The sequence below is a fragment of the Coregonus clupeaformis genome, chromosome 24 (genome assembly GCF_020615455.1).
Source record: "Coregonus clupeaformis isolate EN_2021a chromosome 24, ASM2061545v1, whole genome shotgun sequence".
NCBI classification, from domain to species: Eukaryota; Metazoa; Chordata; class Actinopteri; order Salmoniformes; family Salmonidae; genus Coregonus; species Coregonus clupeaformis.
This window is the reverse complement of record NC_059215.1, coordinates 11,248,492-11,362,519: the sequence shown is the minus strand read 5'-3', so window position 1 is coordinate 11,362,519 and position 114,028 is coordinate 11,248,492. Positions and strand designations below refer to the sequence as shown.

The 114,028-nt window shown below is 42.0% G+C and overlaps 4 protein-coding genes and 1 pseudogene across 8 annotated transcripts; 2 read left to right on the top strand and 3 right to left on the bottom strand.

The window, feature by feature from the left end:
• Positions 1-22,404: 22,404 nt before the first annotated feature.
• Positions 22,405-24,357, top strand: LOC121537429. Its single transcript, XM_041845066.2, has 2 exons — positions 22,405-23,864; positions 24,021-24,357. The coding sequence occupies exons 1-2, from the start codon at positions 22,415-22,417 to the stop codon at positions 24,170-24,172; spliced, it is 1,602 nt and encodes a 533-aa protein (XP_041701000.2). The 5' UTR covers positions 22,405-22,414; the 3' UTR covers positions 24,173-24,357.
• A 6,454-nt stretch (positions 24,358-30,811) lies between these two features.
• Positions 30,812-57,276, bottom strand: LOC121538042 (spermatogenesis-associated serine-rich protein 2). The gene is made up of 13 exons (XM_041845780.2): positions 57,189-57,276; positions 53,191-53,527; positions 47,358-47,437; positions 41,938-42,046; positions 41,447-41,496; positions 40,660-40,891; positions 40,320-40,505; positions 39,960-40,095; positions 39,507-39,565; positions 35,774-35,883; positions 34,262-34,364; positions 33,951-34,099; positions 30,812-33,810 (listed from the first exon to the last, which is right to left on the bottom strand). Exons 2-13 carry the CDS (start codon positions 53,213-53,215, stop codon positions 33,517-33,519), a joined length of 1,533 nt encoding a protein of 510 aa, XP_041701714.1. The 5' UTR covers positions 53,216-53,527; positions 57,189-57,276; the 3' UTR covers positions 30,812-33,516.
• Positions 57,277-67,832: 10,556 nt separating this feature from the next.
• On the bottom strand, positions 67,833-76,427 carry LOC121538043. Of its 5 annotated transcripts, XM_041845782.2 has the most exons (7): positions 76,221-76,326; positions 72,821-72,974; positions 71,175-71,218; positions 69,427-69,565; positions 69,137-69,281; positions 68,831-68,931; positions 67,833-68,732 (listed from the first exon to the last, which is right to left on the bottom strand). In XM_041845782.2, exons 3-7 carry the CDS (start codon positions 71,191-71,193, stop codon positions 68,129-68,131), a joined length of 1,008 nt encoding a protein of 335 aa, XP_041701716.1. In that variant the 5' UTR covers positions 71,194-71,218; positions 72,821-72,974; positions 76,221-76,326; the 3' UTR covers positions 67,833-68,128. The 5 variants fall into 5 exon arrangements, 4 of the variants coding, with proteins under 4 accessions (XP_041701716.1, XP_041701715.1, XP_041701718.1 ...); XM_041845781.2 differs by lacking the exon at positions 72,821-72,974 and having other exon boundaries at positions 76,221-76,427; XM_041845784.2 differs by lacking the exons at positions 72,821-72,974; positions 76,221-76,326 and adding an exon at positions 75,897-76,024.
• Positions 76,428-76,465: 38 nt separating this feature from the next.
• LOC121538045 (partner of Y14 and mago A) lies at positions 76,466-79,246 on the top strand. Its single transcript, XM_041845785.2, has 3 exons — positions 76,466-76,568; positions 77,983-78,076; positions 78,204-79,246. Exons 1-3 carry the CDS (start codon positions 76,538-76,540, stop codon positions 78,685-78,687), a joined length of 609 nt encoding a protein of 202 aa, XP_041701719.1. The 5' UTR covers positions 76,466-76,537; the 3' UTR covers positions 78,688-79,246.
• A 5,863-nt stretch (positions 79,247-85,109) lies between these two features.
• LOC121537430 lies at positions 85,110-90,868 on the bottom strand (annotated as a pseudogene).
• Between the last annotated feature and the right edge of the window lie 23,160 nt (positions 90,869-114,028).

The window sequence follows — 114,028 nt, the reverse complement described above, 5'->3', positions numbered from 1 at the left end:
CGTTGTTAAGCCTTTGTCAAGGACGTGTTACACTGTAAAGATTAAACATCTAATCAACTTTATTTTTGGGTTTACAGAGCTGGTTTGGTTCCAAAAGACAGGGAATAAATCAACTCTGGCTGTCGCTGTTGGAAGAGCAACCAGTCCAACACCTGATGTGTTCAATTTCACTAAGGGTCTATCTGACAAGTAAGGTATTTTTGACATACAGTGGGGAGAACAAGTATTTGATACATTGCCGATTTTGCAGGTTTTCCTACTTACAAAGCATGTAGAGGTCTGTAATTTTTATCATAGGTACACTTAAAATGTGAGAGATGGAATCTATAACAAAAATCCAGAAAATCACATTGTATGATTTTTAAGTAATTAATTTGAATTTTATTGCATGACATAAGTATTTGATACATCAGAAAAGCAGAAGGTTTGGTACAGAAACCTTTGTTTGCAATTACAGAGATCATACATTTCCTGTAGGTCTTGACCAGGTTTGCACACACTGCAGCAGGGATTTTGGCCCACTCCTCCATACAGACCTTCTCCAGATCCTTCAGGTTTCGGGGCTGTCGCTGGGCAATACGGACTTTCAGCTCCCTCCAAAGATTTTCTATTGGGTTCAGGTCTGGAGACTGGCTAGGCCACTCCAGGACCTTGAGATGCTTCTTACGGAGCCACTCCTTAGTTGCCCTGGCTGTGTGTTTCGGGTCGTTGTCATGCTGGAAGACCCAGCCACGACCCATCTTCAATGCTCTTACTGAGGGAAGGAGGTTGTTGGCCAAGATCTCGCGATACATGGCCCCATCCATCCTCCCCTCAATACGGTGCAGTCGTCCTGTCCCCTTTGCAGAAAAGCATCCCCAAAGAATGATGTTTCCACCTCCATGCTTCACGGTTGGGATGGTGTTCTTGGGGTTGTACTCATCCTTCTTCTTCCTCCAAACACAGCGAGTGGAGTTTAGACCAAAAAGCTATATTTTTGTCTCATCAGACCACATGACCTTCTCCCATTCCTCCTCTGGATCATCCAGATGGTCATTGGCAAACTTCAGACGGGACTGGACATGCGTTGGCTTGAGCAGGGGGACCTTTTAATCCATGACGGTGTAGTGTGTTACTAATGGTTTTCTTTGAGACTGTGGTCCCAGCTCTCTTCAGGTCATTGACTGGGCTGATCCCTCACCTTCCTCATGACCATTGATGCCCCACGAGGTGAGATCTTGCATGGAGCCCCAGACCGAGGGTGATTGACCGTCATCTTGAACTTCTTCCATTTTCTAATAATTGCGCCAACAGTTGTTGCCTTCTCACCAAGCTGCTTGCCTATTGTCCTGTAGCCCATCCCAGCCTTGTGCAGGTCTACAATTTTATCCCTGATGTCCATACACAGCTCTCTGGTCTTGGCCATTGTGGAGAGGTTGGAGTCTGTTTGATTGAGTGTGTGGACAGGTGTCTTTTATACAGGTAACGAGTTCAAACAGGTGCAGTTAATACAGGTAATGAGTGGAGAACAGAAGGACTTCTTAAAGAAAAACTAACAGGTCTGTGAGAGCCGGAATTCTTACTGGTTGGTAGGTGATCAAATACTTATGTCATGCAATAAAATGCAAATTAATTACTTAAAAATCATACAATGTGATTTTCTGGATTTTTGTTTTAGATTCCGTCTCTCACAGTTGAAGTGTACCTATGATAAAAATTACAGACCTCTACATGCTTTGTAAGTAGGAAAACCTGCAAAATCGGCAGTGTATCAAATACTTGTTCTCCCCACTGTATCCTTTGAGGTTCCGGGTTGGTATGATGTCGACGGGTCCCCTACAGTTGTCAATTTATGAAGTGCATATGCACATTAGGCCTACAACAGAGCCATAGATTGATAGATTGATATGGCTCTGGCTATATTGCAGTTGCATTGCACACATGATCAGATCTCACAACGCCTGGAGAAGTGTTTAATGTCTCAGGACGTATCATATTGATGTGGATCCTTAGATGTTAAACACTTCTCCAGGCGTTGTGAGATCTGATCATCAGTGCAATGCAAATGCCATATGATCAGAGCCATATACAGTGCCTTCAGAAAGTATTCACACCCCTTGACTTTTTCCACATTTTGTTATGTTACAGCCTTATTCTAAAAAGTGATTAAATAAAACAATTTCCTCAGCAATCTACACACAATACCCCATAATGACAAAGCAAAAACAGGTTTTTAGATTTTTTTGCCAATTTATTAAAAATTAAAAACAGAAATACCTTATTTACATAAGTATTCAGACCCTTTGCTATGAGACTCGAAATTGAGCTCAGATGCATCCTGTTTCCATTGATCATCCTTGAGATGTTTCTACAACTTGATTGGAGTCCACCTGTGGTAAATTAAATTGATTGGACATGATTTGGAAAGGCACACACCAGTCTACAGTTGAAGTCGGAAGTTTACATACACTTAGGTTGAAGTCATTAAAACTCGTTTTTTAACCACTCCACAAATTTCTTGTTAACAAACTATAGTTTTGGCAAGTCGGTTAGGACATCTACTTTGTGCAAGACACAAGTAATTTTTCCAACAATTGTTTACAGACAGATTATTTCACTTATAATTCACTGCATCACAATTCCAGTGGGTCAGAAGTTTACATACACTAAGTTGACTGTGCCTTTAAACAGCTTGGAAAATTCCAGAAAATGATGTCATGGTTTTAGAAGCTTCTGATAGGCTAATTGACATAATATGAGTCAATTGGAGGTGTACCTGTGGATGTATTTCAAGGCCTACCTTCAAACTCAGTGCCTCTTTGCTTGACATCATGGGGAAATCAAAAGAAATCAGCCAAGACCTCAGAAAAATAATTGTAGACCTCCACAAGTCTGGTTCATCCTTGGGAGCAATTTCCAAACGCCTGAAGGTACCACGTTCATCTGTACAAACAATAGTACGCAAGTATAAACACCATGGGACCATGCAGCTGTCATACCGCTCAGGAAGGAGACGCGTTCTGCCTCCTAGAGATTAACGTACTTTGGTGCGAAAAGTGCAAATCAATCCCAGAACAACAGCAAAGGACCTTGTGAAGATGCTGGAGGAAACAGGTACAAAAGTATCTACAGTGGGGGAAAAAAGTATTTAGTCAGCCACCAATTGTGCAAGTTCTCCCACTTAAAAAGATGAGAGAGGCCTGTAATTTTCATCATAGGTACACGTCAACTATGACAGACAAAATGAGAAAAAGAAATCCAGAAAATCACATTGTAGGATTTTTAATGAATTTATTTGCAAATTATGGTGGAAAATAAGTATTTGGTCAATAACAAAAGTTTCTCAATACTTTTTTATATACCCTTTGTTGGCAATGACACAGGTCAAACGTTTTCTGTAAGTCTTCACAAGGTTTTCACACACTGTTGCTGGTATTTTGGCCCATTCCTCCATGCAGATCTCCTCTAGAGCAGTGATGTTTTGGGGCTGTCGCTGGGCAACACGGACTTTCAACTCCCTCCAAAGATTTTCTATGGGGTTGAGATCTGGAGACTGGCTAGGCCACTCCAGGACCTTGAAATGCTTCTTACGAAGCCACTCCTTCGTTGCCGGGCGGTGTGTTTGGGATCATTGTCATGCTGAAAGACCCAGCCACATTTCATCTTCAATGCCCTTGCTGATGGAAGGAGGTTTTCACTCAAAATCTCACGATACATGGCCCCATTCATTCTTTCCTTTACACGGATCAGTCGTCCTGGTCCCTTTGCAGAAAAACAGCCCCAAAGCATGATGTTTCCACCCCCATGCTTCACAGTAGGTATGGTGTTCTTTGGATGCAACTCAGCATTCTTTGTCCTCCAAACACGACGAGTTGAGTTTTTACCAAAAAGTTCTATTTTGGTTTCATCTGACCATATGACATTCTCCCAATCCTCTTCTGGATCATCCAAATGCACTCTAGCAAACTTCAGACGGGCCTGGACATGTACTGGCTTAAGCAGGGGGGACACGTCTGGCACTGCAGGATTTGAGTCCCTGGCGGCGTAGTGTGTTACTGATGGTAGGCTTTGTTACTTTGGTCCCAGCTCTCTGCAGGTCATTCACTAGGTCCCCCCGTGTGGTTCTGGGATTTTTGCTCACCGTTCTTGTGATCATTTTGACCCCACGGGTGAGATCTTGCGTGGAGCCCCAGATCGAGGGAGATTATCAGTGGTCTTGTATGTCTTCCATTTCCTAATAATTGCTCCCACAGTTGATTTCTTCAAACCAAGCTGCTTACCTATTGCAGATTCAGTCTTCCCAGCCTGGTGCAGGTCTACAATTTAGTTTCTGGTGTCCTTTGACAGCTCTTTGGTCTTGGCCATAGTGGAGTTTGGAGTGTGACTGTTTGAGGTTGTGGACAGGTGTCTTTTATACTGATAACAAGTTCAAACAGGTGCCATTAATACAGGTAACGAGTGGAGGACAGAGGAGCCTCTTAGAGAAGAAGTTACAGGTCTGTGAGAGCCAGAAATCTTGCTTGTTTGTAGGTGACCAAATACTTATTTTCCACCATAATTTGCAAATAAATTCATAAAAATCCTACAATGTGATTTTCTGGATTTTTTTTCTCAATTTGTCTGTCATAGTTGACGTGTACCTATGATGAAAATTACAGGCCTCTCTCATCTTTTTAAGTGGGAGAACTTGCACAATTGGTGGCTGACTAAATACTTTTTTCCCCCACCGTATATAAGGTCCCACAGTTGACAGTGCATGTCAGAGCAAAAACCAACCAATGAGGTCGAAGGAATTGTCTTCGAGCTCAGAGACAATATTGTGAGTCACTCTGTGGAGATGGGAGAACTTTCCAGAAGGACAACCATCTCTGCAGCACTCCACCAATTAGGCCTTTATGGTAGACTGGCCAGACGGAAGCCACTCCTCAGTAAAAGGCACATGACAGCCCACTTGGAGTTTGCCAAAAGGCAGCTGAAGACTCTCAGACCATGAGAAACAAGATTCTCTGGTCTGATGAAACCAAAATTGAACTATTTGGCCTGAATGCCAAGCGTCACGTCTGGAGGAAACCTGGCATCATCCCTACGGTGAAGCATGGTGGTGACAGCATCATGCTGTGGGGATGTTTTTCAGCGGCAGGGACTGGGAGACTAGTCAGGATCGACGGAAAGATGAACGGAGCAAAGTACAGAGAGATCCTTGATGAAAACCTGCTCCAGAGTGCTCAGGACCTCAGACTAGGGCGAAGATACACCTTCCAACAAGACAACAACCCTAAGCACACAGCCAAGACAACGCAGGAGTGGCTTCGGGACAAGTCTCTGAATGTTCTTGAGTGGCCCTACCAGAGCCCGGACTTGAACCTGAAAATAGCTGTGCAGCAACGCTCCCCATCCAACCTGACAGAGCTTGAGAGGATCTGCAGAGAATAATGGGAGAAACTCTCCAAATACAGGTGTGCCAAGCTTGTAGTGTCATACCCAAGAAGACTCAAGGCTGTAATCGCTGCCAAAGGTGCTTCAGCACTGAGTAAAGGGTCTGAATACTTATATAAATGTGATATTTCCGTTTTTTATTTTTATTTTATTGCTTTGTCATTCTGGGTTATTGTGTGTAGATTGTGAGGGAAAAAAACAATTTAATTCATTTTAGAATAAGGCTGTAACCTAACAAAATAAAAAGTAAAGGGGTCTGAATACTTTCTGAAGGCACTGTTTAGGCTATGTAAAAATCTATGGCTCTGTTGTAGACCTGGAACACAGCCATTTTCAATGATTTCTATTGATCAGCGATATGACGTGACCAAGGGCAACCAAAGAGAGATGGCGAAGCATGAGGCTGCACTCATCCGCACCCAAACATAGATACTATTAAGCATCTGCATATGTGCACAGGAATTAGCTTCTCTCTCTCTCTCTCTCTCTCTCTCTCTCTCTCTCTCTCTCTCTCTCTCTCTCTCTCTCTCTCTCTCTCTCTCTCTCTCTCTCTCTCGCAACATTGTTTCGCACTGTCTTTGTGTCGGAAGTTGTGCCACTGCTCATGTTTACGTCAGATTACTCAATCTACATTGAAACACATTTTAATTAAAATTTGTTTCAGGCAGTGGCAGTCCATACAAGGGGAGATGCCAGGCAATGTAAGATTATTTTCTCATCATTCCACCAGAAGAGGCTGGTGGGAGGCGCTATAGGAGGATGGGCTCATTGTAATGACTAGAATGGAAAAATGGAACGGTATCAAACACATCAAACATATGGAAACCACATTTGACAACATTCCATTTATTTCATTCCAGCCATTACAATGAGCCCGTCCTCCTATAGCTCCTACCACCAGACTCCTTGTCATACCATTTCTGTACCATACCAGGGTAAACAGTATTACCGGAATTGTCTTTTTCTAAGCCAAAAACTATTTAGGCAAAAGGGATCTTGATCCAGGAAGAGATTGAACGTCTCTACACCAAGAAGCTTGATCTTCACATCTAGCCACTTAGCTATCAAGTTAGCAAACCAAATGCATACAGTAGCTGGAGACCTGAGTTGGATATAATTTATTTGACACATCTTAGATTTCAGTGCCCCCCTCCTCACACACACACAATAAAATACAGCATATACAGTACCAGTCAAAAGTTTGGACACCTACTCATTCCAGGGTTTTTCTTTATTTTTACTATTTTCTACATTGTTGAATAATAGTGAAGACATCAAAACTATGAAATAACACATATGGAATCATGTAGTAACCAAAAAAGTGTTAAACAAATAAATATATATTTAATATTTGAGATACTTCAAAGTAGCCACCCTTTTCATTTTTTTTACATTTACATTTGAGTCATTTAGCAGACGCTCTTATCCAGAGCGACTTACAGTTAGTGCATACATTATTTTTTTATATCTTTTTTTCATACCCCCCGTGGGAATCGAACCCACAAGCCTGGCGTTGCAAACGCCATGCTCTACCAACTGAGCTACATCCCCTGCCGGCCATTCCCTCCCCTACCCTACCCTACCCTAGACGACGCTGGGCCAATTGTGCGCCGCCCCAAGGTCTTTTCCTTGATGAAAGCTTTGCACACTCTTGGCATTCTCTCAACCAGCTTCATGAGGTAGTCACCCGGAATGCATTTCAATTAACAGGTGTGCCTTGATAAAAGTTAATTTGTGGAATTTCTTTCCTTCTTAATGCGTTTGAGCCAATCAGTTGTGTTGTGACAAGGTACGGGTGGTATACAGAAGATAGCCCTATTTGGTAAAAGACCAAGTCCATATTATGGCAAGAACAGCTCAAATAAACAAAGAGAACCGACAATCCATCATTACTTTCAGACATGAAGGTCAGTCATTCCGGAACATTTCAAGAACTTTAAAAGTTTCTTCAAATGCAGTCGCAAAAACCATCAAGCGCTATGATGAAACTGGCTCTCATGAGGACCGCCACAGGAAAGGAAGACCCAGAGTTACCTCTGCTGCAGAGGATAAGTTCATTAGAGTTAACTGCACCTCAGATTGCAGCCCAAATAAACGCTTCACAGAGTTCAAGTAACAGACACATCTCAACATTAACTGTTCAGAGGAGACTGCGTGAATCAGGCTTTCATGGTCGAATTGCTGCAAAGAAACCACTACTAAAGGACACCAATAAGAAGAAGAGATTTGCTTGGGCCAAGAAACATGAGCAAAGGACATTAGACCGGTGGAAATCTGTCCTTTGGTCTGATGAGTCCAAATTAGAGATTTTTGGTTCCAACCACCATGTCTTTGTGAGACGCAGAGTAGGTGAACGGATTATCTCTGCATGTGTGGTTCCCACCGTGAAGCATGGAGGAGGAGGTGTGATGGTGTGGAGGTGCTTTGCTGGTGACACTGTGGTGATTTATTTAGAATTCAAGGCACACTTAACCAGCATGGCTACCACAGCATTCTGCAGCGATACGCCATCCCATCTGGTTTGCGCTTAGTGGGACTATCATTTGTTTTTCAACAGGACAATGACCAAAAACACACCTCCAGGCTGTGTAAGGGCTATTTGACCAAGGAGAGTGATGGAGTGCTGCATCAGATGACCTGGCCTCCACAACCACCCGACCTCAACCCAATTGAGATGGTTTGGGATTAGTTGGATTGCAGAGTGAAGGAAAAGCAGCCAACAAGTGCTCAGCATATGTGGGAACTCCTTCAAGACTGTTGGAAAAGCATTCCTCATGAAGCTGGTTGAGAGAATGCCAAGAGCGTGCAAAGCTGTCATCAAGGCAAAGGATGGCTACTTTGAAGAATCTAAAATATATTTTGATTTGTTTAACACTTTTTTGGTTACTACATGATTCCATATGTGTTATTTCATAGTTTTGATGTCTTCACTATTATTCTACAATATAGAAAATAGTCAAAATAAAGAAAAACCCTTGAATGAGTAGGTGTGTGCAAACTTTTGACTGGTACTGTATATATTTTTAATGGTATTTAAAATCATACCTTCGGTATTTTGAAATACCCCGGGATATGGTATAAACGGTATGTCGCCCAAGCCTACTTCTTATAGCTCCTCCCACCAGCCTCCTGTTCATTCAACATACCCTTCTTCACCATCAAATCCCTCAATTGTTGTTCCTCATATACTATTACAGTATATTGTAAAAAGCTCTATAGAAATTTAGTTTAATTCCCTCTAATTTAAAAAAATTATCTGACTTTCCTTGCCCCTCTGTATAAAAAAAGATGACAAGAGAGGACTTCAATGAGACCTGCAACACCATCCTATCGTGGGTGAAAGAGGCCGTCGGGACTGTTGTGAAGCCTGCCCTGGACCTGACCTGGGAAATCATCACCACTAACGGATCTTCAATATTGTCGACCCCCTCCAGCTGCTCACGAACAGAGGAATGCTCAGTTGTGATCTGACCCTCTCCATCAAGGTATTTTGAATGTAATAGTACTCTATGGTCAGTGTTAAGAACTTTGAACTGTGTTAAGTGTCCCATGTCGGGACATTGACTGTGTACTGCTAATCTGCTGTTCTCTGAATTGTATTTGTATTTATTATGAATCCACATTAGCTGCTACCACAGATTGTAAGCTGTCATGGTCAAAACATATTGATACAACAGTAGCTAAGATGGGGAGAAGTCTGTCCATAATAAAGCGCTCTTCTGCCTTCTTAACAGCACTATCAATAAGGCAGGTCCTACAGGCTCTAGTTGTGGGCCTGTATAATGTTTTTAAAATTGTATAACTGCCTTGACTTTGCTGGACCCCAGGAAGAGTAGCTGCTCTCTGTGTACATTAATGTTAGCTCTCTGTGTACATCTAAGGGCCAGCCGTGCTGCCCTGTTCTGAGCCAGTTGCAATTTTCCTAAGTCCCTCTTTGTGGAACCTGACCACACGACTGAACAGTAGTCCAGGTGCGACAAAACTATGGCCTGTAGGACCTGCCTTGTTGATAGTGCTGTTAAGAAGGCAGAACAGCACTTTATTATGGACAAACTTCTCCCTATCTTAGCTACTGTTGTATCAATATGTTTTGACCATGACAGTTTACAATCCAGGGTTACTCCAAGCAGTTTAGTCACCTCAACTTGCTCAAATTCCACATGATTCATTACAAGATTTAGTTGAGGTTTACGGTTTAGTGAATGATTTGTCCCAAATACAATGCTTTTAGTTTTAGAAGTATTTAGGACTAACTTTTTCCTTACCACCCATTCTGAAACTAACTGCAGCTCTTTGTTAAGTGTTGCAGTCATTTCAGTCGCTGTAGTAGCTGACGTGTATAGTGTTGAGTCATCCGCATACATAGACACACAGGCTTTACTCAAAGCCAGTGGCATGTTGTTAGTAAAGATTGAAAAACGTAAGGGGCCTAGACAGCTACCCTGGGGAATTCCTGATTATACCTGGATTATGTTGGATAGGATTCCATTAAAGAACACCCTCTGTGTTCTGTTAGACAGGTAGCTCCTTATACACAATATAGCAGGGGGTGTAAAGCCATAACACATATGTTTTTCCAGCAGCAGACTATGATCGATAATGTCAAAAGCCGCACTGAAGTCTAACAAAACAGCCTCCACAATCTTTTTATCATCAATTTCTCTCAGCCAATCATCTGTCATTTGTGTAAGTGCTGTGCTTGTTGAATGTCCTTCCCTATAAGCGTGCTGAAAGTCTGTTGTCAATTTGTTTACTGTAAAATAGCATTGTATCTGGTCAAACACAATTATTTCCAAAAGTTTACTAAGGGTTGGTAACAGGCTGATTGGTTGGCTATTTGAGCCAGTAAAGGAGGCTTTACTATTCTTATGTAGGGGAATGACTTTTGCTTCCCTCCAGGCCTTAAATTGAAGATATGGCAAATAGGAGTGTTATTAATTTTCCATCCAAGTTGTCAGACCCTGGTGGCTTGTCATTGTTGATAGACAACCATCATTATTTCACCTCTTCCACACTCACTTTATGGAATTCAAAATTACAATGCTTGTCTTTCATAATTTGGTCAGATATACTTGGATGTGTAGTGTCAGCATTTGTTGCTGGCATGTCATGCATAAGTTTGCTAATCTTGTCAATTAAAAAATAATAAAAGTAGTTGGCAATATCAATGGATTTTGTGATGAATGAGCCATGTGATTCAATGAATGATGGAGCAGAGTTTGCCTTTTTGCCCAAATTTTCATTTAAGGTGCTCCAAAGCTTTTAACTATCATTATTTATGTAATTTACAGTTGAAGTCGGAAGTTTACATACACTTCAGTTGGAGTCATTAAAACTAGTTTTTCAACCACTCCACAAATTTCTTGTTAACAAACTATACTTTTGGCATGTCGGTTAGGACATCTACTTTGTGCATGACACAAGTAATTTTTACAACAATTGTTTACAGACAGATTATTTCACTTATAATTCACTGCATCACAATTCCAGTGGGTCAGAAGTTGACGGTGCCTTTAAACAGCTTGGAAAATTCCAGAAAATGATGTCATGGCTTTAGAAGCTTCTGCTAGGCTAATTGACATCATTTGAGTCAATTGGAGGTGTACCTGTGGATGTATTTCAAGGCCTACCTTCAAACTCAGTGCCTCTTTGCTTGACATCATGGGAAAATCTAAATAAATCAGCCAAGACCTCAGAAACAAAATTGTAGACCTCCACAAGTCTGGTTCATCCTTGGGAGCAATTTCCAAACGCCTGAAGGTACCACGTTCATCTGTACAAACAATAGTATGCAAGTATAAACACCATGGGACCACGCAGCCGTCATACCGCTCAGGAAGGAGACGTGTTCTGCCTCCTAGAGATTAACGTACTTTGGTGCGAAAAGTGCAAATCAATCCCAGAACAACAGCAAAGGACCTTGTGAAGATGCTGGAGGAAACAGGTACAAAAGTATCTATAGCCACAGTAAAACGAGTCCTATATCGACATAACCTGAAAGGCCGCTCAGCAAGGAAGAAGCCACTGCTCCAAAACCGCCATAAAAAAGCCAGACTACGGTTTGCAACTGCACATGGGGACAAATATCGTACTTTTTGGAGAAATGTCCTCTGGTCTGATGAAACAAAAATAGAACTGTTTGGCCATAATGACCATCGTATTGTTTGGCGGAAAAAGTGGGTCGCTTGCAAGCCGAAGATCACCATCCCAACCGTGAAGCACGGGGGTGGCAGCATCATGCTGTGGGGGTGCTTTGCTGCAGGAGGGACTGGTGCACTTCACAAAATAGATGGCATCATGAGGAAGGAAAATTATGTGGATATATTGAAGCAACATCTCAAGACATCAGTCAGGAAGTTAAAGCTTGGTTGCAAATGGGTCTTCCAAATTGACAATGACCCCAAGCATACTTCCAAAGTTGTGGCAAAATGGCTTCAAGGTATTGGAGTGGCCATCACAAAGCCCTGACCTAAATCTTATAGAAAATGTGTGGGCAGAACTGAAAAAGCGTGTGCGAGCAAGGAGGCCTACAAACCTGACTCAGTTACACAAGCTCTGTCAGGAGGAATGGGCCAAAATTCACCCAACTTATTGTGGGAAGCTTGTGGAAGGCTACCCGAAACGTTTGACCCAAGTTAAACAATTTAAAGGCAATGCTACCAAATACTAATTGAGTGTATGTAAACTTCTGACCCACTGGGAATGTGATGAAAGAAATCTGAAATAAATAATTCTCTCTACTATTATTCTGACATTTCACATTCTTAAAATAAAGTGGTGATCCTAACTGACCTAAGACAGGGAATTTTTACTAGGATTAAATGTCAGGAATTGTGAAAATGAGTTTAAATGTATTTGGCTAAGGTGTATGTAAACTTCTGACTTCAACTGTATCTTTGTTTCATAGTGTACTTTCTTCTTCTTTTTATTCAGTTTAGTCACATGATTTCTCAGTTTGCAGTACGTTTGCCAATCGGTTGTGCAGCCAGACTCTTTTGCCTCATCCCTCTCAACCATACAATTTTTCAATTCCTCATCAATCCACGGGGATTTAACCGTTTTTACAGTCATTTTCTTAATGGGTGCATGCTTATTAGTAACTGGGATAAGCAATTTCAGAAATGTGTCAAGTACAGTGTCTGGTTGCTTCTCATTACACAAAACGGACCAAAAAATATTATTTACCTCAACAACATAGGAATCACTACAAAACTTATTGTATGACCTCTTATACACTATATTAGGCCCAGCCTTTGGAACTTTGGTTTTCCTAGATATGGCTACTATATTGTGATCACTACATCCGATGCATTTGGATACTGCTTTCAAGCAAATTTCTGCAGCATTAGTAAAGATGTGATCAATACATATTGATGATTTCATTCCTGTGCTGTTTGTAACTACCCTGGTAGGTTGACTGATAACCTGAACCAGGTTGCAGGCACTAGTTACAGTTTGAAGCTTTCTCTTCAGTGGGCAGCCTGATGAAAGCCAGTCAAATCACCCAGAAAATATACCTCTGTTGATATCAGTTACATTATCAAGCATTTTACACATTTTATCCAGCTGCTGACTGTTAGCACTTGGTGGTCTATAGCAGCTTCCCACCAGAATGTGCTTTAGGTGAGGCAGATGAACCTGTAGCCATATTACTTCAACAGTATTTAACATGAGATCCTCTCTAAGCTTTGATGTGAATCACACATGCTGTGAGTGCCTTTACATGTAAGAGAATACTAAACCTCCATACTATAATTGTTTTGGCATTATTGTCATAGCCACAGGAAGTAGGGGTGCTGAGGGTGCTGCAGCCTGAATAATCAGAATAAAAAATATATATACAGTGAAGGAAAAAAGTATTTGATCCCCTGCTGATTTTGTACGTTTGCCCACTGACAAAGAAATGATCAGTCTATAATAATTTTAATGGTAGGTTTATTTGAACAGTGAGAGACAGAATAACAACAACAAAATCCAGAAAAACGCATGTCAAAAATGTTATAAATTTATTTGCATTTTAATGAGGGAAATAAGTATTTGACCCCCTCTCAATCAGAAAGATTTCTGGCTCCCAGGTGTCTTTTATACAGGTAACGAGCTGAGATTAGGAGCACACTCTTAAAGGGAGTGCTCCTAATCTCAGCTTGTTACCTGTATAAAAGACACCTGTCCACAGAAGCAATCAATCAATCAGATTCCAAACTCTCCACCATGGCCAAGACCAAAGAGCTCTCCAAGGATGTCAGGGACAAGATTGTAGACCCGTCTGGAATGGGCTACAAGACCATCGCCAAGCAGCTTGGTGAGAAGGTGACAACAGTTGGTGCGATTATTCGCAAATGGAAGAAACACAAAAGAACTGTCAATCTCCCTCGGCCTGGGGCTCCATGCAAGATCTCACCTCGTGGAGTTGCAATGATCATGACAACGGTGAGGAATCAGCCCAGAACTACACGGGAGGATCTTGTCAATGATCTCATGGCAGCTGGGACCATAGTCACCAAGAAAACAATTGGTAACACACTACGCCGTGAAGGACTGAAATCCTGCTGCGCCCGCAAGGTCCCCCTGCTCAAGAAAGCACATATACAGGCCCGTCTGAAGTTTGCCAATGAACATCTGAATGATTCAGAGGAGAACTGGGTGAAAGTGTTGTGGTCAGATGAGACCAAAATCGAGCTCTTTGGCATCAACTCAACTTGCCGTGTTTGGAGGAGGAGGAATGCTGCCTATGACCCCAAGAACACCATCCCCACCGTCAAACATGGAGGTGGAAACATTATGCTTTGGGGGTGTTTTTCTGCTAAGGGGACAGGACAACTTCACCGCATCAAAGGGACGATGGACGGCGCCATGTACCATCAAATCTTGGGTGAGAACATCCTTCCCCCAGCCAGGGCATTGAAAATGGGTCGTGGATGGGTATTCCAGCATGACAATGACCCAAAACACATGGCCAAGGCAACAAAGGAGTGGCTCAAGTAGAAGCACATTAAGATCCTGGAGTGGCCTAGCCAGTCTCCAGACCTTAATTTACATTTACGTCATTTAGCAGACGCTCTTATCCAGAGCGACTTACAAATTGGTGCATTCACCCTATAGCCAGTGGGATAACCACTTTACAATTTATTAATTTATTTATTTTAATTTTATTTATTTTTTAGGGGGGGGTAGAAGGATTACTTTATCCTATCCCAGGTATTCCTTAAAGAGGTGGGGTTTCAAATGTCTCCGGAAGGTGGTGAGTGACTCCGCTGTCCTGGCGTCGTGAGGGAGCTTGTTCCACCATTGGGGTGCCAGAGCAGCGAACAGTTTTGACTGGGCTGAGCGGGAACTATGCTTCCGCAGAGGAAGGGGAGCCAGCAGGCCAGAGGTGGATGAACGCAGTGCCCTCGTTTGGGTGTAGGGACTGATCAGAGCCTGAAGGTACGGAGGTGCCGTTCCCCTCACAGCTCCATAGGCAAGCACCATGGTCTTGTAACAGATGTGAGCTTCAACTGGAAGCCAGTGGAGTGTGCGGAGGAGCGGGGTGACGTGAGAGAACTTGGGAAGGTTGAACACCAGACGGGCTGCGGCATTCTGGATGAGTTGTAGGGGTTTAATGGCACAGGCAGGGAGCCCAGCCAACAGCGCGTTGCAGTAATCCAGACGGGAGATGACAAGTGCCTGGATTAGGACCTGTGCCGCTTCCTGTGTAAGGCAGGGTCGTACTCTCCGAATGTTGTAGAGCATGAACCTGCAGGATCGGGTCACCGCCTTGATGTTAGCGGAGAACGACAGGGTGTTGTCCAGGGTCACGCCAAGGCTCTTCGCACTCTGGGAGGAGGACACAACGGAGTTGTCAACCGTGATGGCGAGATCATGGAACGGGCAGTCCTTCCCCGGGAGGAAGAGCAGCTCCGTCTTGCCAAGGTTCAGCTTGAGGTGGTGATCCGTCATCCATACTGATATGTCTGCCAGACATGCAGAGATGCGATTCGCCACCTGGTTATCAGAAGGGGGAAAGGAGAAGATTAGTTGTGTATCGTCAGCGTAGCAATGATAGGAGAGGCCATGTGAGGATATGACAGAGCCAAGTGACTTGGTGTATAGCGAGAATAGGAGAGGGCCTAGAACTGAGCCCTGGGGGACACCAGTGGTGAGAGCACGTGGTGCGGAGACAGCTTCTCGCCATGCCACTTGGTAGGAGCGACCGGTCAGGTAGGACGCAATCCAAGAGTGAGCCGCGCCGGAGATGCCCAGCTCGGAGAGGGTGGAGAGGAGGATCTGATGGTTCACAGTATCAAAGGCAGCAGACAGGTCTAGAAGGACAAGAGCAGAGGAGAGAGAGTTAGCTTTAGCAGTGCGGAGAATGTGGCAAAGAGCTTCCTAGGGTTAGAGGCAGATGCTTGGAATTTAGAGTGGTAGAAAGTGGCCTTAGCAGCAGAAACAGATGAAGAAAATGTAGAGAGGAGGGAGTGAAAAGATGCCAGGTCCGCAGGGAGTCTAGTTTTCTTCCATTTCCGCTCAGCTGCCCGGAGCTCTGTTCTGTGAGCTCGCAATGAGTCATCAAGCCACGGAGCTGGAGGGGAGGACCGAGCCGGCCGGGAGGATAGGGGACACAGAGAGTCAAAGGATGCAGAAAGGGAGGAGAGGAGGGTTGAGGAGGCAGAATCAGGAGATTGGAGGGAGAAGGATTGAGCAGAGGGAAGAGATGATAGGATGGAAGAGGAGAGAGTAGTGGGAGAGAGAGAGCGAAGGTTGCGGCGGCGCATTACCATCTGTGTAGGGGCAGAGTGAGTAGTGTTGGAGGAGAGCGAGAGAGAAAAAGGATACAAAGTAGTGGTCGGAGACATGGAGGGGAGTTGCAGTGAGATTAGTAGAAGAGCAGCATCTAGTAAAGATGAGGTCAAGCGTATTGCCTGCCTTGTGAGTAGGGGGGGACGGTGAGAGGGTGAGGTCAAAAGAGGAGAGGAGTGGAAAGAAGGAGGCAGAGAGAAATGTGTCAAATGTAGACGTAGGGAGGTTGAAATCCCCCAAAACTGTGAGGGGTGAGCCATCCTCAGGAAAGGAGCTTATCAAGGCGTCAAGCTCATTTATGAACTCTCCAAGGGAACCTGGAGGGCGATAGATGACAAGGATATTAAGCTTAAATGGGCTAGTGACTGTGACAGCATGGAATTCAAATGAGGAGATAGACAGATGGGTTAGGGGAAAAATTGAGAATGTCCACTTGGGAGAGATGAGGATTCCTGTGCCACCACCCCTCTGACCAGATGCTCTCGGGGTATGCGAGAACACATGGTCAGACGAGGAGAGAGCAGTAGGAGTAGCAGTGTTTTCAGTGGTAATCCATGTTTCCGTCAGCGCCAGGAAGTCGAGGGACTGGAGGGTAGCATAGGCTGGGATGAAGTCAGCCTTGTTGGCAGCAGAACGGCAGTTCCAGAGGCTGCCTGAGACCTGGAACTCCAGGTGTGTGGTGCGTGCAAGGACCACCAGGTTAGAGAGGCAGCAGCCACGCGGTGTGAGGCGTTTGTGTAGCCTGTGCGGAGAGGAGAGAACAGGGATAGGCAGAGGCATAGTTGACAGGCTGTAGCAAATGGCTACAATAATGCAGAGGAGATCGGAATGAAATGAACTAAACATCAGGGAAAGGAGAGAGCGGGGCCTCCCTCACCACAACTCCCAAATATAACTATCCCAACTTCCACCTCAGAGACTATAATTGTTTCACTGAAACACCCGAATAAAACTCTCCCAACTTCCAGTTTAGAAATTAGAATTGTTGTAAACTACAGCGGTTCAATATTTCAAGGAATAGACTCAACTTACTTTATTCAGCTATTTAACTATGACGCCATAGCTAACTAGCATGCTAGCATCCAATAACACACGGTTTAGCACCAATACTTGGTTACAACAAACTACCAATAGTGTGTTAACACACTAAACAGATAATTCGTGTCCGTGTCTAGTTCCTTTCATAACGCAGCAATAATTAAACGTTGGCTAGCTAGCACAAATATATTGTATTTAGCTGCTACAGTACTGCTAGCTGGTAGTGTTGGCTAGCTAGCAATGGCTGCTGTGTTGACTTTGTTTGAAAAACGGCGTCGCTGCGAACGAATGTAGCTGGCTAAAATTATATTGTATTTAGTTGCTATAGTACTGCTAGCTGGTAGCGTTGGCTAGCTAGCAATGGCTGCGGTGATGATTTTGTTTGAAAAACGGCGTCGCTGCGAACGAATGTAGCTGGCTAAAAGGATATTGTATTTAGTTGCTACAGTACTGCTAGCTGGTAGCTGGTAGTGTTGGCTAGCTAGCAATGGCTGCGGTGTTGACTTTGTTTGAAAAACGGCGTCGCTGCGAACGAATGTAGCTGGCTAGCTAACCTCGATAGTTACTCTATACTACACCTTTATCTTTGATACAAATACAACTATGTAGCTAGCCAACATTACACTAATCAAATCGTTCCATTGTAATGTAATGTGTCATATTACCTGCGGAGCGAAGTACAGCATGACTACTCACCTCGCCTGATCCACACACTAATCCCATAGAAAATCTGTGGAGGGAGCTGAAGGTTCGAGTTGCCAAACGTCAGGCTCGAAACCTTAATGACTTGGAGAAGATCTGCAAAGAGGAGTGGGACAAAATCCCTCCTGAGATGTGTGCAAACCTCGTGGCCAACTACAAGAAACGTCTGACCTCTGTGATTGCCAACAAGGTTTTTGCCACCAAGTACTGTCATGTTTTGCAGAAGGGTCAAATACTTATTTCCCTCATTAAAATGCAAATCAATTTATAACATTTTTGACATGCGTTTTTCTGGATTTATTTGTTGTTATTCTGTCTCTCACTGTTCAAATAACCCTACCATTAAAATTATAGACTGATCATGTCTTTGTCAGAGGGCAAACGTACAAAATCAGCAGGGGATCAAATACTTTTTTCCCTCACTGTATATATTCAAAAAGTAATAAATATTAGAAGCAAAAAATGTTTAACTAAAGTTGTGCACTGGGCCTTTAGTAGTATTAGCGGACCGATATAGAAAGTGCATTCCGAAAGTATTCAGACCCTTTGACTTTTTCCACATTTTGTTACGTTACAGCCTTATTCTAAAATGGATTAAATTGTTTTTTTCCACCCTCATCATACTACACACAATACCCCATAATGACAAAGCGAAAACAGGTTTTTAGACATTTTTGCAAATGTATTAAAAATAAAAAACAGAAATATCACATTTACATAATTATTCAGACCCTTTTCTCAGTACTTTGTTGAAGCACCTTTGGCAGTAATTACAGCCTCAAGTCTTTTTGGGTATGTCCCGACAAGCTTGGCACACCTGTATTTGGGGAGTTTCTCCCATTCTTCTCTGCAGATCCTCTCAAGCTCTGTCAGGTTGGATGGGGAGTGCTGCTGCACAGCTATTTTCAGGTCTCTCCAGAGATGTTCGATCGGGTTCAAGTCCGGGCTCTGGCTGGGCCACACAAGGACATTCAGAGACATCTCCCGAAGCCACTCCTGCGTTGTCTTGGCTGTGTGCTTAGGGTCATTGTCCTGTTGGAAGGTGAACCTTCGCCCCAGTCTGAGGTCCTGAGCGGTCTGGAGCAGGTTTTCATCAAAGATCTCTCTGTACATCTTTTCCTCGATCCTGACTAGTCTCCCAGTCCCTGCTGCTGAAAAACATCCCCACAGTATGATGCTGTCACCACCATGCTTTACCGTAGGGATGGTGCCAGGTTTCCTCCAGACGTGACGCTTGGCATTCAGGCCAAAGTGTTCAATCTTGGTTTCATCAGACCAGAGAATCTTGTTTCTCATGGTCTGAGTCCTTTAGGTGCCTTTTGGCAAACTCCAAGCGGGCAGTCATGTGCCTTTTACTGAGGAGTGGCTTCTGTCTGATCACTCTACCATAAAGGCCTGATTGGTGGAGTCCTGCAGAGATGGTTGTCCTTCTGGAAGGTTCTCCCATCTCCACAGAGGAACTCTGGAGCTCTGTCAGAGTGACCATCGGGTTATTGGTCACCTCCCTGACCAAGGCCCTCCCCCGATTGCTCAGTTGGGCCGGGTGGCCAGCTCTAGGAAGAGTCTTGGTTGTTCCAAACTTCTTCCATTTAAGAATGATGGAGGCCACTGTGTTCTTGGGGACCTTCAATGCTGCAGACATTTTTTGGTACCCTTCCCCAGATCTGTGCCTCAACACAATCCTGTCTCGGAGCTCTATGGACAATTCCTTCGACCTCATGGCTTAGGTTTTGCTCTGACATGCACTGTCAACTGTGGGACCTTATATAGACAGGTGTGTTCCTTTCCAAATCATGTGCAATCAATTGAATTTACCACAGGTGGACTCCAATCAAGTTGTAGAAACATGTCAAGGATGATCAATGGGAAACAGGATGCACCTTAGCTCAATTTCGAGTGTCATAGCATAGGGTCTGAATACTTATTTAAATAAAACATGTTCTTTTATTTGTAAAATTTGAAAAGAAATCGAAAATCCTGTTTTCGCTTTGTCATTATGGGGTATTGTGTGTAGATTGATGAGGATTTTTATTTATTTAATCCTTTTTAGAATAAGGCTGTAACGTAACAAAATGTAGAAAAAGGGAAGGGGTCTGAATACTTTCCAAATGCACTGTAGACCGGCAACAACTAAAAAATTCAGCATCTCCACTTTGGCAAAAAAGGTCGTTGTATAATTAAGAACAGTATTGTGCAGAATTCAACAGTTGGAATTGTAAGAGTTGTTGCCCCTTTCTCTGCAATTGTAACTCTAATGGAATCCAGAAAGAACAAAACCCAATCCTCAAACATTTACATCAAAAGGTGCAAAGTTATGGGCAAAGACACAAAACATCCACATCAAATTAAATATTTTCCTTGATGAAATAACATGGAAAACAACCACTTTTTGTGCATTATTAATTTACCATCCTTACAAATCACTTGTACATTACTGTATTGTACATAGGCTGGTCATCTAGGTTTGTACCTGTAGACTTTCCATCACCATGAAGAAAAACAATACACAATACAGTAATTGAGTACATGATGATGTGGCTCAGTTGGTAGAGCGTGGCGCTTGCAATGCTAGGGCTGTGGGTTCGATTGCAACAATTTCAAAGATTTTACTTCATATAAGGAAATCAGTCATTTGAAATGAATTCATTAGGCCCTAATCTATGGATTTCACAACTGGTAATACAGATATGCATCTGTTGGTCACAGATACTGTACCTTTAAAAAAATGCGCCTCACAATGGGCCTGCCCATACCATAACCCCACCGCCACTATGGGGCACTCTGTTCACAACGTTGACATCAGCAAACCGCTCGCCCACATGACGCCATACAGGTGGACTGTGGTTGGGAGGCAGGTTGGATGTACTGCCAAATTCTCTAAAACGACGTTGGAGGCGGCCTATGGTAGAGAAATGAACATTAAATTATCTGGCAACAGCTCTGCTGGACATTCCTGCAGTCAGCATGCCAATTGCACGCTCCCTCAAAACTTGAGACATCTGTGGCATTGTGTCGTGTGACAAAACTGCACATTTTAGAGTGGCCTTTTATTGTCCCCAACACAAGGTGCACCTGTGTAAGGATCATGCTGTTTAATCAGCTTCTTGATATGTCACACCTGTCAGGTGGATGGATTATCTTGGCAAAGAAGAAATGCTCACTAACAGGCATGTAAACAAATTTGTGCATTACATTTGAGAGAAATACGCATTTTGTGCGTATGGAACATTTTGGGGATCTTGTATTTCAGCTCATTAAACATGGGACTAACACTTTACATGTTGCGTTTATATTTTTGTTCAGTGTAGTATATTTTTTTCTCACAAAAGTAGTTCACTGGGCCTTTACTAGTTGTGTATTAGCGGACCAATATAGACATCTTCAGCGCAGGCACGTTTTTTTCGGCATTCTCCCCGTCAGCCAAAAAATCGCAGCCCACCCCCAAACTACTTCCTGCGGCTATGGTTATTATAATGTCCTATACCTTTGTGATGTCATCAATCAGAATACTCTACTACTCAAATCTCTGTCAAATCTCTGCTTGTTCATAAAAAATCTGTCAAAGTCAATATTGCTCAACTGAAAAGAGAGTTTGAACAAAAGAGCTCCAGTTTGAACATGTTTCTTTAGACAACTTCTGCCCTATATGTACATGAAAGCAAGCAAAAATGCAGAACTCATTGCTATGCTAACAGAACAAACGAAGCGAGCAAGCAACATTTGTTTTGGTAAATTATCTTGTGTATGTCATCAATGACATTATCGCATGTTGCAATGTCTGTCTTGATATTTCAGCAGCAGATCTAAGAGTGCTTTGTTGGATGAGGTTGACGGAGAACACGGTGAGTTGCCCTGTGGATCAAACAGGTCCAGCCCAAGTAGGAATGGAAGTAGACTGTTGGTGGAGCCAGTAGTAGTCCTGTTAGGTGGGTCGCAAGAAAACGTCTATCAGTGCATTCAGTCTGAGATTGATGAGTCAGTAAGCGACATAATTCTCTCGTCAGACCTTAGAGATGACAATCTGTTGAAAGCAGTGACCTCATCCAAGACTGTGAGCTCTGATATCTTTGAGGCGGCAATAAGGGACATCAACGCTGGCCTCTCTTACGTCCTCCTGCAAGCAACATGTAGCAGAAGCAGCCAAGTTGCCAGAGAGATGCTTTGCATTGTCTCTGTGAAGTTGCTTCCGTTGTTCCCTGAGCTGACAGGAAAGGGGTTTCCCAGTGTCCCTGTAGAATTGCAGAGGATACTGGAATCGAAGTTGCCTTCTGCCACAGCACAGGTTATTGTTTCTGTCATTGATGCCATGATTAATCTCTGTGGAAAGGAATGCACAAGGGATACTACAGAAGGACAGGATTCCGTTAATAGCCAACTGTGTAGCTTTCTACATGCTGTGTCTGACAGAATCAAAGACATGACATTAAAGATCAAGTCATTTAGCCCCCAGCCAGGCGAACAACCCAGAACATCCAAATCCATGGAATCTCTCCAGGACACAATGCCATGCTCAAAACCCAAACTTCTATTGTCATTCACCTCATCCATAGACCAGTCTTGCTCAAGCTTGATAAAGCTGTGCTCCTACTCTTACTGCACACCAGACTTTAACAAAGAGTTCAGTGACCTGGAACAGGAGAGGCAAGTGGTTCAGTCTCCTCAGCCGTCAATGTCAAGAAAGGAGGTCATTGACCTTGGAGACATTCCAACTGCAATTTGGGACCAATCAAAAAATATGGAATTCCATAAAAAAGCCTCAATGGCAGTGAGCCAGATCATGGAAACCACTGTGAAGGAGATCACCACACTTTTTGATTCCAAAATCTGCACCATTTACCAAGGACCACTTGAGAAACTTGATGAACAAAGCATGCCACTGGAGCCCTCCATAAAGCTCCCACACAACACTGGTGAGGCAGCATCTGGTGTGGTAGATATCATCTTGGAGGGCGTGCAGACTGTAATTGATCCCAACAAGGATTTTTTCAATACTCTCACAGACCCTACACTCTTTCGGGAGCAAGTCCAATTGGTTTCCCACATTATTCTTCAAATGGTCCAAGCTAAATTGAAGGAAATGTTCACTGTACAACTGCTCCTTAACACTGAAAGCGACATCGGATTTAGTCAACACGGTGTAGTAACCAGTGCAAAAGAGATCCTGAGCCGGATCTTGGTGAACATCAAGGAGGGACTGCCAACATGCGAGTTGAAAGGGTCCAGGGAGGCACTCGCAAAGCAGTTTTTGGACTCACTAATCCATAACCTCAAGCTACTGATAACCAGGGATTTGGATCAACAGCCAGAACAAGGTGCCCCCAGCTGCTTTGTTGAACAGAGAGTGGCTGACATTAGTGCCTCAATTATTCCAGAGACTAGATGCAGCACTTCTCTAGAGCTGGAATGTATGGTTGCTGATGTTAGGCCTATAACAACTAATTTGTATCATGCTATTGTGGAGACGGCGAACGTCCTCTCTAAGGATTCAATTCACTTCTTGTCCAAGACTGTGCTCATTGAAAAGGCCCAGCAGGTAATGCTAGATTCCAGCAGCACCAATATACTACGCCTGGCAGTCAGTAATTCACAGATGGCTGTTCAGAAATCATGCCCTGGGAAGGAGGACCTTGAGAAACAACTTGTTTTGGATTTTGTAAAGACATCAGTAGGGAACCTACTCCAGAAGTGTTTGGGTTTAAATGCTTCCCAAGATGAATCTCAACCCTCTCAGCACCCTTCCTCCGGCTCTAGCCAGAAGTCTCTTCGCTCCATCCCTGGCTGGGTGTTGTCGAAGCTGAAGGGTACTAAGACAAGTGTGGAAACTGTCTCTGCAACAGCCCTGATCACAACAGCTATGGTCCAGGAAGTAATGGGCTCTGTCCCACTGACCAGATATCCGTCAGTGGATACAAGTGTTTGCCTCAGCAAAGGTAAGGCCTTTATTTATTTTAGACATTATTTGAATGCTATCCAAAATGTAATAGAAAGCTGGAATTATAAGATGTTATTGGACTTATCTTACTTTCGCACATTTCAATCAATTCAAATATTCATATTTTAATAAAATGTCAATTTTCTATTTAAAGATCCTTCAAATATGTATTTGCCGCTTGAGGATATTCATTGTTATGAGGAGCTAGTAAGAGAATGTGACATAGGAGAAATGGCTAAGAAATGTTTGGCCACTGAGGCTGACCGTCCAGAAACAGGACTGAAAACTGTAAACTGGTGCGAATGAGTCCCCCATTTCATGGGTCTTTGTCAAAAAAAAGCACAGACAATGTCCCGTGTAAGTCTGTCTAAAAGTCTGGCTTCGGACAACACTAATTCTCAGGAAGATGTACAAGAATTTCAGGCCACTTCAAGTCTATGCACGGTGGCAAGAACCCCATCCCCAGTGGAATCGATGGCCAATGGGTCTATGCATAGCGTAATGAATGCCCTTCTCTTGAAAGTCGAAGAGAATTCGGTCGAATCAGTGTTGGAATTGCACCAGGCAGTAGAGGTGTTCAGTGCAGAGGTCCCCAGAGCCATTGCTTTGTCTGTGGTTCCGGCAATCAGCACTGACAAAATGCCTGAGCCATCTCTCACCATCACTAAGGCTCAAGGAAAGACAACCAAAAACAGGCGAGAGCGATTCTATTTCCCTAGTTGTTGTCCACAGAAGGAGCAAAAGAAAGCCAAAGTGAGTTCCGTTTCTACTTTGTCCGACAAAGCTATGTTTATTGACGATATGTACCAGGACCTGCTCCAAGAAAAAGGATCTGCCATAAAATTGTGCCAATCAGTTGAACAATTGCACCTTGCAGTAGAGGAGTGCAGTGCAGAGAGATTCCCCCATTTCTTGGGTCTTAGTCAAAAGACACCAGAGACAATGTCCCGTGTAAGTCTGGCTTCAGACAAAACAAATTCTCAGGAAGATGTACAAGAATTTCAGGCCACTTCAAGTCTATGCACGGTGGCAAGAACCCCATCCCCAGTGGAATTGATCTCCAATGGGTCTGTGCATAGCGTAATGAATGCACTTCTCTTGAAAGTCGTAGAGAATTCGGTCGAATCAATTTTGGAATTGTACCAGGCAGTAGAGGAGTTCAGTGCAGAGGTCCCCAGAGCCATTGCTTTGTCTGTGGTTCCGGCAATCAGCACTGACAAAATGCCTGAGCCATCTCTCACCATCACTAAGGCTCAAGGAAAGGCAACCAAAAACAGGCGAGAGAGATTCTATTTCCCTAGTTGTTGTCCACAGAAGGAGCAAAAGAAAGCCAAAGATAGTTCCACTTCTACTTTGTCTGACAAAGCTATGTTTATTGACGATGTGTACCAGGACCTGCTCCAAGAAAAGGGATCTGCCATAAAATTGTGCCAATCAGTTGAGCAATTGCACCTTGCAGTAGCGGACTGCAGTGCAGAGAGATTCCCCATGTCTTGGGTCTTAGTCAAAAGAAACCAGAGACAATGTCCCGTGTAAGTCTGGCTAAAAGTCTGGCTTCAGACAAAACTAATTATCAGGAAGATGTACAAGAATTTCAGGCCACTTCAAGTCTATGCACGGTGGCAAGAACCCCATCCCCAGTGGACTTGATCTCCAATGGGTCTGTGCATAGCGTAATGAATGCCCTTCTCTTGAAAGTCGAAGAGAATTTGGTCGAATCAGTGTTGGAATTGCACCAGGCAGTAGAGGAGTTCAGTGCAGAGATCCCCAGAGCCATTGCTTTGTCTGTGGTTCTGGCAATCAGCACTGACAAAATGCCTGAGCCATCTCTCACCATCACTAAGGCTCAAGGAAAGACAACCAAAAACGGACGAGAGAGATTCTATTTCCCTAGTTGTTGTCCACAGAAGGAGAAAAAGAAAACCAAAGTGAGTTCCGTTTCTACTTCGTCTGACAAAGCTATGTTTGTTGACGATGCGTACCAGGACCTGCTCCAAGAACAGGGATCTGCCATAAAATTGTGCCAATCAGTTGAGCAATTGCACCTTGCCGTAGAAGAGTGCAGTACAGAAGTCCCCAAAGCCATTGCTTCGTCTGTGGTTAGCGTGATCAGCACAGAAAAAATGGCTGAGTCATCTCTTAACACTATTGCTCAAGGAAAGCAAACCAATAACAGGCGAGAGAGATCCTATTTCCCTAGCTTTTGTCTGCAGAAGAAGAAAAAGCAAAACAAAGCTTCATCTACACCTGTGGTTTCCTTCTCCGGTGGGTCTGTGCATAGCTTGGTATGTGCACTCCTCTTGAAGATCCGGAAGAATGCTGATGGATCTCCTCCGCAGTCAGAGCCAGAGCTGATTGAGAAAGCCCTGTCTGTCAGTGGATCTGTGTTGACACTGTTGGCAGAGGTCAAAGGAATGTCGGTTGATGAGGAATCATCAACCCCTAGTCGGGCACCTCCTGATGAGGTAGTTGAAGCAGTGTACAAGGACATGCTGCAGGAAAAGGGTTCTGCAATAGAATTGCACCATGCAGTGGAGCAGTGCAGTGCAGAGGTCCCTAGAGTCATAGCCTGGTCTCTGGTAAAGGAGATAAGCACTGCTCCCCCCAATGAATTCCTTGCTGCCCCAGCTTTCCTCCTCTCATCTGTCCTGCTTCTCTCTGGACATCCAAGTAAGGTGATCTCATTATCGGGAAATGCCAAATCACTTGTCGCAGCGGCAAGTGATAGTCTCCCTAAGGATGAGAGTCGGAAGAGGTTTGGCTTGTTGCCAAAGCTGCCTAAGACACATAAAATGCAGAAGATGCCAAAGTTGAAGATGAAAATGAAGGTATGGTGTGAAAGTCTTTGAATTAATAACACATTTTATTTAGTTAAGCGTCTCTATTTCGACATTTTATGCTGTGTTCGTGAACCATCAGTTTTAATTGCTAGTGAATGACAATTATTGGAAATGATCAGAATTTCTGTTTCTGACAGCTTTGTGACCTACACTACCAGTCAAAAGTTGACACACCTACTCATTCAAGGGTTTTTCTTTATTTAAAAAATGTTGTACATTGTAGAATAATAGTGAAGACGTCAAAACTATGAAATAACACATATGGAATCATGTAGTAACCAAAGAAGTGTTAAACAAATCAAAATATATTTTATATTTGAGATTCTACAAATAGCCACCCTTTGCCTTGATGACAGCTTTGCACACTCTTGGCATTCTCTCAACCAGCTTCATGAGGTAGTCACCTGGAATGCATTTCAATTAACAGGTGTGCCTTCTTAAAAGTTAATTTGTGGAATTTCTTTCCTTAATGCGTTTGAGCCAATCAGTTGTGTTGTGACAAGGTAGGGGTGGTATACAGAAGATAGCCCTATTTGGTAAAAGACCAAATCCATATTATGGCAAGAACAGCTCAAATAAGCAAAGTGAAACAACAGTCCATCATTACTTTAAGACATGAAGGTCTGTCAATACTGAACATTTCAAGAACTTTTAAAGTTTCTTCAAGTGCAGTCGCAAAAACCATCAAGCACTATGATGAAACTGGCTCTCATGAGGACCGCCACAGGAATGGAAGACCCAGAGTTACCTCTGCTGCAGAGGATAAGTTCATTAGTGTTACCAGCCTCAGAAATTGCAGCCCAAATAAATGCTTCACAGAGTTCAAGTAACAGACACATCTCAACATCAACTGTTCAGAGGGGACTGTGTGAATCAGGCCTTCATGGTCGAATTGCTGTAAAGAAACCACTACTAAAGGACACCAATAAGAAGAAGAGACTTGCTTGGGCCAAGAAACATGAGCAATGGACATTAGACCGGTGGAAATGTGTCCTTTGGTCTGGAGTCCAAATATGAGATTTTTGGTTCCAACCACTGTGTCTTTGTGTAGTTCCCACCGTAAAGCATGGAGGAGGTGGTGTTATGGTGCTTTGCTGGTGACACTGTCTGTGATTTATTTACAACTCAAGGCACACTTAACCAGAATGGCTACCACAGCGATACGCCATCCCATCTGGTTTGGGCTTAGTGGGACTATAATTTCTTTTTCAACAGGACAATGACCCAACACATCTCCAGGCTGTGTAAGGGCTATTTTACCAAGATGGAGAGTGATGGAGTGCTGCATCAGATGACCTGGCCTCCACAATCCCCCGACCTCAACCCAATAGAGATGGTTTGGGATGAGTCGGATGGCAGAGTGAAGAAAAAAAAAAAAGGGCTCAGCATATGTGGGAACTCCTTCAAGACTGCCAAGTGTGCAAAGCTGTCATCAAGGCAAAGGGTGGCTATTTGAAGAATCTCAAATATAAAATATATTTTGATTTGTTTAACACTTTTTTGGTTACTACATGATTCCATGTGTTATTTCAGTTTTGATGTCTTCACTATTATTCTACAATTTAAAACATTTTAAAAAGAAAGAAAAACCCTTGAATGAGTAGGTGTGTCCAAACCTTTGACTGGTACTGTATGTTAACACTTTTCTATGACCTTCCAGAACAAAGTGGATCCACTGGCCATCTACCCCTCTTTTGATCTTCTGAGAGAGGATCCACTTGAGGACACATTTTATGATAATTCATAAGAGGGTCTATTGGAAGGCACCTCTGATGATCATACAAGTGGTAAACAGAAATAATCACAAACACCTTTTTTTGTTGAATACATGTCCATACCATTTTGAAGTGTTACTGTTGATGGGTATAGTGGGTCTGGGCCCTCTTTGAGATCATGCACAAACTTGATTTATGCTCATGAGTTATGCTCACACGTCTCAAGTCAGGATAGGACACACGTGTTAACACCATAGATATGTCACCATCTCCTCACCACTCTGTAATATATTGGGATGCTGAGCATGTGCAAATTGGTTTTTGAACTGGTGAAATGTTTTATGACTATGGGGTCCTCACTCACTAACTCTCTCTAATTAGACTTACAGTGCAGCAGTCCTTTTCCATCACCTCCCAACTCATTTGGAGAAGAACTCTGACATTCTGGCTCCGGCACCAAAAGTGAAGACCACCAAAAGACCGTCTCTCTTCACTAGCATTGGCAGTGTCATCACCAAGGCCTTCACTAGAGCACTTCACCCAGTCATGACCAGATCTAGGACCATCCGTAGTAGTAGTTAACTTGACCACCGGATAATAATTCAAGAGAGGATCCACTGGATCTTGCGACCTTATGATCATCCATCTTTGTTTAGATAAACTTGTTGGTTCAGAATTCATTCTTATGAGGTTGGTAAGCCACACAATTACATTTAGACTATAGCTAGGTTTCCATCCAATTGGCAACAGATTTTCATGCAAATATTCTAAAATATGCATTAAAAACAGTGTGCGCATTTTTCCACCAGTGATGTTTTCATTAAATTGACTTGCTGCAGATAAAAGCTGTGTGATGACGTAGTGCACATAAAAAATACCTTTTGCGGTACCGTTAAATTCCCATGTATTGAATAAAAATACAAATTAAATGGGTTTCCATTGCATTTTCAACTCTGATGGTTTTCTCACAAAAAATAACTGTGCGCTATATAGCGGAACACTCCGGTAAAGGCAACAGCGCGCAGATACTGGATCTGTGCCCTGTTGGCTAGAGCGCAGGTAAGGCCTACATCAGTGGTTCCCAACCAGGGGTACAAGGACCTCTGGGGGTACTTTGCCTATCCACAGAGGGTACTTGAGAAGACTCATGAGACCATTGGCCTACTCGTAAAATTGCACGAGGGGTTCCTTCTGGGGTACTCCGGGCAGAGCAAAATTCAGTTGGTGGTACAGTAACCGAAAAAGGTTGGGAACCACTGGCCTACATGATGAGATTATTATGGACAAAAGAGCGAGATTACCTTTATTTGTCAAACGGCAGCCAAGCATCGATGATCATGTCACCAGAATAAGACGCTCAACATTTATTGGAAAGGAGAATCAAACTCCATCACCTTGCACTTTAACCACTCTGTGAATTTCATAATTTATTTAAACTGTAGCGTAATTTTACATTTACATTTTAGTCATTTAGCAGACGCTCTTATCCAGAGCGACTTACAGTTAAGTGAGTGCATACATTTTTCATACTAGCCCCCCGTGGGAATCGAACCCACAATCCTGGCGTTGCAAGCGCTATGCTCTACCAACTGAGCTACAGGAGGCCCATAAACTGCATGCTTTCCCTACGAGTCGTAGTGGGAGGACAACATGTCATCACGTGACTCCAAGTTTACTTCGATATGATGGTTATTATATCTTATATTATTTCTCGCATAATTCGTTTTACCGACACAAAAAGATCCCACTTTGTCTAGTGTATTTTGTTTTGTTGACATTTGTAAAGTTGACCGAATTTTCTCTCTCAATCAGGCCTGAAATTCTTTATCCGACATGTACTTTACTCGCATAAAAAAGGTTGGATGGAAACCTGCTTTATAACACTATCAAACTGCGTCTCTGCTTTCAGTTTTGGAGGATGCAGAGGCCCTTGTCACAGTTTAAAGCAATACCTCTAGCCCTCATTTGACATGTTGCTGATTACTGAGATTTAGACTTGTGGCAGAGGCTTGATGGGACATTTTAAATAATCTTACTTGCTCCAGTATGGAACATTTACATAGTTAACCATACAATGAGAAGTGATCGCTGGGGCGGCAGGTAGCTTAGTGGTTAAGATCGTTGTGCCAGTAACCGAAAGGTCGCTGGTTCTAATCCCCGAGCCGACTAGGTAAAAAAATCTGTCGATGTGCCCTTGAGCAAGGCATTTAACCCTAATTGCTCTGGATAAGAGCGTCTGCTAAATGACCAATTTTTTTTTTTACTTTTACTTACAGTTAAATTGATATATGGATCTGTAAAATACAGTCTCCTTGATCTGTGCCCATGAAAAGCATATGAAGACAAAATGACACCTACTTATGTATTGCAAAGTTTAATAGTAAATGAAAAGTGTGCCTTTCTGTGTATGGGGGGGGATTAGAATGGATGGGGAGGGCAGATGTCTTTGGTCCATACTTGGTGGTTCCTGTAGTGAGGGGCAGGTGGTAGTGTACGAATTGGATGGAGGCAAGAGAAGGCACTTAAGTTTACAGGTTTTCTTTAGACATTTTCAAAAGAACAAGGACATAAGGTCTTAGACAGGACGAATTGGACTGAACCAGATTGTTAACCTCCAGGGGTAAACCATACGCTCAACATGTATATAACATACAAAATGCCCCATGTGAGCACAACAAAATTATAGCTATATATACAGTAAAGAAAGAAAATGTAATATAAAAAATTAACATGCTACTCAATCTAGAATAGATTATCCCATTGGAAAACAATCAAAATAGTTTTTTTTTTTTTTTATAGGCAGAGAAAGAAAAAAAGGCAGCAACTCTAACAGGAAATGCTTTTCTCTTTGGTGATAACCAGATAGTTGAGAATGTAGACAAAGCTGTGAATGTGAGTTCTTACACTTGGTAAAAGAGATTGAGACAGGCATAATTAATTCCCTATACAGAATAACTCTAGCTATTAGACAACTGTAAGAAATACTACATGTACATAATGTACATGCTTGGCCAGTATGAAAATGTATGCACTCACTAACTGTAAGTCGCTCTGGATAAGAGCGTCTGCTAAATGACTAAAATGTAAAAATGTAAGCTACCAAAAGGTAATAACTAGCAATGTGTTGTGGCGAGAAAATGCTCTGTAGTGCATGCATCTCCGCAATTGAAGAGTAGGCCTACTGTGCATTATGATTACTGAGAATAGGCGTATATTTACAGTGCAGATCTGAGATTAGGAAAAATTCGCTAAAAGGCAGGAAGCTCTTGGAGTTGGCTACCAAGCCTTACGTGCTCAAGCACAGTTGCTGATACATGCCAATTGATCAGCCCTGCTGTATACACTCTGCACTTCCCCAGAAGACTTTGTAAGCCATTGAACAAACCAGAACTACATAATCTTTACGTTGATGTGCAATATAACAAAAATGAAGACATTGGCCAAATTATACTCGTATGAAAAGAAGACTTCAGTATCTACGTTTATAACATATCTTAAACACAAAGGTATTCCTATGGATAACTTCCTACCAGTAATATTGGAGGAGATGGGGGGGGGGGGGGGGTTTCTCAATTCTTCTACTCACCAGGTATGACCCTTTGGTACACAGGAAACAGCTGTATGGCCTTATACACATGCCTTGCAGTTTGACACGACACCGCTCTGCTTTCGGTAAATGGTGAACCATACCAAGCCCCATTTCAAAAGAGCATTATCAGGGCTCTGAAAAGCAAATCCCTAAAAGCAACATTATGCCTTCAGGCAGTGTACAAGGGGCAACAATTAGGTATTTATCCAGATTTTGTGAAGTTATTGTAGACGTTACTAAGAATATTAAATCTGTCCCAACTCAGTAGTCATAAAACATAGTCGAAATAAGACCGAAACAGCATTCACAAATTTGATCTGACTTTTTCCTTCTCTAGGATATGATCAAGAGAAAAGTTAACATATTAAAAAGGACAAAAAGCTCCTAAAGCTCACTTTTCATCATGTAAAAGATCACAAGATTGTGCACTTAACAATGTTCGTAATGCAGGCATCTCAGCATTTCTAGAAAGGCAAAGGTGAAGTTGCACTGTGATAGATGGCAAGCAAGTCAAGTGTGTGCCATTTATGGCCCTGTCTGAGATGCACTGAAAATAAGGAAAGAATAAGAATAGACCAAATAACACCTAAAGATATGTACTACTAACAAAGATATGTACTACTAACAAAGGGAAGTCCAAATTCAGACTGTAGGTGTAGGGGAGTGTAGGTTCCTTTCTCATACCTGAAATTTGAGAAGTGGAGTCATTCATAATTAAATATGTATGTAATAAAGAAATTGAGCCCTCTCCTTGGATTATACAATAACAATATAGAGAAGGACAGGGCAACTATCCACTAAACTATTCTCATACATGTTAGAGAGGGAATAAACAACTGCCATCAGGCAACATCCAAAGTGATTACCTCTGGTTCACCTGCTAGTTCTAATTATAAACGTATTAATTGTCCAGTTCAAGGAGTACATATTATTTACAGGCGCAACTAGTATTTATGGTAAGCTCTAAATGAATTAGATACAAATAAACGTATGTAGTGTTGATTGTATGCCATTGATGACAGTCTTCCATACATACTAGTAAGCATGCCGTAACATATGGAACTGAAATGGTTTGATGTACTGCAACAACAAAAAAATCGCTACCAAAATAAAATTGATTTGATGCTTGAGAAGAAAAACTAAAATAGCAGAGAAAATAAAAATGCTAAACATAGATGCCTTTTAGCAGTGCACAAAATGCATATAAATCTCAAATCACAGCAGTCTCTGTGCTGAACTCATCACCAGATAACACTGGCCTCTGAAGTAGCAAAATGCTGCTAGATCAACAGGCATGCGAAAATAGGTCTTAATAGCGGATTTTCAAGTTTGGCGGATGAATGGTTTTGCCTATGGGTGGCACTACAGCTCAACTGACAAAAAGATGTAAACTTGTATTCTATTCTTCATCAAAAAGGAGTTAGTGGGGTGGAAGGTGCAGGGTACAGGGTATCGAGGTTGGAGTGCCAGGGTTAGTAGGTGGTTTTAAGCCAGGGAGTTCCGGTGTCAGGGGCAGTGTGTCCGCGGAGGCCTTTGGGGCAGACCGTTATGAGAAGGGTGGTCTTGACGGTAAGAAGAGGATGGAGTGGAGTTGGAAGGGCCTCTTGTGGAGTTGGAGGATTGTGTGGCAGTAATTGTAGGATGGCTGGGGCCATCACCTTGGCCTTGGTTGCCCTGGTAACCCTGGGAACGGTAGCCTCCACGATTGGGGTTCCTGTCGCGATATGAGCCGCCATTATACCGCTGCCCACCGGAGTAGTATCCCGGGCCCGCCGTATACCGCCTGTTGCCTTGGAAAGTCTGAAAGGTGCAGATTAAAAATCACACTTAAATCACAAAGCAATCATATTATGCTTATCATTTTTACTCCTAAGGAAACATGACTGAAAACATTCAGCAACTCCTTTAGTTGCATGTTTATGATTGCTTTGTGAGCTGACCGTTTTGTTCGGCTGGGTAGGGCGTCCTTCGAAGCTGGAGCCCTGGTGCTGAGAGGGAGGTGGGGCTTCTAGGTACCCTGGGCCTGTGATGGAGGAGGAGGTGGAGCTACAGCGGGAGCGGCTGGAGTAGCCTGTCTGAGGGTGGTACACTGAAAGGAGAGGGCGTCACAAGGGCAGGAGTTACCATAGAGATACATAGTATTATTATTATACAAATATGTGTTCCATTTAATTCTGTGGGCGTTACTATCAAGTTGGAAGCATTGGTCAGTAAGAGGAAAGACATCAAAGAGAAGAAAAAAGGAATGTACCTGATCCAAATCCTGTGATGCTTGTCTTCAGTGGTTCTAGTTCGAAAGTGAACTTCACGGCTTTTCCCAGGTCTTCATCATATTTACGTTCACTCACAAAGTGCTGCAAAAAGAGGAGACGAGACATACAGTATGTGGACACCCCTTCAAATTAGTGGATTCGGCCATTTCAGCCACACCCATTGCTGACAGGTGTATAAAATAGAGCACACAGCCATGCACTCTCCATAGACAAACATTGGCAGTAGAATGGCCTTACTGAAGAGCTCAGTGACTTTCAACGTGGCACTGTCATAGGATCCACCTTTCCAACAAGTCAGTTCATCAAATTTCTGCCCTGCTAGAGCTGCCCTGGTCAACTGTAAGTGCTGTTATTATGAAGTGGAAACATCTAGGAGCAACAACGGCTCAGCCGCAAAGTGTTAGGCCACACAAGCTCACAGAACGTGACTGCCGAGTGCTGAAGTGCGTAAAAAACATTGTCTGTCCTTGGTTGCAACACACACTACAGAGTTCCAAACTACCCCAGGAAGCAACGTCAGCACAATAGCTGTTCGTCAGGAGCTTCATGAAATGGGTTTCCATGGCCGAGCAGCTGCACACAAACCTAAGATCACCATGGGCAATGCCAAGCGTCGGCTGGCGGGGTGTTAAGCTCGCTGCCATTGGACTCTGGAGAAGTGGAAACGCGTTCTCTGTAGTGATGAAACACGCTTAACCATCTGGCAGTCCGATCTGGGTTTGGTGGATGCCAGGAGAACACTACCTGACCGAATGCATAGTGCCAACTGTAAAGTTTGGTGGAGGAGGAATAATGGTCTAGGGCTGTTTTTCATGGTTAGGTCCCTTAGTTGAAGGGAAATCTTAATGCTACAGCATACAATGACATTCTAGACGATTCTGTGCTTCCAACTTTGTGGCAACAGTTGGGGGAAGGCCCTTTCCCGTTTCAGCATTACAATGCCCCCGTACACAAATGAGGTCCATACAGAAATGATTTGTCGAGATCGGTGTGGAAGAACTTGACTGGCCTGCACAGAGCCCTGACCTCAATTATTTTTTTTTTCTACTTATCCATTTTTTTATTAACACTTATTTTTCTTAAAACTGCATTGTTGGTTAAGGGCTTGTAAGTAAGCAAATACAATTTGATTTGACCTCAACCCCATTGAACACCTGGGAAGAATTGGAATGCTGACTGCGAGCCAGGCCTAATCGCCCAACATCAGTGCCCGACCTCACTAATGCTTGTGGCTGAATAGAAGCAAGACCCCGCAGCAATGTTCCAATATCTAGTGGAAAGCCTTCCCAGAAGAGTGGAGGCTGTTATAGCAGCAAATGAGATGTTCGAAAAGCAGGTGTCCACATACTTTTGGCTGACCAGGGATTACAGACTTGTCTTCGGTCAGATCATGGCTCAATTCCAACACAACATAGTCCCTGAACCAATTTTAATTAACAGTTGTAAATTTGTCTTGACTATAGATAGTGTTATTACGGTAGTCAACTTACCTTTATGTCCGCGCGCAGCTCACTTAGTTGGTTCTCAGACATGGATGCCGATTGGTCAGTTAGCCTGCGGAGCTCCTCTGCTTTCTTTTGACGGCCATCCAAAATGGCCACTTGAACACAGATATACAATATTAGTTGACCGCTCACTCAATATTCAGACACCTTCAGTTGTATGGAAAGAAATCCACACATAGGCAATACCATACTGAAACTTGGGACTGGGTATGTCCTCAACATGATAAGGTAAGACTATTAGTTGACTAGTTTTGACAAAATAGATCATACAAGATACAACACTGTATCCCTAAATAACTCCACAGGCTTTTCCTAGTGCTGACAATTATTAGGTCAGCACCAGGAAAACTCCCACCAGAGGAACAGTACTGTTTGTGTAACAGTTGCTAAGGAGATTCAAATGACAGAAAACACTTCACTCCTCATGAGGAAAAACGGGGAAGGGAAGAAAGCAAGTCTCATCCATTAACAGTAACACACATCTAAAGGAAGGGAAGAGATTAGGGCAGAAACTGGTACATTTGAAGGAATGTTGAGTTTCTGTAATGTCAAATAACTGCTCTAGTGTTCCCTCTCTTCTTCCCTCAATTCCCCACACACCTAGACACAAAGAAAGCATTTAGTCTACCTCGAAACCTGACACTATTCACTTTTTCCAAGCTCAGGACACACAAAACTTTATTGGAAGCTGTAAAGAATAAAGGGAGAATGGTCTACTTGTGGAAATATGCAGTCTTGCTCTGTCATGTTTCACTACATTGAAGACTCTGGTATGCCTAAGGCCCAAAATAATCTTGAGGACATACATTCGAAGAATGCTGGTTGGTTAAGTGAACTGGGAGGGAGTAGGTGACATATATTGGTAGCCTATATGGAATGTCCTAACTGGGACAAAGGCTTTCAGATTTTTTTTAACATAGTAAGAATATAAATAAAGTCTAAGTCAGGGGTGTCAAACGTCCGGCCCGCGGGCCTGATTAGGCCCGCAAACGGGTTTAATCCGGCCCGCGAGATGATTTAAAAAAATAAATAAAAATTTGTCAAGTATAAAAATGCGCTGCAATTTTTCAATAAAATAAACTGCTGTTCCAATTGCGTCCACTGGATGGCGCAATAGCAATTGTGTTAAGCAAGCAAACTGTTTATACCGGGGCAGAGCAAGTAGGTCAAGCACGTGCAGCCAATGAGCTACTTTGTTTTGCCCGCGATATTTATTACGGCTTCTACTTTTAACATTATGTGCTTTGGCACCCTCATTGCCCCAATATGTCTCTGTCAAAAAAGAGAAAAGTGGACGCAGAGTGCAGAGTGTTCCAAGAAAAATGGTCATCATATTTATTCACAGAATTGAATGGGAAAGCTGTATGTTTGGTGTGTTCAGAGCATGTTGCAGTGCTGAAAGAATATAACCTTCGTCGCCACTATGTGAGTCTTCATGCCGACAAATATGACAACTTTCAAGGACAGCGGAGATGAGAGAAGGTGAATGAACTGTTGGCGGGTCTGAAGAAACAGCAGTCTGTGTTTACTCACAGCCGAGACATCAGTGACGCTGCAGTGAAAGCTAGCTACCTCATTGCTAATGAAATCGCAGTGGCTTCAAAACCATTTAGTGAGGGTGAATTTGTAAAAACATGCATGATGAAGGCAGCGGAGATTGTGTGCCCTGAAAAGCGGCAGGCTTTTGCAAATATCAGCCTGACAAGAAACACAGTTGCAGACAGGATTTCCGGTCTTTCAGTGGATTTGGACAGCCAGTTGAAGCAAAAAGTAAAGTCATTTATTGCGTTTTCGGTTGCAATTGATGAAAGCACGGACATTACAGATGTTGCACAACTGGCAGATGTTGCACAACCATTTTCATCCGCGGAGTTGATGACACATTGACCGTCACCGAGGAGTTTGTGGAGTTGGTGCCGATGACAGATACAACGACAGCAGCTGATATTTTTAACGCACCCGTCGGCGCGCTGGACAGGGTCGGAGTGGACTGGTCCCGCGCTGTCAGCCTGGCTACAGATGGTGCGCCCTCAATGATCGGGAAAAAAGCAGGCGTTGTGACAAAGTTCAGAGAGAAAGTGCAATCTGCAAATGGAGGACGTGATTTTTTGACTTTTCACTGTATTTTGCACCAGGAGGCTGTGTGTTGCAAGTCATTAAAGATGGATAACGTCATGAAGGTGGTCATCCAAACTGTTAATTTCATCCGATCCAGAAGCCTGAATCACCGTCAGTTTGACAGCCTTCTCAGAGAGAAAGACCACATCTATGGCCTGCCATACCACACTGAGGTAAGATGGTTAAGCCGAGGTGCTGTGCTGAGGCGTTTCTTTGATTTACGAGAAGAAATTGAACAGTTCATGGAAGAAAAGGGCAAACCAGTGTTAGAATTTCATTCCGCAGAATGGATGCAGGACCTTGCATTTATGGTGGATGTTACAGAGCACCTGAATAACTTGAACAAACAGCTGCAAGGGCGCAACAAAGTTGTCACGCAGTATTATGACAGCATACGTTCTTTCAAGTTGAAGCTGTCATTGTGGGAGACGCAACTTGCCGGTGGTGATGCAGCTCACTTCCCCTGTCTGAAAAATGTGTGCGCGACCCAACATGTGGCAGACATGAAGCGGTTCAAAGATAAAATAACGGGACTGTTACGGGAGTTTGAGCAACACTTTCAGATTTATGTTTATATGATTTTATGTTGATGTGCTATTGTTTTTAATTGATTTTATTGTATTTGTATATTTAACCTATTCTTGACTCTGTGGTTCTTGCACTTGTTTGGGGAACATGATTTCATTATTTGTATCTACATTTCTGCCTGAGAAATGACACCCTGATATAGTTCTGTGATCTGTGAAACAGTTCTGTTAATCACTGAGGCATTGTGTGTTTGTGTGTTCTTTTTCTTTAGAATTTTCAAATAAACTTGACGTGTTTTATGATTAATAGTGATGTTGTGCTTGTACTATTTTGGACACACTGTCCTCAGGCTCCAGCTTTATGTTGTATGTTGATCGTATTAAAACAAAGAAAACAATCTGAAGTTGTTGTTTTTAAGTTATATATACACCATGATTTTTCCGGTCCGGCCCACTTGGGAATAGATTTTCCTCCATGTGGCCCCTGAGCTAAAATGAGTTTGACACCCCTGGTCTAAGTGTACAAAACATTAAGAACACCTTAATATTGAGTAGCTTTTTACCCTTTTGTACCCCTTTGCCCTCAGAACAGCCTAAATCCGTCGGGGCATGGACTCTACAAGGTGTCGAAAGCATTCCACAGGAATTCAGTCCCATGTTGACTCCAATGCTTCCCACAGTTGTGTCAAGTTGGCTGGATGTCCTTTGGGTGTGGACCATTATTGATACACGGGAAACTGTTGCGTGTGAAAAACCCAGCAGCGTTGCAGTTCTTCACACAAACCGGTGCGCCTGGCACTTACTACCATACCCCGTTCAAAGGCACTTAAATATTTTGTCTTGCCAATTCACCCTCTGAATTGCACACATACACAATCAATGTCTCAATTGTCTCAAGGCTTAAAAATATTTTTTTAACCAGTATCCTCTCCTTAATCTACACTGATTGAAGTGGATTTAACAAGTGATATCAATAAGGGATCATAGCTGTCATGGAAGGAGCAGGTGTTCTTAATTTTTTGTACACTGTGTACATTGATGTCCAAATGCTAATTGAAAGGTGTTGTACTCACTGGCTTCTGCTTTGACTTTGTCCATCTCTGTCAACAGAGTAACCTCTCTGTCCATTAGACTAAGAGAGGGGTGGGGAAAAAGAGATATGAAATGACATGTTCTTTACTATGATAAGGTGAATATGATGATTTAAATTTCTAAGATAGAGTCTGTACTTTGATTTTGGCAACACTCACCATTTCTCTACTACAATAACACTGGTTAGCAATAGGCTACATGTTACGCTGAAAGAGGTACTAATGGTGGTTGCTGTAGTGCAGAGGTGAGAGCAATGCACGGATTCAGTGATGGACATTAAAGACTTCAATCATATCTCCTAAATTGCTTAGGTAAACATTCTGTTTAAAATAATGGAATGTGGTATGTTATATCTCACAATAACAAGTTAACATTCCAAATATGACCTACAACTTTACAAACGAATGTAGTGGTGTTAATGTTGGGAGATGTACCAGCTCTGGAGCTCAGCAAACGTCTGCTTCATGGTTTTAATAGAGGAGTCCATTTCATCCTTGACCAACACTCTGTATCGACTAAGCGACACTGTGCATCTCTGCAGGTCCTTCACAGAGCGGTCAATGTTGGGCGCTGAGAGTCAAAGAACAGGGTTAGAGGTCACTTGTCTTAGACAAACAAAGCATTACTAGAGCTGTCGTCATCAACACTCCAGTACACACATCCTAGTTGTATAAGATAATATACAGTTGAGGCACCTGGGACTGCTAATAAACCATGGGACTGCAGGGAACCCATGGATTTGACAATATTCTATATCAACAATAAGGAAATAATAAAGCAAATTTTGCACTAACCAATCTTCTTAGCTCCAGACGATCCCTGTTGGCTCTCATCAGTGGTGAGCACAGAGGAAGTGGATGATTGCTGGGAGTTGGTTCTGGGACGGAACTTGTTGCCACGGGGAGGCTGGTGATTCCTTCTTCCTTGAGCATGATGAGGGGTGGTGCTTGGGCCAGTACAAAAAGAGTCTGCTTCCACACCTTTAAGGAGAAAGACACTGCAGTGTGATCTTTTCCGATGGGTAGGCGTTGGCTTCAACTACAGAAGATTATCAAAAGTGTAGTATAGTCTCAACAATCCAAAAGGTTGACTGATGGGTAAAATAAAGCCACTGAGACTGCTCTATAACAATACCTGTAATGTCCGACATGGCAGGTTCAGATTCGAGCTCAGCTGCGTCCAAGAAGGCAGAATCTAACTGCTCACTCAGAGAGTCTAGTGAGTCTCCGTCCAACGCGGCGCCATTGGCATGGAACCCATTTACTGCTTCTTTATTCTCAGTCTCCAAAGGCTGTGTGGTTTCGGCTGGAGCAGGCTCCTCTCCCGGAGGCTCTGGCTGGGGCTTGGGCTTCTTTTTCTTCTTGGGCTGGATGTTGAAGAATCAAAGTCAGATTCTAACCACTACAATAAAACCTTACACAGCTTTTGGTGTTCATACATAACAAGCATATAGCTTTGGTTGAGCAGACTGTAGGTCCTCATGACATAGACACCAGATATGTTCAGCTAAAGCTGCTGACTTCAAAGCAAAATAGGTGATAGGTGAAACGATAAAACAGATTAAATAACATTAAAGTCCATCTGGGGACAGATGTTGGAAATTTGTGTGAGCTAGAAACTCAATGTGTTTGTACTCATCTCTATCCAAATAAACTAAACATACATTTCCTTTGACTAGCATTTAGAGTTCAAAGTTAATTGGATTTAAAGTAAATGTTTTTTTTCTCCAAGTCTGGATTGGTCTGTAACTGGAAGTATATCTTTGGAACTTGTTTTCAAAAAGTGCCGACTCATAATCCTGTGAGGGACAGGCCATATTTAAAATGTCATGACACATGATAATATATTTCATTCATACTCATGTGGCCCTTTCATACAGAATGCAATACCCTGAAGTAAAGGACAAAGTTAACAAGGTTACCTTTTTTTTACCAGTTACATTCCACTCCTTCAAGATATCAATGGCACTACCTGAAGGGAAAATGAAGTAATTATGAGTTAAGAAGAATGCGCTCTTTCCATAACAGCCTTGACCTTGTTCGTGACATGCAGACAATGTTTCAGATTATCTAGGTTTAAATACTCCATTTAAAAAAAATAGCCTTTTAAAAAGAGTAGGTCTACAGTGACCAAAACCACACCTGTAGAAGTAGGCCTACATTACACTAAGAAAGTATGACTGATGCGAGCCATGTAAAAAAATTAATCTGGTTAATCCACTCGATACTTGTTCCTGCATCATACTTCAAGTAACAAGAGGGTGATTGAATACAAGAAACCCAAGTTGTACTTAAATGTACACTTTGAACCTGAGTGTTCTTAGATTTGAAATACAAAATGTATTTTCCATTTATTTGTGTATGGTGTCTGTTCTATATCACAACAAGAATGATCACTATGGCATTCCCATACCTTCTAGGAAAGCCTGGACGGCCTTATCAACGCAGTTCTCAAAGTGCTGCAACACCAGAACTATCTCATTGTTGCTTTTGTTGGGAACAACGGCCCTGACGGCACTAATCTGTGAAGAGAACGAATAAGAGAGAATTAACTTAGCATAGTGACACATATCCCAAGGCCCTGGGGGATCATTTCTAAATGTTGTGTTTGTACAACATACAGTGCCTTGTTAAAGTATTCATCCCCCTTGGCGTTTTTCCTATTTTGTTGCATTACAACCTGTAATTTAAATGGATTTTTATTTGGATTTCGTGTAATGGACATAGATAAAATAGTCCAAATTGGTGAAATGAAATGAAAAAAAAAATCATACAAAAAAATAACGGAAAAGTGGTGCGTGCATATGTATTAACCCCCTTTGCTATGAAGCCCCTAAATAAGATCAGGTGCAACCAATTACCTTCAGAAGTCACATAATAAGTTAAATAAAGTCCACCTGTGTGTAATTTTAGTGTCACATGATCTTAGTAAATATACACACACACACCTGTTCTGAAAGGCCCCAGAGTCTGCAACACCACTAAGCAAGGGGCACCACCAAGCAAGCGGCACCATGAAGACCAAGGAGCTCTCCAAACAGGTCAGGGACAAAGTTGTGGAGAAGTACAGATCAGGGTTGGGTTAAAAAAAAATATCCGACACTTTGAACATCCCACGGAGCACCATTAAATCCATTATTTAAAAATGGAAAGAATATGGCACCACAACAAACCTGCCAAGAGAGGGCCGCCGACCAAAACTCACGGACCAGGCAAGGAGGGCATTAATCAGAGGCAACAAAGAGACCAAAGATAACCCTGAAGGAGCTGCAAAGTTCCACAGCGGAGATTGGAGTATCTGTCCATAGCACCACTTTAAGCCGTACACTCCACAGAGCTGGGATTTACGGAAGAGTGGCCAGAAAAAAGCCATTGCTTAAAGAAAACAATAAGCAAACACGTTTGGTGTTCGCCAAAAGCCATGTGGGAGACTCCCCAAACATATGGAAACTGAGCTTTTTGGACATCAAGGAAAACGCTATGTCTGGCGCAAACCCAACACTTCTCATCACCCCGAGAACACCATCACCACAGTGAAGCATGGTGGTGGCAGCTTCATGCTGTGGGGATGTTTTTAATTGGCAGGGACTGGGAAACTGGTCAGAATTGAAGGAATGATGGATGGCGCTAAATACAGGGAAATTCTTGAGGGAAACCTGTTTCAGTCTTCCAGAGATTTGAGACTGGGACGGAGGTTCACCTTCCAGCAGGACAATGACCCTAAGCATACTGCTAAAGCAACAGGAGCGGTTTAAGGGGAAACATTTAAAATGTATTGGAATGGCCTAGTCAAAGCCCAGACCTCAATCCAATTGAGAATCTGTGGTATGACTTAAAGATTGCTGTACACCAGCGGAACCCATCCAACTTGAAGGAGCTTGAGCAGTTTTCCCTTGAAGAATGGGCAAAAATCCCAGCGGGTAGATGTGCCAACCTTATAGAGACATACCCCAGGAGACTTGCAGCTGTAATTGCTGCAAAAGGTGACGCTACGAAGTATTTACTTTTTTTTTTTTTTGTTATGCATGCTCAAGTTTGTTGTCTTATTTGTTTGTTTCGCAAAAATATATATTTTGCATCTTCAAAGTGGTAGGCATGTTGTGTAAATCAAATGATACAAACCCCCCAAAAAACAATTTTAATTCCAGGTTGTAAGACAACAAAATAGGAAAAATGCCAAGGGGGGTGAATACTTTCGCAAGCCACTGTATACCCTAAAACATGCGGGCGCCAGTTTACACAAAAGTTGGCATTTATCAAATCTGAACTTGGCGTGAGAATGTGCTTAATTTCATGCAAACTTTAGACCATGCATACACACTATATCTAGTGGTTGTATTGCAAGTAGGCACATTTTTTGCAAATGGGGGATATGACACGCTTACTCATAAAAAATAAAATAAAAACAGGAGCCATTTGCTGTTAGTGATAAGAGCGAAAATCTATGCGTTTTATTTTTGGAATCTACAATAATTAGACATAGGAATCTATTTCCCATTTTATTTTCATAACGATTGCAGAATAAATTCCTCACCTTTTCTGTCTGTGATGGGTTCATAATCCCGAAGTAGCCATATGCCTACATCAAATTACCATACGCATCTCTCATTTAATTGGGCCTCATAGCCTAGTAAATAGATAGGCTACATGTATTTTAAGTTCTGCTGTATGCGATCCCATAGGCAGTGTGGTTTATACAGGCTACATAGTTGAATTGAACAGGTAAATTGACAGTTGATATTTTATATTGAAGTATGTATGCTACTACTGTATTTAGACTACTGTAATTCGTTTTTTGAGTAGCCTAGACAATGTTTCAGAATTCGCAGGCAGTACAGCATATTTAGGTTGGGGGAAAAGTTGATGCAAAACATGTTCAAACATTCTGCTGACAGGTCCACAACAATTAGCCACTGTTTTCTCTTTAAGAAACTAATCACAGTCCTTTGCCAAATACAGCATAAGTTACTGCAAACGATTAGACTGGTAGCTTATGTAAAAGATTTGACAGTATGGGTAGACTACAGTATTGCTGTGCGATAGGAGCACAGAGCGCAACATAATAGCCTATTTAATCTGAGCCCATACCAAGGCAGGAGATAGAAACACAATCTATTGATAAAATATTGAATAACAATTCATCTTGTGCATAGAAGTGTGGGCTGTAGCAGTGTTTCCGCTGTAGTCTTTTAACTGTGGCGCTGCGTCACAGAAAAATCATTGCCACCACGGAAAAAATTATATCAAACAATAATTCTGTAGAGGAGAACTTTGAAGATGCTACAACAGTCGACATTTACTTTTCCTCTGCAAACAAAACGAGTAATGAATAGAAAAATCAGACAAACCCATAGAAGAACAGTATCTATACTGAACAAAAATATAAAGGCAACATGCAAAAATGTCAACAATTTTACTGAGTTACAGTTCATATAAGGAACTCGGTGAATTGAAATAATCTATGGATTTCACATGACTGGGCAGGGGTGCAGCCATGGGGGGCCTGGGAGGGCATTGGCCCACCCACTGGGGCCAATCAGAATGAGTTTTCCCCACAAAAGGGCTTTATTACAGACAGAAATACTCCTCAGTTTCATCAGCTGTCTGGGTGGTTGATCTCAGACGATCCCGCAGGTGAAGAAGCCGGATGTGGAGGTCCTGGGCTGGCGTGGTTACACATGGTCTGCGGTTGTGAGGCCGGTTGGCCAAATTCTCTAAAACGATGTTGGAGGCGGCTTATGGTAGAGAAATTAACATTCAATTATCTGGCAACAGCTTTGGTGGACATTCCTGCAGTCAGCATTATAATTGCACGCTCCCTCAAAACTTGAGACATCTGTAGCATTGTGTTGTGTGACAAAACTGCACATTTTATTGTCCCCAACACAAGGTGCACCTGTGTATTGATCGTGCTGTTTAATCAGCTTCTTGATATGCCACACCTGTCAGGTGGATGGGTTATCTTGCCAAGGAGAAATGCTCACTAACAGGGATGTAAACAAATTTGTGCACAGCTTTTTGTACGTATGGAACATTTCTGGCATATTTTTTATACTTTTATATTTTTCTTCAGTACATTTACCTAGTTGGCTTGTTGTGTCTTCTATGCGAGATAAATATTCCTCAATTATATTCCTAAAATATTCCTTAAATTTAAGAGCGACATAGGGAGGGAAACATGCTTTCTGACAAGCAGTCAATGCACACAACTATTCTTGCAATCGCTGGGAAAACAGCAGTTTTAATGGCCTTTGTTAAAAAGAGGCAGTGGTGGAAAAAGTACCCAATTGTCATACTTGAGTTAAAGTAATACGATAGCTTAATAGAAAATGACTCAAGTTAAAGTGAAAGTCACCAAGTAAAATACTACTTGAGTAAAAGTCTAAAAGTATTTGGTTTTAAATATACTTAAGAATCAAAAGTAAAAAATAATTTCAAATTACTTATATTAAGCAAACTAGACGGCACCATTTGTGTTTTTTATTTATTTACGGATAGCCAGGGGCACACTCCAACATTCAGACATCATTTACAAACGAAGCATGTGTTTAGTGAGTCTGCCAGATCAGAGGCAGTAGGGATGACCAGGGATGTTCTCTTGATAAGTGTGTGAATTGGACAATTTTCCTGTCTTGCTAAACATTCAAAAGGTAACAAGTACATTTGGGTGTCAGGGAAAATGTATAGAGTAAAAAGCACATTATTTTCTTTAAGAATGTAGTGAAGTAGGCCTCCTGTAGCTCAATTGGTAGAGCATGGCGCTTGCAACGCCAGGGTTGTGGGTTCGATTCCCATGGAGGTATGAAAAATGTATGCACTCACTATAAACTGTAAGTCGCTCTGGATAACAGCGTCTGCTAAATGACTAAAATGTAAAATGTAAGTAAAAGTAGTCAAAAATATAAATAGTAAAGTACAGATACTGCAAAGAAACTACTAAATTAGTATTTGAAAGTATTTTTACTTAAGTATTTTACACCACTGAAAGGAGAGAGAGCATTCATACTTTATTATTTCTCAACTCCTAAATATGCGTGACCTGCACCATTTTAAACCCAGAGTTTTTAGCAGTTCCATGATTAAGCAGGTTACCAATTTGCCCTGAGTGCATAGGGAAGAGCGGGGCTAAATGTTACACGGGGCAATTGTAGGGTAACTTGGGGTAAAATGCCACCCTAGCTTAAAATAGTTTTTGGGGAATTACTTAAATTGTGATGGGACAGGTGACATTTTTTGTTGAGCAACAGTATTGGCAACCAGGGAAAGTGTTGGGGGGGGTTGTGACATGAAATGCTTTCTGTGAGAAGTACAGGCAAGGGCTGTGTTACCCAAGTTAACCTAACAGGTAGGCGTACATTCTATTTACTGTGTTTATGCAAGTTTTAGTGGACATAAAATGAATCAATAGGATGCTAACTAGTTAAAAGATCACATTTGGGATCTAGCTAATGATTAGCCCAATAGGGTAACAGCAGTTCCAAATTATACAACAAATAAAGGGCATTATTGTCACCATAAATGGTGAATGGATGGCATTTTTCAGGCAGGGTTATAATCCTAGTTCATGCACACAAAGTATTAGGACGGGTCGGCTTTATAATGGAAAACATGCATGTGTATGGCATGCGCCAAGTTTATAAATCTCAATATTTTTAGACGCACATATTCATTTCAGAAATAGTGCACGCAGATAATTAGTTAGAAATTTACACAACAGATTTAAAAAAGAGGACCCTACTAGCAAAACTGGAATTGTATTCAAATCAATACAATTGGAATGTTGTCAAACCTAGAGAGAAATATTTTGGTGTATGATCATTTTTCAGTCCTTACCTTCTCCTTCATTCTCTCAAACGTCCCACCCTGGGACATAACCATTTTCAAGTTAGTGTCGAACACCATACCAGAGGTATCTGGGGGAAAAAGAGAAAAGGTTTCTTGAAAAAATAAATAAGTGGATTTTGAATTTCTCATCGTTTTTTGCTGGACCTAGGTCTATTTGCAAAACAATTGTAAATGCACAGGCACATCATTTGTTAAACAAATATCTCCCCATACCTAGTCATTCCTGTAAATTCAAAGGTCTTTGTGTTAAAAGTAAACCATGGTGGAGAACACAGGGATTGTCATAAATCATGTGGAACAGACATAAGGACTGGGCGAATAAAGTGATAAGATGCTTGCTTGATGACCTCTTAAGTAAAATATGCATTTGTTTAACAACTGTTTCAAGGTGCTTGAGGCCTAGGCCTAAATATTTTACAATACTTTATTTAGGCTAGGACCAAAAATAACTGACCCTAGAGAAATGAAACTTGTCTCAAGAAATCTTAGCATCTGGACTGGCCCAAAATGATCTGAGCTCTGCATTGAATTTGAACCGGTTATAACTGATGTACAGTTCTAGAAACAGAATGAGTCAGCAAAGCAGGGGTTTACGCATCAGATGGATAAGAATACCGCGCTAAAAAAAATAAGCTCAATGAGATGAGAAACAGATGGGTTGCTGCAACCCAAATACATGTGGCATGAGCAAAGAATGCCCAAGGACAGATTTGCAGTACTCTGCAACAGTCCTAATGGATGGCTTTATTTCAGAAAGTTCATGAAATAGCCTAACTTTCTATCTCAGAAAAGCTTGAACCCTTCTAAAGGTATACTATCCAACGTGGACTGCATGGATGTCAGTTCATCTCTCTCAGCTATTGTGTTTGAAAGGGTCCATTCTAACTCAATAAGATGTCTTGTAATGTATCCTTTCCAAAAGCGGTTCTGGCCAAAGGCAGCACTGGCAACGATGTTTGGTCTGAGACAGTCAATGTTTTCTTTGTCTACAGTAAAATGGCAGAGCAGGAAAATCTGATGGACTTCCATCATGCAACCTCCAGAGATAGCCTAACGTATGAGTTCACAGCTTTGAGTAGGGATGTCAAATGCTCAGCCTGCTGCACAGCCCCTACGGATGCTCTTCTAGAGCGCCTGGTTAAATTGTGCTGAGTAAAATAACAAAACAAAAAAAGTAAATAATCTGTACGTTTGCTTTATTTACTATCATCCCCTACAATTTATCCAGAATGCTGCAGCCCGCCTGGTGTTCAACCTTCCCATGTCACCCCGCTCCTCCGCACACGTCACTGGCTTCCAGGCGAAGCACGCATCCACTACAAGAACATGGTACTTGCCTACGGAGCAGTAAGAGGAACTGAGATATGTGGTTTTACCACCTAGCTATCTTAAGATGAATGCACTAACTAAGTCACTCTGCAGAACAGTGTCTGCTAAATGACTAAAATGTAAATTAAGATATTGAACTATTTTGCCATATCTAATTAATGTATAATTATGCTACTTTCCATTGATGTGGACAGTATGTGTTACTACATTACACAAGCTGATGTTTTGACCACATCAAATTGGGGGAATTACATATGCTTTTTACCTCAGATTAGTGATGTTACTACAAAAGTTTATAGTCAACAAAATGACAAGATCAATTGCTTAAAGCAGATCAATATCTTTTGTCATACGCGCTCTCATTTTCTTTCTCAAAATGGAACAGATAATTCTGACTACAGTCTCTCTATAAATAGTAACTGGCCACACACCAATACAAGGATTTGAAAGTCAAACCTTCACTTACATAGCAGCCAACCGTAGTCACTTCATATCCTATGGCGGGTTGTGATTTGTTGAAGTTAACTAAGAGAAAAAGTAGTTTGTTCCCTTTTCCGTGATGGCAGCTTCACGAAATCAACATACGCCATTCCAAAATATAGATAGGAATTTGTAGAAGGCTTCTATCTAACCTACCATGTATAGGTTATTCCAAGTTTCCGTGTGGCCTTTGAATATAGTTAGTTTAAACAGCGCTACACCCCAAACGTTTGCACCCTGTTCTATTGATTTCAGCTTGATATCGATGGAAGTGATTAACAAATAAAGTGTTGTGCTTAGGGCTGTGGCGGTCACGAAATTTCATCAGCCGGTGATTGTCAAGCAAATAACTGTCGGTCTCACGGTAACTGACCGTTAATTAACATAAACACATTTAGCATCTCCTGGCTTCCACACACAGCCTACAAGCCACTGATGCAGACCTTTGGAATATCTACATTTTAAAAAATACTAACAAATCCATGTAATATAGCCTACACCTTCACAATAAATCCATTATTTATTTTAGACAGGTCTAAAGAAGCATGAGATTTAGAAAATGTTGTCTATTTCAGAAGAACAAAATAGCATACTCTGAGTTGTCCTTATGTTAGGTCCTGATCTGGCTATGCCAAATGGCTGTGGGCTACACTAGTTCATTTAGCAGACAAGATTTGCTTAGAATTCTGTGGCATTATTTTATAGTATGAAGAATACAATTGAACAAAGCTGAATAAAATAGAAAGGATATTTTCTCCAAACGATTTGAGGGAGTGCGCACATGCGGCTATTCTGTGTTGAGCGGTTAACAAAAGAAACAGGTCCTCCTATATGCTTAATTTAGAGTTATTAATGTAACTTTAGTTGTTCTACAAACATTGGGCTATATGTTTTGAATTTTAACCTCTGTGGGATCGGTGTCCCGTATACGGGACAGTTGAGCTAACGTGCGCTAATGTGATTAGCATGACTGTTGTAAGTAACAGCAAACTTTCCAGGACATAGACATGTCTTATATGGGCAGAAAGCTTAAATTCTTGTTAATCTAACTGCACTGTACAATTTACAGTAGCTATTACAGTGAAAAAATACTATGCTATTGTTTGAGGAGAGTGCACAACAACAAAACAATTATCACGGCAACTGGTTTGATACATTCACCTCTGAAGGTAAATAACGTACTTACATTCAGTAATCTTGCTCTGATTTGTCATCCTAAGGGTCCCAGAGATAAAATGTAGCATAGTTTTGTTTGATAAAATCCATTTTTATATTCAAATGTAGGAACTGGGTTCTACAGTTTGAACCCCTGCCCTCTCTGGCTCCACACCCACCCCGCCCGGCCATCTAGATGTGTGAAAGTTAGTGTATAAGCTAATGATCCATCATGTATGACATTCCTTGGGAGTGTGTAAACTTACAAAAATCATATGGTAATACAAAATGTATGTTCTCTATAGTTATGTACTTGAAGATGTATCAATTTACCAATTCAGCACATTTGGGCAGACTTGATACAAAATAGTCCAGTATTGCAATCCTTCACCTGATCAATCTGAAACATTGTACACACTGCTAAATTGCACCTAAACTGCAATATTATATTGTGGCCTTTCTCTTGCATTTCAAAGATGGAACAAAAAAATAAATAGAAAACGCATGTTTTTTTGTTTGTATTATCTTTCACCAGATCTAATGTGTTATATTCTCCTACATTAATTTCACATTTCCACAAACTTCAGTGTTTCCTTTTAAATGGTATCAAGAATATGCATATCCTTGCTTCAGGTCCTGAGCTACAGGCAGTTAGATTTGGGTATGTCATTTAGGCGAAAATTGAAAAAAAAGGGTCCGATCCGTAAAAGGTTAATACGTTGTAAGGCTGCATGATGCGACTAATGATGATTTGAAAAAAGTTGCTTGAAAGGCATGACCTCTGCTTTGTTTTTTACGCAGGCAGTACACTACATCAGTCACTCATTCACAATTTGACAAGCACTTGATAATGCCTAGAATTTCACAGCGGCATCCCCTTTTTTGTGGCCGTAATGCACCCTAAAAAGAATCCATGCCTTTTGCGGCCAGTGGCCGTTGTGCGCTTCTCCCTGAGTGGTGCGCGTGCTATCACGTGATCGGGTCTTTCATGTGATCGACCCACTTTAATCAAAATGCAACACCTCAACATGTAGCTAGCGGTCTTCTTTAAATTGTCCTCTAACCAGTGATGTACACATTATTCCCAGATTCTGTGTGGTTTTTGAGCTGTGTTAGCTTTAACAGGATGTGCAACCTCATCTCCCCCCTCTCGCGCAATTGATTTCAATGTGATAATCGATAGGAGGGATTGACAAAAGTGTTGCATTAGTCTTTCTGTTCTGGTGACCCCCGTATCAAAATGCAACATTCCAAAATGTAGCTGACTGTTCTGCAGGTTGTCCTCTAACCAGTGATGTCAAAATATATCCTGTTTCCATGTGGTTTTTGAGTTGTGGTAGTTTCAACAGCGCAAACCCTAAGCGTTATTGCCAGTTGACAAAACCAGATTTTTGGTGTGTGTTCAGGTGCTCGTTTAAAAAAACACAGGTAATATGATTACCATTGTTGCACGTGTTGATAGTACATGTTATGTTTTCAATATATCATGAACTGTTTCTGCATATTGGTTATTGATTTGGACACTTTAAAACTGTGTTTTGACATTGGGCTATTTATCAAATGTGTCTTTATTTTTATTTATTATTATTTTTTTTTATTAATTTTTTTTTGTGTCATTTAGCAGACGCTCTTATCCAGAGCGACTTACAGTTAGTAAGTGAGTGCATACAATTTTTTTTTTTTTTTGTTATGCCATGACCTACCAATTGAGCTACATCCCTGCCGGCCATTCCCTCCCCTACCCTGGACGACACTGGGCCAATTGTGCGCCGCCCCATGGTTCTCCCGATCACGGCCGGCTACGACAGAGCCTGGATTCGAACCAGGATCTCTAGTGGCACAGCTAGCACTGCGATGCAGTGCCTTAGACCACTGCGCCACATCTTGTCAACAGCGACAGCATTTTCAACTTAAGTTTTAGGAATATAAATTGGTATTGTACTTAAATCAGGAAACAAAACTGCTGAATGAGTCCAAAAACGTGCTGCGATTGATTTATTTTGATGATATAGGCCTACCAGAAATCACCAAAACTGGTTTTCCCTGCCTACTTTGAGCTGAGTGTATGGCCTAAACAGACCCACTTGATGAAGTTGCATGTCAATTTGTCGAGTGCTGCTTATTTAGCCTGGTGCCAGCTCTGTTTGTGCTATCCTATCAACTCCTTGTCATGCCAAATATGATGTGCCAATGTTTGACATGACAAGGAGTTGACATGACATGTTCAAACATATCTAGGGCTAGGCTACGGCTTCTTGCAGGGAGATACAGCAGCAACAAGTTAGAGCAGCAGATGAAACTTCCACCATTTACAAACACTTATTTAGGAGGACATGATCACTAGGCCAAGGGAGGGCCTATAAAAATGTGTCCAGATTGACTCGAGTGTCTTTGAGAATCAGCTTCACACATTTAATGGTGCACAATGCAGAAATCTCTACGCCATTTCCTGGTTGCTAAAATTCTACTAGTTTGCCTAATTTCAGTTTGTGACAAAACAAGCAAGTATAGTGTAGAGAATCATTGTACCATCTAAACAGCTGTGAAATATATTTTCCATAACCAAAAATATTGTATTTTCAGCTGGTGTACAAAACCGAAAGTAAAAGACGCAAATACGAAACTTAATGGGGAGCATAGAAATAGCGCACATAGAACATATCTACCCTTTCTTAGACTTGCTTTCAATGAAAATGAAAGATCTATAACTAAAATGTCTACGTGAATTTGGTCATGGCGCCCAAAAAGTTACATATTGCAACATTAAAATGCATTCTAACACTGGTTATGGCATTTTCAATGGTAGTTTATCTGTTTTTAAAAACAAATAGCAGAGACGAATGATAGCATTACATACCCCTCTGGCTGTTTTTCTTCGCCATGTTGTAACTCCACTAGTCCAAAAAGTACAGTAAGTAGGTCACAGCTGAGTGTCCCAGAGTACAGCTCTTTAAGTCAAAAACAAATCAATAAAAACTATTTTCCAGATATTCAGTTTGAACTAGTTTCCTAAATGGAGACTTCAGCTCTTCATGTGTAGAAATATTCCTCCTTGATTTCCCCTCAGACAGGATGCCAACAAAGGCTCACAAATCTGGCAGTGGGAGGGGTTGAAGGAGTCAGGGGCAGATCAGGCCACCACTTAGGCTTGGATTCAACTTTTCTTCTCCGTTCTCCCCAAAGTTGATCCAATTCTTAAAAAAGGAGACAGAAATAAGGTTACTGTCTAGGGTTGATGTCATAAACAGAGAGGATTAGAAAGAGTTGCATGAGATTATCTAAGTGAACAGACAGAAAAAAACGAGTAGTTCATAATTCATCTTGACCCAACAAATGCACACAAAATAAAATGGTTGTAACATTTAGCATATTCAGACACAATAAATATTACATTGGTGCTGTCAAGTCTATAACTAGGCTATTCTAGGGAAAACGCCTAGAAATGTAGACTACTATGAATGCGCATTGTCTAGAACTGAAAATAGTAATGCACGTTCACAAAAAACGATTCCTTTGCTCAGAAGTCATAAAACGTGATGAAAAACAGATTTAAATAAATTACTCTGTCTGGCACACCATTCTAGACACTCTGGATTCAATATTGTACATATTTTCAGTTTCACTAAAATGCATGGTGAAGAAACCTTTGAATCATGATTTCGTTTAGTTCCTCTGGGTGAATTAAACCTGACCTAGATATGTGGCATGTGATGCCGTTTTAAAATGATTTGATGAAAACTGTTAAACCATCCAAAACAAATAATTTGAAGGCCTACAAATCTGAGTACAGTTACATGCACACAATAATATGATTGTGGATAGTCAGATTAATAATAGTTTGTCAAAACATTTGCAAGCTTTGCAAGATGAACGATTTCCCCAATAATCCTGTCTACATGGACACATCTGAAATCAGGCTACCTAATGGGACTTAAATAAATGTAGAAAATCACCAATCAAAATAAACGTTCTACCACAGCGACCACGTTATTTTTGCGAAGCCTATTTGATTCAGAGTTCGGACATAAAGTTTGTATGTGAAAACTATTTCTAAGACGCATACTTTCAGTATTTTCGAACTCAGTTCATTATGTGCATAAGAGGGAGGCTTGCACAACCGGTGCTGGCACATACACAGATCAAATACACCACTTAAGCTGTTTACATGTCCTAATCATTCGAAAGATTGTTCAGAAAAACAGGTGTTTTAATCGGCGTATGCTTACTTTGATTTTGACCTTAAGCTGATTAAGATAAGCAGAGTAAAGTGTTTGTGACTAATGCCATACTCGGCCTTCTGCCATAATCAATTTAATATCGAATTAGTGTGCATGTAAACATACTCTCTGATATCATGTTGAATTTGTATTAGAGCATGTCTGATTTTTCAAAAATCATAGCCTACGTCACAATGAAGTTTTATCAATACATACTGACACTAGCCAATATGCCAAGTTAGCTTGCTGACAGACGCCATGTCCCTAATCAGTTTGATAATGCCCAGTCCTTGAGAACCTTGAACACCACCCTCAGCAAACTGTGGAGTCATTTATGGGCCAGCTGTTTCCCACTTAGGTTTCCATTTGACTCAGCAGTCCTGGAAGAGGAAACTTAAACTATGCAAACCCACACCCTTTTCATTATCCCTTTATGTCACAGTCTGGCACTCACTTCATAGCATGCCACCACAGCACACCACACCTTTGAACACGTCAACCATAAGCAGTCAACAAGTGATGCCGGAGTGCGTACACCTATGTTTCAGGTAAGACATGGACACATTGTGTTTATCAAGCGGGATGGTGCTCGATTCCCCAAGTAGGTTACACACCATGTGTTGATTTAGGCAAAACACTGAATAGGACCAGGCAATAAAAATGATATGAATTGGCCTAGATTCTAAAAACTGAATTTTAGATTAGCAGATTTATGAAACTGAAATAAGATGTCCTTTTGAAGCTTGAGACAAATTTACAAGGGTCATCACTCAAGATGTTGGCAACCCACTGTCTTGTGATGTGAACAGAATTGTAGTTCAATCAGTGCTGCAGGGTCTTGATTCACAAAACTCACAGATAAGGGCACAATCTGCAAATTTGGCCTCATGTAAAAAGTGTAGCCCTGTGTTGATCAAAGCTGTTAGGACTGCAGACTACAAATTATACTACAAATTATACCAGACTACAAATTATTATCTGAGACTCAACGACGCCAGGCTGTGTGCTTCCTAATGGATAGGCCTAATTAATTTAGAAAATTATTTTGTTTGGAATCTGGACAACTTTTTTAGTTTGTTGTGTGTAATCAAAGGACACCACACAGTGAGTACGTTTACATGCACATTAATAATTCGATATTAAACTGACTATGGCCGAGTATGGCATTAGTCATGTAAACACCTTACTCTGCTTATTTTAATTGGCTTAAGGTCATAATCTAAGTAAGCATACACCGATTAAAACACTTGGTTTTCTGATCAATCTTTCAAATTATTAGGCCACGTAAACAGCTTAATTGGAGTTCCAGCGGTGTACTTGATCTGCGCATGTGCCAGCACCGGGTAGCGCAAGCCTCCCTCTTATGGAGGAATGAAGTGAGTTTGAAAAAATTTAAAGTATGTATCTTATAGTTTTCACATACAAACTTTGTATGTCCGAACTCAGAATCAAAAAGTCTTCGCAAAAATAACATGGTCACTGTGTTAGAACGTTTATTTTGATTGGCAATTTTCTGCATTTATCAAAAGTCCCATCATCAGTAGCCTGATTTCAGAGGTGTCCATGTAAACATGATTATTAGGGAAATCATTATTCTTGCAAAGCATGTAAACATTTTAAAACAAACTATTATATTAACCTGACTATCCACAATAATCGCATTATTGTGTGCATGTAATCGTGCTCTCTGATCCAACCAACCAAACCACGTTGGCGGTTAATAGCGTGTAAACCATTCGATTTGTTTTTTAATCCCTTCTCAAACCATTGTTACATTCCTCTGTGACCGTGTGCTTCCACAGCAAGGCACTTAGTAAACAAATCGGATCTATTAGACAATACCTCTCAGTAAAGGATAGAAAACATGTTATTTGGGTAAACTACCCCTTTAAAATACTTTGCATCCCAATAGTAATACTGTCTGTGCCAGCTTCTGGAAAAGACCGTCAGAAACGAACTAGTTATCTGCTTCTAGTGAGCAAAAAAGCAAACATTTCTGACAAATTAGTTAGCCAAGTCCCAAGAGGTAACGTTAGCTACTGTAGCCTAAAACTCGTTTTTACCATCTGTCTGACTGCATCTTAGCTACGCCTTTCCTGGCTAGCCTACACCACTTGCAATGTCTCATTTTATGCATTGCAAACTAGCTAGCTACTGTAGCTCACTTAGCTAATTATGTCCATTGCTGCATTTATTTAGTTAGCTAACCGGGTACCACCAACACTATACCTACGGAATGTAGCTAGGTAACGCGTTAGATAACTAGTGCTAGAGACCACCTAACGTTAGCTCATAGCGAACTAGCTACTATTCTCGTTTTGTTAAAATAACGTTATAAATGTGCAAATCCTAAATGAACTGTTAGATAGGTAGTTATTGCGTTACTGGATTAGCTAGCTAACGTTAATATTTTCAAAACCACCCGAGACTGCAGTGTAGTCGTCGTGTATCACTGCATTCTTCATCAACTCAGCAGCTACCGTTAGCTTGTTAAATCGTAAGCTAGTTTAATTGACAATACTAGCTAACGCACTTGTCTCTCCAGTTTGTGACACAGCAAGCTAGCTAACTGGGTCTGTTTACTTGCGTGCTAGCTATATAAATGTAATATTGTATTTTGGAGTGATTCAGCTCCTACCTGGGTGTCTTTCTCTGCAACGTTACCAGTCGTCTGTGGTCTCCACTCTCCAATATTTTCCCGGCCTCTCCAATATGGTGTAATTGCAGCCCGCAAATCGGGGGCGTTTCTTGATATGGTCGTTAGGATAACAATGTGGCAGGTTAGGAAATGACGTTGAGGTTAGGCTTAGCGAAAGAAACGGCCAGTGACCAATGGCGAGCATCAATGGGTGTAACTTGACATCAAGAAACGCCGATATCAGAAAAAGCCCCTAATTGTGGTCTGCAATTACACAGTTCACGGCCTCAGCCAGGCACATCTATCCAGTCGTCACTAGTAACTACAGCCACAAAGTCATAAACCCCGCCTATTTCTATAATTAATCTAGTTAAAATTGGATTTTAAACCTAACCATGAACTTAACCACACTGCTAACCTTATGCCTAACCATAAAAAGCTAATTTTCATTAAAATGTTTTACAATATAGCCAATTTTGACTTTGTGGCTGTGGTAACTAGTGGAAACCCCATCTATCCACATCATCACTTCCGAGCAGACTGAAATCGGTCATGCACGTCACACATGCCAAAATAACCTTTGGACAAAGTGAATTAGTTTATTCAGGCTTGATTTAAGATGTTTAGTAAATAATTGAAATGATCAACACATGTATTCTTGATCATTTCAAGGAGGAGAGGGAAAATACTATCTTTATGTGTCAATAGTCTTGACTATATTATAACTTTTCAGAGCCATTGATGTTCTGAGCACTGTAAATACCTATCCCAGGCAGGGTGTGTTCCAGATATATTGACACACACATTGCAGATGATAAGATTATTATGTCACACTGGTTCCTGAGATGTAACAAGTTGCATTCCAGACACAGATTTCTGGCACATAGGTCTGTGCAGATTATAGGATTGTAAAACCAGCTGTAGACAGAGGGAGAGCTAGTGATGGGTGCTCAACGAAACAAGTCCTGCAAGCTCTAGTTGTATCTAATCGTAACTATTGCCTGGTAATATGGTCAAGTGCTGCAAAGGACCTAGAAAAGCTGCAGCTGGCCCAGAACAGAGAGTCACGTCTTGCCCTTCAATGTAGTCAGTCTCTTTTGGCGCAAAGTAGAGGAGAGATTGACTGAATCAATTCTTGTTTTTGTGAGAAATATTGTGTTCAAAATGCCAAACTGTTTGTATAATCAATTTACATATAGCTCTGACAGGCTGACTGACATGCAGTGTCTTCAGAAAGTATTCATACCGCTTGACTTATTCCACATTTTGTTGTGTTACAGCCTGAATTCAATAAAATAATATATTAAAAAAATACTGAAATATCTAATTTACATAACTATTCACACTCCTGAGTCAATACCTTGTAGAAGCACCTTTGGCTGTGTTTACTGCTGTGAGTCTTTCTGGGTAAGTCTCTAAGAGCTTTCCACACCTGGATTATACAATATTTGCCCATTATTATTTTCAAAATTCTTCAAGCTCTGTCAAATTGATTGTTGATCATTGCTAGACAACCATTTTCAGGTCTTGCCATATATTTTCAAGTAGATTTAAATCAAAATTGTAACTCGGCCACTCAGGAACATTCACTGTCTTCTTGGTAAGCAACTCCAGTGTAGATTTGGCCTTGTGTTTTAGGTTTTTGTCCTGCTGAAAGGTGAATTTATCTCCCAGTGTCTGGTGGAAAGTAGACTGAACCAGGTTTTCCTCTAGGATTTTGCCTGTGCTTAACTCCATTGCCTGTGCTCAACTCCAAACAGCATGCTTTGCATTTTTTTTTTTTTACATTTACATTTTGGTCGTTCAGTAGACACTCTTATCCAGAGCGAATTACAGTCAGTGCATTCAACTAAAGTAGATAAACAACAACATATCACAGTCATAGCAAGAAACAAATGTTTCTATCTGTTACTGAGGATGTTATTGTAGTTGAAGTGGTCTGTTGGTTTATTCTGTAGGTTGGACTACTTTGAACATCATCACTGCCAGTTTAAAAGATTTGGAAAAAGCTAACATAAGTGCATATGACAGATGAGAGCAATCATGCATTCTATATTGGCTCCTCTTTGCTATTCAATGGATTTAAAAAGTATTATTGTGATGTAATACTTACTTCATTCCCCAAGTCCAGAACGGACTATTGGAGGCACACAGTACTACATACAGTGGGGAGAACAAGTATTTGATACACTGCCGATTTTGCAGGTTTTCCTACTTACAAAGCATGTAGAGGTCTGTAATGTTTATCATAGGTACACTTCAAATGTGAAAAATCCAGAAAATCACATTGTATGATTTTTAAGTAATTAATTTGCATTTTATTGCATGACATAAGTATTTGATACATCAGAAAAGCAGAACTTTAATATTTGGTACAGAAACCTTTGTTTGCAATTACAGAGATCATACGTTTCCTGTAGGTCTTGACCAGGTTTGCACACACTGCAGCAGGGATTTTGGCCCACTCCTCCATACAGACCTTCTCCAGATCCTTCAGGTTTCGGGGCTGTCACTGGGCAATATGGACTTTCAGCTCCCTCCAAAGATTTTCTATTGGGTTCAGGTCTGGAGACTGGCTAGGCCACTCCAGGACCTTGAGATGCTTCTTACGGAGCCACTCCTTAGTTGTCCTGGCTGTGTGTTTCAGGTCGTTGTCATGCTGGAAGACCCAGCCACGACCCATCTTCAATGCTCTTACTGAGGGAAGGAGGTTGTTGGCCAAGATCTCGCGATACATGGCCCCATCTATCCTCCCCTCAATACGGTGCAGTCGTCCTGTCCCCTTTGCAGAAAAGCATCCCCAAATAATGATGTTTCCACCTCCATGCTTCTCGGTTGGGATGGTGTTCTTGGGGTTGTACTCATCCTTCTTCTTCCTCCAAACACGGTGACTGGAGTTTAGACCAAATAGCTCTATTTTTGTCTCATCAGACCACATGACCTTCTCCCATTCCTCCTCTGGATCATCCAGATGGTCATTGGCAAACTTCAGACGGGCCTGGACATGCGCTGGCTTGAGCAGGGGGACCTTGCGTGCGCTGCAGGATTTTAATCCATGACGGCGTAGTGTGTTACTAATGGTTTTCTTTGAGACTGTGGTCCCAGCTCTCTTCATTGACCAGGTCCTGCCATGTAGTTCTGGGCTGATCCCTCACCTTCTTCATGATCATTGATGCCCCACGAGGTGAGATCTTGCATGGAGCCCCAGACCGAGGGTGATTGACCGTCATCTTGAACTTCTTCCATTTTCTAATAATTGCGCCAACAGTTGTTGCCTTCTCACCAAGCTGCTTGCCTATTGTCCTGTAGCCCATCCCAGCCTTGTGCAGGTCTACAATTTTATCCCTGATGTCCTGATACACAGCTCTCTGGTCTTGGCCATTGTGGAGAGGTTGGAGTCTGTTTAATTGAGTGTGTGGACAGGTGTCGTTTATACAGGTAACGAGTTCAAACAGGTGCAGTTAATACAGGTAATGAGTGGAGAACAGGAGGGCTTCTTAAAGAAAAACTAACAGGTCTGTGAGAGCTGAAATTCTTACTGGTTGGTAGGTGATCAAATACTTATGTCCTGCAATAAAATGCAAATTAATTACTTAAAAATCATACAATGTGATTTTCTGGATTTTTGTTTTAGATTCCGTCTCTCACAGTTGAAGTGTACCTATGATAAAAAATTACAGACCTCTACATGCTTTGTAAGTAAGAAAACCTGCAAAATTGGCAGTGTATCAAATACTTGTTCTCCTCATTGTAGAGCCATCACTACATGGAACTCTATTCCACATCAAGTAACTGATGCAAGCAGTAAATGGGGATCCATAATAAATACAAATACTTGAAATTTGGCCATAGAATCAATGACCAAAAAAATACGTATTTTCAATGTCTGTAAATGACGTCTTTTCAACTTTAATTCAGAACCGAAAATGAACCTGATTTCAACGTCCGGAAAATACTTATTTTCAATGTCGGGAAAATACATATTTTCACCTTTCATTCAGAACCTATAATAAACCTCACTTCAACGTCTGGAAAATACATATTTTAGATATATTTTCAACATAATTTTGCTTACTGGGATGTCCCTTAATCTGGGGTTTGGGGGAATGAACCAACAATCTATTTTCTAATAATAATTTTGTATATAGAGGTGCATAGGGACAAACTCAATCAAAAGCTGTATCAAGGGCTCAATCAAACATGGTGAAATCCATAATTGACCACTGCCCTCTATAATATGTGGAGAGTATTGGACAGGTGAAACGTTCACTTTGTTCGCTTATCAGACGACATAGTGGACGTGGAGCATTGATCCAGGATCCTCTCATATCTCGCTAAGTGCATGGGGTAGACATCCTAGGCTATCCATAACAATATTGATGAGCATCTATTCCTACCTCGCGTAGGTGCCATTGGTAGGCATTTTCTCATTTGGGCAAAAGTCCGTCCTCCACCCCCTCTCCTCTGTGACCCGAAAACCGATAAGTGGTCGAGGAACTATCAATTAGTTAGTAGAAGAACAGAAGTGTATCCTCCCTCCTCGATAGCCACCTTTCATTGAAGATAGTCGTGTGTATCCTATTCTACCAGAGTCCTTCACAGAAATGTTGAAATCTGCCACACCCCCTTTGATTCAGCTTTTGTTTTGTCAGAGGAAAAAAAAATAATTTACACATTTAAAAACAATATGCTGCTTATCGTTTTATCTCTAAAATATCTTGCACAACTAACTTATTTAGTTTTTACCACTTTACATATTTATTTTAGGAGTGGAAAAGGAGTCTCACTTCATACAAGCGTATTTTCATCCACGTTCCCTCTCCTCAATTACCTTTAACCTATTTCAAAAGGAGGTAAGAAGACTGAGGAGAGAGGACGTAGAAGTTGAGCCAATCCAATTGAGAAAAGGCCCAGGGATTAGTTTAGGGGACCAGGACACTTTTCACACCATTTCCCCCAGTAGGCTGTACTATACATCATGGTGTGCGTACATTTCAGCGTGCATACAGGTGTACACAGTGGCCTTTTCTCATTTGGGAAAAAAGTCTGTCTTCCACAACCCAGAAAATTATAAGTGGTTGAGGAGACTGTCAATTCGTTAGTAGGCAAACGGAAGACAGTCCTCCCCGCCTTGATAGCCTCCTTTTGGCGAGTGGATGAACGTGGGCAGCCGCATGTAGCCTTTTGAAGTAGCCTCATGAGATTAAACCATTGTGACTGCTTGTGTTTATGCCACACATAAAAGGTAATACATTTTAAAAGTTAAATAATAAATATTTAGGCTTTATTGAAGCGTTATGGAGATTTTCTTGTTTGGGCAAATGTGCGTCCTCTCTCCTCCGTGAGTGGTCGAAGAGTGTGTCAATTTGTTAGAAGGCAAATGGAAGACAGTCCTCCCTTCCTCAATAGCCTCCTTTTGACAAGGAAGCACAAGTGTATGCTACCTTCACGGAATAATTTTGAAATCTGCCACACCCCTTTGAATCATCTTAAAAAAACAGTATGCTACTTATCATTTTATCTATAAAATGTTTTGCACAACTAGCTACATTTGTTTTTATCACTTTATACATTCATTTCACTGTGTAAACGTCATTTGCCTGATGACGCGCGATTGGAGAAGGCGAGTCATTTCAAACAAGTGCATTATCATCCACTTTCCCTCTCCTCGCCGCATCATCTGGATTACAGTTGACCTTTTTCAAAAAAAGGCCAGAGAGGATGCAGAAGTTGAACAAATCGAAAGGCCATGGTTCTAAGTGCGTGAGGAATTGCACGCATTAAGCTTTCCTGAATAACTGGTCCTGCTGGGAGCATAGGCCTATGTGGCCACATTATTATAGGACGACTTGGGAGAATGATAATCCGCAACAGACAGTGCATCTCAGTATCAGAAGTAAAAATACAGCCAGACTGACCTTAGTGTTTATCTGCTTCAGTGAACTCATTCCAATACATATTTATGTAACATGATGTGAATATATATTTTGTGAAAAAAAAGTATTTGGTATTTCATTTGTTGGTATATAATAAATGAAATTATACATTGTGAGAAGTATTGATGTGTTGAAAGCACCAAACTGTCTGTTCAAACAGCTTCCACACAGCTCAGGCACCCATACACACCCCACACAAGACATCCCACCAGGGGTCTCTTCTCAGTCCCCAAGTCCAGAATGGACTCTGGGAAACGCACAGTACTACATAGAGCCATGACTACATGAAACTCTCCTCGACATCAAGTAACAAGTGAGTGTTGCACATAGGGATGTGTGAAACTTACTCTTCAGCCTGAAGTGTCCCCACTTGTGCCAGAAAATAGCTAGCTTTTTCGTGTGGCGCTGACTGGTAAGAAGCTTCAGGAGGGTGGTCACGTGCTAGCAAGGCAGAGGTCCCGAGTTCGCGCCAGGTATGAGCCGAATCGAGAGGAAGTGTTTACACAAGCAGTAAAACAACACCTCACGGCACCACGCAAACTGTGAAGAGACACGCATACGCACATACAGTGCCTTTGGAAAGTATTAAGACCCCTTGACTTTTTCCATATTTTGTTACGTTAACAGCCTTATTCTAAAATTGATGAAATTGTTTTTTTCCCTCATAAATCTACACACAATACCCCATAATGACAAAGCAAAAACAGGTTATTTATTTTTGCTACTTTATAAATAAAAAAACCCGGAAATATCAAATTTACGTACAGTGAGGGAAAAAAGTATTTGATCCCCTGCTGATTTTGAACGTTTGCTCACTGACAAAGACATGATCAGTCTATAATTTTAATGGTAGGTTTATTTGAACAGTGAGAGACAGAATAACAACAAAATCCAGAAAAAACGCATGTCAAAAATGTTATAAATTGATTTGCATTTTAATGAGGGAAATAAGTATTTGACCCCTCTGCAAAACATGACTTAGTACTTGGTGGCAAAACCCTTGTTGCCAATCACAGAGGTCAGACGTCCTGTCCCCTTAGCAGAAAAACACCCCCAAAGCATAATGTTTCCACCTCCATGTTTGACAGTGGGGATGGTGTTCTTGGGGTCATAGGCAACATTCCTCCTCCTCCAAACACGGCGAGTTGAGTTGATGCCAAAGAGCTCGATTTTGGTCTCATCTGACCACAACATTTTCACCCAGTTCTCCTCTGAATCATTCAGATGTTCATTGGCAAACTTCAGACGGGCCTGTATATGTGCTTTCTTGAGCACTGGGACCTTGCGGGCGCTGCAGGATTTCAGTCCTTCACAGCGTAGTGTGTTACCAACAGTTTTCTTGGTGACTATGGTCCCAGCTGCCTTGAGATCATTGACAAGATCCTCCCGTGTAGTTCTGGGCTGATTCCTCACCGTTGTCATGATCATTGCAACTCCACGAGGTGAGATCTTGCATGGAGCCCCAGGCTGACGGGAGTTGACAGTTATTTTGTGTTTCTTCCATTTCCGAATAATCGCACCAACTGTTGTCACCTTCTCACCAAGCTGCTTGGCGATGGTCTTGTAGCCCATTCCAGCATTGTGTAGGTCTACAATCTTGTCCCTGACATCCTTGGAGAGCTCTTTGGTCTTGGCCATGGTGGAGAGTTTGGAATCTGATTGATTGATTGCTTCTGTGGACAGGTGTCTTTTATACAGGTAACAAGCTGAGATTAGGAGCACTCCCTTTAAGAGCACTCAGCTCGTTACCTGTATAAAAGACACCTGGGAGCCAGAAATCTTTCTGATTGAGAGGGGGTCAAATACTTATTTCCCTCATTAAAATGCAAATCAATTCATAACATTTTTGACATGCGTCTTTCTGGATTTTGTTGTTGTTATTCTGTCTCTCACTGTTCAAATAAACCTACCATTAAAATTATAGACTAATAATTTCTTCGTCAGTGGGCAAACGTACAAAATCAGCAGGGGATCAAATACTTGTTTCCCTCACTGTAAGTATTCAGACCCTTTACTCAGTACTTTGTTGAAGAACCTTTGGCAGTGATTACAGCATCGCTGTCTTCTTGGGTATGACGCTACAAGCTTAGCACAACTGTATTTGGAGAGTTTCTCCAATTCTTCTCTGCAGATCCTCTCAAGCTCTGTCAGGTTGGATGGGGAGCGTTGCTGCACAGCTATTTTCAGATCTCTCCAGAGATGTTCGATTGGGTTCAAGTCCGGGCTCTGGCTGGGCCACTCAAGGATATTCAGAGACTTGTCCCAAAGCCACTCCTGCGTTGTCTTGGCTGTGTGCTTCGGGTCGTTGTTCTGTTGGAAGGTGAACCTTCACCCCAGTCTGAGGTCCTGAGCGCTCTGAAGCAGGTTCTCATCAAGGATCTCTCTGTACTTCGTTCTGTTCATCTTTGCCTCGATCCTGACTAGTCTCCCAGTCCCTGCCGCTGAAAAACATCCCCCACAGCATGATGCTGCCATCACCATGCTTCACTGTAGGGATGGTGCCAGGTTTCCTCCAGACGTGACGCTTGGCATTCAGGCCAAAGAGTTCAGTCTTGGTTTCATCAGACCAGATAATCTTGTTTCTCATGGTCTGAGAGTCTTTAGGTGCCTTTTGACAAACTCCAAGTGGGCTCTCATGTGTCTTTTACTGAGGAGTGGCTTCCGTCTGGCCACTCTACCATTAAGGCCTGATTGGTGGAGTGCTGCAGAGATGGTTGTCCTTCTGGAAGGTTCTCCCATCTCCACAGAGGAACTCTAGAGCTCTGTCACAGAGTGACCGTCGAGTTCTTGGTCACCTCCCTGACCAAGGCCCTTCTCCCCCGATTGCCCAGTTTGGCCGGGCGGCCAGCTCTAGGAAGAGTCTCGGTGGTTCAAAACTTCTTCCATTTAATGATGGAGGCCACTGTGTTCTTGCGGACCTTCAATGCTACAGAAATGTTTTGGTACCCTTCCCCAGATCTGTGCCTCGACACAATCCTGTCTCGGAGCTCTACGGAAAATTCCTTCGACCTCATGGCTTGGTTTTTGCTCTGACAAACACTTTCAACTGTGGGACCTTATATAGAGAGGTATGTGCCTTTCCAAATCATGTCCAATCAATTGAATTTACCAAAGGTGGACTCCAATCAAGTTGTAGAAACATCTCAAGGATGATCAATGGAAACTAAGATGCACCTGAGCTCAATTTCGAGTCTCATAGCAAAGGGTCTGAATACTTACGTAAATAAGGTATCGGTTTTTAATTTCCTATATATTTCAAAATGTTTCTAAAAACCTGTTTTCGCTTTGTCATTCTGGGGTATTGTGTGTAGATTGATGAGGATTTGTATTTATTTAATCCATTTTAGAATACGGCTATAACATAAAATGTGGAAAGAAATCAAGGGGTCTGAATACTTTCCGAAGGCACTATAACACAAGCACTCTACACACAAACACATTGTAGTATTGTACATTTTATATTGTACATTTGTAATGATGGAGTAATGGAATAATGTAGTGTATGATGTATTGTTTTATTTTTTGATGTAGGCTGTTTTATTATGATGTAATTGTTTTAATCCTGTTTGGACCCCAGGAAAAGTTGCTGCTGCCTTGGCAGGTCAGGGTTCCATCGCTATTGGGGATCCTAATAATAAATACTAAATACTTATAAACTGTCGAGAGTAGACCCAAAACTGATCGATATGGAATTAATGGAATGAAACATTCACATCACAGGACTTTTGCGCAGTTATTCAAATTACATTTTCACTGCAGTTTACAGCCTAGAGTAGAATGTTGTTCTCACTAGAAAACAATGATGCAATTATTCATTGCATTGTGGTGTTGCAGGCTAGTCTAGGCAGGTTATGATAATTAATGTAGCGCATTAGGAGAATTAGATTAAGGTTAGTAAAAGGGTTAGCAAAAACGCTTTCCTAACCTGCTACGAAAATCACTTTGGGCAAAGTGCCGTGTTTTTAGGGAGTCCCAGGTAGGATAATTGTATTTTCCCTAAACAGGATCAATAGGGGAGCTTTTTGAGCTGCGTGTCTCATGTCTTCACTGTTGGTTCATGTGCAATGACACACCTGGCCTCTCCGCTGCTTATCAGCTATTCCTCTATGTTCTTGTGGATTTATATTGAAAATTGGTAATGCTTTGAATGATTTTGTGTGGTATGATTGGTAGTTAGCCTATTGCAGATCTGGACAAACAGTCCACCTACCACTATTGTCACTATGAATGGCAGGATAGACAGACTGGTAGACTATATTGACCTGTGGTATAGTAAGCGTGCGGAAAAAAGCGTAGTGCATAAGGGAAGTAACAAATCAAAAATAAGGGAGGTGCTTGCAAGCAGATGAGGAAATTTGGCTAGGATGGAAGAGTTTACATAGTAAAACCTTCAACCAGGGAAGAAACACACTACCATCCCGTGCCCAATAAAAAAAAACACACAACCAAGGGCGTAACTTTGTGTTGCATTTGGGGGGTCAGGGTCAATGGGTTCCAGTGTCAACCCCATTATAAAAATGTGTAACTGAGTAGCACTGTCAAAGATGTTTATACTGTACCCCTATGATAGACCACAGCCTGTCGTTTCCAATGGGAGCAAATTAATCATAGTGGCAGAACAAGCAATGAGGTGGGCAGAGCCAAGCACGAGCTATCCATGTATTTGCATATTTCCGTTATGGAACGCCTACTCTGTGAAGTGCCCGTGTACAATAACTCAATTCGCCCTTGCACTCCTTCTAAACAACACCATTTTTTGGAAACCTTGGCAAAGGGTAAAGTATACAAAACTTAGTCAACTCTGCTTATAACAGATTCTAGTTTTGGGAACAGAAAACTGTATTGAGATCAAATGTTTAATCAATGAGAAAATTTGCAGAATGTCGGCCAAAATCCCACTGCGGGCCACTGGGCTTCCTCTCATTACCGTATTTGGTGGGGAGTGGCATTCCCCCTGCAAATTACGCACCTGCACAAAATCCTCCCCAGTTAGACAACCCTCCCCTATTTTGGACCCCCCGCCCCACCCCAGTAAATTTCAAACTGTCCCTTAAGTTTTCCTTTTCTCACTCTTGGTGGGAGAGCTCTAAGCATTTGATTGTTTTCTCTCATCATTTGGTTCTCTTTGCTCAGCAACGGAAGACCATTCCCTTTTGGACAGGAGCCAATGAAGGACTTTCGAATGTCTGCCACAGCTTCCTTTGTCTTTTGTAAGGTCTCGATGTCTTGACATAGATAAGTAGCATCCATTATTTTGTTTAATTCATCTCTTAACGCACACTGTTCAGCTGTGATGTGGTTTTCCCTGACTCCGTCCTGACCCATGTTTTCTTCCTGCTGTCTGGTGTCTCCGTCCTGCCCCATGTTTTCTTCCTGCTGTCTGGTGTCTCTGTCCTGCCCCATGTTTTCTTGTGGATGTATCTTCCTTTTAAAGCAACTTGCTTCATTGATAATGTGGTTTTGGTGTGCTTCAGCGATTGGGAGCTTGACATGAATGAATGATGATGATGTAGCTGGGCTTGTCTGAGTCAATGCCTCCTTCAGTCTTTTCATTGCTTCTTGTTTCTTTGCTCTCGAAGCATCCCCCTTGACACTAAATGTGTCATACCTTAAAGAAAACAGTTTAGTACATATTTAATCAAAGCTTAGAGAAATTAGAGGCATTGTTGAAACATCCATTACATTTTACTGTGCTAATTAACTCACCTAGTTACATGCCGAATGAAAAGCTTTGCTGGACAGTCCACTTTTTTGCCCCTCTGCACATATAACCTTTTCTTGCTATATACATGTTCTGAAGGCTGTTCCTATAGACACATTTGTCAATGAATGAAGAAGTTACCAATCAATGAGTCAATGAGTGAAGAAGTAATGAAGAAGGCACAACTAACAATGGAGTACTACAACCTTTGATTTGGGGTTATGATAGGTTTACTTAACCCATTATGCCTTTAGACTATTCAAATTCTATGGGTATATATGAATTCCTTATAATGACACTAGACAATGTACCTCAGCTGTAGAATGTCTTTTCGATGCTTTGCCATGCTGGCAGGCAAGGATAGCTCTTTTTTCAACACAAACGGGAACATCATCTGCATAATCCTCCACTTGCCAAAGTAGCCTTCTTTTAATTTGATCCTTTTTGTGTTCAGACCTAGAGGATCACCAGAAGGTAAATCAATAAAGAGGGAAAAAGCATATATATATATATAAATCAGAGAATAATATATGCAAAACCACTAAAATATCTAATCAACAAAATGTAATTGCATGGACTAAATTGACACATTCAGACCTACCATGTATTGAATGAAGTGTACGTGGCTCTTTTGTGGTTTTCTAGCAAGGACCCCAATTCTTCCTCAGATTTCACGGTGCCGGATATGTAGCCATTGCTCCTACTTATAACTTTGAAAGAGGCAGGAATCCAGGCTAGATCTGTTGAATGTGAAAATGAAAAACATCTTAGAGAAACAGAGACATAAATCACGTTTCCATCCAGTTTTTATGCGAGTATGGTTTCCATCCAGTTTTTATGCAAGTAAAATCATACCATATATATATTTTTTAAATGACGGCTGTGATGGAAACAGGACGTTTTGGTACAATTTTATAAATGCCTACAAATAATTTGTTTGTTCGACATGGTGGGATCTTTTTGTGTCTGTAAAATTAATTATGCAAGAAATGGCAGTGGAAACACCTTTATGCGCAAATATTGATATAATAACCATCATATCGAAGTAAACTTTGAGTCACACAATGATATGGTGTGTGTGTGGTCCTCCCACTACGACTCGGGAAACAATGCAGTTTATTAGGCTACAGATTAAATAACTTCACAGGGTGGTGCACAGTGATCTTGATGCTCCTTTCCAATAAATATCGATGGTCTGATTCTGGTGACATGATGATCAATGCTTGACTGCTGTTTGACAAATAAAAACATTATCTTATCCATAATAATCTCATCATGTAGACTAGCCTACCCACACTGTATCTGCCAGCTCTTGGCTAGAGTGCATGTACCAAGACCAGAGTGCAGCTTTTTGACTGTTTACAGACTCAACTAAACTCCCACATCCCCAACTTGGTTACAGTTTGGTCAGTGATTTTTGCCTTTATGTCCTTTAATTTCCATACCATTGGCCGTTGCCACGGTTATGTGTGTGTTGCCATGGGTCCCACGATGCCATGTCTTACCTGGTCATTTTTTAAATTTGATCTTTTGTTACATTTTAATACTTAGGGATTTGTTGAGAGCTTTCTACAGCTTTTTACTGCTATTTAAACGCAAAAGTTTGTGACAAAACTAACGGTAGAGTTGAAAATGCGATGGAAACGCATTCAACTTTAGATTTTTATTCGGTACATGAAAACTTAAGCGAAAAAGTACATTTTGTGTACACGATGTCATCATGTACTGATTTAAATCCGCAACAAGTCTGTTTGGTGGAAACACACCACTGGTGGGAAGATTTGCATATTTTCTTTATGCAGATTTGAGAATATTCGCATGAAAATCTGTCACCAATTGGAAGGAAACCTAGCTATAGACAGAGAGACAGACTCTCACACACATACAGTTTATGTAGCTAGGTCTACTGTAAAGCTCACACCATATCATACACATCATAGATTTCTTCAGAGTGGATAAAAATCTGTTTTTGGTAGTTGAAGAAGTCTAGGCCTACATATTGTGAAGTCACAGGCGGCCGGTGGCACTTTAATTGGGGAGGACGGGCTCATAGTAATCACTGGAACTGAATAAATGGAATGGTATCAAACACATGGTTTCCATGTGTTTGATAACCTTCCAATCACTCCATTCCAGACATTATTATGAGCCGTCCTCCCCTCAACAGCCTCCTGTGTGTAAAGTACATGTAGATACATCTTATAGACACAGAAACAGAGAGAATGACAAACATACAGAGAGAGGGAGAGATGCTCACATACAGCTTATTCAGCTAGGTCTTCTACTGTACAACTCACATTCATATCATGCATATCAATGTATTTAGGCATGATTATTGATCATACTGACCTGAAGTATTGGTTTGCATTTTTTTGTAGTTCACATCACAATCACTGAAAAGGGAGGGGGAAAAGGGAAGGCTAGGCTCAGTTAATCTGATTTTGGTAATCTACACGCAAATAATTCATCTCAGTGATATTGACAGTATACAGGTATTATTGCATGTTGACTAACCAATCGCATTGAAATTAGATTAAATCATGATCAGTTTCATACAATTCATTCAGGTAATCTTAGTAAATTGGCTTGATAGCGGCATTGACGTTGTTGGTTGGCTAGCAAGCAAAACTTACGTTACACATTGTTCACTTAGGAAAACTGGGGTTTATTCATTATGCCGATTCTGTTGAGAAACGTTTCTTCTGCCTCAAAGAAACGGTTTAATCCAAACTAACCTAAAGTAGCAGGCGTAAAAAGACGCTTGAGCGGAATCCCCACATCCGTTTTTCAGGGGAAACGGAAGTTGGGTTGAAAATACTGTATCCCTAAAACCAGAAATATCCGCTTTCTGCCGGGAACTCTGTAAAAACAAATTTCTTCGATAAAAGTGACTTTTCGTAGCAGGTTAGGAGAGCATTTTCGATAACCCTAATCCTTTTCCTAACCTTAACCTAATTATCCTAACCTCTTACGTTAATTATCTTAACCTGCTGCGTAAGTTCTCCTAACCTGTTACGTAAAAGTCGTAGCTTTATCGAAGTGCCGTGTTTTTAGAGAATCTCTCATGACCCGGCGTTTTGGGGAAAATCTGGGAAATCCTATATCCGGTCTAAGGTGAATAGTCTTTTCTCAATAGAAATGGCACAAACCAAGAGCAAGTCCTGTTGTCACCTCCCTGACCAAGGCCCTTCTCCCCCGATTGCTCAGTTTGGCCGGGCGGCCAGCTCTAGGAAGAGTCTTAGTGGTTCCAAACTTCTTCCATTTTGGAATGGAGGCCATTGGGTTCTTGGGGACCTTCAATGCTACATAAATGTTTTGGTACCCTTCCCCAGATCTGTGCCTCGACACAATCCTCTCGGAGCTCTACGGACAATTCCTTCGACATCATGGCTTGGTTTTTGCTCTGACATGCACTGTCAACTGTGTGCCTTTCCAAATAATAATAATAATAATAATAATAATATGCCATTTAGCAGACGCTTTTATCCAAAGCGACTTACAGTCATGCGTGCATACATTTTTGTGTATGGCATATTATGTCCAATCATTTGAATTTACCACAGGTGGACTCCAATCAAGTTGTAGAAACATCTCAAGGATGATCAATGGAAACAGGATGCACCTGAGCTCAATTTCGAGTCTCATAGCAAAGGGTCTGAATACTTATGTCAATAAGGTATTTTTTTTTTTTATACATTTGCAAACATTTCAAAAAAACTGTTTTCGCATTGTCATTATGGGATATTGTGTGTAGATTTATGAGGGAGAAAAATATTTAATCAACTTTAGAATAAGGCTGTAACGTAACAAAATGTGGAAAAAGGGAAGGGCTCTGAATACTTTCCGAATGCACTGTACCACTACACCTGACGAGAGTGAGGATGGGTGGGAAGAAGACGAAGCAAGGGAATCCAGCATGCCAGGAACACAGAAAAGTAAAAGGTGGACGAAGGCAACATCTACCACTACACCTGACAAGAGTGAGGATGAATTACCTGTGGTGGCAATTGCGGTGAAGACCGCAGAGATTGATCCTTGATCTGATGATGAGAAAGATGATTACGGGCCAGTGGGAGTTCGATTTTTGGAGAGAATGGATCCTTGCCTTCTGGCGGTGGTGTCAGATTGGGTGGAGAAGAGGTTGGGGGACTGTTGAGTTGGTGAAAGTAAATAGAAGTGGACTTGTGATGATTTTTTGCATTTCTACTATCCAGAGGGTGTGGGCACTTCATACCAAGCGCCTAGGGATAAGTACTGTGACTTGCTTTTCTCTCCGGAGCAGGGCACCGTTGAAAGGAGTGATAACTGGGGTCTCAGGAGCAAGCGTTGACGTGTGGGCAGAACAAGCAAGAAGGTGGACAGAGCCAAGCACGAGCTAGTGAGATCCTATTGGCAGGTTCTAGCATTTATTTGCATATTGCCGTTAGGGAACGCCTACTTTGTGAAGTGCGCGTATGCAATAACTCAATTCGCCCTTGTGCTCCAAAACAACACCATTTTTTACTTTGGCTAAAGCTAAAGTCCACAAAACGCAGTCCACACTGTTTGTTACATATTCTAGTTTAGGAAACAGAAAACTATATCGAGATCAAATGTTTCATCAATGAGAAAATTAGCAGAATGTGTGCCAAAATCCATCTTGCGCCATCTTCTACCACTGCCAGCCACTGGGCTTCCTCTCATCACCATATTTGGTAGTGAGTGGAAACGCCAACCGGATGCTTCACATTTATGAGGCGAGTTCAACAAGGCTTCTGTTTGCAGCGAACATGTTGCCAGACTAACAATTTCAGTTGAACAATTTGAATGAACATTCCAAAATGTTAAGGTGAAACATCAAACAGCTACTTTTTGTAAGGATTACTGTGGCTTTTTAGTGACAATATTCAAACTGAAAATGACTTAGCTATTCCTACTAAATATAGTAGAAAGTCTACATGGCTACTTTATTATTTTTAGCGGCAATTTATACCAGAAACAGACACTTACGTTCGCCGCACACTATCTTCTCAGACTGTTAGCTAACGTTAGCTAACGGTCGCGGCTAACACAAAACAAATGGAATATGTTAGCCAATGTTTGCAAACTATTACCCTTGTTGAACACACCACTGGTGTATTCACTGACATTTTCAACCTCTCCCTGACCAAAGTCTGTAATACCTACATGTTTCAAGCAGACCACCATAGTCCCTGTGCCCAAGAAAGCGAAGGTAACCTGCCTAAATGACTACTGCCCCGTAGCACTCATGTCAGTAGCCATGAAGTACTTTGGAAGGTCATGGCTCACATCAACACCATCATCCCGGAAACCCTAGACCCACTCCAATTCACATACTGCCCCAACAGATCCACAGATGACGCAATTTCAATCGCACTCCACAATGCCCTTTCCCACCTGGACAAAAGGAACACCTATGTGAGAATACTGTTCATTGACTACAGCTCAGCGTTCAACACCATAGTGCCCAAAATCTCATCACTAAGCTAAGGACACTGGGACTAAACACCTCCCTCTGCAACTGGATCCTGGACTTTCCGACGGGCCGCCCCCAGGTGGTAAGGGTAGGCAACAACACATCTGCCACGCTGATCCTCAACACGGGGGCCCCTCAGGGGTGCGTGCTTAGTCCCCTCCTGTACTCCCTGTTCACCCACGACTGCGTGGCCAAGCACGACTCCAACACCATCATTAAGTTTGCTGACGACACAACGGTGGTAGGCCTGATCACCGACAACGATGAGACAGCCTATAGGGAGGAGGTCAGAGACCTGGCAGTGTGGTGCCAGGACAACAACCTCTCCCTCAACGTGAGCAAGACAAAGGAGATGATCGTGGACTACAGGAAAAGGAGGGCCGAATACGCCCCCATTCACATCGACGGGGCTGTAGTGGAGCGGGTCGAGAGTTTCAAGTTCCTTGGTGTCCACATCACCAACAAACTATCATTGTCCAAACACACCAACAAAGTCGTGAAGAGGGCACAACAACGCCTTTTCCCCCTCAGGAGACTGAAAAGATTTGGCATGGGTCCCCAGATCCTCAAAAAGTTATACAGCTGCACCATCGAGAGCATCCTGACCGGTTGCATCACCGCCTAGTATGGCAACTGCTCGGCTTCCGACTGTAATGCGCTACAGAGGGTAGTGCGTGCGGCCCAGTACATCACTGGGGCCAAGCTTCCTGCCAGCCAGGACCTATATACTAGGCGGTGTCAGAGGAAGGCCCAAAAAATTGTCAAAGTCTCCAGTCACCCAGGTCATAGACTGTTTTCTCTGCTACTGCACGGCAAGCGGTACCGGAGCGCCAAGTCCAGGTCCAAAAGGCTCCTTAACAGCTTCTACCCACAAGCCATAAGACTCCTGAACAATTAATCAAATGGCCACCCGGACTATTTGCATTTTCTTAAAACTGCATTATTGGTTAAGGGCTTGTAAGTAAACATTTCACGGTATTCGGCGCATGTGACAAATACAATTTGATTTGATATATGGCTCATTGTTCTATCTGTGACAGAGTACTTATGGTCAAGGCTAGAACGTATCCAGCTTGTCAAATTAATGTCAAAAGTAGATTTTTTAGCCAACCTTAACCTAATAAGTTAATTATCCTAACAATGTTGTCAATTTCCCCTAAGGTGCTACGAAAAGTCAAATCTGACGTTAATTTGACAAAAGATGGATCCCGTCTAGGCATGACCAGTGCTTATGGTTAATGAGGCTGGTTTCCACTAGTTACCACAGACAAGCCCAGCCCACAAACAGTCAACATTGGCAAGATCGTAAAAATTTATGAAAACAAGACATTTATTTTTGGTCTTCATTTAAGGTTAGGCACAGTGTTAGCAGTGTTGTTAAGGTTATATTATATCTATAAAGCATGTTTACCGGTAATGATTAGAAAAAATTGATTGTATATACGTTATATACATAGCCTTAAGCTCTATGGCAGCACGCTAAGCTTTTTAGGCTTTAATATTTTGCTAACGTTACCTAGCTAGTTTTGCAAACGTTAACTTAGCTAACGTCTAGTGTATGCGATAGAAAAATGGCCGTAACAACGATGACTGACATTTTGTTTTACCGGATAATTACTTTTCATGCTCCTTGTTCTGTCTTTGCCCGTAATGTACAGCAACTGACATTACTGCGGCAGCGAAAAACAGGAAACATTAATTCTCAGAAGGTCCCCGCAAGAGAAAGGCCCATTGGACAAATTCAGGTAGGTCCCTCCCCGTTTTGTTCTGTTTGCTTCAACAGTAAGTGTGTTCCGTTGCGAGACTTAATGAATACACCGATGGTTCAGCCACTTGGTAGCTAGCTATCGTTAATCAAATAAAGCGAAATGATGTATTCATATGAAAGTGCAGTTGTAAACTATAAAGTATAAACCCACCATAATGATGTCATGTCGGTGAAGAAGTTATGAATGAGGTCCCAGGCGGAGGGTTCTCGGATGAACGTGGACGCGCATCGGACACTCCTTCCACTTTGACGTATAGTACCGCTCATCTGGCGAAGTGGCGTGAAAATAGTGGGTTGAACCCTTTTACATGGCCCGGTGCCCCGGTTGAGCGGAGTTTGCTCATTTAGACCATTCCATTGGTCCTTAAGCGTCACTCACCTGGGCACTGGGCCATGCAAAACGAACTATCAGTAAGGAGGTCGTCACTTCCTGTCATTCCTGCCAACGGAAGCAGTTAATTGAGCAAAATGGCAACCCCCTATGTTGAAGATCAATCTGGTAAGGCTGGTTCAAGTCAGACATCCAGTTAAATATTGGTGGCGTTTGAGAATAAACACACAGTAGCATGAATAACCCGTAGCTACCCCAGCAAAGTAACCCCGCGACGTTCGCGTTGTGGAGTAAACAAATTGTTCCAGCGCGCTACTTGCTGCGCTGGCTAACAAGTTACTAACTAAAACACAACACACTACACTCGCGCTAGTTAGCTAGCGTATTAGCTAATATTTATAGTTAGCTAGTAGCTAGCTATGTGTTAACTAACTAGGTAGATGGGACACCTGATTATGTTGGCTAGCCAAGCTAGGGGCAAAAGTAGTTAGTTAGATAACTAGTAGTACCAGCAGCAAGTGGCTCATTTGAAATACATTAGCTAGCAAAGACGCTAGTTAGCGCTTATAAATTATGGGTAATGCCATGGTAACAGTGATGCCGAGACCCAGATTTTGCACTTTAAAATGTATGTCAAACAAAAACCAATGGTTGCTAAATTAATGAAACCATACAACTCTATGCACAATGACTACTTTTAACAATTTCCACTTTTTTTTTTACAAAAACAAAAGTACTTGAAGAACAGTGCAGATGCAAAGTTTGTTAACAGTATGAAAGCACAAACACTACAAACCGTCATTCTGTTATCAAACTTTTCATATGCTCTGTTATTCAAGTAAAAGTGTTTTTGTAAAATGTTCAGTGGAAATGTTTAAAAGTAGTCCTTGTGCATAGAGTTGTATGGTTTGTTTAACTTTGCAATCATTGGTTTTTGATAAAAGTAGCCCTTGTGCATAGAGTTGTATGATTTGTTTAACTTTGCAATCGTTGTATTCTTTTTTTGGGTGAAAAGAGCTGAGTCTCAGCATCACTCTGTTACTGTGGAATTTCCCCCTATTAACATACAGTAGCTAGCTAGCTAGCTAGCCCGTGTAAATTTGTCAAGCTAACGTTAGCTACTTAATAACGACTATAAAACATTCAATTCTATTAAATTGTTCTGGGTCCTGTTCAAACGTTGCAAATCGAGAGCTTTGGACTATAAGGTTATATCTGCAAAAAGATTATTAAGATAATTGTCTTTAAAGTTCAGGACCCTCATTGGTTTGAATGGTGTCAGTTATCAGTGAACTTATCGCGAATTGGGGTATTTAGAGTACTGTATAGGTAGAGAACATTGAACAGAACAAGGCTATGCCAATAACTCAATTTTGACAAATGTAGATAGAACCTTATAGTCCCAAACTCTCGAAATGCACTGTAGTACAGTGAGCAGTTTATTGTTGTAACACACACACAGAGCAATGTTTTAGCAAGCAAGAGTCTACCAGCTGAGCAAAACACATTAATTGGTTCAAGATAAATGCATTGTTTTCAGTCAATTTATAATATTTGCTCATGTTTGCTCCTCCTGTTATAGGGAAATACATTGCTGCTACACAGCGACCTGATGGAACTTGGAGGAAGCCTCGTAGAGTGAAGGATGGTTATACCCCTCAGGAAGAGGTCCCTGTGTAAGTAATGCACCCTAACAAAGTGACCTCTGTCAAGTCAACCTTTATATGGATTTTGTTAGAAGCCTCTGCTGTAGAATGGTTGTGTCCTCATTTCCTCTATGCAAATCTGTCTCTTTGCTTTCAGCTACGAGAATAAATTTGTGAAGTTCTTCAAGGACAAGCCTGACCTGCCACCAGGTATGAGCCCCGGGGATGCGGCCCAGGCAAGGCAGCAGCAGGGGATCCCAGGCATTGCAGAGAATGAGACAGCTGGGCTCTCCAAGACAGCCAAGCGAAACATGAAACGCAAGGAAAAGCGCAAGCAGCAAGGCCCGGATAGCAATGTGGAATCACTAACAAATGCTGTTGAGAATATGGCGATTGCAGAGGGCGGTGACAGTGTAACGCCTGCATCTAAACCAGCTGGAGCTACTAATGACCCTTCATCTGCAACAGCAGAAAAGGCCAAGAAGATGAAGAACATAAAAAAGAAGCTGAGGCAGGTTGAGGAGCTGCAGCAGAAAATGGACTCTGGGGAAATCAAGCAAGCTACAAAAGAGCAGCAGGAGAAGCTTGGAAGGGCCAAGGCCTTACAGGACGAGTTGCTGCAGCTTGAAGAGGATTCATGAGATTGAAAATGTTGTAAAAAGGGCAGCAAACCAATTGTGGAAGTTAGACTGTTTGAAAATAACACCCAGTTCTAAAAGAAATGGACATTTACAGCTGCGTTGATGAGCTTCCCTTGAACATTTTCTGGAGATTTGTTGTTATCAGACAGCCAATCAACATGAACTATGGCTTTGGAATATCCTGTGTACATAAATCCAACACTTCACGTGTTATGTTGTTGACAATAACTGATCATGCTTTTCCCACACTTTCTCCAAAACCAATTACCGAACACTTCATTTAAAATGTACTTTTAAAACAATTGAACTGATTCCCTATCCTTGGCTATGAACTTATTGGCCATTCAATCATAGTTTTAATAGCATTTATTTGTGTACTTAGTATGTTTGTGCATTTCGTATCTTTTCTTTTTTTACATTTATCTGTCAAGAATAGCATAAAATATTATTTATTAGAGTTAGTTGCATTAAAGATACAGAAATCCCCTATTCAAGAGAATACCGGTTTGTTGACCCATCTCTGTGTACTGAAATAATACACATTTTCCCAATGATTGGATGTCTTGAAATACAGTTTGAATTTGTGTACATAATGAAGAGGTTCATGGTTTACAACATTATAAACAACTAATCATGTAAATCCCCGTGATTACAGGGCATAGGGAGGATTGTTCTGTTATTGATCGGATTTCGGCAATCAGATAGGATTAAATGTTAGAATTGGGTTTTTACAAAACTAAATAATTTGATTCTGGTCCTTCGTATAGGGATTCGGATTTGGTTATCCAATCTGACCTTTTAATCAGGATTAAATGTAGTTTTTCAAAGGTGATTAGGATCGTTTTGATGCCGAAAATCTGGATTATCTTGATACCACTGGAAGGGTGGATTTAGAAAGTTGAAAGGCACTACAACCAAGACATTTTAATGTACACTGACCAAAAATATAAATGCAACATGTAAAGTGCTGGTCCCATGTTTCATGAGCTGAAATAAAACATCCCAGAAGTTTTCCATATGCACAAAAAGCTTATTTCTCTCAAATGTTGTGCACAAATTTGTTTACATCCCTGTTAGTGAGCATTTTATCCTTTGTCAAGATAATCCATCCACCTGACAGGTGTCGGCATATCAAGAAGCTGATTAAACAGCATGACCATTACACAGGTGCACTGTGTGCTGGGGACAATGAAAGGCCACTCTAAAATGTGCAGTTTTGTCACACAACACAATGTCAGAGATTTCTCAAGTTTTGAGGGAGCGTGCAATTGGCATGGTGACTGCAGGAATGTCCACCAGAGCTGTTGCCAGAGAATTGAATGTTCATTTCTCTACAATAAGCCGCCTCCAACGTCGTTTTAGAGAATTTGGCAGTATGTCCAACCGGCCTCACAACCGCAGACCACACGTAACCACGCCAGCCCAGGACCTCCACATCCGGCTTCTTCACCTGCGGGATCGTCAGAGGGGGTGCTGAGGAGTATTTCTGTCTGTAATAAAGCCCTTTTGTGGGGAAAAACTAATTCTGATTGGCTGGGCCTTGCTCCCCAGTGGGTGGGCCTGGCTCCCCAGCTGGTGGGCCTATGCCCACCCATGCCTGCGCCCCTGACCAGTCATGTGAAATCCATAGATTAGTGCCTAATGAATTTATTTCAATTGACTGATTAACTTATATGAACTGTAACTCAGCAAAATCTTTGAAATTGTTGCGTTTATATTTTTGTTCAGTTATAACTAAGGTGACAAGGTTTAAAAAACAATCTTGCATCTGAAAACCAATGGTTATGTTAAATTAGCCGCAGTATAGGTATGTGGTCAGTTGTTATATTGAGAAGTGTCAAATAATTGCATGTACTTATGTGATATGCAGACTATTTAAAATCTAGGTACCTTTATTAATGTTGTTTACTCATATCTGTTTCACTATGACAGTGTAGAAGTAGTACCATAACCTGTCCAGTAGATGGCAAGGTGTAGGCCTGAAAAGCCGGATTCTGTGATCTTGATATTGTGTAATCTGAATCAGAATGATCCTATCCGGTTATTTGCTGAATAACCGTCTTAAAAACAGCCAGATCGATCTGATCTTGCATTGCAAAAAAGAGGATTACATAATCCATTCTGATCCAGATTAAAAGTTTGGAAAAACTGGGCCCAGGTGACATCAAGAGGCAAAAATGTGACATTGATATGGTAATAGTTCTTATATATAAGCATACTAATTAACGATTGTCTCGGAACGGAAATGTGGTTAGTTGTTTTTCTCTTATAGGACAGTTGTAAATCTAATTTACATTATTGGAGGATTAGGTTTTTATCTCACAGACTACATATTTATGGAGAGAAACAAGAATCTTGATTGAGCAACTTCAGTGATACATTTTGTAAATCCATCACACACACTGTCTTTCCCTGGTAGTGAATGTTTCATTGTTCATTAACTATGCAATATAAGATGCATTGAATACACCATCTGTATTGTAACCCTGTCTCAATTGTCATTTAAACTGACCAAGAATAGACCTTTAAAAGTTGTTAGTTATATTGACTTAATTATTTTATTGTGTTCCTCTGACGTAATATAGGGTATTTAGGGGCAATTTCATCCGTTGAAAGCGGATAGATTTTGGGATAGTTGTAAGTTGCAGTGTAAGTGGGCTGTGTACTTTATGAGTTGCTGTCGGTGTCTGGAGTATTTATTTGCTCTAAAGTAATCCCAGTATGCATTCCTCTAATGGTTTATTATGTGGTTGGAAACAGGTCCCAGTAGGCAGACAATGGTATAAAAGCTGTATATGAAACCATAAACAACAGAGTTCCATAGAACATTATGAGACCGGGACCAACATAATTAAAATGATAAAGTAGGCTTAGAAGACTCATCTAGATGGATAAACTTTACCTGAAATATTGGATCTTATTTTATTGGATAGAGTTCTTCGTTTGTTTTCATCACACTGTATCTCACTGAAGAAATAAGAAACAGAAAAAGAGATACAGTACTTGAAAACATCAATATCTTAAAATGGATTATTAGATGGAGTTCATGCTGTTTTTTGTCTTGCTGACAACAGTGTCATCCATTGCCTTGAACAGGGAGGAACTCATGGATTACAAATGAGAACTGCTGCAATTCATTATTTACTAAACAGCCTGATCTGAGCTTTAGCCAACTCCTCTCTGTGTTCGTTTGTTGTCATGCCAAACATGTACCTATTAATACTGTTAATGTTAATATGTCTGCCAGTGCCACATCTCCTTAGGTCTATTTAAGGAACTATGGCTACCTGCAAATCCCACTGGACAATAGTATGAGCCAAGTTTATCAGACTTAGGAAATGACAGGGGCACTGAGGTAACCACCAAACATCACACTTCGTAGCATGTTCTTCTGCTTTAAGCTTGGTAGTCTTACATACTCAATATACTACATATGTGTTTAACTATAAGAACCTTTAGAACATTCCAGAAGGCAACTAACTTAGCTATCTCAGCAACACTTAATAAGGCCACATTGGCAATGATGAAACAACCTTGGTGTGGTATTGAGGACTCCTTCAATGACAAATCCCTCAAATATCAAGTCATGGGTGGGTCATTTTATTTATCTCTTCCGGCTTCATTGTTAGATGATCTTGACTTGGTGTGAGGCAAAAATATGCCCACACAATCAACTAAGGGTCAAAACAAAGCCTTGCCATAAACTATTTTTGACTGCTATATTTAACTAATGCCCATTTCCACAGGTTCTACTTGGTGTAAGATAATGCTGACCTACTGCATCTATAGCTACACCCCAGATTTGGGCCTGGCAAAAACACGTGCGGTCCTCCGGTCTGCGTTTAGGTACTGGACTGAGATGCCACCCCTGAATGTCTGGGAGGTGTTGTTTCTGTGAAGAGCAGACATTAAAATATTGTTTCATAAGAGTGATAGATCTTGTCCAGTGACCTTCGACAGACCAGGTGAGAGTCAGAGTACTCCATAGACGTCCAACTGTCACTGCAGTTTGGATGTGTGAAAGAAGACTTTTCAGATCTCAACTGAAGTGACCAGAACATGACATGAGTCTGATGTAGACAATCTACTGCAGGGTTCTTCAATTCCGGTCCTGGAGGGCCGAAACACTTCTGTTTTTTATTTCTACCTGGTAGTTAATAGCACTCACCTGGTGTCCCAGGTCTGAATTAGCCCCTGATTAGAAGGAGAGGATGAAAAACAGAGGTGTTTCGGCCCTCCAGGACCGGAATTGAAGAACCCTGATCTACTGTATATGCATCAGAACGTGATAACATCTGTATTTTCACCTGTCTGAAACAATCCTCTGTCATTAGGGGGAGTGTTAGCCCATGCAGACAACCCTGAGTCGGGCATTGTGCATTTTGACAAAGACAAGTAGTGGACAGAGGGGAAGTCTTCTGGCTGTAACCTGAGGATTGTAGCAGCCCATGAGATTGGTCATGTCCTTGGCCTGGGTCACTCTCAATACCACAAGGCTCTAATGGGACCCGTTTACCCTGGTTACCGTGCCAGCTTCAAACTAAATCCTGATGGCATCTGTGGAATCCCAGCTCTCTATGATGGGGGCTGGATAATTAGTTATTTTATTTGATTAATACAGATTATGTGATCAATATCTGATAAGACATAAAATAATTCCGTAGTAAGACTTCGATTTCCTGTGGATGTGTATGTAGATGATAAAGACACGTTCAAGACGTTATGTGTTTGAAACCTTTGCCTTTTCTGTTCTTCTTTAGGGAAGCCAGCCAATCGTCCCACAGTATCCAGAAAGCCAAATCATCCAACCCTAGAGGCAGGTCCGCCACATTCTTACAAGGGTACCATGGATGCAATAATGTTAGGTAGGTACCGTAAAGATTTAATCCCAATTTCTGTCCTACAAACACAATGTAAACTCTATATGAAACTGCAAAATAGCACTTTCCTTAGGATATACAGTATTTACAAGTGTTTGTTTGTCTGACATTTATCCACCACCCAGGTCCTTTTCGCAAGACATACGTCTTAAGCGGTCAGTATGTGTGGACAGTGTCTGACACTACTGGTTACAACACACCCATCCTGATCTCTGTGCTGTGGAAAGATCTTCCAGGGAGCCTCAATGCAGCTGTTTACTCTCAGAGGACCAACAAGTCCTACTTCCTAAAAGGTATACCTTTTTGCCCTGAATCACACGGTTCCTAGCCTGGTCCCAAATCAGTTTGTGCTGTCTTGCCAACTTCGTTGTCATTACCAAACATTGTTCTACCTATACATAGGAGTCGACAAAACATCACACAGATCTTGGACCAGGCTACGCTGTCCCCTTTTCAGTTCTGGAATTTTTCTCAGTATTGTAGTTTTCATGTGTCACTGTCATGTTCTTTACTCAGGAGACAAAGTGTGGTGATATACAAGATTCAAAATCGACATTGGCTTTCCCAAACTTGGCCAGCATTCATTCTAATGTCAATTCAGCCTTGTACTTTAACTGGAAAAACAAATTCATATTATTCAAGGTAAGGAGCAAACCAACAAACAAACAAACAATGGTTTTGGGATAATATGTGAGCATGTAACACACCCTCTAGTCTAAACCATTTCAGAATGAGTGGGATGTAGCGACCAGATAATAGTTACATTTTGTTCTATCCCTTAGGGTTCTCAGTATTGGCAGTGGGCTGAAGCTAGGGCAATGGATTCCAGCACATATCCCAAACCCATCTCACATTTCTTCTCTGGGGTACCCTACAACCCGAATGCTTCCTTCACATGGACAAACAGCCATATATACGTTTTCAAAGGTAACTAGTACTGGCGCATCAACAATAACCAAGTTGTGGATAAGGGCTACCCTCTCAGAACTAGTGAAAAATGGTTGCAATGTGATCTGTAGGCCGTTAGAGGTCAGTGGTGTTTCATTTGTACAGTACTACATCAACCTCCAGAACCAGAATGTCACTGTAATGACACTATAGCCTTGCCAGTATATCACCTAACCCTCTGAGGTGAAATATAGTGTAGTATCTGAGGAATTATGACTTTGCTAATGTTTTCAAATGGAACCTGAGAGGAGGTTTATTCAGCTTAGAGGGAGTAGTTTTAGAGGGACACACCATAGAACAGAGGAAGTCTGTTGTGTGGAGACAGGTGATTGGTCTGTATGGGAAACCACCCACAGCAGGATAGAATATATACCACAGTTGGGACAAAGGACGACAGAATAATCAGATTTGAGATGGGGCGATTATTCTCCAGGTATCTGCAGGTATCTGTAAATCGACGCTGTAACCCTTTGTTATGAATAAACCTTTATGATGAAAATACAGCGTCAGCGGTTCTCCTTGGTCTCACAGCATAATTAGCAAAGTTTACTCGACACAACAATAGTAACATTTAAGGATGTTTATTTACTTTGACAACAGAAGAGTGACAAAAATGTTTAAATACTATATCTCTTGTGCAAGGCATGTACAATGTACGTAAATCCCCAAAACTATATTTCCCCCTCTTGTACACTGTGCATAAAACTGTAACAATGGATGTCTTCACTAAAATGTATATTAGCAAACAGACCAAAATAAAGCAATTTTATTTATTTAAGGAATGATCAATGGTTATATTACGATTGACTGTCTGATACCTTAGAAAGACTGTGAATAATAAACAAAACAACAAGGTAAATCTCTTGTCTCAAGAATCAGTCTGTTGCAAAAAAAAAAAAAAAAAAGAACAGTCTATGAATTGTCTGCTGGAGAGAGGTGTTGGGCACCTTAGTGGAACTGGGAGGTGATGCCTATTATTTGGTGGTTGTCCCTCAGACCCTATAGACTAGGGAGGAGACAGTCAGGGGAACCATGAAGCCTGTCTCAAAGTCAAAGTATCATGGTGTGGTTGACTGTGCTGTTGCTGATGATGCTGCTGCTAGAGGAACCTGTACCCATCTGTCGGTCACGAAAGCTCTGGATGTAACTCTGTAAGGTAAAGTGGTAAGGAAAACATTATTGTTGCATTATTGTCTAGGATGATTTTTTAAATGTTTATATTGGTCAATTGTTTCTATCTTTTAAAACATGACATGCAACTAATTGTTTATTATCTATGTGCATAACATAAAAAAAAAAAAAGTGTTTCAATCAAGCTCATTCATGCCCATTAGGACATGCCCATTAGGAGTGAAGTAACTCACTGGGGCCAGGACGTCTCCAGCATAACGCTGTAGAATTGGAGGCTTGCGATGGCGGAAAATGCCCTGCTGGGGTCGTCTCTGGGCATCTCTCTGTCTGATTCGCATCAGTTGGACCTGTCTTTGTCCTCCACTGACAGGTACTGGGGGGCATTCAATGTAAATTAGCATGGGACAGAAAAAGAGATAATTATGTTGTAACTTGTAACCAGTCAGTGTACATGTTAAGTTTAACCTAAGTATCAAATGAAGTAGTGATGACATCGAGGAAGTAAGCATTCCATATTTTTGATGAAACTGTGCCACTCACCTTCTGTGTGGGACACTCCTTTGGCAGTGAGCATCCATTGCACCACTACCCCCATCAGACTGAATAGAGGAAACACGGCTGTTATAACCCAGCTGTACCAGCAGAGGGGGCGAGGGGGAACCTGAGACAGGATGTCGTATGCATGGCCAGCCAGCAGCGACGTCTCTACAAAGTCGTCCACGCATGCCATCACCACAGCGGCTCCGACTGCTGCCGTGGAGAGCACAGTGAATTGTTTCTGCCACTGCAGTGTGAGAGTGGCACAAAATGTGCTCGTGGCCAGGAGTGCACCAAGAGGCGCCCATAGTGGGGTAAGGCTGTAAAACTGTCTGACAACCAGTAGGTTGGCAAGGGTGATCAGACACCCCAGCTCTAGGCCGGTAATGACGAGCCCCACAGTCTGTACCAGCATAGTCACCAGGCCACAGAGTACAGCCACTCCCAGGAGGATGCCTGCTTTGGTCTCCATACTCAACTGGGTATCCAGCACAGGCTCCTTAAGGTACAACAGGCAGACTAGTGTAGACCCAAAAATGAAGCCTGACAGGAACATAACCATCTTAAAGCAACGGTATCCTAAAGAAAGAGAGACAAGTGGGGGGATGTTAAGTAACAAGATGGAGAAGGAAACAAAGTGTACTAAAGTGAACTAAGTTTGACTGAGAAGGGATTGTTTTTTTTAAAGAAGTAATTTGTAGACGTCAGAGTTTCCCTTTGGTGTACTGTACAGTTTACAGAATATTAGAGAGAAAGTATACATCACATTATGCATAGTCTGCTTAAGAAAAACGAAGTGTTTTTTTTTATCAGACATCAACATTCACGGCAAGTGCATCTGTTGGATTTACTGGATTTGGACCAGGCCAGGAGGCTGCCTGCATCCTCCCAGGTGGCTGTTTCTTGACTCTCTCGCAGAGGAATGCAACAGAACCAGGAGGCCCATCTGCCTCTCTCCTAGTCTGGAGCTTATCCATTATACCCCTGGCTAGCCCAGCCCAGACACCTGGCCCTCCTGTTTTTACTATAAGGCTTAGAGTGAGCTGATGAAATAGTTTAAGTTAGTATGATGAGGTTAAAGGTCAACTGGGAATTAAATAATGATGTATCTACAGTGGAGCATTGGAGTGTTTTGTGGAAATACTGTAATTGAATTGTAGATATGTCTATCATGTCTTTAATGTGTAAGTCTTGAGAATACACATGTGGAAGTTACAACTGTCCTCTATTACAGGTCAGGAACTTACCAAAAAAGCAGTAGATGAGGCCTAACAAAAGGCATACTGAGCAGACGATGGATGGGATAAGTTCATACTTCCTAGTGAACCCCAACTCACACGAATCAACTTCAGCCAAGCCAGAGAGGATATATTGATCCACTTCAGCCTGGCTCAGCACTTCCCCATCAGTGACCAAGAGCGAGCTGGGGTCTGCCATCTTGGAGCAGCCGTTCAACAGGTCTGGATAATGACCGTGCTTTTATTTAGCAATTAAGGCCATCCGTGTTGTTTTCCTGGATTAATCTCAATTGGGAGCATACGTCAACAGTCAACGCCAAGCCAGTATATTGTCAGTATTCCATTGGGACAGGACTTTGCTTCATTAATCTACTGAAAGAATGTGACGAATGCTTCATGTTGTTAGAATGTAAGAGCTGAGGAAACAGGAAGCTCCTGTGAGAAGTGTGTGAATCAGATTATTTCCTGTCTTGCACCTGCAACAAGAGGAGAGGAGAGTCAAATACAGCCAGAGATAATTATATGACATCTGTAATAGGCAGAAAAGCTGCCGCGGTCATCCCCCTCTTCAAAGGGGGTGACACTCTAGATCCAAACTGTTACAGACCCATATCCATCCTGCCCTGCCTTTCGAAAGTTTTTGAAAGCCAAGTTAACAAACAGATCACCGACCATTTCGAATCCCACCGTACCTTCTCCGCTATGCAATCCGGTTTCCGAGCTGGTCATGGGTGCACTTCAGCCACGCTCAAGGTCCTAAATGATATTATAACCGCGATCGATAATAGACAGTACTGTGCAGCCGTTTTCATCGACCTGGCCAAGGCTTTCGACCACCGCATTCTTATTGGCAGACTAAATAGCCTTGGTTTCTCAAATGACTGCCTCGCCTGGTTCACCAACTACTTCTCAGATAGAGTTCAATGTGTCAAATCGGAGGGCCTGTTGTCTGGACCTATGGCAGTCTCTATGGGGGTGCCACAGGGTTCAATTCTTGGGCCGACTCTTTTCTCTGTGTATATCAATGATGTCGCTCTTGCTGCTGGTGACTCTCAGATCCACCTCTACGCAGATGACACCATTTTGTATACATCTGGCCCTTCATTGGACACTGTGTTAACAAACCTCCAAACGAGCTTCAATGCCATACAACACTCCTTCAGTAGCCTCCAACTGCTCTTCAACACTAGTAAAACTAAATGCATGCTCTTCAACCGAACGCTGCTTGCACCCGCCCACCCGACTAGAATCACTACTCTCGACGGGTCTGACCTAGAGTATGTGGACAACTACAAATACCTAGGTGTCTGGTTAGACTGTAAACTCTCCTTCCAGACTCACATTAAGAATCTCCAATCCAAAGTTAAATCTAGAATCGGTTTCCTATTTCGCAACAAAGCCTCCTTCACTCATGCTGCCAAACATGCCCTCGTAAAACTGACTATCCTACCGATCCTTGACTTCGGCGATGTCATTTACAAAATAGCCTCCAACACTCTACTCAGCAAATTGGATGTAGTCTATCACAGTGCCATCCGTTTTGTCTCCAAAGCCCCATATACTACCCACCACTGTGACCTCTACGCTCTTGTTGGCTGGTCCTCACTACATATTCGTCGCCAAACCCACTGGCTCCAGGCCATCTATAAATCACTGCTAGGCAAATCCCCGTCTTATCTTAGCTCATTGGTCACCATAGCAACACCCACGCATAGTATGCGCTCCAGCAGGTATATCTCACTGGTCATCCCCAAAGCCAACACCTCCTTTGGCCGCCATTCCTTCCAGTTCTCTGCTGCCAATGACTGGAACAAATTGCAAAAATCTCTGAAGCTGGAGACACTTATCTCCCTCACTAACTTTAAGCATCAGTTGTCAGAGCACCTTACCGATCACTGCACCTGTACACAGCCCATCTGAAATTAGCCCGCCCAACTACCTCATCCCTATATTGTTATTTATTTTGCTCATTTGTACCCCAGTATCTCTATTTGCACATCATCTCTTGCACATCCATCATTCCAGTGTTAATACTAATTGTAATTATTTTGCACTATAGCCTATTTATGCCTTACCTCCATAACTTGCTACATTTGCACACACTGTATATATATTTTTCTGTTGTATTTTTGACTTTATGTTTTGTTTTACCCCATATACAACTCTGTGTTGTTGTTTTTATCGCACTGCTTTGCTTTATCTTGGCCAGGTCGCAGTTGTAAATGAGAACTAAAATACTATAAATGATCAAACTGGACTCTACATAGCTAGTCTCCACATTTACATCTAAGGTAGATAATAGATTGTATGAATACCATGTATTTCAAGAAAAATCCCTCTGTACTACACAACCCTATCCCCAGGAACCAGAAAAGGAAACTGAGATCCTCTCTGGGTCACACATTTTGTTAAAATAGAGGATGCAGATGAGGAAATGAGGGTTGGCTTGATGCCGACTGAGTCATTGAGCCTCTTTGTTTTGAACATATGGTAAAGTGCTCCAGTCACAGAACAATGCTAAGCAAACAAACACCCCAACAGTAGGACATACCGTTACAAAACTCCAAAAAGGAATTGTGTATTTTTGAATACACAATGTCGCTCGCAGGTGGTCTCAAAAGCTGGAAAAAATATTGAAAAGTATGTAACACAATTAAATATATATATATTTTTTAAACAGCAATACCCTCAGCACTCAAACCATTACTTTCATTGTGCACATGCACCTTGTTGATCACATGCTCACCTCTGCACACAAGGATAAATTGGGTTGCCTTAATCTGTCTAGCAACAGAGTATACTCTACGTTGAAGGTCCTTATAAGCTTTTCAGGCAGATCCCCAGATAATTGAGCATTAGAGGACTATTAGTGGAGTCTAGTGAGGCTCATGTCCCACTGTCCTGCTACCTGCTTGTAAGTCACACAGAAAACACTATCACTTTCTATGGCACCAATCAAGTGACTTCTGCTATTAGAATATTATTAAGATGTCAGGATGATCAACTTTACATTTTTGATAACGAATTAAAACTGGACACTGAGCCATATGCCAAAAAGAGACTCCCTGTGAAAATATATATTTATATAGTCAGACAAATGAACACCTCATTGTCAGTTTACAGGCATTACATGAGTTGTATAGCAAATTCCACTTTTATAATTAATAGGTGGGATAACATATTTTGATCAGACATAACAGACATATGCCTAGCAGAGAGTATTTGTGATCATGAGTTTACAAATACTGTTCACATGAATTGTTTTAAGAGTCTGAAAATAAGTAATCTTACCAGACATGAGGCATATCCTTGTCAGAATTACAATCTGTGATGAGAAGGAATAAGACTGCTACTCATTTGTCACTTTGTATGGTATTCTAGGTGGATGAGTTATATCTGTTCCCTCTGTCTTTGCTGTGTTGAGGACATCCTACTCATGTGTGTGTTCCTCTCATCTGTGGCCACTGGACTACTGACAGCATCTGACATCAGTGCAAGAAGTGACCATCTGTCCCAAGCTTGTTGTGCAGATCAGAGGTGAGGCAATACTGTTGTTGTCCACATGATGTCTCTCTAGTCATAAAGATTTACAGTTTACAACAGACGAAAATGTAAGATTGGTTGAACCCATTGCCAGACATGTTCCATCATGAGTCAGGCATGATGTAACATGTCAGGGATGGAATATGGAAGTTTACATTCTAGGAAAAGTGAGTGGTCCAGAAAAGAGGTGAGATTCTGGATTCGATGAGCCAACAGCTCACCCATGAAATAAACATGAAATAAACTCATGTAGTCTCATGCCTCAGTGAATATGCAAATTCCCAATCAATGGTTTGTAAGAACAGAGAAAAATGAACTCACAAGCTTGATAAATGAAATTGTGTTTCATGATGACATTAACAACCACTGATGTTTATTTTTTAGATTATACACATCTTTATTTTTAAGACTGACCGTTTATTTATGAAACTATAAACTATCACAAGGAATGTACAGAGAGAGATTTACAGACACACGATTTACAGTACCCACTGGAGTATTTTGATGCACTGTTCACTGAGCCATTATTATTTCCAGATTATTACCAGATTGAATTAACATATCTGGCGAGATTGAATAAACAACATAATATATCAAAAATCTGACAAATAAGCCTTGGGAGTTATACTTTAGGTTCAAGATTTTTAACGGAATATGCATATACAGTCACATCTGAAATTATTGGCACCCTTGATAAAGATGAGCAAAAAAGACTGTTTAGAATAAATAATACAAATACTGAGCTATGTTGTATGCTCAAATAATTATAATATTTTATAGGAATATATATGCTCAGAGAAAAATATTTTGATTAACAAGTAAAAAGAATACAGTGGGGAAAAAAAGTATTTAGTCAGCCACCAATTGTGCATGTTCTCCCACTTAAAAAGATGAGAGAGGCCTGTAATTCATAGGTACACGTCAACTATGACAGACAAATTGAGATTTTTTTTCTCCAGAAAATCACATTGTAGGATTTTTTATGAATTTATTTGCAAATTATGGTGGAAAATAAGTATTTGGTCACCTACAAACAAGCAAGATTTCTGGCTCTCACAGACCTGTAACTTCTTCTTTATGAGGCTCCTCTGTCCTCCACTCGTTACCTGTATTAATGGCACCTGTTTGAACTTGTTATCAGTATAAAAGACACCTGTCCACAACCTCAAACAGTCACACTCCAAACTCCACTATGGCCAAGACCAAAGAGCTGTCAAAGGACACCAGAAACAAAATTGTAGACCTGCACCAGGCTGGGAAGACTGAATCTGCAATAGGTAAGCAGCTTGGTTTGAAGAAATCAACTGTGGGAGCAATTATTAGGAAATGGAAGACACACAAGACCACTGATAATCTCCCTCGATCTGGGGCTCCACGCAAGATCTCACCCCGTGGGGTCAAAATGATCACAAGAACGGTGAGCAAAAATCCCAGAACCACACGGGGGACCTAGTGAATGACCTGCAGAGAGCTGGGACCAAAGTAACAAAGCCTACCATCAGTAACACACTACGCCGCCAGGGACTCAAATCCTGCAGTGCCAGACGTGTCCCCCTGCTTAAGCCAGTACATGTCCAGGCCCGTCTGAAGTTTGCTAGAGTGCATTTGGATGATCCAGAAGAGGATTGGGAGAATGTCATATGGTCAGATGAAACCAAAATATAACTTTTTGGTAAAAACTCAACTCGTCGTGTTTGGAGGACAAAGAATGCTGAGTTGCATCCAAAGAACACCATACCTACTGTGAAGCATGGGGGTGGAAACATCATGCTTTGGGGCTGTTTTTCTGCAAAGGGACCAGGACGACTGATCCGTGTAAAGGAAATAATTAATGGGGCCATGTATCGTGAGATTTTGAGTGAAAGCCTCCTTCCATCAGCAAGGGCATTGAAGATGAAACGTGGCTGGGTCTTTCAGCATGACAATGATCCCAAACACACCGCCCAGGCAACGAAGGAGTGGCTTCGTAAGAAGCATTTCAAGGTCCTGGAGTGGCCTAGCCAGTCTCCAGATCTCAACCCCATAGAAAATCTTTGGAGGGAGTTGAAAGTCCGTGTTGCCCAGCGACAGCCCCAAAACATCACTGCTCTAGAGGAGATCTGCATGGAGGAATGGGCCAAAATACCAGCAACAGTGTGTGAAAACCTTGTGAAGACTTACAGAAAAGGTTTGACCTGTGTCATTGCCAACAAAGGGTATATAACAAAGTATTGAGAAACTTTTGTTATTGACCAAATACGTATTTTCCACCATAATTTGCAAATAAATTCATTAAAAATCCTACAATGTGATTTTCTGGATTATTTTTTCTCATTTTGTCTGTCATAGTTGACGTGTACCTATGATGAAAATTACAGGCCTCTCTCATATTTTTAAGTGGGAGAACTTGCACAATTGGTGGCTGACTAAATACTTTTTCCCCCCACTGTATATGTATATATTGGCACCCCTTTTTTTGTACTTAGTGCACCCTCCCATTGCGTGGATAACGACACTTAGCCTTTTTTTCTATAATGTTTAATGAGTTTGAAGAACACATTGGGAGGGATCTTAGACCATTCCTCCATACAGAATCTTTCTAGATCCTTGATATCCTTCAGTCTGCACTTATGGACTGCCCTCTTCAATTCAAACCCCAGGTTTTGATTGAGGTTCAAGTCCGGAGACTGAATGTTGATTTTGTGGTCAGTTAACCATTTCTTTGTGGATTTTGGTGTTTGCTTGGGGTCATTGTCTTGCTGGAAGATCCACTTGTGGCCAAGTTTCAACCACCTGGCAGAGGCAACCAGATTTTTAGCTAAATTGTCCTGCATGATACTTGGTAGAGTTCATAATGCTGTTGACCTTAACAAGGGCCCCAGGACCAGTGGAAGCAAAACAGCTTCATAACATCAAAGATCCGCCACCACATTTTGCAGTAGGTATGATATTCTTTTTTGCATATGCATCCTTTTTTCAAGGCTAAACCCATCACTTGTGTCCATGGCCAAAGAGCTCTATTTTCATCTCATCTGACCATAGCACCTGGTTTCCAATCCAAGAGCCAATGCCATTTAGCAAACTCCAAGCGTTTACTTTTGTTGGTTGCTCTCATTAAAGGCTTTTTTATGGCAACCCTTTCAAATAGTCCATTGGTTTGGTGGCGTCTAATTGTAGATTTGGAGACTTGGTGACCCCAAGATTCGACCAAGTTCTGTAATTCTCCAACGGTGGGACTTGGAATTTCCTTTGCCTCCCGAACCATCTTCCTCACTGTGCGTGGGGACAAGATACACTTGGGTCCTCTACTAGGCAAGTTTAACACTGTTCCAGGGTTTTTAAACTTCTTAATTGTTGCCTTAATAGTGGTATATTAGTTTTTTCCATCATTGTTTTTTGTACCCGTTGTCTGATTTATGAAAGTCAACAACCATTTGTCTCTTTTCATTTGTGAGCTCTTTGCCTTTCCCCATGGTGATGGATGACAAACGGACTTTACATGCGTGTTACCTAATTTTTATACCCCAGAAAAACAGGAAGCCATTGAAGGCCACAATACCGTTTGTTAAGCTGAGATAAACTTAAAAAAGTAGAATGTTAATGGAGATTAAAATAATTGTTAAGTGTCAAAAGTATTGGCACCCCTATCTTTTTGAGTAGTAAAAAACCCCCCGTGTTAAATTAAATATTTTTCTCTGAGCAATTGAATTGGTATAAAATAATTGTCAAAAATGTTTTAGCATACAATATACAGTAGCTCGGTATTTGTATTATTTATTTTATACAATCTTTTTTGCTCATCTTTATCAAGGGTGCCAATAATTTTGGATGTGACTGTACCAGAGGCAACCCCTCCCATTTGAAAGCTAGATAAAGCTAAAGTTATGATTCTAGACACATCTTAAAGAGACAGAATCTTTATGCTCCTTAAAGAGAACTGAAGAGTTTCATTCCAAAACGCACCGGTTTGAGTGTGTCAAGAACTGCAACGCTGCTAGGTTTTTCACGCTCAACAGTTTCCAGGGTGTATCAAAATTCTTTATTTTTTTATTTTTTTATTTCACCTTTATTTAACCAGGTAAGCCAGTTGAGAACAAGTTCTCATTTACAACTGCGACCTGTCCAAGATAAAGCAAAGCAGTGCGATAAAAAAAACAACACAGAGTTACATATGGGGTAAACAAAACATAAAGTCAAAAATACAACAGAATATATATATACAGTGTGTGCAAATGTAGCAAGTTATGGAGGTAAGGCAATAAATAGGCTATAGTGCAAAATAATTACAATTAGTATTAACACTGGAATGATAGATGTGCAAGAGATGATGTGCAAATAGAGATACTGGGGTGCAAATTAGCAAAATAAATAACAATATGGGGATGAGGTAGTTGGGTGGGCTAATTTCAGATGGGCTGTGTACAGGTGCAGTGATCGGTAAGGTGCTCTGACAACTGATGCTTAAAGTTAGTGAGGGAGATAAGAGTCTCCAGCTTCAGAGATTTTTGCAATTCGTTCCAGTCATTGGCAGCAGAGAACTGGAAGGAATGGCGGCCAAAGGAGGTGTTGGCTTTGGGGATGACCAGTGAGATATACCTGCTGGAGCGCATACTACGGGTGGGTGTTGCTATGGTGACCAATGAGCTAAGATAAGGCAGGGATTTGCCTAGCAGTGATTTATAGATGGCCTGGAGCCAGTGGGTTTGGAGACGAATATGTAGTGAGGACCAGCCAACAAGAGCGTACAGGTCACAGTGGTGGGTAGTATATGGGGCTTTGGTGACAAAACGGATGGCACTGTGATAGACTACATCCAATTTGCTGAGTAGAGTGTTGGAGGCTATTTTGTAAATGACATCGCCGAAGTCAAGGATCGGTAGGATAGTCAGTTTTACGAGGGCATGTTTGGCAGCATGAGTGAAGGAGGCTTTGTTGCGAAATAGGAAGCCGATTCTAGATTTAACTTTGGATTGGAGATTCTTAATGTGAGTCTGGAAGGAGAGTTTACAGTCTAACCAGACACCTAGGTATTTGTAGTTGTCCACATACTCTAGGTCAGACCCGTCGAGAGTAGTGATTCTAGTCGGGTGGGCGGGTGCCAGCAGCGTTCGATTGAAGAGCATGCATTTAGTTTTACTAGTGTTTAAGAGCAGTTGGAGGCTACTGAAGGAGTGTTGTATGGCATTGAAGCTCGTTTGGAGGTTTGTTAACACAGTGTCCAATGAAGGGCCAGATGTATACAAAATGGTGTCGTCTGTGTAGAGGTGGATCTGAGAGTCACCAGCAGCAAGAGCGACATCATTGATATACACGGAGAAAAGAGTCGGCCCAATAATTGAACCCTTTGGCACCCCCATAGAGACTGCCATAGGTCCAGACAACAGGCCCTCCGATTTGACACATTGAACTCTATCTGAGAAGTAGTTGGTGAACCAGGCGAGGCAGTCATTTGAGAAACCAAGGCCATTTAGTCTGCCAATAAGAATGCGGTGGTTGACAGAGTCGAAAGCCTTGGCCAGGTCGATGAAGACGGCTGCACAGTACTGTCTATTATCGATCGCGGTTATAATATAGTTTAGGACCTTGAGCGTGGCTGAGGTGCACCCATGACCAGCTCGGAAACCGGATTGCATAGCGGAGAAGGTACGGAGGGATTCGAAATGGTCGGTGATCTGTTTGTTAACTTGGCTTTCAAAAACTTTCGAAAGGCAGGGCAGAATGGATATAGGTCTGTAACAGAATGGTCCACCACCCAAAGGACATCCAGCCAACTTGACACAATTGTGGGAAGCATTGCAGTCAACATGGGCCAGCATCCCTGTGGAATGCTTTCGACACCTTGTAGAGTCCATGCCCTGACGAATTGAGGCTGTTCTGATGGCAAAAGGGGGTGCAACTCAGTATTAGGAAGGTGATCCTAATGTTTTGTACAACTCAGTGTATATCTGCCTCACTCTCAGATAAATAATTAGTACTGCTAGGGTTTACACAGGCAAATATAACAAATAACTACATTTTTTATAAAGAAATGTAAGAATGATTCATTTGTGACATCAGTATTAAAATAAATAATAATAATTCAATAAAGTAATATGAGATCTGTATGTAAAACATTTACATTTGACATTTTAGTCATTTAGCAGATGCTCTTATCCAGAGCGACTTGTAGTAAGTACATTCATCTTAAGATAGCTAGGTGAGACAACCACATATCACAGTCAAATATACAGGATACGAACATTCCATTCCAGCTAAAAATGGATATATAGCGTTTTGCAAAATCTAGTAATTTTTTTTTTTAAACAATAATATTTTACACACCATGAAGGTAGCCACCAGCAATCATTTCTGATGGAAAAATGCAAGTGTGAAATTGGTAGACACAGCGTTCTGGAAATAAACTCTTCAACTGTTTAAGGCCTTAAGGCCACCATGAAATGGATTAGACTCATAGAAATCCCACAAAGTAATGCCAGGATAAGAATATTGGGTTTAAAAGACAACAAAGGGAAGTATTGGATAACTCAATCCTGCTCTCCAAGGGGGAATCACTGACTGTCCTTGTTGCACCGCATGATGTATAGTGGGTATATTTCACTACTCATTACAAATCACATATAGAGAGACCCCATAATGGAGTTATATGAGGGTTATGGAGTATACAGAAAACGAAGGTTTTGAAATTATGCTAATGGGGGCCACAATCTACAGTATGTGCTGATGAGGTCCATTTGTCTGTTGTACTGTTAAAAAAAAAAAAGCTATGCTCATCTCAAATCTCCAAGAAGGTTCTAACTGAATGCAGTTGAATAAAGAGTCACCAGACTCACCACAGCTAAAGATGTTAATTTTTAAAAAAATGTAACTGCCATAATCCATGTTGCACAGGGCATTGGTGTCATAACCTCAGTAGAGAGTTATGAACAGGTGTCAAACTGCAGGATTGGATTTATGATAAAGATAGCTTTGGATACATTATGCACTTTCTTTTATTGCTCAACACTATAACTGAGTGCACAATTTCTGCTAGAGTGGATCTACTCAGATAGCATATCATGCCTATTTAACAAGGTGTAAACATACTTTTTCTGCATGTTGAGATGACATAGACAGAGCTTATATTCTGCTCCTGTTGTGATATAGTCACCCTCTTGGCCTCTTCAAGCAGCTACTCATAAATAGATGTCCAAAATATTGAATAGTACATTTAAATAAACATTTGGTATTCTTTAAAACACTGTTGGACTATGGATTTTAATAATTGTCCCAATTTGCTATTTCTGCCCCCTAACCATGTCATATATGACCACACCATTTGTAGAAAAATATTTTCCTCTCCAGAGAAAGATATGCAGTATTTTATACCTATGGGCAATGTTGCTCACTGACATATCAAACTGCAAGTTTAATCAATTCTCAAGACCTTTCTACGTGGTGTTCTTCATGGCACTGCTGATTGGAAAGATGAGAGTGTATTGATTGAGTGACCATTTCACCTCCATAAATGGAAGGCATTTTTCACTTCAATGGTCCAGTGGTACACCGTCCAGCCGAGGAACTGTGGCATCGACTCCATTCATTTAAAATAGCTGTAGCATGAGCAAAGTCAACAGACAATAAATTCAGTCTGATGTTTCAGATGTCTCATCTAGCCAAAGTTTAGGAAACAGATAGAGCATATTAGTTGTACACACTCTAGGAGCAGAATGTGCACTCTTTTTAAGACAGAACCTGCAGAGTGAAATCCCCAGAAGTACAGTATGAGGAAGATTTGAGATGACTATTTTCATGGACTGAACAGTTTCCATATAATACAGTATATAATAAAGAACAGATTGTACTGTTTTCTTGTGAATATACTGTATGTCAAAGAGAGTATCGTAACTTGTTGTCTATACTCTACCCTTGGGAAATCCATGAGAAAATCCATTGAGTTCCACTTGTTGCGTCACTTGCAGTTTCAATAATGCCAAAGAAACAATAGGTGCTTTTCTTTCATGGCATTGTGTTTTTCATGAGAATGAATTGAAGATGACAGAAAGTTCAATTCATAGGCCTGATCTAGAAAATACATCTTGTGACATTGTATATCAAATAGATTTCCATAACATATATTAGGCCTACACCATACTACAGCCATTAGATGCTTGTGGACCAAAAAGTGGATCATATCGCTGAATGGTTTAATGACGTTTGTGATGTCAATTGTTTGTTATGCAGCAGCAACCCAACAATAACCTTGGGTTCTCTGTATGCTCCGTTTGTATTTTTTTTATTGGCCTACTTTTGTAAAGAAAATGTTCACAGAAATTACTAGTAAAATGGAAATGTACTGATGTATTTCTTATCTGTACAGCCTTTGCAGTCTCAGATTTAGTGTCCATTTCAGAACATCCCCTGTCTTCTTTTTAAAGTCTCTCATTCCTCCATCTGCCAAATATTTTGTCTATTCACATCTAAAATGTATTGGATGGATTGCAATTTCACAAAGTCTACAAATTCTGCACATGCAATTATAGGAAACCTTGTTGATTCTTGTAGTGAATTACATTTACAGTGCCTTCAGAAAGTATTCACACCCCTTTACTTTTTCCACGTTGTTGTGTTACAAAGTGGGATTACATTTTAATTTAGGATTTAGTTTTAAAAAAATTGTCAATGATCTACACAAAATTCTCTGTAATTCAAAAAATTGCTTTAAATAATGGAAAATAAAACACTAATATATTTTGTATAGATACAGTATCTATTCAACCCACTGAGTCAATACATGTTAGAATCACCTTTGGCAGCGATTACAGCTGTGAGTCGTTCTAGGTAAGTCTCTAAGAGCTTGGAAAACCTGGATTGTACAATATTTGACCATTATTCTTTTTACAATTCTTCACGCTCCGTCAAGTTGGTTGTTGATCATTGCTCGATAGACATTTTCAAGTCTTGCTATTGATTTTCAAGCCGATTTAAGTCAAAACTGTAACTAGGCCACTCAGGAACATTAAATATCAGCTTGGTAAGTAACTCCAGTGTATATTTGTCCTTGCGTTTTAGGTTATTGTCCTGCTGAATGGTGGATTTATCTCCCAATTTCTGTTGGAAAGCAGACTGAACCAGGTTTCCTTTAGGATTTTGCCTGTGCTTAGCTCTATTCCCTTTCTTTTTATCCAAAAACACTCCCTAGTCCTTGCCAATGTCAAGCATACCAATAACATGATGCAGCCACCACCATGCTTGAAAATATGAAGATTGGTACTCAGTGATGTGTTATGTTGGATTTGCCCCAAACATAATGCTTTGTATTCAGGACAAAAAGTTAATTTCTTTGCCACATTTTTTGCAGTATTACTTGACTGCCTTATTGCAAAAAGGATGCATGTTTTGGAATATTTGTTATTCTGTACAGGCTTCCTTCTTTTCACTCTGTCATTTAAGTTAGTATTGTGGAGTAACTACAATGTTGTTGATCCATCCTCAGTTTTCTCCTATCACATCCATTTAACTCTGTAACTGGTTTAAAATCATGGTGAAATCCCTGAGCGGTTTTCTTCCTCTCCGGCAACTAAGTTAGGAAGGACACCTGTATCTTTGTAGTGACTGGGTGTATTGATACACCATCCAAAGTGTAATTAATAAATTCACCATGCTAAAAGAGATATTCAATGTCTGCTTTTTGTTATTTTTATCCATCTACCAATAGGTGCCCTCCTTTGCGAGGCATTGGAAAACCTCCCTGGTCTTTGTCGTTGAATCTGTGCTTGAAATTCACTGCTCGACTGAGGGACCTTACAGATAATTGTATGTGTGGGGTACAGAGATGGGGTAGTCATTTATGTTAAACACCATTATTGCACACAGAGTTAGTCCATGCAACTTATCTGACTTGTTAAGCAAACTTTTACTCCTGAAGTTATTTAGGCTTGCCATAACAAAGGGGTTGCATACTTATTGACTCAAGACATTTCAGCTTTTCATTTTGTATTAATTTGTAAACATTTCTAAAAACATAATTCCACTTTGATATTATGGGGTATTGTGTGTAGATCAGTAACACAAAATCTAAATGTAATCCATTTTAAATTCAGGCTGTAACACACCAAAATGTGGAAAACGTCAAGGGGTGTGAATACTTTATGAATGCACTATATATTCCATTTGTCATTTGGACAGTGTTGCTATGAATTGTATTGGTTCCATTCTTTTGCTTCTAATGTCTTGAATATTTTGTAGTCATAAGCCTTTCAAACTCTCTGCTAAGTATCCAAGAAAAGGTAGATGAATACATCTGTATTTATGAGATTTAATTTCACAGTGTTTACCCATACATCCAGAACATTAATTTGAAGCCAGTGATATTTTGATAAGACTGGAATGTGGATAGAATCACAAAATGTAAATCACCAGGCAGAGTTTTCTCCCAGGTTTTATATTTTATTGTGTAGCACCTACAGTGGGGAGAACAAGTATTTGATACACTGCCAATTTTGCAGGTTTTCCTACTTACAAAGCATGTAGAGGTCTGTAATTTTTATCATAGGTGCACTTCAACTGTGAGAGACGGAATCTAAAACAAAAATCCAGAAAATCACATTGTATGATTTTAAAGTAGTTAATTTGCATTTTATTGCATGACATAAGTATTTGAACACCTACCAACCAGTAAGAATTTCGGCTCTCACAGACCTGTTAGTTTTTCTTTAAGAAGCCCTCCTGTTCTCCACTCATTACCTGTATTAACTGCACCTGTTTGAACTCGTTACCTGTATAAAAGACACCTGTCCACACACTAAATCAAACAGACTCCAACCTCTCCACAATGGCCAAGACCAGAGAGCTGTGTAAGGACATCAGGGATAAAATTGTAGACCTGCACAAGGCTGGGATGGGCTACAGGACAATAGGCAAGCAGCTTGGTGAGAAGGCAACAACTGTTGGCGCAATTATTAGAAAATGGAAGAAGTTCAAGATTACGGTCAATCACCCTCGGTCTGGGGGTCCATGCAAGATCTCACCTCGTGGGGCATCAATGATCATGAGGAAGGTGAGGGATCAGCCCAGAACTACACGGCAGGACCTGGTCAATGACCTGAAGAGAGCTGGGACCACAGTCTCAAAGAAAACCATTAGTAACACACTACGTCGTCATGGATTAAAATCCTGCAGCGCACGCAAGGTCCCCCTGCTCAAGCCAGCGCATGTCCAGGCCCGTCTGAAGTTTGCCAATGACCATCTGGATGATCCAGAGGAGGAATGGGAGAAGGTCATGTGGTCTGATGAGACAAAAATAGAGCTTTTTGGTCTAAACTCCTCTCGCCGTGTTTGGAGGAAGAAGAAGGATGAGTACAACCCCAAGAACACCATCCCAACCGTGAAGCATGGAGGTGGAAACATCATTCTTTGGGGATGCTTTTCTGCAAAGGGGACAGGACGACTGCACCGTATTGAGGGGAGGATGGATGGGGCCATGTATCGCGAGATCTTGGCCAACAACCTCCTTCCCTCAGTAAGAGCATTGAAGATGGGTCGTGGCTGGGTCTTCCAGCATGAAAACGACCCGAAACACACAGCCAGGGCAACTAAGGAGTGGCTCCGTAAGAAGCATCTCAAGGTCCTGGAGTGGCCTAGCCAGTCTCCAGACCTGAACCCAATAGAAAATCTTTGGAGGGAGCTGAAAGTCCGTATTGCCCAGCGACAGCCCCGAAACCTGAAGGATCTGGAGAAGGTCTGTATGGAGGAGTGGGCCAAAATCCCTGCTGCAGTGTGTGCAAATCTGGTCAAGACCTACAGGAAACATATGATCTCTGTAATTGCAAACAAAGGTTTCTGTACCAAATATTAAGTTCTGCTTTTCTGATGTATCAAATACTTATGTCATGCAATAAAATGCAAATTAATTACTTAAAAATCATACAATGTGATTTTCTGGATTTTTGTTTTACATTCCGTCTCTCACAGTTGAAGTGTACCTATGATAAAAAATTACAGACCTCTACATGCTTTGTAAGTAGGAAAACCTGCAAAATCGGCAGTGTATCAAATACTTGTTCTCCCCACTGTATGTGTGGCCAGGCTCTGTCGTAGCCGGCCGCGACCGGGAGACCCATGGGGCGGCACACAAGTCGTCCAGGGTAGGGGAGGGAATGGCCGGCAGGGATGTAGCTTAGTTGGTACAGCATGGCGTTTGCAACGCCAGGGTTGTGGGTTCGATTCCCATGGGGGGCCAGTATTAAAAATAATAATGTATGCACTCACTAACTGTAAGTCGCTCTGGATAAGAGCGTCTGCTAAATGACTAAAATGTAAATGTCAGGTTTCTAATCAGGAAGGGAAAGAGAGTGCATGCCCACTTTGGACAGAGAAGTGGGCATGACTTATTTAGCTATATTGCAAATGACTTTGTTGAACCCACTGAAACATTCCTTTGCCTTCAGGCTCTTTGGCAGTAATAAGTGTTAGTGTTAGAATAAAGAAAATTCTAAACTGGGTGGTTTGAGCCCTGAATGCTGATTGGCTGACAGCCATGGTATATCAGACTGTTTACCATGGGTATGACAAAACATTTATTTTTAGTGTTCTAATTACTTTGGTAACCAGTTTATAATAGCAATAAGGCACCTCGGGGGTTTGTAATATATGTCCAATATACTACGGCTAAGGGCTGTGTCCAGGCACTCCGCGTTGCGTTGTGCGTAAGAACTTAGCCGTGATATATTGGCCATATACTACACCTCCTCGGGCCTTATTGCTTAAATGTAACATTGTATTTAGGACATTTTGTCATAACAGATTTATACAACAGTGTATAACTTTTATATCACTCATGCATATCACTGTGGTTGATCAGTAACAATATTAATCGATTATTGGGAGTTTTGACTCAGATACAAGGCAATGGAACAATGTGAAATCCATGAAAGTAGTCCCCTCAGATGTCTTCAGACTATATCTTCCGTTTATCCCTGAGGATTTCAAAATAGAAGTGCAGATTCCAGGCATACAGTACAACTTCTAAGCTATTTTTGTAAGCCTTGGCTGACAAGGCTTCAGAGCCTCAGAGGAGTGTCTGATTTCCAGAGGTAGAAAGTTAGAAATATCACTCTGGAAATTGCTTGAAATCCATTGAAATCCACAGAACTGATGGAACTGATGGATTATTTTGTACAAGGATAGATCATTATAGGAGATGAATCATAGAAATAGATAGAGCATCTACCATTTGAAAGAAAATGACAAACATCACTAACAACAAAACCAAACATATAAACCTATGGAAAGGTCAGGGTACAGTGTGATGGCCACAAATCGATCTTCAGTATTTGCTATAGGTTTATGACTTTGAGTAGAAGCAACAGACAGCTGTTATGGCATTTGTTCTTGTACAAATTGGACGTATTAAAGGATGAGTCATGTTTTTATTCCATCTCCACATGGTGACTGACGGTGTCTATAATTGTCCTAACTGGGGTTTACGTAATGTGAATGCTGACAAGGGAAAACATAGTCATCCACCTCTAAAAACAACCACAGCCGCTGATTGATTAACAAATCAATAATTGTGTTAACTCCAAAATGATAATTGTTTATTGTTTTTGCTTCCTCTGACAGATGTCTTATCTGCATGTCATATCTTAACATCGCATGCTCTCTGAGGCAAAGAGCAGCTGAACACTCCATCCCCTCAGTCACAATGAAAGGAAACAAAGCATCTACTAGACTGAGCAGAGAGGACATACCACTGGCACTTCATAAAATGTATAAATAATATTACAATATGCTAAGACATCTGCTTAAAACAATAACTGTGCAGGAAAAGGCTAGTATGTGTACTAATATGTGTACTGTAGCTTACAATGCAGTCATATAAAAATAGAAGTCCACGGAGAATAGTTTTCTTGCAGGAGACTGTCTTTGAGGCTCCAATCCCAGATGGTACAGTTCAACAGCACTTCACTGCAAGATTCCTGAGGTGCTGGTGGTCTTTTACAAGACACTTGAAGTTGAATCTGTGAATGAAATTAAGTTTGCAGTCCGCAGGCATCAAACATGCCTTGGTTAGGTTACACGTTGTATGGTTACTTGTAATAACTATATTATACCTTGTAATAACATAGGAAAAACATACAAATATCACACAACATACTTTACACTAACCCCAACATTTTATGAGTCCTTCCTGTTTGATGTGCTTTTAGGAAAGGTGTTTTAGATGACATCTTGATCCATTGTTGATTGAGTAGGCCTTCTTTCATAGAAAAAGGCTTGCCACTTTCTGTGGTCAAGAGGAAGTATCTGGCATTCCAGCTTGGAAGGTGTTATGCTTCTGAAATCCTTTCATCTTCCAAGAGGCTGAGCACAGCCTGAAACTTGTGGTCCAGATTAATATGGTCAAACTACCATCCCGACACTGGCAGTGACAAAATGTGACTGGTGTTCAATAAATCTGGGTGACAATGATAACACAGGGATGAAATATTAATAAGATGGATGACAAGCATTTTCGTCCAGAATTGGTGTGAGATTTTCTCTGTTGATTGATAGAAAGAGGCATCCTCTGAGCCACATGCTTAGGGAGAAAGGGTGGAACCGTAGACAGATCACCCAAACCACACGCACCGTTACTTTACTGGGTGACAGGGGATAAAGCAGAGGCCCAGCACTATGTCAACCTCAGGCTGTCTCATAACAACCACTCGTTTTACTCCCACATCAAATAAGCACTGTAATGCTAATAAACCCTAGAGAATATATGTCCTTGTAATATAAATATATCAACCTTGAGACACTAGAGAAGTAAAACATTGTTTATTGTTTCTAAAGAGCTTAATTATAAGTGCTAAAACTTGTTACACTCACACCATTGGCCATGATATCATACCAAAGCATACTATACTGTGTGTCTACCTCTTTAACTTGATCTTGCTTGTTGACGCTTTCAAAAACTCCAGTTGCTGTTGCATGGCAATATGCATATGGTATTTATTGTTAAATGTATCCTATTCATGATCCAATGATTTGTCCTTCTGTATCAACTGCTCTGGGCTTGAATAGGTTACCTGTCCTGGTCTGTTGGCCAGCCTTGTCTGAAAACCCATTTTATTATTCGATATGGAACGGAAGGAATGATTTGGCAAACTTGGTCAATATCTATTGACTTAGGCAAGTAATCACTGTTTGTTTCTGCAGGAAACTCACATATACGCTTCAGTTGTCTCTGAGCTACTGACATTTGTTCCTCTTTTTTTTTGCCAGTCAAAGGCTGCATCTTACTGCTGTTTGACTTGGTATGGTTATGGTCCTGGTAGTAAACAATCCAGAATATGCCTTCCAAACTCTGAGCAACATGAAATATTATGTTATAAGCCTGTTCGGTAGACTTGTTGTTAAAGTGCTTTTTATCTTGAATTATAAAGTGTGGTCTTCTTGTTCTACCCTGAAAACCATTTAATTAGAAGCTAGTAAAATAATTTTACTAAGCTGGACATCTGAAAGACACACATAGCCTATACTAAGAATGATATGTTCAGTTTAGTTGGGAGATAAGACCATTTTAAATATTTGTACTATTCCTTATTCATATGCACCTCAGAGCAAACTGAACAGAGATGTAAAACAAATTCAATGTGATTAGATACTATCTTTAATTAGGGGTTCACAGCAAAGCTGTGAAACCTATTGTTATTTTGTGAAATCATATTATTTACTTTTCCTTGGGCAAATAACTCAAGTATAGATTGGTATTTCTTTTCAAATTTGGCACACAGAAACTATAAGCCATGAGTAACTTGGTCAAAAGGAATGGCACCAATTGGCCAATAGAGGGCGCTGTTACAGTCTCACTTAAACCCTCATATCCATCTCTAAGTTTGACCAAGATACTTGAAGCTTTGTATGTAGGTGTATTTCCTTATGCAGAACAATGTACATATACAGTGGGGAGAACAAGTATTTGATACACTGCCGATTTTGCAGGTTTTCCTACTTACAAAGCATGTAGAGGTCTGTAATTTTTATCATAGGTACACTTCAACTGTGAGAGACGGAATCTAAAACAAAATCCAGAAAATCACATTGTATGATTTTAAAGTAATTAATTAGCATTTTATTGCATGACATAAGTATTTGATACAACAGAAAAGCAGAACTTAATATTTGGTACAGAAACCTTTGTTTGCAATTACAGAGATCATACGTTTCCTGTAGGTCTTGACCAGATTTGCACACACTGCAGCAGGGATTTTGGCCCACTCCTCCATACAGACCTTTTTCAGATCCTTCAGGTTTCGGGGCTGTCGCTGGGCAATACGGACTTTCAGCTCCCTCCAAAGATTTTCTATTGGGTTCAGGTCTGGAGACTGGCTAGGCCACTCCAGGACCTTGAGATGCTTCTTACGGAGCCACTCCTTAGTTGCCCTGGCTGTGTGTTTCGGGTCGTTGTCATGCAGGAAGACCCAGCCACGACCCATCTTCAATGCTCTTACTGAGGGAAGGAGGTTGTTGGCCAAGATCTCGCAATACAAGGCCCCATCCATCCTCCCCTCAATACGGTGCAGTCGTCCTGTCCCCTTTGCAGAAAAGCATCCCCAAAGAATGATGTTTCCACCTCCATGCTTCACGGTTGGGATGGTGTTCTTGGGGTTGTACTCATCCTTCTTCTTCCTCCAAACACGGCGAGTGGAGTTTAGACCTAAAAAGCTCTATTTCTGTCTCATCAGACCACATGACCTTCTCCCTTTCCTCCTCTGGATCATCCAGATGGTCATTGGCAAACTTCAGACGGGCCTGGACATGCGCTGGCTTGAGCAGGGGGACCTTGCGTGCACTGCAGGATTTTAATCCATGACGGCGTAGTGTGTTACTAATGGTTTTCTTTGAGACTGTGGTCCCAGCTCTCTTCAGGTCATTGACCAGGTCCTGCCGTGTAGTTCTGGGCTGATCCTTCACCTTCCTCATGATCATTGATGCCCCACGAGGTGAGATCTTGCATGGAGCCCCAGACCGAGGGTGATTGACCGTCATCTTGAACTTCTTCCATTTTCTAATAATTGCGCCAACAGTTGTTGCCTTCTCACCAAGCTGCTTGCCTATTGTCCTGTAGCCCATCCCAGCCTTGTGCAGGTCTACAATTTTATCCCTGATGTCCTTACACAGCTCTCTGGTCTTGGCCATTGTGGAGAGGTTGGAGTCTGTTTAATTGAGTGTGTGGACAGGTGTCTTTTATACAGGTAACGAGTTCAAACAGGTGCAGTTAATACAGGTAATGAGTGGAGAACAGGAGGGCTTCTTAAAGAAAAACTAACAGGTCTGTGAGAGCCGGAATTCTTACTGGTTTTGTTTTAGATTCCGTCTCTCACAGTTGAAGTGTACCTCTGATAAAAATTACAGACCTCTACATGCTTTGTAAGTAGGAAAACCTGCAAAATCGGCAGTGTATCAAATACTTGTTCTCCCCACTGTAGATGTACATTAGCATATATGTGTCACGTCTTCTCCTGCTCCTCCCCTCCGGCGTGTGACATCACCGGAATACTAACCACCGGTCCTGGGATTTATCATTACGTGCACCTGGCATCCATCATTACGTGCACCTGCAGATCATTATGATTTACACCTGGACTCCATTACCTTCCTCATTACCTCCCATTTATCTGTCCCTCATGTTCATTCCTCAGTCGGTCTTGTTCCTGGGTTCATGCTATATCGCCACTGTTACGCTGTCTCGTTTCATGTTTGTTGTTTTATTAAACGTTTCACCTGTACCTGCTTCTCGACTCACAGCGTCATTGTTATAGAATACCAACTCAAACCATGGAAGCAGCAGGAAATTTGAATATCTCTCAGACGGTCGATGAACAGGGTTATCTTCTACGTCAACACCATGACCAGCTGGCACAACTGGGATCGGCTATGGAGGAGGTTCTTCGCAGTGTGCAACGTCTCGAGCACACCCGGGAGGTGTTGCCTTCATCCTGCGGAAGATACTCTACAACCAGTCGACTCAGCGAGTCAGCCCATTCAGCAACCCACTCAGGTCAGTGATGCCCATTTATCCCTCCCGGATAAATATGACGGTACACCATCCAAATGCCGTGGCTTCCTACTTCAGTGCTCCCTCTATTTTACGCATCAGAGGGGAGCTCCCATCACCCAGAGGTTCAAAGTTGCCACAGTGATTTCTCTGCTGACTGGGCGGGCATTGGAATGGGCTACGGCCCTCTGGGAGAGAGGAGAGGAGGAGCTTGATTCTTATGAGGGGTTCACGGCTCTGTTTAAATATATTTTTGATCATCCCCCGGAGGGCAGAGAGGGAGGTGAGCGGCTACTGCAATTACGGCAGAGGAACCAGACGGCTGCTGAGTACGCGCTCACCTTTCGTACAGTAGCAGCATCCAGTGGATGGAATGAGCTGGCGCTTCGTACGCTATTTAGAAGAGGTTTGTGTGAAGAGGTCCAGACGGAACTGGCCTGTCGAGGTGACAACATCACATTGGATGCACTCATTGCGATGGCCATCCGTCTGGATAACCTACCCCGGGAGCGTCGGTACTCTCATCGCTTCTCTCCCTCCCTCAGTGAACACTCGGAATCAGAGTCTGAACCCATGGAGGTAGGGGTCACTCGTCTCCCAGCGGCAAAGCGCCGCAGACGGATACAGCTGGGGCTATGTCTGTACTGTGGACAAGGAGAGCACAAGCTCCAAAGGTGTCTGGCATGTCCGAATCCGGGATCCACAAGAGCAGAGGGACGGTCACGTGATCTTCCACCCCCTAGGGCAGGAGTGAGTATTCCAGCTTCATCACTGTCTACTAGGCTCTTTTTGGTGTCCATTACACTATCTGACTGTCCCTCATGTACTGTGGGACAGTCAGATAGGGGAACTTTATTGACCAGACCCTTGGCTCCACTCTTAACATCAACTCATACCCGCTCTCCTCTCCTTTTCCGGTTCAAGCCCTGGATAGTCGACCTTTAGCCCCGGAACGTCACCCACATCACTCAACCACTCACCCTCACCGTGGAGTCCATTCATCAGGAGCACATTCCCTTCTTCATTACCAGTGCACCAGTCCACAAGATCATCCTCGGCCTCCCTTGGCTTCAACGCCACAACCCTACCATCTCATGGTCAAGAATGAGAATTACAGACTGGTCACCCAAATGCCGGAGGACCTGCTTCCCTGTCCCCTGTGGTTCCACGTTGGTTGAGAGTCCTGGGGTTGCCCTTCAGCCCAACATCCCGGAGGTATACCAGGACCTGCGGGAGGTATTCTCCAAGACCCGCGCCACCTCTCTTCCTCCTCATCACCCCTGGGACTGTGCCATCGACCTGCTTTCAGGTTCTGCGCCTCCGCGCAGACGCATCTACCCTCTGTTGGTGGCTGAGACCCAGGCCATGGAGGATTACATCCAAGAGGCGCTCCAACAAGGTTTCATCCGCACGTCCACTTCCCCTGTGTCGGCTGGTTTCTTCTTCATGGCCAAGAAGGATGGAGGGTTACGTCCCTGCATTGACTACAGAGGACTCAACGAAATCACCACAATGTATCGGTACCCTCTCCCATTGGTGCTGTCAGCCATCGAGCAGCTCCGTGGGGCCCGGTTCTTTACCAAACTGGACCTGCGGAGTGCATACAATCTCATCCGCATCCGGGAGGGGGATGAGTGGATGACGGCATTTAGCATGATGTCTGGTCACTACGAGTACTTGGTGATGCCATATGGCTTAGCCAATACTCCGTCAGTGTTCCAGGCATTCGTTAACAAGGTGTTCAGGGACATGCTCGGCCGCCAGGTGGTCGTGTATATCGATGACATCCTGTTTTCCTCAGCTACCCTGGAGGATCACATCATTCACGTTCGAGCAGTCCTGGAACTCCTCCTCGCCAACCACCTGTTCATCAAGGCTGAGAAGTGCCAATTTCACCAGAGGACGGTCTCCTTCTTAGGCTACCAAATCAGCCCGCAGGGTGTGAGGATGGACAACAAGAAGGTAGATGCAGTCAGGTCATGGCCAGTTCCACCCACCATAAAGTGGTTACAAGGTTTTTTGGGGTTTGCCAACTTCTGCTGCCGCTTCATCAGGAACTTCAGCTCTGTCGCCGCTCCTCTCACCTCTCTCCTTAAAGGAGGGCCCCATAGGTTGGTGTGGAGCCCAGCAGCCGACGAGGCCGTCGGCTGCTGGTGGAGGTGGACACTTCAGAGGTAGGCGTGGGGGCAGTTCTGTCTCAATGACAGGGTAACCCACAGAAGTTGTACCCATGTGCGTTTTACTCTAAGAAACTGTCCCCTGCAGAGAGGAATTACAATCACGTCAGTGATTGTGAGCTCCTGGCAGTGAAGTTGGCATTAGAGGAGTGGAGACACTTGCTAGAGGGCCCCCAAGGAACCATTCGTCATTCTCACCGACCATCGGAATTTGGAGTACTTACGAGGAGGAGGCTGAATCCGCGCCAAGCAAGGTGGGCCCTTTTCTTCACAAAGTTTGACTTCATGCTGACCTATCGCCCAGGTTCTAAGAACACCAAGGCCATCTCTATGATTCGGGGGAGGGTCCTGTCCAGAATGCGCCCATAATTCCATCCTCCCGAGCCGTAGCTCCTGTGGTCTGGAACGTAGATGCGGACATCCGCCAGGCTCAGGAGAGGGATCCCGCACCCACTAATTGTCCTTCCAAGTGCATTTACGTTCCCACAGGGATAAGGGACCAGCTGCTGTCCTGGGCGCACACAGTTGTCGTTGCTGGACATCCAGCTATTTCTCGCACTACCCAATCCATCTCTGGGAAATACTGGTGGCCCACCTTAGCGCAGGACATCACTCGCTATGTCAACTCCTGTTCCATATGTGCCCAAACCAAGTCCCCCCGGAACGCTTCAGCAGGGAAGCTCCTGCCGCTTCCTGTGCCTCAGTGACCCTGGTCACATCTATCCATTGACTTTGTAACCGATCTCCCCTCCTCTGACGGTTTCACCACCATTTTGGTGGTAGTGGATAGATTTTTTTGTCCTGTCATTTAATCCCTCTACCTGGTCTCCCCACTGCTCTCCAGGTCGCTGAGGCACTCTTCTCGCAGGTCTTCCGGAATTCTGGCCTTCCGGAGGACATCGTCTCCGACCGTGGGCCCCAATTCACATCACGAGTATGGAGGGCCTTCATGGAGAAGCTCGGGGTCACGGTCAGCCTCACTTCCGGGTACCGGCCTCAGTCCAACGGGCAGGTGGAGAGGATGAACCAGGAGCTGGGGAGGTTCCCGAGGAGTCACTGTCAGGACCGGAAGTGTTAGTGGGCACGATTCCTTCCATGGCAGAGTACGCCCAGAACTCGCTACGTCAGTCCTCCACTGGGTTGACCCCCTTCAAGTGTGTTCTGGGTTTTCAGCCGGCCCTGGCTCCGTGGACCCCGGAACAGACCAAAGCTCCTGCGGTTGATGAGTGGTTCCGACGTGCAGAAGAGGTGTGGAGCGACGCTCATGTGAGACTCCAGCACGCCATCCATCGTTAAAAGGAACGGGCAGACCACCACCGCAGTGAGACCCCTGGGGATCGCGTCTGGCTTTCTACCAGGAACCTCCCACTCCGCCTGCCCTGCAAGAAACTGAGCCCCCGGTTTGTGGGGCCATTCAAGGTTCTCCGGAGGGTCAACGAGGTGACGAATAGGTTACAGCTTCCCAGTCACCATTGTATCTCACCCTCTTTTCATGTCTCCCTTCTCAGGCCGGTGGTTCCTGGTCCCCTAGCTGAGGCTGTCCCCCACCACACATCCCACCCCCCCTGGACATCGAGGTGAGTCCGGCGTCGTGGGGGTCGGCTCCAGTACCTGGTGGACTGGGAGGGGTATGGCCCAGAGGAGCAGTGTTGGGTTCCGGTGGAGGTCATTCTGGATCCCAACATTATCCGTGATTTCCACCTTCGCCGCCTGGACCGACCCGCTCCTCGTCCTTGGGGTCGTCCCTCTGGTTGGCGTCGTCCAGCGGCGGGAGCCGCACGTCAGAGTGGGGTTACTGTCACGTCTACTCCTGCTCCTCCCCTCCGGCATGCGACGTCGCCGGAATACTAACCACCGGTCCTGGGATTTATCATTATGCACACCTGGCAGCCATCGTTACGTGCACCTGCAGATCATTATGATTCACACCTGGACTCCATTATCTTCCTCATTACCTCCTCTTTATCTGTCCCTCACGTTCATTCCTCAGTCGGTATTGTTCCTGTGTTCATGCTATATCGCCACTGTTACGCTGTCTCGTTTCATGTTTGCTGTTTTATTAAACTTTTCACCTGCATCTGCTTCTCCACTCACAGCGTCATTGTTATAGAATACCAACTCAAACCATGGAAGCAGCAGGAAATCGATGAACAGGGTTATCTTCTACGTCAACACCATGACCAGCTGGCACAACTGGGATCGGCTATGGAGGAGGTTCTTCGCAGTGTGCAACGTCTCGAGCACACCCGGGAGGTGTTGCCTTCATCCTGCGGAAGATACTCTACAACCAGTCGACTCAGCGAGTCAGCCCATTCAGCAACCCACTCAGGTCAGTGATGCCCATTTATCCCTCCCGGATAAATATGACGGTACACCATCCAAATGCCGTGGCTTCCTACTTCAGTGCTCCCTCTATTTTACGCATCAGAGGGGAGCTCCCATCACCCAGAGGTTCAAAGTTGCCACAGTGATTTCTCTGCTGACTGGGCGGGCATTGGAATGGGCTACGGCCCTCTGGGAGAGAGGAGAGGAGGAGCTTGATTCTTATGAGGGGTTCACGGCTCTGTTTAAATGTATTTTTGATCATCCCCCGGAGGGCAGAGAGGGAGGTGAGCGGCTACTGCAATTACGGCAGAGGAACCAGACGGCTGCTGAGTACGCGCTCACCTTTCGTACAGTAGCAGCATCCAGTGGATGGAATGAGCTGGCGCTTGCTGTGTAGCTAATCTTATCTATGCTAATGCTAAAAATACTTTAGAAATCTTCTTCTCATGAACCACAAGTTAGATTGACTCCAGATTTGGTATATAGACTCAATGAATTTGTGAATGATTAGTTGCTGCATTCAAAGTCAGCTATGCTACACCACTAGATGGCACCAATCAATCA

Excerpts from the sequence above, each read along its gene's own strand:
- LOC121537429 (XM_041845066.2), top strand. The coding sequence starts at position 22,415 with ATGGAATCTCTCCAGGACACAATGCCATGCTCAAAACCCAAACTTCTA. Across the intron at positions 23,865-24,020 it reads AAGTGTTTGCCTCAGCAAAG|ATCCTTCAAATATGTATTTG; the intron begins GTAAGGCCTTTA and ends TTCTATTTAAAG.
- LOC121538042 (XM_041845780.2), bottom strand. The coding sequence starts at position 53,215 with ATGGCGAAGAAAAACAGCCAGAGGG. Across the intron at positions 42,047-47,357 it reads TTGAGAGAATGAAGGAGAAG|ATTAGTGCCGTCAGGGCCGT; the intron begins GTAAGGACTGAA and ends TTCTCTTCACAG. Across the intron at positions 40,096-40,319 it reads GTCTGGAGCTAAGAAGATTG|CGCCCAACATTGACCGCTCT; the intron begins GTTAGTGCAAAA and ends TTTGACTCTCAG.
- LOC121538043 (XM_041845781.2), bottom strand. The coding sequence starts at position 76,336 with ATGAGCGGTACTATACGTCAAAGTGGAAGGAGTGTCCGATGCGCGTCC. Across the intron at positions 71,219-76,220 it reads ACCGACATGACATCATTATG|TGATTGTGATGTGAACTACA; the intron begins GTGGGTTTATAC and ends CTCCCTTTTCAG. Across the intron at positions 69,566-71,174 it reads AATGCAAACCAATACTTCAG|ATCTAGCCTGGATTCCTGCC; the intron begins GTCAGTATGATC and ends CACATTCAACAG.
- LOC121538045 (XM_041845785.2), top strand. The coding sequence starts at position 76,538 with ATGGCAACCCCCTATGTTGAAGATCAATCTG. Across the intron at positions 76,569-77,982 it reads CTATGTTGAAGATCAATCTG|GGAAATACATTGCTGCTACA; the intron begins GTAAGGCTGGTT and ends CTCCTGTTATAG. Across the intron at positions 78,077-78,203 it reads CCTCAGGAAGAGGTCCCTGT|CTACGAGAATAAATTTGTGA; the intron begins GTAAGTAATGCA and ends CTTTGCTTTCAG.